The 109,657-nt window shown below is 58.7% G+C and overlaps 1 protein-coding gene across 1 annotated transcript; it reads right to left on the bottom strand.

The window, feature by feature from the left end:
- Nucleotides 1-34,306: 34,306 nt before the first annotated feature.
- On the bottom strand, nucleotides 34,307-74,897 carry PKP1 (plakophilin 1). The gene is made up of 14 exons (XM_079697248.1): nucleotides 74,520-74,897; nucleotides 65,480-65,586; nucleotides 48,152-48,546; nucleotides 45,439-45,583; nucleotides 44,224-44,431; nucleotides 43,322-43,499; nucleotides 42,129-42,243; nucleotides 40,928-41,083; nucleotides 40,040-40,213; nucleotides 39,481-39,634; nucleotides 39,015-39,201; nucleotides 38,411-38,495; nucleotides 35,676-35,782; nucleotides 34,307-34,471 (listed from the first exon to the last, which is right to left on the bottom strand). The coding sequence occupies exons 1-13, from the start codon at nucleotides 74,719-74,721 to the stop codon at nucleotides 35,708-35,710; spliced, it is 2,181 nt and encodes a 726-aa protein (XP_079553374.1). The 5' UTR covers nucleotides 74,722-74,897; the 3' UTR covers nucleotides 34,307-34,471; nucleotides 35,676-35,707.
- Nucleotides 74,898-109,657: the final 34,760 nt, after the last annotated feature.

The raw sequence follows: 109,657 nt of genomic DNA, 5'->3' as shown, positions 1-109,657 counted from the left end.
CAGGCCCACCTGGGAAACCCCAGGGCTCCTCAGAGCACAGCTGGAAGGGTCACCAGGCCCCCGAGCCTGTGGGGCAGACACGGCCAGCCTTGTCCAGCCTCTGTGATTCTGGGTGAGGCTCCTGTCTTCCATCCTGGGGTCCAGGGCACAGGAGGCCCTCGGGGCCCCGTCCATGACCCCAGGCTGGCCCGTCTCTCGCTGTGGGCTTCCTGGGGCCGGCCCTGTGCCTGCCCGGAGCCGGAGGGCAGCAGGACCTGGAGGGCCTGCCTGGGACGCCTGCACCTGCTACCGACTGGAGTTCTAGGATGAAGCCAGGGGTGGGGCAAACACTGCCCGGAGACGCGGGCCCTGCCAGGCAGGCCCTGCCAGGAGCTCGGGGTTCAGACGAGGGACCTGCAGGGTTTTGAATGCTCCCGTTCTAAACTTGGGAAAGTCCCAGCAGGTGAATTTGTCCAGCACAACTGTCCTCTAACCCTCCCTCCAGCGTGGAGACCCGAGAGCGGGCCGAGGGGCTGGCTGCGCTTGGTCCTGGGGATCTGGGTGTCCGGTAGCTGTTGCCCTCGGGGGTGGAGCCCTTGGTGCCTGCAGCCGCACACCGGGGTGCCCATCAAGGGCTGACTGCCGGGCAGGGTGTGGGGGACGGCACCCCACGACTCCTGCCCCCTTGCACTCGTGCATCCCACACACGAGGGCCCTGAACGCACCCTTATCGGGGGATGGTCTGTGAACCGGGAGATGGATGCATGCCCAGGATGACTTCAGCTGGTGACATGTGAAGACAGAGTGTGCAGCCTGGGGGTGACTGGGTGACAAGGTGGGGGGAGGCCCCTCCCTCCAGGGACAGAACAGGTCCCCACCCTCCCACCCACACTCCGGGCCCTGCCTGCCTGCCTTTCTGCCCGGAGACCCGGGACCTCACAAGCAGCCTCTCCTCCTGCGGGTCCTCAAATGTGCAAGCTCCATACCAGCATCTGCTTCTTCCAGTAAAATTCTGGCCAAGCACCATCTGTTTTCTCTTCCTTCCCCTCTGCCGTTCGCACGAGGGGGTGACGTTACATCTGTTTGCAGGGACGGGGCGTCCACGGCAGGTCGGGTGTGGTGGCTGGAGGGTGGCTGGACTCACAGCTGAGTGACTGCTGCCCACGGTCCGAGTCAAATTCCCACCTTAGGACACTTACCGAGAGCCTCACACAGTGAGTCCATGGATGCCAGGAACCTACCAGGTTTTCCCCGTGGGGATTCAGGTGGCCAGATCTCTGTCCCAGGCATCTGTGCAAGCAAATCACGTCCCACTTGAAGGACTGTTGAGCTTACAAGGAACCCACTGAAGTAGCTCAAGTTACGGGAGGACTTAGGCAAAGCGATTCCTCAATTCCAGGAGGTTCCAGGAGGTTCCAGGCCAGGACACAGGGCAAGGCTAGGTCCTGGCGGGCTGCACCGGGAGGGCGGGGGGTGGGGCGTCGCCCCTCCTTCCCGACAGCTTGGCTGCACTCACTGTTCCTCCCTGTTCCCCCGGGAAGCCGGCAGCAGGCATGTGGCCTCGGCCTGCCCCGCCCCGGATCTGCTGGCAGTGTAAAGGGCCACATGGCGGGGATTGAGCCTGGAGGTGGGGGATCAGACCCCTGGGCTCAGGGGCCACCGGGCACCATGGAAGGACAGTTTCAGCTGAGTGACGGGGCACGTCTGATAGCAGAGTGGGTGAGCAGCACGTGGAGGACCCTTTCAAGGACGTCAGTGGTGGACGCGGCACGTGGCTCCTAAGGCAGCCACATACGTGCAAGCAAACACCAAAGCCCTGGGCGCTGGCCTCACGGACCTTGTAATCGAGTGGGTTTAGCAGATCGTAGTCCCGTGGGGCCTAACTCTAAAGCCGTGGCGGCGTGGACTTCAACCGCCTCCCCTGCCCCTTCCCTCAACCAGCTCCCTCTGGAGGAGAACCCTCGTTCTCGGCTGGACGTTCGACCTTGAATCTGACCTCCTGTATTGGGTTTAATCCCTGCCCAGTAAGGAGGGCTTGCCACGTGGCTTGGGGGTCAAGGAGAAGACCCACTCTGCAGATGTGCTCACTGAGGCCAGCAGAGCCTGCCTCCCCCACAAGGCTGCTCGTCCTGCTCGAAGCAGCCAGTAGCCTGGAAGGCGTCCTCATCCACAGCATCACTTCCGTCGAGCTGCAGATAAGCCCTGCTTCTGCTCCCGGGACCCCCGCCCAGAGACTGACAAAGCGCCTTGTGCCCCCGGCCCTGCCCCCAGCCTGCCACCCCGCCGCTGGCATCCACTTTATTGGGATTCTCAGGAGGGACAGCTGGTTTGTGTTACATGCCTGCTGCCTCCTGTCCCCTGCCTATCTGTCCTGGTTTTAAATAGCTTATCTGAGCAGCTGGACGACCACATGGGCTTATATGGCCTGGGGTGCATGTTCCCTCAGCCCTGTCCCCGGCACCTGCCAAAATAGCAGCCAGCAGCCCCGCTCCCCCTGCCCCCGCCACCCCCCCTGGGTGTCTCCTGCTGCACATTCCTCCACCGAGGGGCTTGGCTCCCCGCCGACCGCGTGTCTGCTTAAAGCCCTCTCCATCCCCTGCCCTCGTCCAGACCCTGCGAGGCCGCGCAGACACCGCAGGACCGGTCTTCGGCGGCTCCTGCTCTGGGTAAGGCTCGGGCAGGCTCTGGAGAGGGGTGGGGTGTCCTGCGGCCTGGCCCTTCTGTCCCGAGTCCCTGGGTCCTCTCTGAGAGGGTGTCAGAGCTGGGGGAGGCCCCGTTCCCTCGGGTGCTTCCGAGGAGGTGTCGCAGGGACAGGACCCTGAGACTCGTTTAACTGGCCCTCAGTGAGAGCTTGGAGGCTTGGGTTTGAGTCTGGGATCTGTCACCGAAGGGTGGTTTTGCTGGAAAGTCTTGGGTGAGTGGCTTTCCTTCCCCGGGCCTCAGCTTCCTCATCGGTAGGAGGGATAGATAATTGCCAGGCCTCTGAATACATGATGCTCCAACCCACGGGGACTCCCCCTCCAGGCAGAGGGCCCCTGAGCCTTCCCAGGGAAGGGGTCCCTCTCGATCCCCAGAGAGCAGAGTGAGGCCTTGTTCGCATCTGTCAGAACAGTCCTTGCGGCCGAATGCTCTTTCCCGGAATTCAGACACTGTCCTGAGGCCGCAGGGACCCCTGGAGGCCCCTCCAGGCCGACACGGGGTTCATCCGACCTCCCAGACCCAGGACTGCACACCTCCCCAGGCAGGCCACGGGCTGAGCAATGGGGAGAGACCCCTTTGGGAGGCCCCGTCATGGGGGGTGAACCCAGCTCACTGCGTTAGAGGGCTAACCCTGAGTCCAGCTGCCCCCCACCCCAGGGTCCCTGCGAGTGTGACCCTTGCCCCGTCCACCTCCATACACCCCCGGGGAGAGCTCTTGCTCTAAGCTCCGGAGGGGGAACCATTCCCTCTTCTGGGCAGGCTGAGGACAGACGGGGAAAGGGGCTGCCTGGAGCGCGGGGAATTTCAAAGCACATTCCTGTCCTAGTGCAGCTGGGAAGCACCTGACCTCCTGCATTCTTCCTCTGACCCGGGTCTTATAGGGCAAGGCCTCCTCCTCTTGGGGCAGAAGAGGCATCTGAGAGGATCAAGTTGCCCACTGCCCCGGCCTGGCTCTGCCGGTGGGCTAGCAGCTGCAGGCTTAGGAAGATTCCAGTTGAATGCTGGGGACAAGGGCTGAGGGATGGGACCCCCATTCCTGTGTTTTATAGACAGGTTAACTGAGGTCCAGAGAGGTTAGGCGACTTAACTAAGGTCACTCAGCAAAAACTGGGTTTTAAACCCAGCTCTTTTGACCGCATGGCCAGCATTCTCTCTGCCTTCTATCATTTTTGCTTTACTCCCCAAGAAATGTGCCCCCACTCTCTTGGCTGTGAGGGAGACCGGCTAGAAATCAGTCTGCGGTGGCAGGTGGGGGCCCGGGCGTGGGCATTCTGGTACCTCGCCTGCCGGGTTCTCGACTGCCTCCAAGCTGGAGCCCCGCCCGGGCCCATCGCCTTCCTGTCACCAGTCCCCTGAACAATTGTCTTGGCTGCGTCCTCTGCTGAAAGCACCCCTCCCTCCATGGCCGGCAGGCTATTTTTAGGAGCTGGACAGTGCTCAGAGGAGCAGGGGGCGGTCTCCGGGGCTGTGCCCGATGGCTCTGAGCCGGTGGGCGGGCGGGCAGGAGAGGAGACAGAGACCCCAAGCCCCAGTCTGGCCACGCCCCTTCCCTGGGAAACCTCCCTGCGCCGAGGTGACAGACTCCACCCGGGGTTCAGGGAGGGGCTCCCCAGTTCTCGGGCCACTGGTTCTGGCTACTTCCCTGGGCCTCCAGGCACTGCTTCATCTGCCAGACCCCCACCCACTCTGGGCTGGGGGCTCTTCCCCTGCCAGTCTCCCCGCAAGGCTCCATTTGAAGACCTTCTGGGGTGTGTCTTCTCAGGACACCCTACACATCGGACATCTCTTCTTCTCACCCACTGCCACCTTCACCCGGGGGAGCCAGCTTCTGTGCAAAGCTCCCTGTGCCTGGCCCCGCCCGCACTGCCCCACCGACTCCAGCGAGGGGGGCTGGCTCGCTGCAGCGCTCGCCCTGACCCAGCAGGACTGGACAAACTGGGGCAGGTTCAAAAGAGGAGCCAGTCCGAGGCTGCGGCGGTGCTGGGTCTGAGGAGGTCTTCAGCCAGAGGGGCCGCGGGGCAGAGGCTCCTTCAGAACTTCTCGGCCTCAGAGGGGCTGCCTTGCGGTGGACATCACGCCACCCTCCAGAGTTGTGGCTCACTGCGTTTCCGCAGATGGGTGCCTGGGGTGGGTCTCGGCCGGGACAGTGGGGTGTGCGGGGACAGGTGGTGTGGGTGTGAGCACCGCTCTCCATGCCACTGTCACTGCAGGCTGAGTCGGAAGTTGGTGGCTGCAGCGCCGGGTGCCAGTGGGGCAGTCAGGAGCAGCCTGGCATCACCCCTTCGGGGAAGAGGGGACTGAGGTGTAGGGAGGTCAACGACCTTTCCAAGGTCACAGGTAAATGTGAGATGGAGCCAGCGTTCAAAGCCAGATCGGCCTCCCAGTCCCCTGCAGGCAGTCTCCACCCCTCCCTTGGCTTCTCCCTGTCATTGCAGGGAAGTGACAGTAAAACGCTTTCCTCGGTGTCAGCCTGGTCCTCACAGACCTCTGGGCCGGGCAGCCAGGATGCGGGCACTCTGTCTGCGCTTTGGGAAGACTTGCCCCAATGCTCAGCTGACAGGAGAGTCTTGATTTTCTGTTCCTAGTGCAGTGGGGGGAGAATCTCAAAACGAGAGCTTCCCCAGAGAAACTCCATTGAGTTGGACTTTTTATTGAGCCGGTGTAGATAAACACGCTGCTATGAGAAATGATGTAGACCCACACACACTGCCCAGTGTCCCCCGCGGTAACACTTGCACAACCAGGTCCAAATCACAGCCGGGACGTGGAAGCACCATCCGTGATCTTACTCGGATTCCCCGCTCTGCTTCGACTTTGTGAGCGTGTGTGAGTGTGAGTGTGAAATTCTCTTCCGTTTTAGCCTGTGCAGGCCCGAGGATCCACCACCAGAGATACTGAGCAGTTCTAGAACCACAGACAGACGTCCCTCGTGTGCCTTTTCCTACCACGCCCACCTCCCCCCCAGCCTCCCCATGACCCCGAAACCACCGATCTGTTCTCCATTTCTACAACTTTGCCATTTTGAGAATGTTCCATCTCTAGATGGAACCACATGCCTCGGCTTTTCCTCCCTCCAGGGAGAGTAATTCCCTGGAGGTTCGTCCGGGGTGTCAGCTGCACCCCCCGGTTTGCTCCTTTCTGTTGCCTAGTTACCGTCCATGCCATGCTGTGCCGCTCCCAGGGGAGACTGCGCGGATGGGGCAGTGCTTCTCCCCTGGTCGCTGGGCAAGGCTGGGAAGGCTGGGGAAGCTTAGAGCTGGGGCTCAGACAGTCACCATGTGGTGCAGGTGTTGCTGTGCCCCCGACAGAGGAGGCAGCGGGCTCTGCTGCCATCACAGGCGGATAAAGGGTGGGTGGTCAGCGTCTCGGGCGGACTGTGGGCCCAGTGTTTCTCGCAGAGCCGGGAGGCTGGCCCTCCGCCCATGCTGACTGTTCCTCTCTCCGGAGGGAAGCGGAGACCATGTCGGACACGGAGGAGGCGGTGGACAAGTCCGAGGGGTGAGTACCGGGGTCCTGCTGGGGGGCCGTCTCCTCCGTGCACCTGGCCTGGGAGATGCCGGGGTGTGGGCCGGGGCCGCGCCCCTCTGAGGGCCCGGGGAGAGCTGCACCCCTTCGTTTCCAGCCCTGTGCCTCTGGGCTGCCCCGCGGGGTTGGCAGTAAAGACCCCATTCCCAGGGCAGCGGGCTCCTGCCGGGAGCTGGGCCTCCCGAGAACGGACCAGAGAGGTTCCGTGAGGACCCCGAGGCCGCAGAGCGACTGTGCCCCAGGAATCCACCCCAGAGCCCTTGTCATCTCTGCCCCTGCGCCGGGGAGGGGGCGCACACTGGCGGCCAATCAAACAGTCACCTCCTGCGGGGAGTGGGTGCACAGGAATGACACGAATGCTGGCACGGCTGGGACCCCACGGACCTCCCTCCTGGGCGCGGAGCGTGGAGGGCCGGGGGGGCTGCGTGGAGGGGCCCCGCCCGCCCGCGTGGACCTGGACCCCGGGTGGAGGGGGTGCACAGAGCGCAGGGGACCAGCAGCTGAGCCAGGTTTCCTGGGGGTGGTCAGAGGCAGCGGGCCCGGAGGCTGGGCCAGACCAGGCCGTGCGGGTGGGCAGAGCGGGCGGACGCCAGCCCCCAGTGCGGAGGGCAAAAACTGGGGTCATCTTCAGGAAAAGGCCAGGGTGAGGTGTGTGGGGGTGTGTGTGGGGGTGTACAGGTGTGTGCAGTGTGCCCTGTGCTCCTGACGGCATCTCCCCTCGCACCGCAGGGAGCAGGAAGGTAAGCGCATGCCCCACGCTCACTGGGCAGGACAGCCTGCTTTGAAACTGATGGTCTCTTCTCTCTTCTCTTGTGGCCGCGCCTCATCCCCGGAGCAGAAGAAACCATGGAAGGTATGGGGGACGGATGGGGGGGAGGAGGGGTGGCGTGGAGGGAGCGCATGGTCCCCGCCCCTCACTCTCAGCTGAGCAAAGACCCTCCACCAATCCCAGCTCCTAGCTGGGATCAGCCCGAACCCTGGTGCTCAGGTCTTGGGGTAAAAGGTTTAAACCTGTCTCTATCGCCCACCAGGTGGTTCACACGGAATCACTGCTTTTTTTCCAATGAATTATTTTTGCTTTTTTTCTCTGATGTTTTTTACCATGTAAAGTTTTAAATCCACATAAAAGTGGCAAAAATAGAATAATGCACCCCCATGCACCCAACACTCAGCTCAACAGCCATCAACTTACAGCCCATCTTCTCTCAGTCACTCCGTCTCTGCCCAGTACTTTAGAGCAGACAAATCATCCCCAGACTTCATAGCGTCCCACGCGTACATAGTTCAGTGTGAATCTCTAAAAGACAAGCACTATTTAAAAAACATAACCATAATACCATGATCACACCTAAAAACGTTCAGTTTAGTGCTTTTTCAAGTGAGATTATGAAGGTGTTCAGGTATCTGAGACGCGTCATGTGGACGTGAAGGCATTGTTACCTGGCAGAGGTCCACTCCGACCCTCGGATCTTTGCCCTTCCTACTTGTTGATCATCGTAATTACCACGGTCCTCTCCTCAGCGTCCCCCTTCTCCCGGCAAGCACCCAACCTTCCCTTCTTCCTGAGCACTTGACACCTGCCAGTGGTCAAGAGGCCTCTCTCTGGCCCTACCGTGCCCCCAAGTGGCCCAGCATGGCCCTCGGGCCCCTCAGGCTTCTACCCCTGGGGAAGGGTGGATCCTGCCCCTGAGAGGCTCAGCAGATCCTGAAAAGCATCATGTCAGCATACCGTGCATGGACATTAGGGGGAGGGTCTCTGGGAGAGAACCACGGGGCTCGGGAGCTGACCCTTGTTCCCGAGTCTTCTGGGGAAAGTGGGGGCCTCTTGCATCTGAGGCTGTTCCAGGGGTGCCTGACAAAGAGGAGACACAGAGACACTCACAGGAGAACCCAGGGGGGCCCTGGGAGTCAGTTCTCAAGGAACACCACTCACTTCAGAGGCTATTTCAATATTTTTTGAATCAAAAATCTAGCACCACCTTCAGTTGTGTTTCCTACAGAGACTCTCCATACGGTGGGTTTTCCTTTGCTTTGGGGGATTTGCCAGCTCCTGGCAACAGGTTTTGGGGGGTGAGGTTTGAGCCATAGACTCTGGATTTGGTACCAATCTGCCTGCTACTCACAGCAGGATTTGGCTGTGAATTAACAAAATAATTCTCCACTGCGGTGGGGGTCTGAGTCCCTGGAGCGTCCGTCTTGCTTGCAGTGAATGGACCACACCTGGCTCCCTGGTAGCTAAGTCCCCGGCTGCCAGCGACCAAGAGAGCGAGGTCTGGAAGGGTGTCCCTAAGCCTACAGGATGACAATCCCAGGGCCTCTGCTTACTTCAGGAGATAATCATTCTACAGGCAGTCGGCCCTCCTAGAGTGGGAGTGCTGGGGCGTGCTTCCTTGCATGGGGCAGCTTCCTTCCAAGTCTGCCCTGTGCCCGGCTCTCCTGGAAACTGGAGGTGTCTCGTGGGTCCCTGAGAGGCTCCTTCGGGGTCGGGGTGTGGAGGGGTCTGACAAGGGTGCGTTGTTCCCACTCTGGGGCCTCTGTCCCCGTGAGAGGGAGACGGCGGCCCTGGGGTCTGGAAGCAGGAAGTGGCAGATACCCTGAGTGCCCCCCACGGCCCGGGCACAGCCGAGCATCACCGAGAAGGGAGTGCACTTATTTCCCCTTTGCTGATCCCTGAGGCTCAGGGAAGCCACCGGAGCGGGTCTAGGAGTTGGTGGGTCAGGGCCTGGGCTCCACGGCCCACACCCGCGCCACCATGTGCCGTCCACTCCTGCCCCGTCCTCCTGCTGCCAGGCTAACCTGTCTCGCCTCTCCCCTCGCGGCTGCCGCTCCCCGACCTCAGAAGAGGAAGCCCGGAGAGAGGATGGGACAGCGGTGCAGCTTTGCCTGTCCCTGTGCTCCCACCCTGTTGTCCCAAGTTGCCCCCATGAGGAGGGGCCTGCACTGGGGTGGGGACCTTTGTGGAGCGGGCGGGACCACGCCCCTTTCCGTGCTTCCTGAGAGGGACCCAGGTTGGCCAGTCCCCCACCCGCTCCAAGTCCAGGATCCAGAGGGGACTGATGTCCGCCCTGCTGCACACACACTGTTGTGTGCTGGCTCCTCCCTCTTAGGGGACAGCCCCCGGGGCAGGGCGGCCGGGATGGAAGGGGCCTGGGGACCGAATCATGGGGAGAGCAGCTGGGGGGCTGGAAATAGCCTGAGCAGAAAGGACGGGATGTCAGCCTGCAAGTGAGCATGGCTGCAGGTGGACGGGGCGGGGTGGGGGGCACAGACACGGACGGAATTTTAGCGGGAACTTTCTGTAGTGACGTCTGAGGATGTGGGGGCAGCTGGGGCATTCCCCTTGGGGGTGTTGGGTGCCCACTGGGTGAGGTGGGAACTGAAACATCAGACGCGGTGGGAGAGGTGTTAACAAGATGGCCTGAAGGTGGACCCCACACCTGGCCATGTCCTTGCTAGCCAGCCCTCCCCTCTCACCCCTTCTGGAAGGATCTTCTTTGAGGTAAGGGTCCTGCAGGGGTCAAAGAAGAGGACTCTCCAGGCCTCAGAGAGGACTCAGACCTAGAGCAAGAGTGGAAGCAGGGGGTGTGGAGGCCAGGTGTGGAGGCTGGGGGTGGAGGCGGGTGTGGAGGCCAGGGGTGGAGGCAGGGGGTGGAGGTGGGTGTGGAGGCAGGGGGTGGAGGTGGGTGTGGAGGCCAGGGGTGGAGGTGGGTGTGGAGGCCAGGGGTGGAGGCCAGGAGTGGAGGCAGGGAGTGGAGGCAGGGAGTGGAGGCAGGGGGTGGAGGTGAGTGTGGAGGCAGGGGGTGGAGGCCGTGGGTGGAGGTGAGTGTGGAGGCAGGGGGTGGAGGTGGGTGTGGAGGCCAGGAGTGGAGGCAGGGAGTGGAGGCAGGGAGTGGAGGCAGGGGGTGGTGGTGAGTGTGGAGGCAGGGAGTGTGGACATTTCCGTGCTGGCCTCACCCCCCCACCTCCAGGCTTTCCAGCCCCCCTGCCAGGGGTCCACCACATGTAGTGCCTCAGTCAAGGTCTTCATCAGCACCCCCTGCAGGCGGATCCCTGTGCCTGGTGCCATGCTGTCGAATGTGTCTATCTACTCGGAGTGCCTGCCTGGGGCGGGGTCTACACCCTGCCAAGCAAGTGGATGAAAACAGAAACCCCTGACTCTTTGGACCATACATACGTCCACATGCAGGGCGGCTCCTTCACCCACACGCAGTCCTGCTTTGGTCTCTTTCAAATACAGATGAAGGGTCTCCAGGGTCTGAGCCCGGGACAGGCGCTCCCCTGACCCCTGTAGTGCCGCATCGGGGCACGGGGTGGGGAAGGGGAGGCTGAGTCGACAGAAAGAGCCCGGCAGACAGCCCCCACCCCTTCCCTGGTGCCGCCCAGCACCCGCCTGGCCTTCCCAGAGGCCCCCAGGCGCAGAGCCGGTCTCCAGGCCCCTGAGAAGGAGCTGATAGTAAATGTTTTAGGCTTTGTGGCCACCTGGTCCCTGTGGAAGCCGCTCAGCTCTGTTGTTGTGTGAAAGCAGCTTGGGCCGTGCTCCAATACAACTTTATTTAGAAACAGTCTGGGGGCCAGATTGGGCCATAGTTTGCGGACTTCTGGTTTAAACCGAGAACAGAGTAGCCCCCGTCTTGTCACATCAGTCACCCCCAAATTCATGTGGAACCTGGATGTCGCTGGACCCTCCCCACACCTCTGCCCCGAGCTCTGCCTGCCAGCACGAGCGTCTTCACTGTGTCTGGTTCACTTCTCCAGAGCAGGAGGAGGAAGTGGAAGAAGAGGCTGGAGGCGGGACGGACGCGGAGGAGACCAACACGGAAGGTGAGGCTCCGCCCGGGCTGAGGGCGCAGGGGGCTCTGTCCTGGAGTCCGGGGTGGCGAGAGCCCCAGAGCCACTCCTACAGCAGCAAGAAATCCGCCTGGACCGAGCTTTGCAGCCTGGGCGGCCACTCATCCTGTCGGGGCTCAGCCCTCGGTCACCCTGTCAGTAAACGCTGGCCACGTGCCCCTCTGGTGCCTGGTGGTCTTGGGCCCAGGGCAGGTGCAGACAGACAGCTCCGGACCCCAGACCCCCACAGGGCACACTGGCTGAGGACCTGTCGTGGGGAGGCTCTTGGCAGGGGTTTGAGCTCAGAACCAGGACCTTTACTGATTTCTCATGTTCTGTTTAGAAGGTGGAGAAGAGGAAGATAAAGAGGCTGAAGGTGAGGCCCGCTGGGCGTTGGGAGGAGGTGCTGGGGGGCCGGGGAGCCCCTCCAGCAGCTTGGGGGAGACCCCAGGGAGGTGGGGGAGGGGCTGGGGAAGGCAGGACAGAGCTCGGTGACCATGCGTGTTTGGAGGTCGGGCTCCTCCTTGCAGAGAAGCTGCCTCGGTGGTGCCCAAGGGAGAGCGGAGATGTCCAAGGGCCCAGGCAGGGCAGGGCAGTGGTCACAGCCACGTCCACACACGAGGCGCCTGGAGCCCGGCTGAACCACTCGAGGGTGGGGAGTCCCCCAGGCACGGGTGGTCGTGGTGTAGGTCACTGCTGTGGTCATTGTTGGCCGGCAGCCTTCCCCAGGGGCCCACGTGGCCCCAGTCACGCCTCTGGAGGGGCGCAGCCAGTGGGTCTTAGGGTCGCACCCCATCAGCTTCCTGGTCCTGGGCCGCCAGAAGGTCTGGGGGCAACCAAGGAGGCAGAGGCTCGGGAGGGGACTCTGGGGCCAGGACCCCCAGGGACCGTGCCTTGGACCCCTCCTCACTGTGAGGCCAGGCACTGCTGAACGAGAGGGCTGTGCGTGCGTGCATTTCCCGAGGCTCCCCCAGGGAGCAACCCCGAGATGGAGTGTGGGGTTTGCAGCCCTGCGGCTTAGTTCTTTGGGTGCTCCTGCAACCCGGGGCTGGGAGGGACTCCCAGGTGGACGGGGAAACGGAGGCCCACAGGTGCCCGGCTCCTCAGGGGCATAGTGGGACCAGACCCAGGCCTCCTGACCCCGTGGCCGTGTGCTTCTCTTCTTTCCAGATGGCCCAGTGGAGGAGGCCAAGCCCAGGCCCAGGTGAGTGGTGAGGCCTTGGGGGCAGAGGGCCCATGAGGGAGAACAACCGGGACAGGACCGCAGCGCCTGGTGGCACAGCGGTCATAGACCACCACGTATGGTTTCACAGGCTGTGCACTGCACAAGAGTCTCTGCCGTCTGCTGCCAGGGTGTGTGTGTGGGGCGGGGATGGGGGCTGAAATCCACCCACACTCCATCACCAATTCCGGGCCCTGCCCCCGTCAGCACTGTGTCCATCTAGAGGAAGAGGATGAACTAGCTGTGGCCCTGGGTGGACACCGTGTCCGACCAGGAGAGCTAGGACTGCATCCTCACTGGCTGAGGTGGGACCGGGGGGAAGAGGGAAGAAAATTCGGGGGAGCCAAGCAGTGAAAGTGCGTCAGCCTCGGCCTGTGGCTTCAGAGCGTCACGAAGGGCCACACAGGGCAACTTGTTGCCACACACGTGACACTGCCTGGGAGCTCTGGGTGCTGGGTGGGATGGGGGTTTCGGGAACGCCAACGCCACCAGCTGATGGCGTCTCAGCACATGCAGGCGTCTCCCCGCGGTGCCTTCCGGCTTGAGTGGATGGTCTGAAACTAGCCCGGCCCGACAGTTCAGCCCCTTCCCCGTTCCCCCGCTGGTGTGAGCGCTGCAGTGTCTCGGTTCAGCCCCACACAGAGGAGGCAGACGGGAAACCAAGGCCCAGCGCCCAGGGCCTGGAGTCCCACGGCGAGTGTGGGAGGGGGTGGGGACCAGCGCGGCCTCCTGGGCTCCTGGGGAGGTCCCGTGGGTCAGCCAAGCTGTCACCTGTGCAGCCTCTCTCCTTCCTGGCTGGTGGTTTTGAACCAGGCGCTATGTCTCAGAGTCTCGGCTTCCTTGAGTGAGATGAGTGGTCCCTAATCTGTGGGTAAACGTGATGGCACGTGCAGGCGCCGTGGGACCCTGGTGCTGAGCGGCCTGGGGGCTCCTGTGTGCACGCCACGCTGGTGTTGCCGTGCCGGTGGCTGCGCAGTGGCGGCCGCGTTTCTGCAGGAAGGAGAGGACCTTGCCCGCCCAAACAGCGCAGCTCCTTGGTCCAGGGAGGGCTTGGTGCTCACGCCTCCGTCTGCCCACCAGGCTGTTCATGCCCAACCTGGTGCCGCCCAAGATTCCCGACGGAGAGAGAGTGGACTTCGACGTGAGTGGAGTCTCGGAGAGGGCAGGCCCCCTGGGAGAGAGCTCGGGACCTCCTGGCGGAGGGGTGGTCACGGGCGGGGGGCACACAGTGCCCGACAGTGTCCTGGGCGCGGCCCCTCCCCCCTGGCATGGGGGCGGTGGGCAGCCTCTGAGTCCCGCACCCCCCCAGGACATCCACCGGAAGCGCATGGAGAAAGACCTGAACGAGCTGCAGACGCTGATTGAGGCGCATTTCGAGAACCGCAAGAAAGAGGAACAGGAGCTGGTCTCCCTCAAGGACAGGATCGTGGGTGTCGGACGCCTCCCGGGGCCGGGAGTGGGGGGTCCAGAGAGAGCCCCTGAGGCCCCAGCACCCTCCCCCCGAGGGCTGGAGCTGAGTCATCATCTCTGCCCCCCACCTCACTCCCCCCGGGCACCCCCCCGCCAACTGCCCCGCCACTCACGGAGGGAAGATGCGGTGGCCTCCGGAATCCCGAACCATGCTCCCGGGGACAAGAGGCTATTCGGCTTCCTTTCTCCTCTCTACCTCCTGTGCTGCTTGGCCGACAGCAGGACGTGGCCTCTGTCTCCAGCACAGGGCAGCGGCCAGTGGGGGGACACTCAGGGGACACGGAGAAGCCCACCCGACATTTTTCAGGCGTTGAGGTCAGTCCCATAGCGGGCGCTCCCTCCGCAGGAGAAACGGCGGGCGGAACGGGCAGAGCAGCAGCGGATCCGGACGCAGCGGGAGAAAGAGCGGCAGACCCGCCTGGCCGTGAGCGACCCCCGCCCGGCCCTCTGTTCGCAGACAGGGACTCGGTCAGGGACAGCGAGCACCCGCTGGGCGCTGGGCGTTGTCTGGGCGAACTAGACAGAAAGGCACTGAGCGTTTAAGGACCCCCCCCACCCTCATCCCTGCCCAGCGCGCCCCCTGGGAGCTGAGGTGTCGTGGCCCCCCGTCCTGTGCTGCTGCCAGGGGCCCCGCCTCAGTGATGCCGCCGACCCCTGGGGCATCCTGCTCCTGGCCTGGTTGTGGTGGGCCTCAGTGTCAGGAGTTGGGACCCCGCTCGCTCGGTCCCATGTCCCCGGCCGACAAACTCCAGCACCAGGCCCCATGCCCGGAGTGCCCTCAGTCCTCAGCACAGTCTGCTTGGCCACAAAGACCGCCAGCGCCAGCCCAGAATCAGGGTGTCCGGCCCCCACCCCTAATCCACTCCCTCCCTGCCGGAAACCAGGAGGAGAGGGCCCGCCGAGAGGAGGAGGAGAACCGGAGGAAGGCTGAGGATGAGGCCCGGAAGAAGAAGGCTCTGTCTAACATGATGCATTTTGGAGGCTACATCCAGAAGGTGGGGGGCCTCCAGGCGTCCTGTGTCGTGAGGAGTGACTGTGCACGGGATCCCGGGAAGAGATGTCCAGCCGCTGTTGCGAGACCGAGTTCTCACGCCAGACCCGAAGCTGGCTCTCGCGCAGCTGGCTTTCCCTGGGAGGGGCTGCTGGGATGAGCTCTGTGGGCAGAGCCCAGAACACCACTGCCCCTCCCAGCCCTAGCCCCACGCCGGCTGGTGGAGCCGGCAGGCCCTGTGCCCCGTCTCACATCCACCGTGTGTGGCCTCATGCAATCCTGGGGCCTCAGTCTGCTCATCTGTCAAATGGGGTTAATGTCCACCCTGCCTGCTTTGAGAGGGTCAGATGAGCTACCCTGGAGTGCGGCTAAGTGCTGCCTAGACGCAGGCTGGTTTGCTCCTGGGAGCTCACCCCCACACCCTAGTGCTGGTGCCCATCCCCACCAGATACTCCATTCCCAGGGGCGGAGAGATGGGAAATTGAACTTGTCTGTGCAGCGGACACATCAGAACATTTTCTTAGATTTCCAAGTCCCCAGCTCAGAACTGGGCCAGCCTCCTGGCCCCTGCGCCCCACGGCGACCCTACGGGCGGGGCCCTGCTGTCAAACACGCCCACCCCACCCCGGACGCGCGTCCAGTAACTAAGGTGGCCCGCGGCGCGGCTGAACCCTCTCCTTCCCGTGTCTCTGCCTGTGTCCCTGTGCCCTCCCCTCTCTCTGTCTCTGTCACTGTTTGCATCTTTCTCTCTGGGTCTTCCTCTTGCTGTCCTGGCTCTGCAGGCCCAGGTGGGTGCCAGTCCTCAAACCCTCCTCCTCCTCGTAGTTTGGGGAGCCCCAGGAGGGGGAGGCGTCGGGCTGGGGGGAGATGTGGGGAGGTTGGGGTCCAGGGAGCCCCCACCTGTCTGTTTCCTGGGGAGCCCAGGCAGTGGCTGGCCTGGGGGTTGCAAGGCCGAGCCTCTGTCCCCGCTGGGTTTGGGGGTGTGGGGATAGGAGGGGGTGTTCACTAACCCATTCCCCTGCTTCTCACCCCCCCCAGACGGAGCGTAAAAGTGGGAAGAGGCAGACGGAGCGGGAGAAGAAGAAGAAGATTCTGGCCGAGAGGAGGAAGGTGCTGGCCATCGATCACCTGAACGAAGACCAGCTGAGGTGGGAAGACCAGCTGAGGTGGCGGCCCGCACGCTGGGGCCGCACCCGCGAGCGAGGGGCGTCGGGCCGAGGGCAGGGGCACCGGCTCGCCTGAGCCGCCAGGGGGCGCTGCCGCCCCACTTATTCCGTCGGCGGCTTGGCGGGACCGCGACGGGCTGGCCGGGGCGGCAGAGCCCCGCTCCCCTTCCCCACCTGCGCACGGTGTCGGTGCGCCCCCACCCCCGCCGCCCCCTCCGCGCTTCGGGGCTGTGTCCTGGCGGCGCCGGTGCCCCGTCCTCAGTCCCGGGCACTGCAGTCAGCCGGGGTGGGGGCCTTGGCAGGCCTGGAGCGGGGGGAGGCCGGGAAGGGGAGCGGTCCGGGGCCCCTCCTTACCGCCCCCGCCCTCGGCCTGTGCAGGGAGAAGGCCAAGGAGCTGCAGCAGAGCATCTACGACCTGGAAGCGGAGAAGTTTGACCTGCAGGAGAAGTTCAAGCAGCAGAAATACGAGGTGAGCCGGCCGGCCCCGTCCGCAGCCCCACACCGTCCTGCTCACCTGCCCGCCCGCTGCCTCGTGTGACGGTGCTCAGCGCCCACCGCCGGGCTGGCTGGTGCTTCTGGAGTCTGAGGGTTCGCTGGGGCTGAGCAGACACTTCCTGGGGTTCCAGCCCTGGGGTCTCCCCACTTCTGGCCTCGAGGCAGCAGCTCAGCTCACTGAGCACGCACGACGGGGGGACCAGGATGCACGGGCCAGGCCTCCCGGTGGAGGTGGTGGTGGGGACCTCACCAGGGACGCAGCCTCTTACTTCTCACCGTGATGGCCCGGGGCCCTAGTGTGGGGTCCTGGGAGAAGTAGCGGGGTCCCGGCAGCACAGGCGCCAGGCAAGAGAGCGGCTCAGCCCACTGGTCCTATCCCACCCCATCCCCAGGCCAGCCGGGCCCTGAGCCGAGTGGGTGCCGGCGGGGTCACTCTCTCTTTCCTCCTCTTCGTACAGATCAACGTTCTCCGCAACAGGATCAATGACAACCAGAAAGTGTGAGCATCCGACCTCCATCCCCCTCTTGCCCCCTTTCCCCTCCTTCCTGTCTCCCAGGCCTCGCACCCCTTCCTCCTCTCCTGTTGGGTCAAAGAGCTCGCCCCCGCCTGAGGCTGCTGCCCTGCTGGGCCTCTGGAGGCAGCTCCAGGCGGCCCCCTGCCCCTCTCAGCCCTCAGCAGCCCCCACGCCCCCCACCTACCCACCATGGAGGGCTGCCCCGCGTCCTGTCTCACTGGGCCCTGCTTCTCCTGCAGCTCCAAGACCCGTGGGAAGGCCAAAGTCACCGGGCGCTGGAAGTAGAGCCGCAGCCTCCTCAGAGGCCGAGCCTCCTTCTCCCAGGATCTTCTCCCCGCTGTGTCCCCGCCCTGCACACCCCCGGCTCCCCGGGTCCTCCAGCCCCGGAGGCCGACTCCTTCCACAGACCAGGAGCTGGCCCAGCTGGAAGCCGCACTCGTGCCCGACCACGCCCCCACGCCCACCCTAGCCAGTAATAAAGGCCACCAAGCACCCACGGCATCCTGTCACTTCTCTTTAGAAGGAGGGAAACTGAGGCGCACCCTGGCCTCCCAGGGACTCGGGGCGGACAGCAGCCCTCAGGGACACAGGCCCCTGGACCAGGGCTTTCGACCGCGGCCCGGGGATGCCCACGCTTTCCCCAGCCTGGGCCGCAGGGCAGAGAGGCTGTGATGGGAGCCCCTGGCGGCACCTCAGGGCCCCCAGGCTTCACGAGTGAGTCACTCCCGGGAACAATGAGGCCTCTGTGCACACCTGCTGTCTTCCTCTCTGGGCCGGGGTGCGAGAAGCGGGCGGAGGAAGGAGGCGTTTCATCAGGCGGCTTCTCACGCCTCAGAGGCCTGGGCCCGTCTGCGGGCCCCGGTTCCCCCCACCATCTGGTCCTCTTGGGCTTGAACTGGGAGCCGGGGTCGCAGGGTCCCTGAGCTGAAGAGGACGGGGCCCTGGTCCAGTCGGCAGAGGACGCGGAAGCCGCGGGGGAGGGGGCGGGCCGCCCTGCGCTCTGGGGCCCCCTGCACGCAGCTGTCCCTCCGTGCGGGGTCCTCCGCTCGGTTCTCACTCCTCCACCGGAAGGGGCACTGTGCACACTTCAGGGTGGGGTGGGGCCTCCCACCCTCTTCCAGGCAGAGTGAGCTCGTTTCTCCCTGCTCTGCACACACTGCTGGCCTGTAACTGTCACGGTCACGCCACCTCTTACGCACGGAGGGCAAGTTTCCTGTTCTCTGGGCATTGCCCTTCCATGCTCGAGAGACGTGTGGGCCTCTTTGTCCTGTGCTGTGTGCCGAGCCCCGTGGTAGATGCTGAGATGAAGAGACTATGGTCCCAGGGCGCCTGGGAGGGGTGGGGCCTGGGGTCTTGGCCTCATTCCTTGTTCATTCACTGACTCATTCAGTAAATGTCTCCTGAGCCCCAAATGTATGTGAGCTGCTGTGCCGGGCAGGGGCGCTGTGATTAGACAGGGCCGCCCGCCCCTCAGGAGCGCGCAGCCCCGTCGGGGAGAGACACAGCAGCAGAAGGCTCCAGCTCCGCGCGATAGCAGGGGTGCACGGGGGCTGAGGCAGTGCAGACCAGGGCCCCCCGGCCTCGCCCTGGCAGGTAGGAGGGCTTTCTGGAGGAAATGGTGTCCTCACCAGGCCCCAGAGGGTGAGGAGGAGAAAGTTGGGGGGTGGCGGGCAGGGAGGGAAAAGGTGCAGCACAGACATAGGCCCTGGTAGCAGGGGCCAGCCTGACGCGCTCACGGAGCCCGAGGGCTTGTGGTGGGACCAGGAGGGCCCCCTGCACCGGCCCGAAAGGGCAGGGAGGCACATGGCAGGACCTCGGGCCCACGGGGGGCTCTCACCTCTGCCCCCAGGAGACCCACCAGAGCTCCTGGGCACGGCCCCCCTCACGCTCCCCAGTCGACAGCTGCATCAGTGTCCCAGCCCCTCCCCCGTAATGGTCCCCTCTCCTGCCCCCAGAGAGAGGGGCATCGAGCCCAGAAGTGGACACCAGAATTTTCCAACCACCACCAAGTCCCCACGGGCTGTGCTTCCTGTGTCCCAGCATCTCCCTGGAGCAGCAGGACGGAATGATGGTGAGGTCTCCATGCTGAGCGCTGCACCTCCCCTCCCGACAGGGTCCTCATGCCCGTCTCTCTGCTCCAGTGGACACGGTCTTGCCTTTGAAAACCCCATGCAGAGGCGGACGCGGAGGGCAGCCTCGCTGCCTTGCTCTGAACCTCCCTGAGGCCAGGTCCCGCTTCTCTCTTCTCCTGAGGTCCCCCGGTGTCCAGGAGAGGCCCTCGGGTGCCCCAGCGCCATCCCCATGCAGAGCTGGCCGTGCTCTGACTGTGGCAGGTTGTCCAGTCCCCACCCTGGCATCGTGAAACGAGCCCTACCTACCCTTGACCCGAGTGCCGCCTCTGGCTGGAGGCCAGCAGGCCCCTGTGTGCCCTTCCGTAAGCACCGTCCATAAGCGAAGGGTCTGGGCAGGCGGGCTCACCAAGGAGAGGGTGAGTGAGGGCCAGGCCCAGAGCCTAGGGCAGGGGCCCCTCCAAGTCCAAGGCAAGGGTGTGCGCGCTCCCCATTCTCTCCTGAGAAGCGGGGGGACCAGGACGTGTGCACCGAAACCCTTCGATGGACTCAGGATGTGGTGGTGCCCGGGGGGGGCGCACCCGCCTCCCCCTCAGCTCTTCCTTTATTCCATCACTCTTGTGCTGTCCACGCAGCAGGGGCAGAACCAGACGCTAAAGGTGGGGGATGGCCAGGAGCCGGCCTGGGTGTCCTGACCAGCTGCCCACCAGACACCCTGACCCCTGCTGTGCCCAGCGTCTCCCGAACCCCAGGCGCCCCAATCCTTCCGGGCCCCACCTCGCCCTGCTTTGGCCACACCCCTTGCCTCGGGGATCTGTCGGCCCCCTGTGTACGCGCGTGCTCAGGGAAAATGATCTCCGGGTTCCGAGGCTCTGGGTCAGAGACGGAGACCCTTCCCGTCCCTCAGGTTCTCTCTCCACACTGGTGCACGTCCAGGGCAGAGCTGGTTCATATTGTGCCCACTTTCAAGGTGGAAAAGCTAAGAGACAACAACGGGCTCTGCTGGGGCCTGCTTGCCTTGAAACCCAGCGCTTCCAGCTGGAGACCACGTCAAAGTCCAGCCCTGCACTTCCCAGCTCTGTGGCTTTGGGCAAATTACTTGCCTTCTCTGTGCTTGAGTTCCCTTATCTGAAAAACCGAGCCGCACCTGTGCGGTAACCAGCACACGGCCCATCAAGTGTGTGATGAATGTGGGCCGCTGTCTCTGCTATTTTGGCCGTAACCTGTCACCGGCCCCCTCCAGGGCTCAAGGTGTGTGGAAGCCAGGTCAGCAGCGCTGGGCCCTGGCCGGCCCTCCTCGTGCGGGGTCTACGGAGCCCCCCGAAGCCTCTTTTCTCTCTGGGTTCCAGGTCAGGCCTTCTCCTTTAGATACCCCAGTGGCTGGGGGCAGCATGACCCCGCTGCTGCTGGCCGTCCCCGCCTGGCGCTGGCTGGGTCGGCGCCACTTATCCTGCCAGGAAGTGGCAGAACTGGCTCCCACCTGGGGCTCCACCCCTGATACTGCAGTCTGGTTTCTTGAAAGGGTGGGGCAGGGCCTGCCCTGGGGCCAGGGGTGGGTGGTGGCGCTCCTCCTGGCCAGACTCCCCCACTTGCCCAGGTGTCTGTGTCCCTGCGGGGTCGCCGTGGCACTGGCCTCCCTGGGCTCGCTTCCCCTGGAAGTCCAGCCTGCCCGCCAGGCCGACCCGGGCGGAGACAGTGTGAACTGGAGCAATGCTTGGGAGAGGGCAGGCCCACCCCTTTCCCCACACACAGCACGCCCTCATGTGTTGTTCACTCTGCCCCGTGCACGCCTGTGCTGGCGGCCTTACACGTGTCCTCTCTGGCCAACCACCCACGGTCCCCAGGCCACATCCCCTGTCGATGGGGAAACAGGTTCAGAGGTTTAGGCGCTGTCTGAGGGCGTTCACTTAGTAAGTGCAAAGCTGGGGTTTGAACCGGATCTACGGCTCCAGAGCCAGGACGGCCTAGCTCACGGGCCTTGCTGCTGGGAGCACCCCAAGCCTCCCCAACTGCAGAGTGCCCCCGCCCCCCGGGAACCCTGGGAGCCCGCTGGGGTGGCCTGGGTCAATGCGGGGCAGGAGGGCAGGGCTGGACTCTGTTTCCTCCCCGCCAGCCCAGAAACAGCAGCCCCTCCTGGCAGCCTCTCTGCCCCCTTGGGAGCTGGGGGACCAGACAGGGGATGTGCCCTGTTCAGCACGGGAAGACCAGCCTGAAGGTGGCTCTGGAATGAGCAGCAGATGGGGACTTCCTCAGGGCTTTGCCCAGAGGGGCGGGGACTCAGGGACCTCCCCCTTCTCGGGGTAATGACAGCCCATCCTTGTGAGCACGGGGTTGGGGGGTATCAGGAAGCACCTGTCACTGCTTTGCCGCTGGGTCACCCCGACTGCACAGAGAGGGACCCCAGGGTGGAGGGGCTGGGCCTGGCTGCCCTGTATTGCTGGGGTGACAGGGACGCCCCAGGGAACGCTTGCAGCCCCCGCAGTCCAGCCAGATGGAGCAAAGCTCTTCTGTTTGCCCAAACGTCCCGCACTCTCCCACCGCCGCCCTCTCCTCCCTGTCCCTGGACGGCCCTCCTTCCCGCTCTCCTGTCCGTCCCTCGGGGCCTCGCTCAAGTCGCGGTTTCCCCAGCAGTCTTGAGGGGAAGACCAGCTCCTGTGGCCTCCCGGGCGATGCCTTCCTGAGAGCCCCACGCTGAAGGCCCTTCACTCTGGACCTGTGATTCAGAGGCCAGGTCTGGGCGCCCCACGCCCTCCCCGCACCCTCCCTGGAGCCTCAGCTCCACCCACCCGCTCATCCCCGGTTCTCAGCCTCCACCCCAATGGCTACAGGAATTTAAATGGCTCCCATTGGAAGACTCAGAAGAAAACTGTTTCCACCTGGCGCTAAGCGCCCAGGCCCCAGGGGGCAGCCCCGCCCCGTGGCCCGGCACTCCCCCAGTCCCAAAGCAGTTTCCGCATAAAGTGGGGCCCAGCACTGGCACCCCGCAGGAGGCGGGCAGGGCTGCTCTTCAGGAAAGCGGAGGGCGGGCTGGAGGGGGTGTGGGTCCCTGGAGGCTCCGGGCTGAGAATTGCTGAGATGAGGCTGAGATCACGTGCTGGGCTTGCAGGGGGAGGGTCGGGAGACCCTGTTGAGCACAAGCTGCCGCACCCCTCCCCTCCCCCCACCCCTCCCCTGCCAGTTCCCCAGAGGAGCAGCCCACGGGTGCACGTTGCTGAGAATGGAGGGAGGGGTCACTTCATTTCTGCTCGGTGGTAATGGACAAGCAGTTTTTTTTTCCTCTGGACTTGAAGTAGTCACCCCTCTGGCTCCACATCTCCTACCTTCTGGGGTTGAGGGCAGGCGGTGAGTAGTGGGCATCACTTATAAGCCGGCTCCACGATGACGCAGACAGATGATGTTAGATCAACATCAGGCCCTTGCTGTGTGCCGGGGCACCGTGCATAACTCACGTGCGCCATCTCAGTCCCACACCGAGTCAGGGCCCCCATAAATAACACCCTCTACATGAGGGACTGGAGCTCAAAGAAGTTGGGTGACTCATCCAAGGCCATGCAGGGCAGGACCTTTGTGGTTTTGATTATGATTTTTAAATTATTTGCATGGTACGCTTTGTACCAAATTGGGTATCTGATAGAAACCAAGAAAAGTGTATTTTCAAGCAATTGCTTCTGTATTTTAGCCAACAAATGTTTGAATAATTTCTGATTATATGATGCAAAGTCTGCGTGCAGCAGTCCTGATGGTGGGAAACAGAGTGTGAAATAACATTCATATCTGTGTATTGCAAGCTTTTGATGGCTCCCTGGGCACCCTGCTGGCGGTCTGGCTGGTGAGCGTGGGGTCTTGCAGCTGTCCTTGCTCAGGTTAACATCAGCCTCACCCCTTTCCGCTGTGGTGGTTGGTTTTCTCATCTCTCTCCTTCTACCCTGGGAGCTTCCTGGGGCCCTGGCTTAGTCATCTGTGGAGCCCAGTGTCCGGCCCCATATGGTGAACGGATGGAGGAAGAGGTCATTCTCATCCAGCCTGTCTGGTACAGGAACTGATCATCTGAACATCAAATATTGACGGGGAGGGAAAATAAGGCAAAACTGTCACATGATAGCTGTACTAGCTTGTATAGTCAAAGCACTGAATCAACCCCAAACAACTGAAACTAGAAAAAGAACAACTTTGATCCTGAGAGGTCGAGACGTTCGCCTCACTCACGTGACATCAGCGTGAGCACCGGGTCTGACTGACGACCAGTCTTTCTACCGTGAGGCTCATCCATCCTTCCGTGAATCCAACACACACGCAGTGAGCACAGAGCCTAGGGCAGGTCGTGACTGTTGTCGGGGTCAGAACTGGCAACAGGGCAGGTGCTCCAGGTCTTCATAGACCAGGGAGAGAGAAAGTAAACACATTAAGCCGATGAACAGATAGATACTAATATGCAGATAGAGGTACGCACATGTACACACTTAGACACACACATGTGGAACGTGGGAGCCATGGCTGGGTTGGTGCCCAGGGTGAACAGGCGTCCACAGAGGAGGAGAGCGGAGCTGTCGGGGAGCAGAGGGAATGCAGGGCAGGGAGGCTGGTGTGACCCGGGGCCTGAGAGAGCCAGGCAAGAGGAGGTGGGAGAGGAGTCAGGGAGGCCGGCAGGGCCCTGGGGGCCGGGCGAAGGGGGTCGATTTTCCTCTGAGTGTGATGGGAAGTCACGGAAGGTTTCAGGCAGGAGGACACACTTTGGTTTACGTTTCAAAAATGATCACTTTGATTACTGTAGCTTTGTAGTATAGTCTGGAGTCAGGGAGCCTGATTCCTCCAGCTCCGTATTTCTTTCTCAAGATGGCTTTGGCTATTCGGGGTCTTTTGTGTTTCCATACAAATTGTGAAATTTTTTGTTCTAGTTCTGTGAAAAATGCCAGTGGTAGTTTGATAGGGATTGCATTGAATCTGTAGATTGCTTTGGGTAGTAGAGTCATTTTCACAATGTTGATTCTTCCAATCCAAGAACATGGTATATCTCTCCATCTATTTGTATCATCTTTAATTTCTTTCATCAGTGTCTTATAATTTTCTGCATACAGGTCTTTTGTCTCCTTAGGTAGGTTTATTCCTAGATATTTTATTCTTTTTGTTGCAGTGGTAAATGGGAGTGTTTTCTTGATTTTACTTTCAGATTTTTCATCATTAGTATATAGGAATGCCAGAGATTTCTGTGCATTAATTTTGTATCCTGCTACATTACCAAATTCATTGATTAGCTCTAGTAGTTTTCTGGTGGCATCTTTAGGATTCTCTATGTATAGTATCATGTCATCTGCAAACAGTGAAGGATACTACCAATAAAATATACCTAGAATAATGAAAAAAAAAATCACTTTGGCTGTGAAGCTGCCAGAAGGCACGTGGGGAGTCCAGGTGGGAGGCTGTTACCGTGGCGACGGTGGGGCAGCAGGTGGGGCAGCTGAGGTCCTGGCTGGGGGTGGAGGAGATGAGGAGATGGGGTTCTGAGATCGTTGGTGTAGAATCTTGTGGCGAGAGTGCCCTGCAGGTTGCTTTGTTTCCAGTGCGCAGGTTCTGATCCACTCCCCAGGCCCGCCTCACCTGGTCCCTCCAGCGTCACCCCAGACCCGGGAGGGCCTGGTGGGAAGAGCAGTCTGACGCCCGAGGGACGTGCCCCCAGACCAGCTGCTCTGAACCAGAGCTGCTCAGAGACGCACCACAGCGAGATGGGCATTTGCCCCAGAAGTTGAGCCCGTTCAGGTTCCTTCACCAGGAAAGTCTTGCTACAGGAGAAACACACACGCAGTTGGGCTCAGCCGTGGGCTTTGGGATGCAGCCATCCTGCGTTCTGCCATGAGGGCTCCTGTGGCCCAGGACTGGAAACAGTGCCCGCACCCCCACCACTGCTGCTCTAGCCACAGTCGGGGTGCCTGGCACCCCGGCTTTCTGCCACGATCCAGGGCCTGCGAGGCCTCTACCCTGGGTGCGTCCTCCGTGGGGCAGACCACACCACCTGTGTGTGCCCCGGACGCCCCCAGACCCAGGATGGGGCCCAGGGGTGACTGTGTGTGGCCGGTGGGGCTTGGGGGAGCTTGGACGGGGGGCTGTGATGGGGCTCATGGTCCTCCCAGAGTCAGAAGAGACGGGCTGGAAGAAACAGGTTGGGCCGCTGGCCAGGGCCTCGGCTACCACGGCTGGGGAGGCCTGACCTTTCCAGGGCTTCTCCCGTCCATGGAGGCTGAGGTGTGCGTAGGGCGCTGTGGGACCAGCTGCAGGGGACAGGATGGGGAGGGGTCACCGTAAGCTCTAGAAAGGCTCAAAGTAGCTACCCCTCCCCCAGGGCAAGAGAAGGCGGTTTGGGGGGCTTGACTGTGGAAAGCTGGGGGGCTGGGAGCGTGGGGTCCCAGGCATGGTTTAGTGTCCCTGAAGAGAAGGGGGCGCATCACAGCATGGCCCAGAGCTGCAGTCCGGTGAGTCTGCCGCTTGGACTGGCCCCTCCACGACCCACCTCTCGGTCGCCCTCCGGCCCCTCTGAGCCTGCAGACGATGAAGCGGAGGACCCGATGGAGCCTCTACGTGGGTGGGGTGGGGTGGTGGCCTGATACCCGTGGGACCAGGGAAGAGCCGCCGTCTCCTTTCCCTGGCCCACCTCCACGAGTGGGGTCCGCGGGGAAAGAGGCGTGGGGGATGGTGGAGCGCAGGCCCTGTCCCCCAGGTCTGTGCGTGCTGGCGGAGGGGAAGGTGGGGCGCTGTGAGTTGAATATGAAGCAGGCGTTTGAGGTGGGTTAGGATGGAGTCTTCAAAACTAAGATGTGACGGTTGAAAGAACCAAAACGGCTAAGTCCGGGGCCTTGACCCACCACCCTGCAGGGAAGGGGCTTCGCTGGGGCTCGGTTGTGGCCGTTACTGAGATAAAAATGAGACTTTCATAAGGAAGCCTCGCCTCTTGGAGGTGGGCATCCCTGGCACAAAGGCTAACCCTGCCGTGCCCTCCCCTCCCCGTGGCGCTTCCGGTCCCTTTCCCCTTTTATTATTCATTGTCTGCATACTGTGTGTTTTCACGGTTTATCTTGTTTTTCTTCTGTCTCCATTCACTGTCAGCTCGAAGAGACCCAGGATTTGTCTTTTTTGCCAAATTCCCATCTGAATCCCCAGCATCAAGAGTGTGGCTGGCACACGAAGTGCGCAGGAACTGTTTGTTGAATGAATGAATGAATGCCCGTCTATTCCCAGGGAGTTGAGGCTGGCACGGGACGGGCCACCCATCCCCAGTGCTCTAAAAAGGTCAGAGAGAATCTTGCTGCTGGGAAAGGAACAGAGAGATCCGTGGCCCCGGGGCCGGGGCAGTTGGATATTTGACACTCAAAAGAATTTATCACTGGAAGGGAATTCACAGAGTTTTCAGCTGGTGGCAATGGAGAGGCCAGGGCTGCAGGACCCTGAGTGAATGGTTGTGGGGACCAGTAGGAAAGGAGTTCTTCCCAGGAAGGAGATCAGGCTGCCTTGCCAGCCGACAGTGGGACCATTGTTCTGGCCATCAGACCCTATCCTGCACCTGCTGGGCCGGGGCTGGGCCGGTGGGTGCGGCAGGTGGGAAGTGGGGAGCCCAGGAGCCCGTTGTTAAGGGCACAGCCTCTGAAGCCACCCGCCGTGCATTAGTCCCAGTTGTAACACAGACTTGCTAAGTGACCTTTCTGTGCCTCCGTTTCTTCGCCTGTAAAACGGGGTGACGTGACCACTGGGTCTTTGTGAGGATGAAACGAGCTTCTTTAGATCTGAGAGCTCAGAGCAGCAGCTGGCGCACGGGGGAAGCCTGGGAGTGTTTGCTGGCATCTCGGACACTGTGTGTGTCCCCTGTCCTTCTCCTTCCCGGGGTGCCCAGCCCCCTCTGCCTCCCCCCAGATTCCCCCAGCTTAGGCGCCCCTCCCCCAGCCCCGGGCACAGGGCGGGCCTTGGCCGCCCGTCCTTCCTGCCCTCTCCCTCCTGAGTCAAGCCTGGGGCCGCTGGTCATGGGAAGATGGGCCCACCCTGCCCTGCCCTGCAGCCCCCAGCCGCGGGGGGAGCCGACGGCACACCCCTCTCCCAAGGAATTAGGGCTTACCTGGGTGGGGTCCCCAGGCCTTGCATGTGAATCACTGTCACCCTCCCCGTGGGGTCCGGGGCAGACTTGGCCGGCTGCTTGGCCTTGGCGTCCACCTTCTGGGCCTCCTTTGGGCCTCCCACCCCGTGCCTGCTTCAAGTCCGGGACCGCAAAGTCCTCGCTGTCAGGCTCTCCCCACTTTCCTATGATTCTGCAGCCCCAGCTCTGCTTCTTGGTACCTTTTCCTTCCGGTCTCCCCTCTCTAGTAGGTCTGCTCTTCCAGGGAGCCTTCCTGGACTGGCTAGGACCTCGCTGCTAAGTGTGGTCCACAGGCGGGCGGCAGGAGCACCCCTTGGGGGCTGGTGGAAACGCAGAGGCTCAGAGCCTGCATTTTAACCAGATTCCAAGGGGCCACATGCACGTTACAGCTTGAGAATTACTGAGCGAGGTCACTCTTGCTGTTCCAGCCCCGACAAGACAGAGATTCTGGGAATCTGGGTCAGCTGGTCAGGCTGACTGGGGGCAGAGGAGGGGGCGTCTCAAATTCTGTAAATAATGATGCAGGTCTGCTCGGGCCCCATCCTGAATCCGCCTTTGACAGCAGCCTGCCCACCAGCCTCTCCTGCTGGCTGAAACCTGGACACACCAACTCCCCTGGGAGGCTGTCCCCATCGTGGGACCCGCTCAGCTGAGGCAGAGGCCCCCTCAGGCCATGCCTGGCTGGTCTGCCACTAACGTGCTCCAGGGGGATGTCTGCCTGGGGCCCCAGGATCTCCCTTCACCTGGGCTGAGGCAGACTGTGGCCCAGACTGGCTCCCTGCAGGGAGACAAGGTTGGGGCGGGGGCTCACATCACCTCCTCCCTCTCTCTCTCTCTCTCTCTGCTCCCACGTGTGCAAGCACTTAAAGCTTCTGGGGGTCCTGAGTGAAGAACGCTAACTGCCTAACCCCATTTAGAGTCTCCAAAACTTAGACCTCCTTTGTCACTTAGCACCTAAGAACGTCCTGCGGGAATAACTTAGGGAAATGCTAATCTGATTCCTTTCTACACACATGCACACATGCACACACAATGCACACATGCAACAATGCACATGCACACACAAGCAATGTACATGCACACACGCACACATACATGCACACGTGTACACACAATGCACACATGCACACGCACATGCATGCACACATGCACACACGCAGGCACACACACATGTATGCACATACACCAGTTACGAAGGCTTTCATGTGAGGCTCTCTGGTGCTGAGGAACCCTTGCACCCTCGGGAGGTGGGAAGCTGACACTGGGGGAGCTTCTCCCCACCGCCCCCTGGACAGCGGCCGTGGGGTCGAGGCAACGTCGCCTTGCCCAGGGTCTATGGGGCAGATTGTCCTCACCAGCTTTTGTTTTGAGTCCCAAATGCGATGGTTCTCTCAAATCCACCAGCCTGGCCCGGAGCTGGCACCCCTGCTGGTTGTAAAAGGGCAGAGGGAAGTGCCCTGTCTTGCTCACCTGGAGGGCGGGTGGCAGCCTGGGCTTCTGCTGGCACTGTGGTTGGATGGAGGTGGAGCTGGCAGGGCCAGTCCTCACCGCCTGACTTGCCAGCTTCATCGGCCGGGCCTCCCGCCTCAGGCAGACGCTGAGGCGGGAGGCTGTGAGGTCCGGGCACCAACCCTGGGTACCCCCGCTCCTGCCTGGTTGGGAGCTGGGGCAGGTGGGGGCCGAGGTTCGGGCTCACACAGTCCCCGGCGGGCAGTGTGGGAGTTGGCCTGACTGTGGGCAACTGCTGTCTACATGCAGCTGAAGGGGGGAAGAGTGGGAACCTGGGCCTCAGACCACGTTCAAATTCCAAGTCTGTCACCTACGAGCTGTGTGACCTTGGACAAGTTACTCAGCCTCCCTGAACCGTAGTTTCTTTATCTGTGAACTGGGAGTGGTCATGCCTACCTTGTGGCATCGATATAAAGATTTAGGTGATTAATGTGTGGTTATTGCTCTGTACGTCTACCTGTCCCCATGGCCCAGGTGTCCTCCAGGACAACTTCAGGCCCCAGAATGCAGGGATGCGAGGCTGGGGAGGTCCAGAACGACACACTAGGCTCAGCGGGGGTCCCCTTGGTCATGGAGACCCAGGTGAAGTTTTCTTTCTGAGAGAGGTGCAGAGGGTGGGATTTTAATGGCCTTGTGTGGAAGGGGTGTCATTTATGGCCCAGAGATTCAGAACCACTCGATAAATGCCAAAGTGCTTTTTTATTAATTCACCAGTCATGAAACTTCCAAATGGTTGGCTAAAGGGCGTGAAGTCCTTTCTTACATGGGGTCCCTGTTGATCCACCGTCAGGCGGCTCATCGGCATTGACGTGTGTCCCCAAGAGGGCTGACATGCTGGTCGATGACATTAGTCCTCTGCTGAGCCAGTGGCAGTTTCTGAAGGATGACCAGTTAGGCGGGGGGACGCTTGCTGGGGTCACTGAGGCATAGTTTGCCCTGTGGCCTGCTCTTATTAGGCCCATATTCTAACCAAGCAAACCGGCCGGCCCCAGACGGGGTGACCCTCACAGTATTTCTGGGATCTGATCTTCCATGGATCAGTACTTTCTCTTCCTCAGCACGTCGGTCCAGCAGCCCTGGCACCAGACGTGAGATCCTAGGAGGCCTCAGGCAGCACAAGCGCCCGAATCACTGGAGCTTGAATGACATACAGCGGAGTCCCCGTGTCCGGCTGTTTACGGGGTCCTCAGCTCTGACACTGGGATGTCCCCGTGGGCTGGGCCCCAGGAGGCCGGGTCCCGCGCTGCTTGTGTTGCAGCCGTGCCGTGTGGCTCTGGGCCAGCCTCCCTGGGCCTGTTTCCTCTTCTATGAAGGGGACATTAGTCCCCTGAGCTCTGCCTGCCTCACCAGGGGAAGCAAACGAACACCCAAAGGCTTTGCAAGGTAACAGGGTTATTTTGTGGTCCCTCAAGTAAAAAGCCTGTTGTTAGGATGAATAAGTTCTGTTCAGTCTTTCTCTGGGCGCGCTGGGCGGCAGAACGCCCTGCGTTAGCGCTAAGAGGTGATGAGTGAGACCTGCAGGGTCTCCAGGGCAGCCTGGACTCTAGGAAGAAATGGCATCACGGCTCGGGGCGGACGGGCTGTGGGCAACGTGGACCTGGGGTCTGGGAGACTCAGGAGACCCCTCTGCACAGTCCAGGCTTGCAGCGGCTCCTGGCGCCCCCGCTCTGCACTCCCTCTGCCCTGGGACCCCCGAGGCCTCCCACTCCCATCTGCAAATCCTCTGAGGGGCCAGAAGGGCCTGCACCCCGTTGACCAGGGACGGCTACATCACGTGCCTTCAGCACCCGTACACGTTAAATGCACCACCGACCATATAGATCGGAGTTCTTTACCGTCGGTTTTACTTTGTCTTCACATCACCTGTAGGGACTCCTGGGCAGGGAGACAACGAATCCACACGTGGTTTCCACGTTCGTAAACGCTGGACGTGAGGACGGTGGGGACGGAACAGTATATTTTGCATCGTAGGGTCGTCGCGAAAGGGCTGCTTCACAGCAGTGACCGTGACCCGGAGCAGCAGCGGACGAGCCCCGTGACCATGAGCTGCGGGGAGGGCCGAAGGGCGTGCCGACTCCGTTTATAAGAAGCACAGGTCGGTCAGGACAGGGGCTGCCCTGGGGAGCAGGACAGGCACAAGCGGGGCCTGAGGGCCACTGGGAGCCGGTCACTTTCTGTGCCTGATCTGGGGGCTGGCACTTGCGCTCAGTTGGCAGAGATTCACAGAGCTGCCCGCGCTGAAGCCGTGTGCTTTCCTGTGTGTACGCTTCGGTTAAGTGACAGCTCACCAATTAAACGCTTACTGATTTTTTTTTCCTAATTAAGCAGCCATTTTTAAAATAATTAATTAATTTATTTTTGGCTGCACTGGGCCTTCATTGCTGCGCGCGGGCTTTCTCTAGTTGCGGCGAGCCGGGGCTACTCTGTTGTGGTGCGTAGGCTTCTCATTGCGGTGGCTTCTCTTGTTGCGGAGCAAGGGCTCTAGGTGCGCAGGCTCAGTAGTTGTGGTGCACGGGCTTAGTTGCTCCTTGGCATGTGGGATCTTCCCAGACCAGGGCTTGAACCCATGTCCCCTACACTGGCTGGCGGAGTCTTAACCACTGCGCCACCAGGGAAGTCCAAATACTTATTGGTTTTGAATCTGTAGTTTGATCTCACATTTTGGAGGCCCCAGACCTGGTGTATCAACAGTCTGGGCCACAGACAAGCCGTCTTTCTCCCGCTAGGCTGAGGTAGAGCCCTCCTCCCTGGCCTTCCTGACCGTCACCAACTGAGGGGTGACCCAGAGGTCAGGGCCATGGGCTCTACACAGAGGGCACTGCCCTCCCAGGCTGAGAAGAGTCCTCTCCAGCCTTCCCTAAGCCTTTCCAGCCTCCTCCCTCTGGGAGCCCACAGCCATACGTCTGACCACCACTTGGAGCTTATGCCCTGTGACTTAGAAAGTCCCATGTGCCTGCCGTGTCCCTTACGAGCCTCTTGAGGCAGGGGGCCCCAGCCCGTCCTGCAGGACCCAGGGAGAACATGCTTTCAGTAAATGTGAGCTCCTTTTGTAGCCCTGAAGCTCACGTCCCCCAGGTGCCTGCCTGGACATGTTCCCCTGGGGGTGGCTTTCCCTTTACAAGCTGTGGGACATTGGGCTTTTCTATCCCCTCCCTAAGCCCCACGTGACTTATCTGTAAGATCAGGGCAGCCACACCAGTGTCCTGGAGACGAGCACGGAATGTGGGCCTCGGAGCGGGTGGTGCCCCCCCCCATGGTGCCCCCAGTCCTTGCCTGGCGCAGGGTCAGTGAGAGGGGATCCCTCGAGGAAGTGAGCGGCCCCTCGGTCCTCAGCAGCTCCCCCAATAATCCACTGCTCGAAAATGTTCAAAGAAATGCCAGCAATTTATTGATTTCCTATATTTCCAAAAAAAGCAAACGCATAGTGTACCCCCCAGGGAAACAGGCCTGGCCAGCACTAGGTTCCTCCGCAAACATGGAGCGGTTGCGGGGGGGGGGCGGACGGGCTGCAGAGCGCCCCACCCTCCCTCCCTGCCCATCCAGAGCCCCTTCCTCACTGTCCCAGCTGCCCCCGCCTCAGCCAGGCTCCAGGGTGGATGGGAGCAGCTCCGCCTCTGCGTCCCGGGAGCACTGAGTCTGCGCTGCTAGGCCGGCCCCGCTGGACTGGCTGCTGGTGGCCAGTGACCAGGTCTGTATTAAGCACAGGAGGCCCTGGGTCGGGGCAGCGACAGGGAGGACAGGGTCCTCCCCCACTCGGCATTGGACTGTCCTATTCCGGGTGTCGAGCCCGGCAGCGCGGCCGATGTGGACGTCACATCCTGAGCTGGGCCTCAGCAGACCCCGTGCTCCTTCTGTAGGAAATTTATCCACAGGCCCCTCCAAGGTCTGCCTATTCCAAAGTGACAGGCCCAGCTGGCTGGCCTCAGAAGTCATGAGAGAGGTGACCAAAACCAGGCCTGGCCTGACTGTCCACCTGGCCCATGGGGGTCTGAAAAGCTTCCCATCCCCAAGGCAGAAGCTGGGCCCCGGCTCCTAACTCTGCGGGGGAAGGAAAGCCGAGGGAAGGGGCACCTCCACAGGGTCATCGGCTAGTTCCCTCTTGCCCTGACTGGACTGGATGGTCCTCTCACACTGGGGACCCCTAAAGCCAGGGACCCCAGGGCCCCTCTTTCCTCCAGGAGAACGTGAGACGGGGGTGTGGCCTCTCCGTTCACTGATGTATCCAGAGTGCTTACAACACTGCCTGGCTCCGTACGTGTTTCTTTGAGAAACCAGTTCCTCTGGGCCCTGAGGGCTGGCAGAGGGGACAGTCTAGTGGGACCAGCTCCCCACGGGCCCTGAGAGAGAGGCAAGCCGCCACCACGAGGGGCGGGGAGGGCGCGGCACAGACCCAGCACCGGAGTACACGTGGCTGCGTGGCCCGTCATCTGGGGTCTGTTCCCCACCCCCTCCCTAGTCGTGTCCTGCTGCCACACCTCTCATCAGGAGGGTCCTCAGTGCAGAGGCTCTGACTGCTGGGGTGAGCGGCGGGGCTGGACGGGCCGTGGGGGGAACTCCAGGTGGGGAGGAGGGAGGAGGGAGGACCAGGCAGCCAGTTCCCCCGATCACCACCAGTGCCACTCGGCGGGGACGCTGTGTCCTGCCCTGTCCTCCAGTGCAGACCAAGGACCATCTACACAGCCCTTCTCCGGAGGCCCCTCCTCTACGTCTCATCTGAAATGCACAGGAGTCTGGGGTCCGGGGTGGCCGGTGTCCCTGGTGGGCCTCTTATCACATCCCCTGCGGTTTGCACAAAGTGGAGACAGAGGGCTGGGGTCGGGGAAGAAGCGAGCGGCCTCTGGCTGGGACAGGGGCGGCTCCCCTCCCCGGTCTATCCAAATTCCTTTCCCCAAGTCTCCTGGGACCCAAAACCCTCCCTCGCTTGGATCTTGGCAGGCGCACAGGGCAGGACCCTCCTGGCTGACTCCCTGCCCAGCCCAGTCTGCCCCTCCGCTGGGAACACGAGGACCAAGCTGCCATTCCCTGAACAGCTCCTGGGCTTTGAGCACCATTCTGCCTTCTTTCTCCTGCAACAAGTGGATTCAAAGCCCCTGGAAGGCAGGGGCTTCCCAGGCTGAGCCTGCTCTGATGGGTACACAGCCCACGAGAATGGCCAGCCCCCCTCTCTGGCACCTACCCTCGGGACAGCCTTCACACAGCAAAGCCAGCGCGCCTGTCCTGGCCCGTCCTGCAGACGGCCGCGTGGCACCGGGGGCTGGGCCGCACAAGCGCACAACTAGATCTTCCCAGGAGATACACCGAACCCCGCCAACCTCCCTTCCTGCAGAGCTGCCTCTTAGCGGGGGTTGAGCCCCCGGCCCCACGTATGCCCCACCGCGCCCCACCCCCTGCAGCGGTCCCTGTGGGTCTGGCACTGGCGTGGCCCCTGCCCTGGCACACACAGCTCAGGACGACGGGGAAGCTAAACCCAAAGCACACATCGTCCGCGCCCGTGAGGGCGACTCCCTCCACCACCGCGAGCTGCAGGCCAGCAGCTCACACAGCTCTATGCAGTCTGAGGTCCTGCTTTCAGCACATGCACACGCACGTGTGCACGGCCACACACACACACACACACACACTATACACATGTATATGTACCGTTTCTCGGCAAAAGAAGTATTGACATCAGATGTAAGCTCCCTTAACTGAAGAAAGACCCCTCAACCCTCCCCAACCCCCAATCCTGTCAGTTCCCCCAAGGAAAAAAAAAAAGAATTTAAAAGTATTTTTGTCATCCACAGCGTCCCGGTTTGCTCTCAGCTGTGGTTAAACATTTCCCAATACTGTGCAGCTGGACAGAATACCCCTCCAGCAAGGCCCGAGTCTTCTCAGCTGGATCGTATCACGTCTGGAAAAGGACAAGACCTCTAGTGAGTGCCCACAGGGGGACAGCCATGCCACCGGTCTCGCCAGGGCTGTCCCCCTCTCACCACGTCCGCACAGATGTGCCCAGGCCTGAGCCTGGGGTCAGGGTCGCCCTCGACACGTTCATAGGTTGCTCCTGTTGGGTCAGAGCTGCCCCCCGCCCCCACCCCCACTGGGGGCCAGCGCAGCACCGAACGCCGTGACCGCGTGCATCAGGCATCTGCTGGTCTTGGTCTCCTCTCCTTTCCTGTCCTCATGTTGTTGGGGCCCATTTGCCAGGAGCGGGTGTCTGAGGTCTAAGGGAACCTTCATCTGGACTGAAGTTATAGCCCCTACCCCAACCAGGACCCTCCCCAGGTGCTGGGATTGGGGTCCTGGCAATAGCTGGGGCACTAGGAAGTCCCCCTCAGCTCAGAAGACCCTGTTCTCATCCCTGGCTCTTTGCAGATGGCTCCACCCCAGGGCTGCCTGCCTCTGTTGACCCTCGAGGGTTGACGAGGTCTGATTTGAGCATCTAAGTGTGGTCCTGGGCTTACCTGCATCAGAATCACCTTGGATGCTTGTTTAACAATGTATTTTCCTGGACCCCGCTCTGGAGCCACTGAATCAGAACTGCTGGGGCTGAGACCAGGGGTGTGCAGTTTAGCAAGCATCCCAGGTGAGTCTAATGAAGGCTAAGGCTTATTTATGAGCCTTTGTCACAGATATCAGATCTGAGGTTTTGGTCCCTAGAATCATCAGCTGCAAACAAGCTTGTCCACACAAGGCATGTTGCAGAGACTGGAAGGTGGATTATAAAAAGGAGAAGGTGATGAGCTGTAGAAGCCCAAACCCAAAACGACACATGGTGTCACTGCAGGGGCGCCATTCACACTGCAGTCCACGTGAATGGTACCACCTGGGTCGTGCAGTGTGCAGCGCACACGGCTGTACCCAGCGGTTCTGCCCAGACCTCTGGCCTGTCGATGCTACCAGGACATTGCACACCCCTAACATCCTGTGTGGGATGGTCACTGGCCAGGCAGTCTACACGGCTGTCCTCACAGACAGCCTCACCGTGTGTCAGCTGGACTGAAGGATGCTTCTGCATCCCTGGGGAGCACCGCCTGGCTCCTTTCTCTGGGACTGGCTGAGGCGGCGGCAGGGGTCCTGGGGTCACCCCCTGCCCTGGATGGGCCGACTCTTACCTGCAAGCCGAACTTGCTTGGGCAGCCTCTTCTTAGAATCGGGAGGTGAAGTTCCTGAGGCTGTTGGCCCCAGCTAAGGTTCCCAGCATGTTCCTATCGAAACCTTGCTGTGGAGGAGAAACAACAGCTATATGAAACATCACAGGACGGACCAGTGTGGGCGTCCACGCGGTCAGAGGCTGCCCCCAAGTGTCCTCGAGCTTGCGCGAAGCTCTCCGGACACACTCTGCACGTGTGTCGGGGCTAAAGCTGGCCTGATTAAACGCGTGATGAGCATGAGGTCACTGACACTCACGAGTTAGTGAGATGCGTCTGGCCTTCCGCACAATGGAACATCCTACTTGACATCACAGAAATCTGAATCAAGGCGTGAGGGTTTAGCTAGGGCTTGTCACTCTAGAAACAGAGCAGCCACCGAAATCAGATTAGAAAAATTGTTTGTTTCTTCCTCTGACTGGCCCTGCTTTTTAAAAAAATAAATCCTGACAAGAGCTCTTGGCAGGGAGGTCATGCCCGGCGGGGCGGAAGGGTCATGGGCTCTGTCTACCTGTGTGTTCTGCCAACTCCAGCCTTACCAGCCCCAAGTGCATGCTGAGCAGAGACTGAATCTTACTCCTGTATGTCTCATAGCAGAGAGCAGGTGCTCAATAAATGCTCTGGAGTGACTGAGGGCGGCCCTTGAGAAGGGGCTCCTGGCTCCAGCCCTGGCCTCTGAGAGCCTCGTCAGCGCTCACTGACCGGTGGGGACACAGGGGTCCAAGGCAGGCGGTTCAAAGCCCCGGTCCCACCTGGTCTGGGCATGGGTCACGTGATCATCCCCCCACCCCACCCCCGTCCCCTGCAGGTTTGCAGGCTCTCTCCTGCCAAGCTTGGCGGGATGTGGTGGAGGTCCCAGGAGAGATGAGTCCTGGGTCCCAGCCCCGCTGTCCTCCAACTGGCTGACTCACGGCCAACTCCGGGGCTCTGTCTCCCTCTGCAGGAGGGACCAAGCCCATGGCGGCCTCACTGGGGATGCAACAGCCCCGTGAAGGTGGATGAGCACCGAAGCACCCGCCCAGTCCCTTTGCGGCTGTGGTCAAAGCTGGCTCCAACTGCGTGGCCCAGGAGAGCCTAACGAGGGGACTCTCTGTGTGTCCCGGGCAGGTGCTGCCTCTGTACCTGGGTGAGCCCAACCCTCGGGCCACCTTGGAGCAGCTGGAAGAAGCGCTCCCTGGTCCTCTCACCCGCCTCCCCTCCACTAGGCCTTCCTGGCAGCTGTCACGTGGCCAAGCCCACCTGCCCAAAAGAGCAGGACAAGGGCCACCACCGGCAGTGGCTTCACACGGCCCCGGCCACCTTTGACCACGGTGGCTCCACGGCCCCGTCCGTCTCCCCACTGCGCTGGAGGAAGAGCCGTCCTCCTCCTGCCCAGGGGGCTGTCCTCCCACCCCCTCCCCGGCCTGGTCAGTCAGTTCCTGACCCTCCAAGACCCTGTCCCCACCCCCCGCCCCCCACCTTCCTCCTCCTCCTTTACTTTCCCTGCAGAAATGTCATCAAACAGGCGGCTTTTTACCCATTCTTTTGTCTCCCTGCCCTCTGGCCAAACTGAGGTGATCAGGTCCCCTCCCAGCCCCCCGCCCTCCCCCTGCGTGGGCCCCATGGGGTTCCCCCTCCCCCCTTTGACAGCTGTGCCCTGGAGTCACCAGGGACTTCTGGATCCCCAGATCCAGGCCCTTCCTGTTCCCGTCTCCTTGTGCCTCAGGAGCCCCGGGAACGGCGGCCTGGCCCCCGCCAGCGATTCCTCCTCCCTCCCTGCCCCCCCACCCCTCGGCCCCCAGGGAGGGTCTTCCCCCTGCTTCCGCCTTTGTCCCCCAGGACTCTTCTGCAGACGTGCTGCTCCTGCCCGTGGCTCCTCCCACGTGGACACGCAGCCGTCTGCACGCAGCCTGGCCTCTCTCCCCAGGCCCCGCACGCGGGCCCCAGACTCCGCCTCTCCATCAGGGCTCCCCTCCCGCGTCCCTCAAGAGCCCCTGAGCCTCCCCCTTCCCCTGGCGGAGCCGTTTCTAGACGTCACCGCAGGGTCTCCAGCCGCAAGCCCGACCCGCCTGCTTCTTCCGCCCCTGCCTTCACGTCCACCCTCACCGCTGCTGACACCTCGGTCTACAGAGCGGCCGCCCCCGAGACGGCACAGGAGGTCGGTCAGCCTGAAGGGCTCCTCCAGACCTGGACCCGACCGCGCGGCTGGGGAGGGGGGAGGTGTTGGGGCCAGAGGGGCGAGGCTGCCACCGGACAAATCCAGCAGCCTGGTCTCGTGTCCACTCCGCCCTGCAGTGCATGGAGGGAGCCTTCCTAGGGCTGGTTTCAGCATGGAACCCTCTCCTCCAAACTCTCAAGGGCTCCCCAGCGCCAAAAGCAAACCTTTCGTCTAAACTTGATGGGGTCTCGCCAGGCAGCCCAAACCCGCCTTCCCAGCCGGAGCGCACACGTGCCCCCAGGTGCGTGATGGGCCTTTGGTCCGCCTGCTTTCCAGGTCGTTCCCAGAAGACCCGCCACCCCCACACCTCTGCGGCACTTCCTGGATCTCCTGTCCTCCACCCCCTCAGCGCCTCCGCAGGCCCTGGGCTGAGATGTGTCAGCGCCTGGATCCCAGTCACCGAGGGGCCGGCCTCCCCCATCCTGAGCCGCACGGACCCGAGTCAGTGCCGGGAAGGAGCGGGAAAGCCTCGCCGGCAGGGGTGGAAAGGGTGGGCCCTTACCTGTCTGAGGACCCCCTGCAGTTCCCTGATGGACCACATGTCGGCCAGGAGGAGTCGGGCGGCCTCTGCAGCCTTGGGGGAGGCACTGCACGGGGGGAAGTTCATCAGGGGTGAGACTCCAGCAACTTGAGGATGAACGGACACCCCCTTCCGTCCCCCACTTCACCTCCTCGTGGGGCGCCCCCTGGGTGCCCGAGAGCGCAGCCCCACGGGGGGTCACTCTATACAGCGGGCACAACCCCGGGCCCCTGCCCACCTAGAGGTACCTGGGACTCTCTTTGGGGCCCCGGTCCCACCCCCTGGCCTTGTCCTCGGAGGAGAGGGGCCCGTGGAGCAGACGCAGTTCCCGAACGGCTGGGTCTGCCGCTCGGTGCCTCCTGCTGGCCCACGAGGACACAGTGTCCCTCGGTCCCCTGGCCGGGAGGTGTGCTGCCCGAGGCCTGGACGCTAGAGCTCAGCTTCTGGACTGCCCTCCTGGTCAGCCTCCCCGCCACTCTGCCCCCTGCACCGCACGGTCTCCCGGCACCACTCGGCCTGCTCAGGCTGCAGTACTGCTGCCCCGCGGGGCCGGGGAGGGCACGGAGGGGGCCCCCATCCTGCCCACCTGCTGCGACACAGGTTGATGACGTTGCTGATCATGCCGCTGGAGAAGTGCTGCTTGGCCATCCCCGGCAGCGACGTCATCAGGTTCCTCACGGTGTAGCAGGTCGAGGACAAGATGTCCTCTGAGTTGCTGGTGTGGCCGGTGTGGCTGGTGAGGAGTCTGGTCACCTCTGGGAACACTTGGTTCCCTGGGAGAGAAAGGAGGGGAGGGCACGGGGCCAGGTGACCGAGGGCTCCCGTGGGGCCCCAGGCCTGGCGGCTCTGACTCGGGGCTTGGGACCGTACGGGACCTCGCACGCCTGCGCCCCGTCCTCAGGTGACCTGCCCCTTCCCATGCCGGAGCCTCTCTTGGGCCAGCTCCGCCCCCCACCCCAGGGAGCGGTCAGAGGGTAACCTATCGGTGGGCTCTGGAAAGCGGGGGTCCCTCTCGAGGGGGTGGGGGCTGGCCTGAGCCACGCGGCGCTCACCCATCACCCGGTGCAGCGCGGGGTGGCGGGACATGTTGCTCAGGAGGGAAGCTCCGGACCGCACCACGTCTGAGTTGCCCGACTGCAGGAGGTTGGCGATGTGAGGCAGGCCCTTCTCCTTCAGCCCGATCAGCTGGCTCATGCCACTGGACATCTGAGAGAAGGCACGAACAAGTGAGGCCTCGGCTGGGCTCCCCAGGCCGCCCGGCAGGCCGGAGAGGGCCAGTTACCCCAAACCGAGAGACCCCAGAACTTTCTCTCTTCCGTGTTGGAAGCAGAGACAGACACACGTTTGCTCCCAGCTGCGTGACTGCAGAACAAAGCCCCGGGCAGACATGCACCTGCACCTCACCCGGGGCAGCCTGGAGCCCAGGGAAGGAGGGAAGTCTCCGGCCCGCCGCGTTCACGGTGGGAGGGGCCCCAGAATCAACTTCCCCAGTGCCTGGCCCAGAGCCTACGCATGCCAGACCCTTGACTCAGGCAGGCCCTGGTACATGGGGACGCGGGGAGCCGAGCCCGGACTGCGGGTGGAGGGACAGGTGCGGGCGGGGGCGCTCACCAGCCCCTTGCTGGCGGTCAGGTTCTGCAGGGCGCCGGCGCAGGCCTCCAGGGTGGCGTCCTTCTTGCTCTTGCCCATGAGGCTCAGGTAGGTGCGGATGGCGTTCGAGTGGTACAGCCAGCTGCTGCCCTTGGGGGTGGGCTCTTCCTCAGGAATGGGGCAGTCGTAGTTGTTCTGGGGACAAGAAGCAAGTCGAGAGGGGCCGAACCCAGGCATTCTGCTCCCCCAGCCTCAGGGTCACGGTGCCCAGATGAGGAAGCGCCCGCTGCCCCCTCCTCTGTGCACTGCAGCTGCTCCCCGGTGGGTGAGGCGCAACTGTGCCCTCTGCCGTCTCCACGGGGCACAGGGCATCCTCGGTGCCCCAGGCCAGCTCTGCCCCCACCCAGCTATGAGGCTGCTGTGGGTCTCACACCCTGACGCCTCCACCCCTCCCAGAGTCACAGCCTGAACTTGACCCTCCCTGGGCCAACAAGGGTGGTCCAGGGCCTGGCTTCCACCGCCGGCACAGTGATGGCAGCCACCCTCCCTCCGCAGCATCCCTCTGCTTCTGGGGAGACCTGGGGGGCTCAGGAGGCGGTGGGAACCAGGCTGCCCCCCAATCTTCAGGGGTGAGATGAAGAGGGGGAGACTTTACTAGTCACACAGCAAGAGAGACGAGGCCTGCAAACAGGGGGCTGGAGCTTTTGGCCTCTGGGGGTCTGAGCAGCTCCTACATCCAGAGCACACACACCCCCAGTGTCGTAAGATGCCAAGGTCGGGCAGGGGTCTATCCCCGGGGACTAGTCTCAGGCTCCAGCAGGGCAGAGAGGTGGGGTGCATGAGGCAGTGGGATCCGGGGGACGCAGCGGGAGCAGACAGACAGACGCACGGACAGACACACACGCTCACCATCATCCTGTTGCTCTTGTTGCTGAAGCAGCCGGTGGAGGCCTTCTCGGTGTAGGCATTGCGGGCGTTGTGCTCCAGCTGGCGGTAGCGGGTGGGCACCTCGGTGTCCAGGCGGTAGCAGAGGTTGTGCAGGGTGCACATGCAGTTCTCCACAGACTGGGGGCCAAGCAGAGACGGCGCTGAGCCTCTCAGTCCTGCTGGCAGCCTGGCTCAGTCCCTGCTGCCACAATCCCTCCAACGAGAGGGCGGGCCCCTCGGGCTGCCCTGGGCCAGAGCAGACCCCGCCACAGTCCAAGAAGTTCCCAGTGGCAGTTGCTCCCAGATCTTTGCCGCTTTCCTTCCGTTAACCCTCCCGGCTCGGGGGTGAGGCAGCAGATCTGCCCTCTTAATGTTTGGCCCTGCTGAGGTTTGGGAGCCCCTGACTTCCAGGGCCCGGGGTCACCCAGGTGGAGGGGGTGTCCCATCCACAGCAGATCACGGTGCTGCTGGGGTCAGCCTGAGCAGTCAAGTGACAGGCTGTCTCCTGAAGCCGGCTGTCACTTCCAGGGGAGGTAGTAGGAGACAAAATCCCTCCCCAGAGAAACAGCGTGCAGGACCCAGGGGCCGTGACGCCCGGCCAGCCCCCTGGGGACTGCTCGCCAGTCTCCGTCCTGCTGTGCGGAAGGACCTCAGCCTCCAGTTTACCTTCCTGCCCTGATTTCCCCTTTCTGTCTGTCTGGGCAGGTGTCCAGAGTCCTGGGGGGTGGGAGGGTGGCTCTACCAGGGCCTTTGGGGGCGGCAGCGGATGCTCACAGAGAGCTTGCCTTGAGCCAGGAGCTCTCTTCATGTTTTGCTTATTAACTGAGTCTCTAAAACAACCCCCAAGGTAGATACGATGTGAACTGAGGAACAGAGAGATGAGGGAAGTGTCACAGTCACAAGGCCTCTAAGTGCGGGAGAGGACCTGCCCCTGTAACCACTGCTCGGGCGCCACCCGCCAAGGAAGGGTCGGGGTGCTCAGCATCCAGACGTCCCCTCTGCTGGCCAGGCTCTGGGTCCCTTCCGGCCACCAGGCCACGCCTTAAAGGCTCCCAGGAGTGCAGACCTGCCCTGTGGAATCTGGGAGAGAAAAGTACCAGGACCTGGAGTCCCAGGCCGCCCTCACTGATTGGAGACAGAGAGGAGTCTAGGTTCAGGGGTGCCACCTGGGGGCGGCGCTCACCTTGTCGTCATAGCAGCCGGCCGCCACGCATTTCTGGATATAGGCCATGAGGGAGTCGATGAGACCCGTGTAGTTGCGCATGGCCTGGCGCCCCGAGTCCGCGGAGCTCAGGTTCCTGTGGAGGACATGGGGCGGGTGGAGAGGGGTGGTGGGGGGACAGGTGGGAGAGGAGGAGATGCAGGGGGGAGGGGAGGGGGGGAGAAGAGGGAAGGAACAGGCGGGAAACAGAAATGAGGACCAAGGAAGGGAAGAGAAGTCGCTCAGCCAATCCTGCTCAGTCCTGGCTGAGGCTGGGAAGGGGTCTCACTGGAACTCGGCTCTTTCCACCCTTCTTGCCCACCTGGTCCCCAGGCCCGTAACTTTTCTGTGTCCAGGGCTCCGGTGCCGCTGGCAGCCCAGGCACACACCCTGCCCTCGTGGCACTTGTTGGGCAGGGGACTGGGCGTCCCTCCCCGTGGAAGCTGTGCTCCGCCCCCCGCCGTGGGCTCTCTCCCACCCGGGCAGTCTGGGCCCCTCTGCCTGGTGCAGGTGGGGTGTGACTGCTGCCGCCCCACAAAGTCCTCGAGTACCCCGTCTCTGCCTCTGCCTAGCCTCTCTGCTCCCCAGAGGCTGCCGCCAGAGGCGGGGAGGGAGGAGCCCAAGCCAAGTGTAGCCCTGTTCTGGGGCTCCCAGGAGCTGGGGAAGACAAACCCCGTCAGAGTGAGGTGTGACCCTTCGGGGGGTCTGCTCCACAGTTCCACCTCCATACTGCCCACCCCCCTGGACGCCTAGGTCCCTCCGCCAACAGCCTCCAGGGCCTTTGCCACACCCTGGGGCAGAACTCAGGGAACTCTGGGCAGAGCAGTGCCACCTTCACGCCGAGGAATACAGCAGATGCTGTTTGCACCCCAGCCGGGAGCCCATCAGCAGACCTGTGTCTAAAAATGCTCTTCAAGACAGCACGAGAAAGGCGTATTTTGTGGGGTGGAAGAAGGGGAAACAGCTGAGCCAGTTCAGCTCTTCAGATCCAAGCATTTCCACTCAGATTCCTAAGGAAGACCCCCTCAGCAGAGGTGCTAGGGTCCTGAGCCTCCACCAGGCCCAGGGAAGCTGGGATGCAGCCACGTCTGGGAGTTGGCCCAGGAGGCCAGGCTGGTGTCGGCCCCCTGCCCCGCTGAGCCTGGGCTGAGCCGGGCTGCACTCCCCGCCCTCACCTCAGGCAGCCGGTGGCGTTGAAGAAGACCTCAGCGTCCACGGCTTCCCGGGGCACGTTGCTATTGCCGTTGCACCAGCCGGAGAACGGGATGATGACCCGGTCAGCCAGGACGGGCAGGGCCTCCGAGACCAGCTCCTCCTTTAGCTCGTCGGTGGAGGACAGGTTCCAGAGCAGCCCTGGGGGTGGGGACCGCCAGGGTCAGGAAGACCAGGGACCCAGTGCCACCCCCGGCTGGACACCACCTCCCGGACGGGCCTCTGTCATCTGAGCATCCCGTGAGCCCACCTGCCCACGTCTCAACTAGACGGCAGGCTCTTGAGGGCAGAGCGTCTAGAATTCTCTGTGCAGGTCAAAGTTACACGTAGGGAAGCTGATCAAAACACGTCTGACTCATCAGTGTTTTCTGATACAAATGCTAGCACTCAGAATCTTCTCACCGTCTCTGTTTTCCACCCAAAAGTCAGCCCAGAGACTCTTACTGTTGCTCTGTATGTGGTCCCATCTTCCCCGTCCCACTCAAGGTCTCCTCGGTGACTTCTGTGCCCTGTGTCCCCACCCTGAGCGCTTGCTGGCACAAGCCTTGGATACAGGCGCTGAAGACCTGTTGCCCTGCAATCTCCCCTTCACCTGCAAATCCCAGGGTCTGCTGAGTACGGGCCCTGCCTGGACACCAACCCTCCACCCCCGGCCTCTATCCCTCACACATAGATGGTGGATGGACGGATGGATGGAGGGACACAATACCCAGGGTCACCAGCTGGACACGACCCACCTGGCCAGCACTGGTCCCATGGGACTCCTGGGGTGTCAGCCTGAGGCCGCCCACGCCCCACCCTGTCCTGGGCTGTGGCCGCCCCAGCGCCTCCCAGCCGCCCCACTCTCTGTGGCCGGGCTCCCCACCAGTCAGCTGCTTCTGGATCTCCGTGCAGCTGGTCTTCCTCAGGAGGCTGACGGCCTCGCGGATGCCGCCCTGCCTCTGAGTCTCCAGCTTGTTCGTGGTGTTACGGAACACCAGGTTGCGCAGGGCCCCGGCCGCGGCCTGCTGCACGTTCTGGTTGGGGCTGCGGAGAAGGTCCACCAGCTTGCAGATGCCGCCCAGCTGGTACACCTGTGGGACAGGGCGCCCAGCGCCAGGTAGGACGGTGAGGCCGGGCTGACGACCCTCCGCTTGGAGCAGCTTCACCCCGGCCGAAACACCCAGGGCGGCCGAAATAAACATGCAGCGCAGAGGGATGGTGACCGGCCAGACGCGGAGCAAAGGCAGGACTTAGCCGCCAGCTCTCTCGCACCCTAGCTGGGACTCCCTGAGGCCCTCCTCCCCAGCCCTGCTTTCCACCTCGGGAGCCTGGTGTGAGGACCAGACGGGAACACGCATGGAAACACACTTCAGAGGCCTAAGGCGGGGAGACCCCCGTGGAAACGCCTCCTCATACAGCAGGAACTGGATGCAGACGGACCCTGCCCACTCTAGGAAATGCATTCACGGGACTGCACCCTTGGGCTGACAGCAGAGGACTTGATGAGTCCTTCCTGACAGCCACGTTTAGAGGCACAGACAGCCCTGTTCTCCACCACAGAAGCCTGGTGAGAGAGGATGGCACCACGGAGGGACAGAGACAGAGACCGAGACAGAAACAGAGAAAGAGAGAGAGAAAGAAACAGAGACAGACAGAGACAGACAGAGAAAGAGAAACAGAGACAGAGAGAGAGACAAAGAGACAGAAACAAAGACACAGAGAGACACAGGCAGAGAGAGACATAGAGACAGAGACAGACGAGAGACCGAAACAGAGAGAGGGGTAGGGGGAGGAAGCTGAAGTGGAGGAAGACGTCCCTCCTTGGTGGACTCTGAGCAGGGGTCTCTTTGGAACCCGTGGCCGTCACCAAGTGTCTCTTCCACGACCAACAGAGGAAACATGGCCGAGTGGCGTGCCCTCCACCAGGGGCTGTGCTCCCACAGAGGGTTAAGATGCCCGCTCTGATCTCGGGTAGTGCCAGGCCCACTCCTGGCCGCAGGCAGCTGCGCTGGGGGGAGAAGGAGCCAACGGCAAGTGCCCCCACCAGCTCAAGTGCAGGGTCAGGCTGCCCTGCCCAGGCCCTGCCCAGGCCACTCACCTGCTGCTTGGCAGACTCATTCTGGAAGCAGGTGTGCTGGATGTAATAGGCCCCAATGGCCTGGCACTTCTTGTCCTGGGAGCTCAGGTACTGCACGGCCTTGGGGATGGTCAGCCCGATGCACTCAATGTCCTCGCTGCAGATCCTGTGGGGACAGGCGGTGTGGGGTGTGGGAGGGTTATGGGGGCTTGGAATCCCCCTTGCATGCCCGAGAGCCAGAATGAGGCAGCCCCAGGCCCCACTGTGGACAGCTCCTCCAGAGGAGGGGAAAGGTTCACCCCACCGTGAACACTTGTTGGGACGAGGCCCTGTCATGGGTTCATGTCCAAGCAGCAAGTTACCTCTGCCCTGAGAAAAAGCTCCACTCTATTCCTGAGGGGAAGCTCTCCACCCACTCTGCCATCTCTCATGTCTGTGCCTGGTACTGGGAACATGGAAGAGAATGGCTGGGGGCCTGTCCATTTATCCATGCCCTGCCATCTTCCCTCCCTCCCTCCATCATCCATCCATCTTCCCTCCATCCACATATCCATTTATCCATCCATCTATCCATTTATCCATCTTCTCTCCATCCATCCATTACCCATTTATCTAGGCATCTACCCATCCCTCCATCCATCCATCCATCTTCCTTCCCTCCTTCCCTCCATCCCTCCATCACCCATCCCTCCATCCATCCATCATCCACCATCTTCTCTCCATCCATTCATCCATCCGTCCATCCACCCACCCACCCACTCATCCACGCATCCATCTCTCTCTCCTCCCTTCATTTCTAAGTCTAGCTAATTCTTCTAACACAACAATTCTCACACCTACTCCTTCTTCCATCCTCATGGCCACTGCCTTCCTTCTGACCACGGTCACTCTCACTGGGACTGCAGTGAGACCCCCGCAGCTGGTGTCTTCTCCGAGCACTCCCACCCAAAATGTTACACCCCTTTCCCAGATGAGCAGTCTTAACGCTCTGTTCACTGTGTTGTCCCCATCAGCAGCTTCTCATACTGCAAGTTCAAGTTCAAACTGCTTAAACTGATATCCAAGGGCACGTGTTAGGTCGAACCACACTAAATGGCCGATAATCAGCTTTTCTGAGCCACAAAACTAGAACAATCATGTTCTAACCCAATAGTCTGGCTCTGCTGTGTCCTGCACACTCTCTAGCCCTAACGTGGGTCTGCTCCAGCAAGACTGCTCTCTGCACTGTGCCCTGATCAGGGCTCAGGGGCGTCTCTATCCCATCCCCTCACCATCCCCGTGACCCACTGAAGACCCACTGTCTTCCCAGGGAAAGGAAACCTCTCTTCCAGGACCCACACCAGCTCCCAGGGTGCTGACTACAGGCTGCCTCCCCAGCTGCCCGTGTCCTGGGTCCCACAAGACAGCGGGGACAGCTCCTTCCTGGCACCCAGCCCTCCCCCGCTAGAAATCTTCCCAGCATTTCTAGAGGGAGAAACACTCCTCATGGGTACCAGCCTCATGCCTTTCCATAGCGGGTGCCCGACTCCATTTCTGGAAGGATCACCCATGGCGCAGAGCTCCCCAGTCTCCCCCATCCTCACTGAGAGATTGTCGCCCAGAATCTGCCAGTCGAACGTCACCTCCAAATGGCCTGTCACTCATGCCCTCCATGGCTCACCTGACCCTGTCCTCTTGGGGCCTCCAGTCTGGGGCAATGAGCCAGGGCCAGGCGCTGCCCTGTCCATGGAGAGAGGCTTCTTAGTTCTCTGGAGCATCCTAAATACCCCTGACGGCCTTTGAGTAGCCAGGAGAGGGCCGGCTTTATAACGGTTCTGCTTATGATCGGGACAGCGTGGCGAGTAAGGGAGGGCACAGGGTGTGGCCTCGGCTGTGTGGTCTTGGGCGAGCTACCTAATGTCTCTGTGCCTGTTTCTCCTCAGGTTCTAGCCTGGAAGGGCTCTGAGGGTTAGAGATGAAGATTGCAAGGCTCGTGGGCTCCATGGCAGGGGGTTAATCCTGCAGCTGCAGGATAGCCCTGGGCTGTCGTTCTCTTCATGGCTGTCTCCCCGCTCTGACCACAGACCACACACGCTCAGTGAATGTCAAATACATGAATAAAGGACCACTCAGTGGTGACAGAGGACAGCTCCGAGGTCCATGGGGCTCTGAGCCCTGGAGGGCAGGGGCCTCAAGACCCTCGAGACACCGCGGCCATCCCCAAGCCACCCTGTGCCCAGGGCTCTCTCTAGGACTCCCACTCCATCTCCTGCATTCCCACCCCTGGCACTAGATCTTACCAGTTTTATGTCTTTTGCCCTGTAAGACGGACCCGGCTCCTTCCCATTGCTGACCCCAGGGCACATGCCTTTGCTATTTCACAACGTGGGGAGAGGTTTACACACCCAAGCCCAGGGATTCTCAAACCCTGGCAGGGTCTCCGTCTCCTGCAGGCTGGTAACGCACACACCGCGGGCCCTTCCCAGGGTTTCTGAGCTGGAGGTCTGGGAGGGCCTGACAGGAGTGTTTCTCACAAGTTCCCCGGTGATGCTGAGGCTACTGGCCAGATGAGCACACTTTGAGAACTGCTGGCCCAGCTAGCTTCTGATTCTCCTCTGCTTGTTCATTACCTGTGACCCTTGAAAACTCACACACTCGACAGGTTTGTTCAGTGTCTCCAGGCTGAGAACTTCCCGGGCTAACGGTCTGTCTCCCATGCCCCACACGCGCCCCCGCTCCGCCGAGTGACACTCACTTGGAGCTGGCCCTTGAGTGGCTGAAGGACTGGTCCTTGGTGCAGCAGATGGGGTGGACGCACACGGGGTCCTGCTTGGAGCTACAGGAGGGCGGGCATACCGCGTACTTCTTGCCCCCCTTCTGGCCGCTGCAGGTGCTGTAGATGCTGTAGCGGTTCTGGGCGGTCTTGGAGCCCTTGCCGCCCAGCGTGCCCTTGCGCAGGGTGCCGCGGGGGTCGCAGTAGAGGTCGGGCTCGCTGCGGCTGGCCTTGATCTTCTGCATGAAGCAGATGTCGCTGCCGGCGCCAGGGGGATTGCAGCTGCTGCGGGGGTACTGCCGGCCCCAGCTCTCCATCTGGCTGTAGGAGCTGAAGCGCCTGTTGCCTGCCTCCCGCTTAAGGGTCCCATTGTAGATCTGGCCAGAGAAGGGGAGAGAGGCTCAGCCGAGGGTCCCAACCCGGGATCCTGGGTCCAGCCGGCCTCGGGATTCAGCCCCCGGCTGCCCCCGTGATGATGCTCAGAGAATCCCGGGACGTCTGGTGTGGAGGGAACCTTGGCCAGCATCTCAGACTACTTTTCAAACTGCAGGCTGTGACCCATTATGGATTATGAAATCAATTTAGCAGACTGTGACCATCTTTTTTTTTAAAATGGGATTGAATAATATATACTGGAATAAAAAATATCAGAGTGCAGTGCAGGTAGAAAGGACTGGGCTATCATGTAAAATGTACTTCATACTGTGCGTTGTAGCCAAAAAAGTTTGACAGCCGCTGATCCGGTCCCAGTCGGCCCGGTCCAGGAAGGCAGTCAGAGGTCCAGGGAGGAGAGACGGCCTTCCTACAGAGGGCAGGGCAACAGTGGGACTTGAACGCAAGCCCCCAGGCCCTCGCCCTGCCGCCCCGTGCACTTCCCAGACACCAGCAGCTCCTGATCGCCTTGGCCGCCTGTACTCCGCACAGGGAAATTTCTCCTACCCTGGCCAGAACTTCTTTCCACTGTTATTTCTCTGCTAAACTCCCCATCTTTGCCTCCTGTCTGCCAAGCCAAGAAGCAAATGGCAAGAGGCATTCTAGGGGGACCCCTCGAAGGCCAGAGGGGGAAAATATACTGCTCCCTGGGCCTCCTGCACCCATGGAGGCCGGCCCGGGGCTGCAGCAGGGGTGCAGGGCGGCCTCCTAGGCTGTGCCATCAGGCTGGCAGCAGGGGAGAGGTGGGCAAGGCTCAATCCAGCAGGAAACTTATAATAATGAGGCAGCCCCAGGGCTCTGTGTGAGCCCAGCTGGGGAGTCAGGTGCCCTGGGAAGAGCCTGCAAAGCCGGAGACTTGGTGGGGGCGAAGCCCTCACAGGGCCGTCCAAGGAGCTTTCCCAGGAGCTCACGGGCGGTGGGTCTGCCTGCTCTGACTTGTCCCGAGACTAGAGGATCAACATGCAGCCTGAGAAAATGTCTCCGCACAGGTGCTGACCTGGGACTCAGCTTTGCCAGGATGAGCTGGGGCCAGTCCAGCAGCCCAGAGCCTGCCCGCCCCACCCCGTGAGTGAGCGTGTGTGTGTGCGTGTGCATGTGTGTGCATGTATGTGCGCATGTGTGCATGTGCATGTATGTGTGCGCGCGTGTGCATGTGTGCGCGCGTGCATGTGTGTGCATGTATGTGCGCATGTGCGCGTGTGTGCACGTGCGTGCGCGTGTGCATGTGTGTGCGCGCACGCGTGTGCATGCGCGTGTGTGTGTAAGTGCCCACACACAGGGGAGTCGCCGGGCGGCTGGGAACTCCCCTCCACTCCAGATCTAGCCACCGGCCCTTGGCCGGGCCGCGTCCCTCTCTGCAGGGAAAGCCTTTGAAGCAGGAGACCGCCTGTGGGTCACCTTCCATCATCAGTGACACCCAGCGCTCAGAAGCCACCCACTGTCAACCTTGGCCAAGGTGCTCTGGTCAGCTCCACCCACGCGGGCAGCTATGCACTCAGGCGGGCAAGGCATTCACCCCCAAACTGGGTCAAGCCAGCCAACTCCAAAGGGAACTGGTGTGTGGGGCAGGGTGGGCACAAAGGGACAAGAAGAGGTAGAGACCAGCGGGGTGGCCACCGTCTGGCCATCCTCAGTGGGCAGCCTGCACGGCACACGAGAAACACAAGAAACACACAACTAGGCCTCCAGGCCTCAGGCTGGCGGCCACACCCCACCCTCCTCTGGGGGAGGAAGATGACAAGGCGCCGTGGAGGGAAGGCTGGGCCCCCCTGGTCCTCAGTAATGACACTCCTGGTCGTCACCCCAGACTGTGACGCCGGAGAGGCCACACGCTTCCCCGGCCCAAACCCAGCGCACATGCCGTCCTGCTGACGAAGCTCAGGGCTTGCTCTCCTGCCCTGGCCAGGGGTCGGGGGGCGCTGCCCACAGGGGCCGGGGTGCCGGCTGTGCTGTGGGAGGGCAGGTATGGGGGAGGCAGCGGCCCCGCGGGGCAGCATTTCTCAGCCACAGCTGCATCGTGCACCCCACCTGGTTCCTGTGGCATGGCCTGCTGGCGGGCTGGCGGTGGCCAAGCCAGCTGTGGACAACTCTCCCGCCCTCAGGACCTTTGCTGTCACTTTGACAAGCGTGAGCAAGGGCTCCTCTCGGCCGGGCACCATCCCCTCCTAGCGCACAGGGGGCCTGGGCTCCCCTCCAAGGCGCAGACAAGCCCTCCCAGAGCAGGCAGCCCGTGGCCTAGCTGACGCCTGTGCCCTTTGCCCCTTTTCTTCTATCCGCCTGAAATGACAGGGGCATTGTGGGCTCGGTGGGCTGAGACTTCTGCAGCAGAGGGAGTCTCGGGGGCCAAGAACACAGACTCAGGAGCCAGATGGCCTGGGCTGAGCTCCGCCCATGTCAACTGCCCGATAAGTGGCCCTGGGCTTGTGCGTCTTGGTTTCTTCACTGGTAAAGTGGCATCATTGTGCCCGGTGTGCAGGGCCGTTGGGAGAATTCGGTGCACGGATGTTTGAGAGGCGCTTAGCACAGAGCATGATGTAAGTGTCCCTCTGACGCTCAGACTGGGGACAGGGTGGCCGCCTCTGGGTCTTGCCGAAGGAGCTGCCGGGTGGGCACAGGAAGGGGGAGGAATCCAGGCAGCCAGGACGGCCTGGGAAAGGGGTGCACGCTGGCTTCCTGGGCCCAGGCTGCTCTCACCCCACGGCCACAGAACAGCCTCCATGGGTTTCAGAAAAACAGAGGAGACTGGTCCACCCAGATGGGTGGCTTTATGAAGAAACGGCCTGGTATTTCTTCACGTGGGCGATGTCGGCCTTCAGGCCAGACAATTCTTCACTGTATAGGATGCCCCAAGCAATGTGGGAGGTCTGGTGCCCTGGCCCCCAGGCCCTAAATACCAGTAACACCTCACAACCACTCTGACCAGTGAGAACACCCCACACGCTTCCAAACGCTGCCTTGTGGATCCTGAGCAGCCGCCGGACTAGACCAGGGAGAAAGGCAGCACGGGATGGTGCTGGCCAGGCCGGGACCCACTCCCACGCTCAGAGAGTCATCTGCTGGCAGCATCCCCTGCTGTGGCAACAAAGGACAGTCTCACACACTCACACACACACACACACACACGCACCCTGTGGTCTGGTCATCTCATGCTTCCTTGGGAAACTCTGGCCTCGGGTGGGATGGCCCATGGATCAAAACATGCCAGAGGCTAGACACTTAATTTCCCGGGAGCACAGCTGACCCCTCAGCCAGAGAGCAGGCTGGGCCGGGCAGCCTCAGGGACGCCTGGGCAGTGTGTCCAGAGAGACACATTTCAGCACCTGGAACCATCCAGGGAGCCTCCCGGAGCCCCGCCCTGCTCTGCTAGTGACTTTGGCCTTATAACCCATTTTCTCTCCCTCTCCCCTTCCTTTGTGGAAAAGGGGGATTTTGCCGCCCACTGAGTGCTCTCACCCCGCCCTGGGCCCTCCATGTAATCTCTCTTTCTATCCCTCCCGAAGTCAGCAAGCTCGCAGAGGCCAACCCTCTCATTTGCAGGCAAGGAAGCCGGTCCTACAGGGCGACTGGGCCAAAGTAAAGCAACAGAAGCCCAGGACCCAGGGCCTCAAAGCACTGAGTGCGGGCGGCCCCCCACGAGCCCCACTCGGTCTGCAGCAGCCAGCGGCGCGCCAGGCGGGCCCGGATGAAAAGAGGGTCTGTGTCTGCTGATGAGCCCTTTCTGAAACCAAGCTTCACCAGGCAGGCAGGGCTGGACAAACCCGTTCTGGGCAGACACGCCCAGACCCTCCTGCCCAGGTGCGCTCAGAGTCACGTCCAATGCCCTCCCGTGAGAGCCAGCGCGTGGGCCACTTCACGGGGTCCTCGCCCTCGTGGCCCCGGGAGGGGGCTCCTGAGAAAGGATCCGGATTACGGACGCCTCAGGGACAGACCCCATCGGCCATTTCCCTGCACCTGCCACCCCACTCAGCACCCAGCCGGGCCCCCGGCGCAGCAGGCAGGCAGCAAGCCTCCCTCCCCCTGGGGGTGCGGTTGACATGGCACCGCAGCAGGGGGTCTTCCCACGCTGCGTGGTGGCCCCGGGGGGTCTGGAGGGCACAGGTCCCCTCCCAGCAAGGGCTCCCGGGGGGGGAAACTTAGGGCCCAGGGTGTGAGGGGCTCCCCCGGGCATGGGGCGGCTGCTTGCTCGGCAGTTTGCATCAGCGTGGTAACCACCGGCCTGAGTCACCAAAGGTGGGACCTCGGCCGGGGGGAGTGCCGGTCCTCGCACCCCCCCGGGCACCGCTCCCTCTCTGGCTAGGAGCAGGGGTCCCGCCCTGGGCCGGCCCTCCCCTGGCACGCGGCTTCGTGCGGAGCGTGGAGGACAGACAGAGCAGCCCCTCGGCTCGGAGGCCCTGCCGTGCGGGCCCGGAGGAGGCTCTGTGGGCACCCCGGCCAGGCCGTCCCTCAGGGCTGGGGGAGCTGCCCCCGACAGTCCGTCACCCGCACCCAGTGACCAGCAGTGCCCACCCGGGGAGACCCCGGCTTGCGAACTGGACAACACTGATGGAGGCCCGGCTCCCAGGCTCAGGGGAGGCACCACAGAAATCTGAAACTGAAATTCAATGCCGGGGGCTGGGCATCTTTTATCACCTGAATGTTTTTAATATGAAAAAGAAGAAAGTTTTGACGTTCATTCTGAGAGTAGAGGTTTCACCAGGGAGCTGGTAAATAACGGCACATCCCTTATAACCTTGTAGGGTCAGGACTGAACTCCCAGCGACCAGGGCAGGAGTAAGAACTGTCGTGGGTAATTCAGAAAAGTTTTCTGAAGTATCTGGACCATGAAGCCCAAGTAGAAAAGCGCCTATGACGCTCCAGGCTGTAGCCTGTGGGTCTTTCACGGAGGTGCTGCTCTCTCCACAGGGACAGAGGTCACAACTCTGGGGAAAGAAGCCACCTGACCTCCTGGGCTCCAGGCTCCAGGCTCCAAGTCTGCCTCTCAGGCCGGGGGCAAGGGTCAGGCCCACCGTGGCTCCTGCTGCTACTGGCGACGGGGCGGGAACGGGGGGCACAAAGTGCGTTTGTGTGCCCCAGCACCTTGCCGAGAGCTGGTCTCCGTGACGTGATGTCTGAAAAAACAACGGTGCCAGTTCCAGCACCCAGCACCCAGCTGCTCCAGCATCCAGCACCCACCTCCAGCACCAAGCACCCAGTTCCAGCATCCAGCACCCAGCTCCCAGCTCCAGCACCCAGCTCCAGCTCCAGCTCCCAGCTCTAGCACCCACCTCCAGGATCCCACTCCCAGCTCCAGCACCCAGCACAGCTCTAGCATCCAGCTCCCAGCTCCACACCCAGCTCTAGCATCCAGCTCTAGGACCCCACTTCCAGCTCAGCACCCAGCTCCAGCACCCAGCACCCAGCTGCCAGCTCCAGCACCCAGCTCCAGCTCCCAGCTCCAGCTCCCAGCTCCCAGCTCCAGCATCCACCTCTGCCTTCACATCCTGCTCCCTGTTTCATCACTAAACTGTGGGAGAAACTATTTCCTGAAACTCTGTTCTTGGACCTCTCCCCCTGCACACCTGAGACGTGGGCTTTACTCAGCTCCTGACCCGCCAGGATGGGTTTGTGCGACGAGGACCTCAGGTTTTCTTCGTGGAAACCTCAGGCTTCACTTTGGGAAGTACCCACTGGCAGGTGTCTGCCTTTCAGAGGCAGCTTTCAACAGTCCCAAGAGGCAAAGGATGCCTGCACCTCGGCCACCTCTCTCGGGCTCAGAAGTGTCCGAGGCCCGGTCCTCCTGCCCCCCAGGAGCCCTGTGTTCTGTGGTCCCTTGTGAACCCAGAGGCCGACCCCTTCTTCCCCGTGATGGTTCATCCTGGGGAGGTGAGGGCCCCTCCAAGGTTCCCACGTGAAAGAACTCCCGGAACCTCGAGGAAGTGCCCGCTTCCTGAGGCAGCAGACCTGAGCGTCAGGGAGATCCCACTGGGCCAGGCACCCCACCTTGTGCAGGGAGACTGGGGGTGCCCCTGAACTGCCACCCGAGCCCTGAGCCAGGAGGCACTTGCCAGCCATAAGAGGAGGGCCAGACGCTGCAAGACGGCAACATCCTGAGGAGCAGATTCTTCCTTGGCCAAAAAAGAGCCCCTTGGAGACTCCTTGGTGAAAAACCCACTCCCACTGAGGAGACAGCCAAAAATTTCACAGGAAGGAAGGGACGATTGGCTGGACCCTCAAGGGCTTGGTGACACAGCCCCGACTGGAAGACGAGTCTGTGTGCATGTGCATACACACACACTCCACGTGCACACACACACGCTCCACGTGCACAAACACACACACTCCACGTGCACACCTGCCTGTGTGGGACACACACCACTTGGCTGGGGGTGGACTCAGGCGGGTAGGTCTTTGGAAGTGCCTTGAGCTTATCCTAAGAACCCCATAGCAGGCCTGGTACTTCACAGTTTGTAAAGAGCCCTCCCATTCATCCTCTTGCTGGAACCTCACAGCCTCCGTCCTCCGCCTAGCCGAGGAGGTGCCAGGACAGGCAGCAGCGTCTGTATTCTGAGAGCACCTCTTAAGCTCGGAGAACTTGAGGCTAAGATGGGGTAGACCCTGAACCAGGACCCAGGCCTCCGACCTTCCCGGTGTTCGTCCTCCAGCCACTTGGCCACCAGAGTCTGGTGACATGAGTGAAGTCTAAATGGCCCAGAGCTTCTGCAGGACAGGCTCCACCACCACCTCGGGCTACTCGCTGGCCCATCACCTAGAAACCCCTCCCCAGAGCCCCAGACACAAGAGATGCCTGCTCCTCCTCTTTGGCTGATGGTGGGAAACATTTAAGAAGAGTGCAGCTGAACGGCTGTGTGACACATGATAAGGCTCTACTGCCCACAGAGCCCGGCTGGAAGGCCCTCTGTTCCGAGAGACGCCTACGGGCGAGGCGGCCTGTGATCACAGCAGGGCTGGCCGGGGTGGGGGGGTCTCGAGAGGGAGGGCATGGAGGAGTGAGTGCGGGCCCCCATGCCCTGCACCCATGCTTGTTCCTGGTGCACACAAGCTGCCCTGAGAGATCAGGACATCACGTCAAGACTGCTGACTGAGGCCGAGCCCGGAGTCTCCTGCAATGAGCCGAGTCTTCTGAGCTTCTTGGGGCTCTAGAAGCTGAGCCACCTCCCTCCCAGCCTCAGGGGCAGTCAGAGGGAGGAGAAGGGCCTGTCCCGAGGCCCCCAGCTCCCTCCAGGCCTCTGCCCATGGCACCTCGCCCTTCCCCCAGCTCTGTGGGCCTCCCAGAGCTGCTTAGGGCTGCAGGGAGATCGGGAGAGCCTGGGGTCTCCTGCCGACCCTCCGCAGGAGCAATTGATCCTGCAGGGCTTGGTGTCCGGCAGGCCCTGGGTTAGTACAGAGGGCCACAGACCTTGGCCGGAATCCTCATCTTTAAATGCTCCATTCAAGGGATTTCCCTGGTGGTCCAGTGGGTAAGGCTCTGCGCTCCCAATGCAGGGGGCCTAGGTTCCATCCCTGGTTGGGGAACTAGATCCCACATGTATGCTTCACGTAAGAGTTTGCATGCCACAACTAAAAAAAAAAAAAACAAGAAACATGCCACAACGAAGATCCCGCATGCCACCACTAAGACCTGGCGTGGCCTAAATAAATAAATATTAAAAAAAAGAAAAAGAAAAGAAAATATCTAAATGCTCCATTCAAAAAGGCCTTGAGCTGGGCACACGGCAGTCACCGATGAGGCGAGGGGGCGCCACCTGGTCACCCTTCTCCTTGGCCCTCAGCTCTACCTGACCCGCTGGACCAGCTGTGGGAAAATTACCCTGCATGATGAGCTTATGACCCAGAACCCCCCCAAGTGTGGGCCAGGCTCCATCGGCAGTCGTGAGGTGACTTTAGGGCATTTAAGGGCACAGCCAGTAAGTAGCGCTGAGGCTCACAGAAAATTCCTTCTCTTTCACTTTGATTACCGTGAGGAGAAGGTCCAGGTTGGTGCCAGGATGTGTCTTGAACATCTGCCAACCTCCCTTTCTGAGCAGAAAGAAAAAAAGCCGTACCCATTTGGAATTAAACAATGATTTGTTTTCATTCTATTTATTATTATTGATTCTAAATTATGGTAAGCCTTCTTTTATGGCAAAGGATACTTTTGTTTTTCTCTCAAGTTACTGATACAAAGTTTCTTCTCAAAATGAATGCACTGAAATTTAAAAGGTAGTTCATTAAAAATGAGTAAATAATAGTTGGTGTGATGATTTTGTAAAACCTCTGACAGCAGAGATCAGATGAAACTCTGTTGCCTACAGTGGCCAGGGTCCCTTCCTGTGACAGTGTGACCAGGATCACTGGGCAGGGGTACCAGAGGTCGGGTTCTAGTCCTGGTTCTTCCCTGAGTGGCTGTGCAGCCTTGGGCAGTCACCTCACCTCTCTGAGCTTCTCCGTTTCCCCAACTAGAGCCAGCCTTGTAAGGCTTCTGACTTTCAGTGTCGTTTCAGCCCCGCTGGAGTCACACTCGCCCTTCTCCCCAGCTTAGCTCAGAGCTTCGGAACACACCCAGGAGGCTGTCTTCACCCCACTCCGGGCCACGCCCTTGTGCAGGTGTGTGCGCGGGGTGCCCCCTGCTAGAGCCCCCAAAGCTGCGTCCCTCCCCAGCTGTGTCCACCTTCTCCCCCACCCCCGCCCCACTGGATTTTCATTTTCAGCTAAGTTTGCTCTCCTGTGGCTGGAAGTCCTTGGTAGTGGCATGCCAGGGCGGGGCCCTAGGGGGGGCGGCTGAGCCCCACCCTAGGGAGGGGTGAGGTCCTCATCCACCTATGGGAAAGGCTGCTGCATTTGTCAGCGGAGCCCGGTGACAAAAGGCAGCTGCAATCAAAACAGAGGCACTGGAGGACCTGCCCAGGGCTTTGTTTTGGCGGCCTCCTTCAGGGCCCCTCCTCCCTCCGGGCTCTGGAGCCCTTGCCGCTCGCCCGCCGGGCAGGAGACAAGGTCCTGACCCTTCCTCCTCCTCCTCGTGTCCCCCGACAGCCCACGCGGAGCTGACTGGGCTCTGGACCCACTTCTGCCCTCTACCGGTGAGGGACCTCCCGGGCAAGCCCCCGCACTTCTCCGTAGCCTGACTTCCCTGTTGATAAAATCGGAATAACAGGAACCAGTTCATCCGTCCAGATCTCACAAAGGTGGAAGGATCAGGTCGGGAAGTGGAAACAGGATTACCTTGTATACGTTCAAACGGCTCCATAATTCAAGGGATTCTGAGGATTGGACTTCCTCCCACCGACAGCCCCCCAAACATGAAGGTGGTGGTCCTGGCAAAGCCGGCACTTGCCTGCTAACCCAGCACCCCAGGGCTCCGTCCCCAAACCTCCAGGACCCTGGGGACCAGGGCTGGTGCTAGGGAAGAAGGCTGGGTGGTCACCTGGTCCCACCCGCCGATGACAGACCAGGAGACTGAGGCCCGGAGAGGGTTAAGGAGCTCATGCTGCAAACCCCTGCGTTTCATCACACCCTCTCTCACGCTGGTGTCTCGTCTGTTAGTTGTTGTTGTTTCCTTTTAAATAAATTTCTTTCTTTATTTTTGGCTGAGTTGGGTCTTTGTTGCTGCGCGCAGGCTTTCTCTAGTTGCGGCGAGCGGGGGCTACGCTTCACTGCGGTGCACGTGCTTCTCATTGCCGTGGCTTCTCGTTGCGGAGCACGGGCTCTAGGCATGCGGGCTTCAGTACTTGCGCCTCGTAGGCTCAGTAGTTGCGGCTCGCGGGCTCTAGAGTGCAGGCTCAGCAGTTGCGGCGCACGGGCTTAGTTGCTCCACGGCATGTGGGATCTTTCTGGACCAGGGCTCGAACCCATGTCCCCTGCATTGGCAGGCGGATTCTTAACCACTGCGCCACCAGGGAAGTCCCCTGTTAGTTGTTTTTAACTAGAGTGTTAGGGCTTTAAAGTCTTGTTGGCTCAGATGATTAGTTCTTGTCAGGAGTTTAAAAAAAAAAAAAAAGGCAAAACTAAAACTCACTAATTTTCTTCTGGAGCGAAATAAAGAAGTTTGCAATTGCCCTTGATTCTTCAAATCTTCCCTCTAAAGTTTCAGCGGCTCTACTGTGACATGTGTATGAGAAGGAAGGTGAGAACAAAGGCAGATCACGGGGGAGCCTCCTTCTTGGGGAAAGACGCTGACCGGAAGTGACAGGTGGATTAAAGCCAAAGAAAGACGTAAAACCAGGCTCGGTCCTCCCTCAGAGGAGGGGGAACTCCTTCCCGAGCCCATCTGGGAGGGGCCCCTGCAGACTGTCCAGGGCTGGCAAAGCCCAATGCTCCCACCCACCAACCACACAGTGGTCACACTGAGTCCCCTGCACGGACACGTCTCTCTGGACATTGCGACCAAGTGCCTGCCTCCCTCCCCCACAAGGGTCCACCAACTGGGACAGTGACAGGTGACTGCCTTCTCCTGGGCCTGGCCTCTGGAGCTGCCCTTGTCGGAGCGATGCCTGTGCCTTGTGAGCACTCACAAAGGACGGCCCGGGGGCTACGGTCCCAGCTCCCTGCCTGCAGCCCGTCCTGGGACTCCGCTTGCATTGATCTGCGGGCCGGGTCCTCTCCCTTCACAGGCGCGGTGCCGACTTCTCTCCCCCCAGGGAGGACACACAACACAGGACGTCAGGGCCGAGGAGCCAGTCTGATGGTGCACCTGGGGCCCGGCAGGGATGGGGGGCCAGCAGCGGTCGCTGGGCAGTGCTGGGGAGCCCCACGCCCAGGCCAGTGGCCTTCCCTCCACCTCACCCCTGGCCTCTAAAGAGTCCCTGTCCCCCCAAATCTGAGCCAGGAAGAGCAGCCTCTCCGAGAGGCTAGAGTCAGCCCTCGGTGAAAAGCAGCCCAGAAGGAGGCTCCGGCCCGGGGGCAGCAGGATCGTCCGGCACAGAAAGCAGGGCTACCCCATACACATGGCCACTCCAAGAGACACCCCGACGTGGGCGTATGAGTTTGAACAGAGGGGATGTGTGCAGCCTCAGTGATGCCCAGCCGGGCGCTGCTCCTACAGGGAGGGAGCCCGGGAGGGGGGCGGGGAGCCGGCCCGCGGCCCCCACTCCCTCGCCTCCTCCTCTCTCGGACAAATTCTGTCCCTCGGCAGCAGCATCCTCGTTGGGCGAGAGCCTGGGGGCCGCGGGGCTGGGTGGAGGTGAGTCACTGCTGGCAGCGGGACGCCGGGCTGGCAGGCACGACGATCACTCCCTCCTCGCGGGGCAGGAGCTCGCGTCCCCTCCAGCCTTCTCTCCCCAGACTTTCCAAACAGACCAGGCCCGGCAGGCACCGCCAGAGAACCCAGCTGAGAGAGGGGAACAGGGCAGGAGGCTGGGCGGCCCGCCTCCCCTCTGTAAAGCTGAAGGCAATGAGGGCCTCCCAGCTCTCCATCCTGCTGCAAGGGCTAATTACCGGCCGTTTCCCCGGGGCCTGGAGGTGCCCAGATGAAAGCGGGGGGTCATGCGGAAGCCCTCACCCACCTGCAGGCCCCGGAGACCGCCGTGAGCCCCAGGCTGTGGGTCCCGCCGCCGTCCAGAGGAAGCTCTCGAGCCGCACAGCACCCTGAAAAGTCGGGGCTGAAGGAGTCCTTGGCTGGGTCTAGTCCAACAGCCTTGCTCCGTGGATGAGAAAAGGTCTCAGGAGGTGAAGACCCCCCAGGTCCTTCCCCTCCGCTTGCAGCTGCCAAGCTGAGACCAGAATCCAGGCCTCCTACCCGATCGGGTGTGTCCTGTCTGCAGCCCCGACTGCCCTACGAGATAGGAATTCTCACCTATTTCAGAGATGGGCAAGCAGCTGAGGTTAAGAATTTGCTGAGGGTCATCCAGCCAGCTGAGGGCCCAGGGCTGGTCCCTCCACACCACCTGCCATGGGAGGGGTCTGTGTTTATTGGGACCTTTCTCTGCTTCAAGGGCTAGAGTCCTGATGTTTTCTCTCCGGCAGCCCCTCGGCCTTGGGCCCTGCCGCCTGCAGACCCTGCACACACGTGGCTCACCAGAGCCTGGGTTCCCATGCCCCACGGAGCTGTGCACAGCCTCAGCCCTCTCATCTACAGAAGAGGGCCACCCAGGTGTCTCTGGGTCTGGGGTGGGCAGGACCAGTCCCCCTCAGGGAGAGGGTCCCCAGCACGTGGTCCAGGAGACCCTGTCGTGATGGGATCATCAAATACTGACACATCAGTTAAGCAAGTACGGCTGAGAAGAGGCTGGGAGGAAGATTTGCTAGCGAATCCTGGATTTTTTTTTTAGTAATTTTTTTTTTTGGCTTCCCCGTGTGGCATGAGGGATCTCAGTTCCCCGACTAGGGATTGAATCCGTGCCCCCTGCAGTGGCACCTCAGAGTCCTAACCACTGGACCACAAGGGAATTCCCTTAACCCTGGATTAAAGTAGAGAAATGGGGTCAGTGACCAGGATGAAGGCAGAATTTCCTCTGGCCATTCTCCTGGGGAGTCTTGGCCTGCACCCGCCCCGAGCGCTGGGCTGGTGTAACTGAGCACGGCGAAGGGATTCAGCACGATGCCCCCACGGGATACCCTGGCCCAGACAGCCTGGCAGCTGCTGCACGCATGGGATCGGCTCCCGGCAGGACGCTCTAGGCCCGTCCATAACCAGAGCACATTTCACTCCATGTGACGCCCAGAGGGACGTAAGCGCTCTAGATGTGCTTCTCGATTTGTAAATAGGAAAACCATTCGGGGCTGGAGGCGGTAGAAAAGGAGACCCTCCTCTTAATCCAGAACTTTCCCTGGAAGCTGAAATGTCCACCTGCCGCAACTTCATCCAGGACAAACCCACGTGACAGAAGCCCATGTTCAGCTTTGGAACGGAAGGGCTGTGCCTTCCGTGCTCCCTGCCCCCTCCTCCCTCAACCTGCTGTCAGCCGACCCAGGGGACGTGGTCAAAGTGCCCCGTACAAGGACCTCAGGGGGGCCGTCAGCCTCCCTTTGCTCCCCTAAAGTAATCCTGCCTGGGTCCCCAACCTAGGAGAGGGGCACTTAGGGAGTCTTGTTTTTATTACAGGGAATGAGTGGAAATACAGCCTGACCTGGGGAACGCCAGATCCAGCAAATAAAAAGGCAGGACACCCAGTTACATTTGAATATCAGGTAAACAGCAAATAACATTGTAGGATCAGTATGTCGCAAATATTGCATTTCTTTATGTTTTACTTGGTAGCCCACCCTGACCCCCACAGCTGAGTGGCTCCAGCTTGAGTCTAGGAAGGAAAAAGGAGCCCCTGCCCCGCATCTCTTGTGTGAGGCTGACTCATCAAGGAAAGAGGAGGCTTGGCTGGGGGACGGAAGGGAGGAAGTGAAGGGATCTGGACTCATGCATCTGTTCCAAGCCCTCAGAACATGCTATCGTGTTAAAATATTGAGACTGAAAAAAAAAAAAAAAAAACACCAGAAAACATCCCATAAAATGACCCACAAAAGAGCGCACGTGTCTGGAGCGATGAAAGGAAACTCCATCAGGTCAGGAGTTAGGAGGCCAGGGGTCTCGTCTGCTCTCCCATTAACCAGCCGTGTGACCCGTCCTTGCTGGGCCTGAGTGTCCTCAACTATGAAATGCCAACCTTGTTGGTCTCTAATAGTCCCCGAGTCTGGTTCTGAGACCTGGGACAGAAGAGCTGAGTCTGCTCATCTGAGAAACGGGGCTGGACGTGCCCCACCCTTGGCCCCAGCTCCCGGGCTCCTCCCTGGGCCTCTGGGCTCCAGGGATGCTGACAAGCAGGTAAGGTCTCCGAGGACCAGGAGGCTGGAGCGGCCAGAAGAGAACAGAGAACGACTGGCCAACGACTTTCTCGGGACCGGTTCTTCTCTTCCTTAAGCCCCTTGATGCTTTTTGTGTGTCAGACTAACTTTGTTTCATTCTATTACAAGACCGTCTGTATTCAATTTTCTTATCTTGTGATATAAGTGATCATAGACTATAGAGAGCATGATGAGATATATCTCATCTGCTTCTTTAAATTAGAAGACTATTGCTGAAATAGAATATAAGGTAAAATCATAAGGTGACACCACTGCTTTTTAGACATTTTTAGAACTTTCTTTGTGGAAGTGCCCACAGATCCTTTGCCTATTTAAATAAAATATACAGTCAGTGGTGACCAATCTTTGTGACTTGAAGTTGATTTGATATTTGAAACTGAAGACAAATCCGAGGAGTGAGGCTCTCAGAGGGCTTAATATCATTTCTGCTCAAACACAGGTCCTGACAACACAGAAATGGGGCTGGTTTTCTTAGATGGCCCCTAAAGTGGCACTAACAACAATTATATTTTATAAAAAAAATTTTTTTAGAGGTTCCAGAAACACTTCCGGCAACGGCAGCACAGCTGGAGTCCTCCAGCTTCGCAACCGACACCTGCGTTCGATTTGTCTGCGGTCCTCCCAGGGCGGACGGAGGCTCCTTTGAGGAGGGTCCGCGTGTCCTGTTCCCTCCCCCTGCCCTCTGCGCTGGTTTCTTGGGAGCGGGGGCACTGGACTCCCCTGGCTCAGCTGTGCCATCCCTGGGAAAATCCCATGGCACCTCTATTGCCTCGCCCCCTGCCCCCCGTCCCCTAAGTCCTGACTAGCGGTTCTGCCATCATGGCTGACGTGCTCGGCTCCAGCATCAATCCTCCCACCCATCCCCCTCCCTCCACCAAATCCCCGTGTCCCACCGCCCCTCCTGAGCTAAGCGAGCTGGGACGCGCCCAGGCAGCTCCTGACTGAGTCACTCTGAAATCCGGCCGGCAGAGAGAAGGAGCGAGGAGGGCTGGGCCTTGGGGTTCGGGAAAGGAAGGAATTCTCACCGGGCGTCAGAAAACAGTCACAGGGAGGGCGTAAGGGCAGCTGGGAGCTGGTGAGGATCGAGTTAATGGACCAGAAGCAGTGCTCAACCCAGCTGCACACAGGTTCTCCCAAGAAGGCCCTCAGAACGAGTTCCCTGCAGGTCCTGGTTACACATCTCCACATGTAATAACCCCTCAATGCCCATCTGATGACACGTCCCGGTTAATTTAACACGTCAACCCCTGAGTGGAGGTGAAGCACGCGCAGATGAGAACACTGATACCCAGAGAAATCAGAGCTTGATCTAAAGTCACAGAGCCAGAGAGCAGCAGGCCCAGGGCGGGAACCCAAGCGCCAAATTCTGATTGGGCAACGCAACATTGTAAAGACACATAACATCTGCACGGTCAGCATGATTACTCATCTGACTGCTGGTCCCGTCCTGGGACCTGCCCTCCTTGGGTCTCTCCTAATCCTTTTCACGGCATTACGAAGTCATCTTCTCAGATTCTGCCTGGTCATCAGTCTTTCTGTCAAAGCCCTTTACTCACATCTATGTCTGGTCTACCAGCCTACTGGGCTCAGTCAACTGTATTTATCAGTTATCAGCACTGAGGGTATCAATTGACATCAAGAATCAGGAAAAAGGGAGGGAAATAAATTCACAGCAAACCTAGTTAAACCTGTAGCATGCAAGAGAGACAAATCCTCCCAAATCAGCCCCAGTAAGAACGCAGGTAGGAAGGAATCAAGCGGATGACAAAGAACACCTAACTCATAAACCTCCCACCTCTCTCTTGCCCGGGACCCCGACATCTGTGAACAATGTGGACTCAAAGCAAAAGCTGCTAAAACCTGAGGCCCAAGCAGACGGAGCCCAGAGTCCCATGGAGAAGCAGTCTTTATCCCCAGCTGCACAGGCCTGAAGGGCCTCACAGAAGAATTTCCAGAACAATACAGGCTAATGTTGAAATTAGCAAAACTAAAGGAAAGTCACAGAATTTGCAGACTGGGAGAAAACCTGGGTGTCACCTAGCCCAACACCCCGATTGTGGAGGAGAAGAAAACTCCTGCGTGGGCTTGTGTGGCTGAACCAGGGCACCTGCCTTGGGGCTTGGTGGAGAGTTAGGGCTAAAGAGATATTTGTTCAGTAATGGGTGGATGGGCATGGCGGGATGAGATCACACAGAAACACAGTGACAGGGCCAGGATTAAAGGATCTAGGATAATCTCTTCTCATGCTAATTTTTTAAAAAAATTCTTAAGAATGATTATAATAAGGTTTTTTTCTTTTTCTTTTTTTTGCGGTACGCGGGCCTCTCACTGTTGCGGCCTCTCCCGTTGCGGAGCACAGGCTCCGTGCGCGCAGGCTCAGCGGCCATGGCTCACGGGCCCAGCTGCTCCGCGGCATGTGGGATCTTCCCGGACCGGGGCACGAACCCGTGTCTCCTACATCGGCAGGCGGACTCTCAACCACTGCGCCACCAGGGAAGCCCAATCAGGGTTTTTTTTAATGCACATTATTTCGTTTAGTCCTGACAACAATCCCCAGAGGTAGACTTTGTTATATCCATTTTACATGTAGGGGAACTGAGACCCAGAGGTAGAAGAATCTCGCCCAAGGTCACGTGCTCAGCTGTAACACAGCTAGAATCTGAACGTGGGTTTGTCCAGCTTACAAACTCAAGCCACATTCCCCGCTGGGCACACATCCTTGGTCATCAGCACATACTGAGGAGAGGGTCCCTTCGGGATTTTTCTAGAAACATCTAATCTATACATGACTGGACCATAGGAATTCAAACTTCTTTCAAATCTATGATCAAATCAGATATATTGGGAAATGGGCTTTTTTAAAAATATGATGTTTTCTTTATGCTTTTTCTAAAATGTTCTCATCTGAGACATTCAGAAATATCCAGTCAGACAGGAGGCTGCAGTAAGAGCCACGTGTGAAATGATGGCCAAGCAAACGGACCCGGTCAGAGCTGGGGGGCCTCCCCTCGGGGACCCTTCCCACCCCGCATCACTGTCTCGGCAACCAGGACACACCTTCTCCTCCACAAAGCCTGAACCCACACCCTGCGGGAAGCAGCTCCTTACCGGATAGCCCCACGAGCCGTTCCCCGCCAGGAACTTCGCGTAGTAGCTGGTCCGGCCGGTGGTCCCGCAGCTGTTGTAATTGTCGGCCAGGCCATCATACATGGAACCTTTAGGACAAGGGCAGCGGTTAGGCCATTCGCTCCCCACAGCCCTCCTGCCCACGGCGTCCCCTCTGCATCTGGTGCCCTGCGGCCCTCGGAGGAGACCAGGGCTGAGGCCTTGGAGGAGGAGGACGGGGAACCGGCCTTCTGCTCATCTTCCCCCTCTCTCCACCCGCCCCTCCACAGCCAGATGGCTGCAGGGTCAGCTCCGAGGGCCTCGGCCGACCCCTTCCTGGGGGTCTACCCCTGTGGCCGGGGGTGGGCTGACACCTACAGGTCACGAGTTGGCCTGGAGGGCCTCAGGCCCCCGTCGGCCCGGTCCAGGGAATCACAACTCCGAGTGCCACAAGGACAGCCTTCCCACTCATGGACGACAGCCCGGAGCTCCACATGCAGCTCCAGAGCCTCAGGGCCGCAGGGCAGCTCCGGAGGGTCCGGGGCCAACGCCACGCGGGACTCTGGTCCCCGAGCCCAGCTTTCCGCCCCCTCCTGCATCTCCCAGGTGCCCCAGCTGCTACAGGGGGAGCGGCCACCAACCTCAAAGGCCCGGTGAGGATTAATTAACTGTTCTCCGAGTGCTTGGGGGCCCACAGATGACAGGCTCCGGGGAGGACACAGTGTCATTACAATTATTAAGGGTAAAGTGGCTTTGGATTTCAGAAGGCAGCCTGGACGCTAGGCTCATTCACCGGATGGCTGGGGAACCCGAAAGGACAGCCCAGTTCTGCCTGCTGTCCTGCTGCCCTTGAAGCGTGGCTGACAGTGACCTGCCCGGGGCTTTGCTCACACCGTGTCCCGTGCCGAGGCTGCCTTCCTTCCTCAGCCACAGACACTGAATTGCAACCGTCTGTAAACCCAAGTTCAAAACGTGCAACCGGGCCCCGCCCAAGAGGCTGTCCTGCTGTCCGTACCCCAGGTCACATCCTGCCTGGTGCCCCATTTCCTAGACTAGGAACCATGGCCCCATGGCCTGGGCATCCGGAGCAAGGGTGGTCCTACACTCTTACTAAGCGATGGCCCCTGGGGAAAGTCGATCCAGGGAGAGAGGGTTGACCCCAGCATCAGGGGAAGGGTCCGGCCGGGATCCCACCTGGCTCAATTCACCCCTCCCCATCGGCTGTGCCCCCTCAGATTCCCAAGCCTTTGGGGGTGGGCGCTGGAGCGTCTGAGCTGGGGGAGAAGACACAGCAGAGGGGCAGCTTTGGGATGTGGCCGATGTCCCTGCCTGGTGCCACCTCCTCTGTCCAGAGCCAGGTGACCCCCAACAGCCCACAGGAGGGGCAGTGCCCCTGATTCTCCATGCCCCCCATCATGGAGGATCAACTGGCCACGGGGGCTGCCGGCTGTGGCAGAGACCCCCTGCCCTGGGCGCCTAGTGGTGCTGGAATTGGTCCTGGCTCTGGCATTTGGGCAAGGCACTTGCCTTCTCTGGGCCTCGGCTTCCTCTTCTATAGAAAGAGGGGTGTGGCCTCTCTGTACCTCAAGGTCGCGTGGTTGTGTGATTATAGTGACTTGTGCCTGACGCCATTCAGAGAAGCCTGACCTCTCTTCTCTAGAAACAGGGCTCAGCAAGGAGGAAGTCTGGGCATCAAAGGCTACATCACCACCTCCTTTGCTGCCCGGCTCAGGGTCCCCCAGAGGTGTCCCCACCCCAGAAAGCCCCAGGCCCAGGCCTGGCTCCAGAAGGGACGCCCCTGAGGCTCTGAATTACTCCAAGCTCCCTGCTGTATGCAGGCAGCTCGTGCCTCTTCCTTTCTCCAGAAGCTCTGGAAAAGCTGCCTTCGTCAGGAGGGTCTGGAGGCAACCTCATGGGCGTGGACCCCCAGAACTCTCTCTCACCGAGAAAAGGGGCCGCAGCCAGGAACCCCGGTGGCCGACAGCCAGCGTCCCATCCTTCTCCCCTCTGTCCAGCCCACTCCTGACATCCCTTCCAGGGCAGGGCAGGGCAGGGTTCACTTGGGCAGGGATTTCTCACTCAAGGGCAAGCATGGGTCAGCTAGCTGCTTTGGATGGAAAATCTGGGGTGGTGACAGACACAGAGTTCTGGGAGAGGCGTCCCCAGGAGGCTCCGTGGAGGGCAGGCTCCCACGGAGCCTCCGCCCTGCTCGGGAAGGAGTCTGTCAGCAGTGATGTCACTCGCCCTCTTGGTCATCAGGTGAAGCATGTCCTCCCCGACACCCTGCACCTGCCCGCCTCCCTCTCATTCTCCTCTGTGTGACAGGTGGGGAGTTCTCTGCCGTGGAGGCAGATGACCTCTGGAGTACCCTATCATCCCAAGGCCAGTCCCTGTGACCCAGGGGGGACTGTGGTGATGACAGGTGTGGGTTGTAACTCTCACTTCTGGTTGGGCCAAGGCCTCCAGGCCCTTCCAGGCAACTCCTGAAGGCATCTCCCCAAGACCACCTGCAACTGGGGGTCAAACTACCTGACTCCCACCGTGAGCTGCTTGGCTTGGCCTCCTTGTGAGAACGTGGCTGCCATCACACCAGCCAGCACTGCTTCTCTGGCAGGAGGTAGCTGCCCTTGGGCCGAGGTTTCAAGGGTGGGGAGTCCAGAGACCTTACACACTTGCAGTCACACCTTGCAGTGTGCCAGATACCCGAAGGGGTGCAGGCGGGAGGCACATCATTTGTGAGACTGTTGCTCCCACAGCAGAAGCGAGTGCTCCCTCTCCTGACCCTGGGGGGTCTCTGGTTGGGAAGTATCACCCTCTGAAAGTCAAGTTCAGGAGGAAGAACATGGAGCTTCTCACTGAGAGTGATGGGACAGCTCTGACGGCCTGCACTTCTCCACTGGCCCCTTGACCTCTCTGGATGTCACTTCTAGGAAGCCTTTCCTGATGACCCCCACCTGGTCCCCGTGCCCCAGGCTGCTTGTCCTCTCAGTGCAGGGTACGGTGAGGTACGGTCCCCCTGCCCAGCTCTGGTGCCTTGAGGCTCAGTGTCCCCATAACCGCAGCAGGGGACTGGGGTCCTTGCCTCCACTCAACCAGGTCCCCCTCCCATCCAAAGAGGTCCCTCGAGGGTAGGTGAACCGGGGAGACACTGGAGCCAGAACGCCCAAGGCTATACTCTCAGGGAGGATTCTTGGTCCAGGGGTGGGAAGGGAGGGAGGTCCCAGCACCAGCTTGCCCCACAGTCACCCCACCTCCCGGGGAGCACTGCACCCGCTGTCGTCGCTGGAAGGGCCCATGGGCCTGTCCGTGTGGCCCAACTGTGTGTCTGCCTCGAGGCATCTGCCCTCCCACAGAAGCCCGGGGTCAGAGAGCAAAGGTCTGCCTTCCCTGTGGACCAGCATCGCCAGCCGCTCCCTTCGCTGCAAGCCTCACTGAGGGTCACTGCTCCGGGTGACAAGCCATCTCAGAAAACCCACCCTGCCCACGGCAGCACCCCGGCGCCCCTTCCCTTCGGCCTTGCACGGCGGCCTGAATCTCCTTGTGTCACTGGGCAGCCCTTTGTCAGGACCCCCGGGACTCCTTCCCCCCTGGGACGGGTGAACCTTCGCAGGGATGACTCATCCTTCCACCCCCAAGCTTGCCATGGGTCACACCCGCCACGCCTGAAACATTCCTGCTTTCCTTCTCAGCCAAGCCTCTCCTTGGAGCCCAAACCCTGCACAAAACCAGCTCCTCCTGGAGAAGACCCACCTCCCACCTCCCACCCCGGTGCCCGAACTCTCCCTCGGAGCCGTGTCAGCACTCGGTCTACCCGCTCGACACACTCTGTGCTGTACGTTCTGTGTGTGTGTCTGCTGGGGGCCTTCTCCACCCACCCCGACCCAGGACCAGACTCCACCTGGAGAAGGCCCTCGGGACCCTGGCCAGCCTGGCCGAAGGGCTGTCCCAGGGGCAGAGGTTGCCCGAAATGCCTCTCCCCACACCCCCGTCCCTGCTAGCCACAGGCCCTCACAGAAAGGGGTGTCTGAGAACCTGCCTCTCACAAGGCTCCTGCCTCTTCTAGCTGCTTCTGCACTTACACCTGTTCCTTAGCACGAAAAGCTTCAGAAAGGAAGCGCACCGTCTCTCGGCCTCAGAAACGCCTTTACTTCACCCCCTAAATCCCTCCCATCCAGGGCGCCCAGCAGGGCGAGGCCCACAGCAAGAGGAAGTTAAGTTAGACAATAAGAAGAACTGTCGGAAGAGGGCACGGAGACGTCTGGGCCCCCGGACTGTCCCGCAGCCCAGCTCCTGCCCCTCGAACATCGCAGGGGATGTTCTGCCCTCCACCCAGGCCGGCGGGGCGCTCGTGGACACGCCGCCCTGGCCTGCACGGGGGGAGTTCAGCTCAACCTCACCTGACACGCGGGCGCAGTCGCTGCCTTTTTCTGGGCACATGTACAGAACAGAAACACCAAAGCACACCGGGGTGTGTTCAACCCCAGCTCTGCTGGAATCCTGCTTCTCCTCCTCATGGCCTGTGTGTGGCCACCACTAAGCCTAAGTGTTGGACCGAGGGCAGGAGCATGCTGGGGCCTGGGCTCAGCCCCCCGAGGGGGGTCCAGGGTAAAACATCGTCACCAGCAACTGCCACACTAGATGTCCATCCCTGTGTGTGTGTGTGTAGAGGTGTGTGCCTGTGATGGGGGTGGTCCTCACAGTGGGTCTCTGTGTGAGGGAGGGTGAGGACAAGAACAAGGATTCTTGAACTTTGCTGCATATCAGAATCGCCTGGGAGCCTTTAAAAGTCCACATGCCCACGCTGTCCCCATACTAACTGAACCAGAACCTCTGGGGGCCGGACCCAGGCGCTTGCATTCTTTAAAATTCCCAGACTATTCCGATGTGTAACCACGCTTAAGAACAGTGCTTTGGGGGATATTTTTTGGTGATTTGATGCTTCCTGGAAGGAAGCTGTGAGGGCCCTGTCTTGAGGGGAGGAGCTTTTTTGCAGCTGCAGACAGTTTGGGGAAACGGTCTGCAGAGGCAGTGAGTTATACATCTACTTCCAGTGAAATATCTGGAGATGATCTCACCCCACCTCTTACGGTTGCACAGACCCAGAGAGGGGCAGCCACTTGCCCGAGATCACACACCAGCTGGCAACAAATCAGAGAGAACTCAAGCCTCCTGACACCAGCTGGACTCCTGCCGCTGCACAGGCTGCGAGGCGGGCTGTGTGTGAATGTGTGTGTGCGTGAGGACACGTGTGTGTGCGTGAGGACACGTGTGTGTGTGTGAGGACACGTGCGTGTGTGCGTGGACACGTGCGTGTGTGCGTGAGGACACGTGTGTGTGTGCACAGTGGTGGGTATACGTGTGCATACGTGCGTGCCTGTGTGATGTGTGCCTACAAAGAACCTCACATGAGGCTACCTTCCATGGAAACCAGTCCTCCATTTAGTTTTGTTCAAACATCACATAACTTCTACGGGGTCATACCCTATCGCAGAAGTAGCTCCCAGAGTTTTAAACCTGGAACAAGTGGCTTATTGATATTTACAATTCCGTGTGTGGGGAGAGGAATTTCTTTTGTTTTATTTGTTTTCTAATCTCTGTCAATGAGCTTAGCAAAGGAGCAGGATGGTGGGGGAACACCCCGGAATACTCGGCATTTTTGCATGTGTTGTAACAGGCCGGTGGAAATTCTGGCTAAGCCCTCAGCTCCCAGAGGAGGCATTGTGAAGAAGTTAGAACTGGTCCGCTTGAAGTTTAGCTAAGATGCTTCCCTGCTGGGGCAGCCTGAGCACAGACACCGCGTACTTCCTCCCGTCTCAGCTTTGGTCCCGAGGAAATAAGCCCAGAAGAGACACCTGTGCCCAGCCTGCGGCCAGGGCAGGACACCTTCCAGGAGAGTAGAGACAGCAGAACCTCCCTGGGTGGAGGATCACGCCGAGACACAGCCCCCCACGAATCCAGGGAGCTGGCCAGCGGGGCCCTAAGATGGGGTCTTGGCTCCCCTGGGCACAAGCCTGCCCCCAGGAGGGCCCCGGGGAGCAGGACACCTGCCCAGCGCACCCCACCCCCACCTCTGACCATCACAGGTGGGAAATGGTGCTTCTGAGAAGAGTGGAGACAGAACCCTCGGGCCCAAGGCTGACGCTGGCTCACGGGGCAGTGGGCAGAGCGCGTGGGTTAGGACTCCTTGGAGTGATGTGCAGACGGCAGCTGGTTCCACCGAGCTGTGTGTGTGTGTGTGTGTGTGTGTGGCAGCTGCGGCTTCAGACTTGGATCAGAGGAGATTTGGGTTCAGCTTTAGGAAGAGATTCCAAGCGGAGTATAAGGGGCATGAATATGGCGGTGTCTCCTCTCGGGCCAGATGACAGTGCACCAGTCCCTCACCCCACGGTCCACCCCGCAGGGGCTCCCCGCCCGCCGCAAGGAGGTCATGTTTCCCAGCCCCGATCTCCGGCTGGGCAGCCACGTCCCCGGGTTCCTCCCGCTTCCCACGTGGTCTTACACCCGTTGCCCATGGGGATCCTCGGGAAGCGTGGGCAGCAATGCTCAGGGGCCCCATTCAGGAAAAGATGGGTGGGCAGGTCCCGAGCAGCCTCCTCCTGCAGGGTCTCCAGGCCCCAGAGAACCCCTCCCTAACCGGGGACTGCCTGACAGGGTGGGCCATGTGTCTGGGCCCGGGTTTTGGGGAGGGCACGGCAGAGACGGGTGTTCATGCCAGGCTTCTCCCATGCGGTCCCACACGCAGCCCTCAGCGGCTCAAGGCCCCTCCCTGACAGGATGGAAGGCAGCCCTACGGGCCGGCTCCAAACAAAAGACACTCCTACTGCCAGGATCTTGGGTGGCTGATTCCTGACTGTACTCCGTGGGCTACAGAGAGAGGCATCTCCTCTGCGGGCAGTGGGGCACACCTGGCCTTCTTCAGGGCGGGGGGCCAGGAGAATCGAAGACCCCAGAGAAACCTGCTCTTCTCTCTCAGGCAACTGAAAGAGAATTCGAGTCTGTCCAGGGGGCGAAGGGGATGGCCTGGGGCGTGGTCCTTTCACAGCCGCCCATCACCCCTCCAGACACATGGAGTGAAACCAACAGGACAAAGAGGGACCAAAGCGGGGAGAGGCAGTCACAGAGCAAACCGGGGGACGCTTGGGCGGCGCTGTCGAAGAGACAAAGCCAGATAAACCAGAAACACCAGCTGCAGGTGGCCTGACGGCCTCACCCAGCTACAGTGCCGCCTCTCCCAGCTACAGTGCCGCTGCGGAAACTGGTCAGAGCCCAGGGTAGAGGGGACATGCTTACAGGGTCAGCTCTCAGAGAGGGACACACTAGCCATCAGAGTCCACCCCTGCCTGCTGACGCCCCCGGAGGACCTTGGGATGGAGAAGTGGAGAGAAGAGAGATGGATGTCACCCACAAAGAGAGAGGCCAGGGGCACAGTGCTCAGCCAGCGCCCCATCGGGGGGAATTAGAGGGCGTGTCTGGGGCACCGGGGCTGGTCTGAGACTCTTCTGGAGCTGTGAGCCTCAAGCTCAGGCCAGGGACGGAGCGGGAGTGGGATGGGGACAGGTGAGTCTTCAGCAAGGGAGAGAGGAGGTTGGGTTGAGCTGTGACTGGGCTGTGGCCAAAAGGAGGGGCACTTTGTTTCCCAAACCTACTTCCAAAAAAGGCTGGAAGCAGCTACCAAGGCACCAAACAAAAGGGAAGGGGGCAAGCGCTCTGGAGGCTGTGACCTTGAGTGGGGGTCTGGCAGGAGAGGAGGAGGGGCCCCAGGCCAGGGTAAGGGGCACAGCCGCACAGACCTTTGGGTTTGGGGTGCAGAGGAGTCCTCCGCCAGCCATTTCCTCCCCCTCAGCTCTACACAGGGGCCACTTGGGCGGGGGCACAGAGGTTGAAATCGTGAGCTGGTGTGTGTGTGTGTGTGTGTGCGCGCATACGCACGCGTGTGTGGGAGAATCGGTGAGGATTCATCTCCTTTGTCCCCCCTCTTTACTACCCCCATTCTCCCCGCTCTCTCATGAACACCTGACTTGATCAATATATCTCTTTTTTTTCAATAAATAAATCTTGGATGGCCCGTACTGGTTTGCAGTCTGCAGCGTCTTTATTAGCATTTAAATAAATAAATAGAAGGTGCCCTGATTTGTGTGTAATTCTCACTGGGAATGCTTTGTATGAAAGCGTTTGGTCTAAAAATCCTCCGCAAAGGGCCCTGTCAGGTATCATACCTTCCTCCTTGCGTTTCAGGGGTCCTACCCCTTTCTCCTGGCCGCCCCCAGGTGGGGGACCTTACCGTGGAGGGCAGAGGGCTGGCCAGGTCGGCACCTAGATGGACAAGTGCCCACCACGAGGGCCCAGCAAGCCGTGGGTCGGGGTCGAGGGATTCCCAACCTTGCCCACCGAATTCCCTACTTGCCCCTAAGACACTTGTTTCTAGGCAAGCTGAGTGGGTCAGGGCGAATCCCGTGGGAAAGTGGGTTTCTCTCAGCCACGGGCAAGAGGGCATCCTGGACCCCTTCCCGGCCTCAGTCCCCAGGGTCCGCACTGGCCCGGGGCAACCTTGAAACCACACACGCCTCTTCCAGGTGCGAGGCTCCCGCTACCACGCTGCGCAGTCACACGGGCTTGTCCGCTCCCTGCGCCACCTTCCCGGCCCCCCGCCCCTCCTGGGCCTCCACTCGGGTCTCCGTGACTCCCTGCCCGCCCGGCAGCCACGCACCGCCCTCCCCCCGGACCCCCCCAGCCACTGGGATCCCGCAGCTAAGTCCGGGCAAGATGGGGCGGGGTGAGGGAGGCGCACGACCCTGGGCGACCGGGTAAGACAGGACGCGGAGACAGTTCCCCGGAGCAGGCCGGGGAACAGAAAGCCCTGGGCCCCGAGAACGGCCCTGATTGCGTCTCGCACCGCGCCCCCACCCCCCAACACCGTGAGCGCGCCGCCGAGCGGCTCGGGCCGCGGCTGCTCAGTGGACCCGGCGGCGGGAGGGAGCGCTGCTGGGGTCTGCGCGCGCCCCGCGCGCCCCGCCGCCCGGCCACGCGCGCATCCGGCCTTTACCTCGGTTGGAGTGGCTCAGGGTGGACGACTGGGAAGTCCTGGACTTCTGCCGCTTGACGGTCATCATCACCTGCTCCTGCACGCGCTGCTGGCCCGACGTGCCGGTCTTTATCTTCTGGTCGGACGGCAGAGCCAGCGTCGAGTTGTCCTGGTCCTGGAAGCATTCGTAGGCCAGGGCGGTCTTGAGCGGCGAGTGGTTCATGGCGGCGCGGGGCGCGGGCCCGGGGAGCGAGCGGCAAGGTGCGAGGTGCGGGGCGCGCGACGTGCGGGCGGCAGCGGCTGCGGGCTGTTCTCGTGCTCAGCGGCTCCCTGTGCCCACAGAGCGACGGCCACGCGCTGGACGGCTCCCGGCTGCTGCTCCCGGCGCTTCCACCCGGCGCGTCCTGGTCCAGGCACTGGCGGGCCCGCCCTCCGCCGGACTGGATATACCGCCCCGCCCGGCGCCGCCCCCTCCCCGCCGCGGCCGCTCCAGCGGAGCCCGGGGCGCTGAGCTGCGGGCCGGGCGCTCTGGGGGCAGGGCTTCAAGGCCCGAGCCTGGACCGTGCTCTCTCTTCCTTTGTCCCCCTTCCCTCTCCCCGCGACCTGCCGAGGGGAGGCCTCCGCCGGGGAGCCGACCTCTGTCCCGGTCCTGCGCGCTCAGGGATAGAGTGCGTGCTCAGCTCGGGACTGAGGGAGACTTCTCTCTAGGAAAAAGGAGTCTTTCTCGACTGGGCCCCCTGCACAGCCAGATGCCCGTCTGCCTCCGTGCAGAGGTCACTGCGGAGACCAGCCCTGGGGATGGGGGCTCCCAGGTTGACGGCAAGGAGCACAGCCCGGTCCAAAGGGTCTGCTCCAAGACAGCTTCCAACCTGCAGGGAGGGGGTGAGGACCTGAAGCCCACACCAGGATGAGACTTGAGATGCAGAACCACAAAGCAGTACCCGCCCCCCAGGGCATGGGCACGCCAGGGGAAACACCAGGTGAACAGTGGATGTCTCTGAAACTCCAGACTTAGCCCCTAAAATGGGTGCCTGGTACATCTTCGGGGCTCAATAAAAAATATGTTTTAATGGATGAATAAATGAAGACTAGCTAATTTAAGGTAAATTAAGTCTTATTTGAATCCTACCCAGATCCTTACTGAAAAACCGTAAGGTAGCCTACCCCTTAAAACTATCCGGCTGTGGACTTATTATCCTAGGACGTTGTGTGCATTCTCCCATACTCCCTGGGGCGTGTGTACTGATGCTTCATTCTTGTAGCATTGTCCTCAGGCCCCCAGGTAGCCGGCGCCAGGGAAACTGGTGTGTAACAGGAACTGAATATTTTAAACCATGTTGATGGAAATCTTTCTAAGGGAAGCACACCCCTGCCTTTCCCCCTTTAGCAAAAGACCCTGAGCACATTTATGCACTTCTTGACAACTCAGGGTTCCCATGCTGGACATCCAGTGCTGAACTGACAGTGCAGTCCGGTCAGCTTCTTTGTGTTCCGGGCTCCTCCAGCCATCACCTCTGCTGTCCTTTGCAGTTGGCACTCACAGCTCACACCCTTCACTTTCAGCTTGCCCTTCTGCTCTGCGGGGGAAGGGACCCTCAGAATCTATGCTCGTCGGGAATTCTGTGAGGTAGAGTTGAGAAGCCCAGGGATGGTCTCAGGGACCACGTGATGGTCACTCGCTCTCTTCCTGAGACGTGGATGTCATATGCAGGAGCGCAGCTGTTCTCCGTAATGCATTCCTGGGAGCCGCGTGCAGAGAGGAAAATCGTAAAGCACATCGTGGATTCAATAGAAATAGTTTTACAGTTGAGGGTTATGTCCCTAAGAACTTAGAGTCAAATAAATCAGAGATGTGACCAACAATATGTCATGGATACCAAAGCTCAACCCCTGTAGACCTTGATTATCACTTCAGATTGTAAGATTCTGCTCTGAGCCATAGTCTGTCAGGGCTGGACCGAGTCTAGGACATCATCCAGCCCAGCCTCTGCAGTTTTCTGACTTGAAGAGGAGGTAGCTTGCCCGTGGTCACCAGTTAATACGTGGCAAAGCCTACATTTCAGTCGGGCCTGGTGACTCCAGGGCCAGTGCTCTCCCCTCCACACTATCTGGCCTCCCTTTAAAAAGTCCTGTAAAACGGGCCTTAAAGTACAGTGCACACCGATGACAGAAGGGCCCCAGCATCCTGTAAAGTATACATGACAGCACATAAAAACACAAGTCCACTGAATCACGCATTTGGCGCATCTATAGCCTAATACGCTAGCCATAATAAATGTTAATTACATCTTTAAATAATGATAAGTTTGCCACCTTTAGGATGTAGAAGGGCCCTGAAGGAGGTGACAGGAGTAGCCCATATTGCTATAATACGCCATACTTAGCCCCTGGAGGTTGAAACTGATTATCTTTAAAATGGTTTCCAGATATGAAGTTTTTCTAGATGCTTCTCTATTATTTTGATATTAACATTTTGATCTATTGATAGCCACAGCCAGTATTTGCTGTGCTCCTACAAATCAGACACAGTCTGGGCCCTTTACACAGACCATCTCATTTGAATGCTTACGATCATCCTGTGAGGTGGGTACCAGCATCACCATCTTTCTTTTTCAGATGAGGAAACAGGCTCAACAAGGTCACAAGGCTGGTAAGTGGCAGAGGCAGGGCCGAGCACAGGCAGCCTGGATCCAGCACCTGGGCAGTCGGTGACGGTGCCAGGCGACCTCCTTGAGATTCCCCTGTGACGAGCAGTGGCTAAAAGCCTTCCATGGACCAACCTTTGAACAGCATCTGTTTCCATCACAAGGCACGAAAGCCAGGCCACCTGGGATCCAGTTCCTGCTCTATCCCTAACTCGATTCATGAGGCTGGACAGGTGCCCTCCTCCATCCTCCCCACCAAGCCTGTAAAGCAAGGAGGTAGATTTTTTTTTTTTTTTTTTTTTTTGTGGTACACGGGCCTCCCACTGTTGTGGCCTCTCCCGTTGCGGAGCACAGGCTCCGGACGCGCAGGCTCAGCGGCCATGGCTCACGGGCCCGGCCGCTCCGCGGCATGTGGGATCTTCCCGGACCGGGGCACGAACCCGTGTCCCCTGCATCGGAAGGCGGACTCTCAACCACTGCGCCACCAGGGAAGCCCAAGGAGGTAGATTTGATAGCTCCCCAAGTCCACCGTAGCCCAAGCACTGTATAATTCAGCTGTCAGTTATGGGGGCTTTTAGAGCAGGAGAATCTTGAATCAGGTCTCTGGACTTTGCCTCTCTTGCCCCAATAACAAGGTGAAGCAAAGTCTGGATGTGGACATGGATGGAGGGAGGGCCGCACCAACAGTTCGTCCACTCTGCAGGCACTATTTTATCTCCCAGTAACCCCCCAGGAGGTATTGTTTTGCCGATGAGAAAACACACTCAGAAACATGACGTCAGCGGTGCAGCCAGGATCAGAACCAAGTCTGACCCCCGACCTGGGAGAAAGAAAGGAAGGTGACTCAAGCCACAGGTCTGGGGCCACAGGGAGGTTTGTTCTGGCTGGGAAGATTGGTCTGGGCCACAGCGTTTCCTGTCACCTCTCTCTCCTGCCTGCCCAAGCCCCGCCCCTTAGGGGCCCTGCCCCTGAAACAGGCCAGAGGAGAGGGTCACAGTCCCCAAGTGAGGAACAGAGGTCCCAGAGGCCCCGGAGATGAGCACACTCTGAATGGCATGTCTTTAGATGGTGAAAACACCCTAGTGGGTGTGGGTGGATTTGAGTTTAGAGGGTGTGGGGTGGTCTAGGGAAAGCGTCTTGGAAGAAGTTAATTTTGACTTGGTTCGGAAACAAGATGAGTCAATTTCATCTTCAAAGACATTGGGATGATGAGTGTGGATGGGGGTCTTATCCGCTGCTGCCTGCCCTGCAGACTGCCTGGGACCCGGATTCCACTCTCAACACTCAGGGCTCTCCGAGAAGTGGAATATGGATTCATTCATTCGATGAGTATTTCGTGAGGATCTCCCACGAGGCAGGGCCCGTCCTAGGACATGAGGCCGAAAGAGACAAAGTTCCTGCCTTTATCCAGCTCACCTCCTAGAGGTGAGGGAGGCAGGGACGGCAGGGCCAGGTAGGAGCACTGGCTCAGGTGGAGGCTGAGAGGATGCCTCTGGGGCTCCTGCTGCTTCTAAGGGTTGAAGCTACTCCTTGCTGTTTCCAGCCCCTCAGGTGAGGTGGCCACCTCTACCTGAACCCCAAACGGAGCTGGAAGCGGTAGCTTCCTGGGTGGACCCCTTGGGAAGCCCAGTCCTTCCTCACCTGCCCCCTCCCTGTCCCGGGTAGCTTTGGGCTTTCCGGCTGGCTGGTCTCTTCCAGCTGAGTCCCCGGTCAGCTAGTGGGATCCCCGGTGGCAGCCCAACTCAGGAGCTGTAGCGCCTTCCCTGGGGGACCCCGCTGCCCCTCCCCCACCTCTCAGCAGCCTCCCTTCTCATTTTGTTTCCTGCCAGCCCTGCCGACTCGCCCGGCGCCGATGCCTCCCCTGTGCCTTTGCACATACGTTCCTCCGTGTGCGGCTCACTCAGGCTGTCACGTAAGTCTGTCCCGAGTGCTAAACGGCTACGAGGCAGGCCAGTCCCCACGGACAAAACTGTGATGGATGGCCGGGTCCTCTCTCACTCACCCTCTGAGCGGTGGTCAGGGAGGGGTCAGAGAGGGGTGCGCAGGCTACCCATCTCAGCAGAGGGGGAAGGTGCCACAGGCAGAGGGAACCATGGGGTAAAGGCCATGAGCCTGGCACGTCCTCGGGGCCCACAGACCAGTGTGGCCTCGGTGTGGGGAGGAGAAGGTGCGCACAGGTGGACACAGGTGGGCAGGGTGCGCTGTCCTGCGCAGCTCTGGGTGATGGCGGCAATGCTCTGTGTCTGTGCTGATCGAACCGGTTACGGCTAAATGAAGTAAGGAGGGGGGCAGGATAAACCAGGAGTGTGGGATTAGCAGATACAAGCCACTATACGTAAAAGAGATAAACAATGAGGACCTACTGTCTAGCACAGGGAACTCTACTCAGTATCTTGTGATAACCTATAAGGAAAAACAATCTGAAAAAGAATAGATATATGTATAACTGAATCACTTTGCTGAACACCTGGAACACATTATAAATTAACTATACTTCAATTAAAATTTTTTTAAAATAAATTTTAAAAAGTAAAAAAATTCAGCTCCTCAGACACACCAGCCACATTCCAGATGCTTCCATGTGTGAATACAGTGGCCACCAGCACAGGATCGTGCCAGACCCTCTAGACCTCTGTCCGGGGTTTGAATCTTATTCTAAGAGGATTGAGAGACCACTGAGAGGCCTGAAACGAGGGGCACAAGACCCTCCACCCCTGCCTCCTGCCACCCTTCAGCTCATCAATCCTGTTTCTCCCTGCCGAGGAATTCCCCAACAATGAATGAATTCAGTGCCCTCTCCTGGGACACTTTGTGGCAGGTGCCTACCTGTGTTACAGTCCCCGTCACCTTCTTAGCTTGAGGCAGGGGCTGTGTGCTACTCGTTTCTCCTTCCCCACCGTCCACACCACTGGTACACACTGGGTGCTCAATAAATGCTTACTGTGTTCAACCGAGTCCACCCTCTTGCTCCAGAGCCAGGTCTCTGGGATAATGGACGCTGAGTGCAGCCTTGTCGAGCCTTTGCCTTTCTAAGCACTGATTTCTCTACACCTTTGTCTCACCACCTGCTATCAGGGATACCCCAGGGCTGCACCCGTGGCCCCAGCCCATCCCCCCACGCCTCCAGGGAGCACAAGGGGCCTGCACTCACACTTCCTGAGGGAGACCCACATCAGGAAGTCAGAATTCCCTCCCCGCCTGCCCTGGCCTGGTCATCCTGGGAGAAACCAATCTAGGAAGTCATCTTCCCAAGGATCTGAATGGATGGACTTTGTGCTGACCCCTCGCAGAATCCTGGACCCTCGCTGCCCTCAGGGGAACGGGATAGGAATGGACAGACCCTGGACCTGACTCCTGGTGTTAGCTCACGCCACCCTAGGTGTGGGTGCCCGCAGCCCTGTCGCCCAGGGTCATTTTCCCCGGAGGGTCCAGAGGGGCCGCAGAGAGGCTCCCGGCACCCACTGGGGGTACGGAGAACGGAGGGGCTGGGAACGGCAGGGGCCACGCCCCAAGCCCTTCGCAAGGACCTTGATTGGACGATGAGAGCACGTGACCGGGGCCCCCATGCCCGAGACAAGAGGGGCGCCTGTGCCCGTTCATGCGCCCCTGCTGTGCTCAGCCCGGATGAGGGGACAGGGCCGGCAGTGGAGGGAGGACGAGCAGAAGACTGGGTGCCGAGGCCTGGAGAGCAGGGGGGGCCTGGGTGAGTCCTAGGCGGCTGGGCCGGGGGGCTACGGGGCAAGGCCAGGGTGTGCGCTCCGTCTCCCAAAGCTCAGAACCTTTCAGAGCTGCAGTTCTGGTCTCCCTGGGTGCGGTGGGTGGGGCGGCGGCCCGGGAGGCTGGGAAGGTGATGAATAACCCAGCTGTGGTCCAGCCCGGCCCATCTGGCTGCTGTCAGCACTAGATCTGCTTGGGCCCCGCGCCTCTGCCAACCCAAAATTCCAGTTCTGTGCTCCCCACGCTGGCAAACCCAGCACCTGCCTTTCCAGCTGCCCTGCCCCCTGGCCAGCAGTGATGTTTTGCAAACCAGCGATAGGACTTGGGGCGGAACCCCAGTCTCAGGATTGGGGGCCGGGGGCGGGGAGGCACATGGCTATGCAGAACCGGAAGCCGCTGGAGCGCAGACTCCAGAGCCTCCCTAGGAGGCAGCTGGGAAACAACAACAGGGGCTTTGGGGGCCACTGCTAGCTGTGTGACCTTGAACAAGCCACTTGACCTCTCTGTGCCTCAGCTTCCTCCTTTGTAACATGAGGTTAGTCACACCTACCTCACAGGCTTCTTGTGACCATAAATATGTATAAACTATTTATGAAACGTCTGGCCTGGTGCCTGGTATACTGCAGGAGCTTAATGATAATCAGAGCGTCCTTCCGTCCTCCGGCAGCACCTCCTGTCCACCTGTGCTCCCCTCCAGACCCTCCCTCCCCTGGTTCTGCTCCCCACTCCACCTGCCCCGCCCCGCCCCGCGTGACTCTGACCTCGGGGACCTCAGAACATCAGAGGTCGAGGGCGTCTCAGAGACCATCTGGTCAACCCCTTGCTTCATCCAAAGAGGCCCCTGAGAGCAGAGGGGCCTGGTGATCCAGCCTCACAAAGGCCTCCCACACCCGGGGGGCCGGGTCGCTGCTCCCTTTGGGGGACAGTGGGGCTGGGTGACAAGCCTGAGGGGAGTCTGAGGGCGGGGTCCTGTGCTGGGAGAATCGTGGCATTTGTGAGGTGGAGCTGCAGCCCCAGAACTGCTGTGGGAGGTGCAGGGCTGGCAGGCCTGGGATGTGAGCACCCCCGTGCCCCCGGCGGGCCCTGCACTGCCCTGGGTCTCACAGTCGCCAACCCCAGCCGCAGCCCTCACCGCTTCCTGATAATTGGATGCGTCATCCGCTGGCGCCCGCAGATAGGCAGCCACACCCAGGGCAGCTGGCACCCCGGTAGTGTTTCTGCTCTGAGCTGCTAGGCCGCAGCCTGCAAGGCCACGGATGGGCGCCGGTGGGAGCCAAGATGCTTGGGCCTGGGGCTGGGCTGAGACCCTGCCGGGAGGCAGAACCCGGTCTGCGTCGCCTCTCGCCTCGGCCCGGACTGCCCGTCTGGGTGCCTTCTTATCAGGAGCCCCAGTGACAAGCAGGCCGGCGCCTCGGCATCTGTGCTCAGCGGGGCCCTGGGCTGCAGGCTGCTCCCAAAGGGTCTGTCATCTCCCACTGACCCGGCCTGAGCTGGGAGCCACGGGGGGTCACTTGTGGCCCGTCTGCCTGGCGGGGCTGCTGCTCTCGCCCTCCGCACTCAGCCCCATCACGGCCACGCCCCCCAGCCCAGCTCACACGCTGCCCCCTCCCCACAGGTGTCCTGAGCTGGACGTACCGCTGCCCCGGCGCCTCGTGCCACTCAGCACGTCTTGCGCCCCCCAGCTCACTGTAAGGTCCCCGAGTCACCGGCAGGCCCGGGTATCACGATGGCTCGGCGAGCGTTCGCCCATGCAGCGACATTCCTTGTGTTCTCTTACGACGTCCTGCGGCCAGAGGCCTCTTTGGGCACTGGGTTGCCCCCCGACACTCTCCTTCCAGGAGGTACTGTCATCCCAGAGGCCCTGCTGGGGTTGGAGCTGGACCTGGGCCCGTTGTGACAAGGAGCCGGGGAGGAGCTGGGGGCTCCCCAGACACCTTGACTCTCAAGCCATCTCCAGCCTTAGCTCTGCACTGGCCACCACGGCTGCAGAGGAAGCAGCGGGAGGGCCAGGCGGCCGGGCTCGTCTCACTCCTTCCCAAAGGCGCCTCTCCACACGCTTCGCATCTGCTAGTGTTGGCCGCCTCCTGCCCCAAGGAGACCCTGGGCGGCCTGGCTTCTGTCACGGAGGATTCTGTACCCCACCCCACTGTCTTGGAAACTGGTGACTTCTGAACTCTGCTTAAGACAGATAAAACCATTCCAACTGCCCTCAGCTCAGAACTTGGGCTGGGGAGGGTGGGCAAAGTGACATAGAGACAAAACTTGAGGCCTTTTAGGACACAGGGAACGCTGGGGACTGCAGAACAGTGGAAGGCAAACGTGTGGTCCAGGATGAAGAGTTTTGCTCCTAGGCCTGCAAAGGGAGATCATAGGTGGCCCTCAGGAGTGAGTACTTTTTGGATCACTGGCTGGCTTGGACAGTTTTTGCCTCTGCTCTTGTCTTTTTGCACATGCATTCGTGACCCTGTTTCGTAGTTAGCTAGTTCTTTAGTCTACAAAATGGTTTCCTGTCCTGATCTCTTGGGATCTGCCCATCAGTTTCCTGAGAGAAGTGTCCGCCCCCGTTAACACCCCCATTGTGAGGATGGGGCCCAGAGGGGCTGCAGGACTCAGTGGCCGAGCTGAGTCTCAGGGGTCCTTCCTGCAACGCCGAGCCGAGGGCTTTCCCTCCACGTCCGCCCGCCACACAGCACGGGACAGTCTGGGGTGCACAGAGCTGCTGAAGCACACAGTCGTCAGGGGACACTGTGGCACCCCCCAAAAGAGAGGTGTCCATGACCTGACCACAGAACCCAGGAAGGGGACCTTGTATGAGCAAAGGGTCCTTGCAGACGTAATTAAGGTAAGGATCTTGAGATGAGGTCACGCTGCGTTTTGGGTGGGCCCTGGAGCCCATGACGAGTGTCCTTCCAGGAAAAGGCAGAGGGAGATGGAACCAGAGAAGAAGGCAGAGGGTGGGGGGGTGCAGCCACAGCCCAGGACGCCAGGACCCCCAGAGGCTGGAGCACGGATCAGATTCCTCCACAGAGCCTCCAGCAGGAACCAACCCTGCCCAGACCTTGATTGTGGAGTTTTGACCTCCAGGCTGTGAGAGAAGGCAATGCTGGTGTTAAGACACCAAGTCTGTGGTGATGTGTGCGTCCACCCTGGGAAGCAGAGACACTAACTCCGAAACGCTCTCGGTCACCTGGCCTGAGCTGTCAGCCTCCCAGCAAGCCCATGGGGCACCTGGCTGGTGGGGGTGTGAGACCCAGGGCTGGCCCCTGGGGCCAGGGAGGGGCTCCGGGATGACACAGCCCCTCAGCAATGGCAGCACGCAGGGGCCAGCAGCTCCTGCCCAGCACTGGACGGCCAACCTCTCGTCCCTTGCCCTTTGCCACCGACTTTTTGTTTGGTTTCACTCGTACCCAGAAAAGAATATGCTCCAAGGGCTCGGGGAAAAGTAGCCACGGTGACGTCACCTCCCTGGGAGGAATTTACAAAGCCAGTTACACACCTCGGCCAGGAAGTCAGCCTCGTGGCCCCCCACCCCACGGGGTGCCATGGCTTCATACATCCCGCTTAATGGGACGTCTTTAGGCAGCTAATGTGGCGCAGCCACAATTAAACCCGACAAGCAAACATAATGGGGCCCTGTCTGTTGATGGGCCTTTCACTCTGAGAGCTCCGGCAGTTTTATGCGTCCTGGGAGGCCCTGATGCCTCTTTTCAGGTGGGTAAACTGGGGTGCTTCTCTGGGAGGAAAGCCAGAGCAGGGCTCCAGTCCAGTTACTGATCTGTGATACTGGCCAAGAACTTGGTTCCCAAGGTCCATCCTCATGGTAGGATGGTCCACCAGGCTTCAACAGGAAGCTTGGTTTCGTTTAGTTCTGTTTTTTTCAGAAATTTCCTCAGGAGTTGCTGGACCTTCTTACAGCCAGTCACGCTGGGGCTCAGCTGGCTTGGCTTCATGAGCAGTGGGAGGTGGATAGCAGAGGGGAGGGTGGGTGTCAAGGGGCAAAGAGCACTGCCCTGGGGTCTGTGTCCCCCACACTGCCTGGTACGAAGCAGACGGCTGGGCCTGGCTTGGCCTCCAGCTTGCTGTGTGACTTTGGACAAGTCCTTGCCTCTTTGGGTTTCAGTTTCCTCGCTTGTGAAATGAGGGGTCTGGGGTAGATGCTCTAAGTCGGTGCTTCTCAAATCTGAACGTGTGTTGAATCACCTGGGAATCTCCTTACGATACAGGTTCTGTTTCAGCAGGTCCAGGGCTCTGCACTTCTGACCAGGAGCTCGGCGATGCCTGTGCTCAGACCGCGCTTAGAGTGACGGGTCTCAGGCCAGGTCCCCTGACTGATCCCTCCCACGTGCCATGGTCTCTCAGCCACCACCTTCCCCAGGGCGCTGTTTGAAGAACAGACAGGCTACTGGTGTGAGAGCACTTTGTAGGCTGCAAAGTCCTGAACAAATGTATGTGTTGAAGACCCACAGCAGTGTGATTAAGACTCAAGTGTTTGGAGACAAAGGCACCTCTCATCAACTAACCACCTCTTGGGCAAACGCATCATTTCTTGGAGCCTGTGATATGGGGGTGACAGCACCCACCTGGAAGGCTTGTTACGAGGATTAAATAAAGCAAGATGGTTGAGGGCAGCACCCCACAGAAGGCACCAGGCCACCAGCGCCCCTCTTGACTACTGTCCCCTTTATGGATGGGGACGGCCAGGGAGCTGCTGCGGCCACCCTCGCCCGTGCTTTCCCCCCTCATCCTAGAGCCCAACCTGCCAGGTGATGGCATAATGGCCACCTGGTCCCCAGGGTCCCCCGAGTCCCACCCAGTTCCTCCCCTTTCCCTGCTGTCCTGGAGGGGGGCCCCACCTCCTTTCCAGGTCCCCTGAGTGTGTTGACTCCACCCGGAGCATCTGGGGAGCCTGTGAGCTGGGCCTCAGCTGCTGAGGGGGTCGGGGCAGGAGGGAGGCGCAGGTCAGGGGGATCCGAGGTTCATTTCCCTTGGGAAACGGCCGCCTCGAGGTGCTTGGGCGGGCGTGGCTGTCAGTCTCCATGGCAATGCCGTTTGTGGGTGAAAGCGGGCAGGCAAGGCGGCGCCAGTGGATGCTGGAGGCAGGCTCAGAGCCCCCCACCGGCCAGCAAGGGCTTTTCCTTTCCCCACCCCGACCTCGCGTCCGCCCTGCTCTCCCTCCACGAGCCCTGGCGGGGTGGCCACTGTGACAGTCCGGACGGCAGCGGGCAGCCCTCTAGGGACGCTGCCAGATGAAGACTCCCTCAACCCTTGCAGTGACGTCCGGTTACGTGTAAACAGAACAATTACCCTAATGGCTGTTGGTGCTGATTCTCCCGTCAGCATTGGTCTGACAATGAGGGACGCCTGACTCAGCCCACTGGCCACGGAGAGCCTCCTGCAGGCCAGAGCCGAGCCCCTGGGGCGGGGGGGTGGGGCTCCGGGGACCTGGTGCCCAGCCCAGTCCTGTCTGAACCGCTGCTCCACGCTCCAGGCCAGGGGTCTCTGACCAAGACTGGGGTATCTCTCAGTTTCTAGGTATAAAGCTTTAGGTTTGTAGATGTGTAATGTTTACATAATATACTTAAATATACACACACACAAAAAGTAATCTACCGTATTGTCTATACCAAATTCCAGGGAACTCACTGGCCCGCTTTCTGATTCTGATCATGCTGCAGAACCAATAGTAGGAAACAAACCAACTTGCCCATTTAAGGTAACTGGGGTGCTGGTTTATAACAATCTGTCTTGTATTCTTTCACAGTCACTTGGGTGAGTGATGAATTCAACATTGAAACTGCACATCGGGGCTGTTACTGCTTATCTCAAGGGTGCCCGAGGGCACCCTCCTGGTGTAGGAGAGTGGGGGTCTGCCCTCCGCCCTCTGTTTGCAGGTCCCCCTGCCCCATCCCAGGTGAGGCCCTGGGGCTGCTCCTAGGGGTGGCGGTGCCATCTCCCCGGCTGGCCAGGCGCCCCCCCACCTCAGCTCTCCGGGCCCCAAAGATGCCTGAGTCCTGGTCGTGACAAAACCTCCTTCCCAGCGTGGGCGTGTGGCACCCTGCGCCCTTGTGGCTGCTTTGCCCGCTCCAGCTCCTTGGCAAATCTGCCAGGCAGCAGTCTCAGCCCCTCCTGCAGCTTCATGGGGGAGGGGCAGGACCTTGGCGAAGCCCCACATGCCTCAGCAAGGCCGTAGGGAGCTGGGGGACAAGAGCACAGGACCTCCTCTCCAGACACCTCATCTGCCTCTCTGTCCCTTTGTGGATGTGGCCCCATGGGGACCACTGGGCTTTTCTAAGGGGCCTGCCGTTCGTGGGTCCATATACTAAGAAGCTAGGAGGGTGACTCCTGCATGGGAACCCCCACCAAACTCTCTGGGTGTTTCTACCCTTAACTTACACTTCTTCCCTCCCCTGAATGGAACCCGGTGGTGGTGGGGGGGAGGGCAGAGCCCTCATGCCTCCCCTGCCCACCTGTGCCCACCCCGGGTCTCAGGAGTGTCTTCCTTCTCCTTCTGTTGGGTGGAAGGCTCTCTACATCATCCCCTTTCTACATGGACAAGAAGTCTCCCAGATGAGCCTAATCACAGAGGAACTACAGGGAAAAGAATAAAAAAAAGCCTGGACCACATTAGGGGAGATTTGAAAGCCAGCCACCACTTTACACAGAAAACTCACAGCAGCCCGGGGGACAGAACCGGGCTAGGACTTGGAGCCAGAAGGACTGGTTTGGGTCCTGGCCCTGCGCCTGCCCAGCTCTGCTTTTCTGAACAGAAGAGCTTCTGCAAAGACAGGGATGTGGGAGCCGTTTGGGAAGACGGGGTGGGTGGGGGAGAGCCTGGGGAACTCCTAGGTGTCAGCACAGGATCACATGCAGATCAGGACCCTCGGAGCTCCGCTTGTTTGGGAATGACCCCCCTCCTCACATCAGTTCCTGGGATGTGGCAGCAACGGGGGTCCCAGGGCCTGTTCACAGGTTTGGCCATGGTGGACCCATCCAGGCAGAGTAACCCTGAAAGTGGGGCTGGGGTGCTCTGGGTGCTGGGGACCCACTTGTCAACCACACTGCCCAGCAGGCAGAGAACCCCGGTGCAGAGACAGAAAGAGAGTGAGGCGGGGCCCCGGGGAGGAGAGGGAGGAGGGGAGGGACCCCCGCCCCTGGTTCCGGTCGGAGGCCTTGCAGTGCCCTCCTGTTTGGGATCCCTGATAACTGAGAAGGGGCTGTTCTGGGCAGGGGATGGGCCTGGTCCACGGGGAGTAAAAGCAGTGGTGACAGCGCTCCCCTGCAGCCAGGTGAGTCCACTTGCTCTGGCTCATGTGACCGCAGCCCTCAGGCTGCCAGCCAGTGTCCACCCGCCCCCAGACGCTTCCCGCAGACACTTCCCTGTGGATGAAACCCTGTGAACAATGAATTACGCTGGGACCCAGACGGGAGGGTCACGGGTACGAGAGAATCTGGCAGTGATGGGAAGAGGAACCAGGTGACCTGCTGGACTCTCCCCGTCCCCAGAGCCTCTCTTTCCAAGGGAACGGCCCTGCCGGTGGTGTCAGCGAGGCAGACGTGGGTTAGAACCCCGCCCCTGGGGCTCCCTGGAGCTGCTGCCCCCAGGCTTCTCCCAGAGATGGCCGGCTGCCCAGGAGGGGGTCCTGGACCAGCAGGAAGAGTGAATCTCCCGGGCACAGCCCCCCGGACTCGGGAAGACTGGTCACCTCCACGTGCTCCTCCAGCCCGGTTGTCTGTCACCAGTCAGGTCTCCATCCTGGCCAGTGGTCCTTAAACTAGAGGGCATGAGAACCATTTGCGTGCTTCTCTTAAAAGGCACACTTTAGGGACCCACCCAAGTCCAGGGCGAGGCCGAGGAACCCGAATTTTTAAAGAACATGACAGGTCCAGCTAATCTGTGGGGTTGCATTTTAAAAATCGTGATAAAATATACATAACGTAAAATTTACCATTTTAGCAATTTTTAAGTGCACAGTTCAATGGCATTAAGTGCATCACATGTTCTGCGACCATCACTACCATCCATCCCCAGAACCGTTTCATCTTCTCAAACAGAAACTCTGTACCTATTAAAAAAAAAAAAAAGTCCCTACCCCCCACCCCCAACCCCTGGCACCCACTCTTCTACTTTCTGTCTCTATTTTTGTGTGTGTGTGCGGTACGCGGGCCTCTCACTGTTGTGGCCTCTCCCGGTGCGGAGCACAGGTTCCGGACGCGCAGGCTCAGCGGCCATGGCTCACGGGCCCAGCCACTCCGCGGCATGTGGGATCCTCCCGGACCAGGGCACGGACCCGTGTCCCCTGCATCAGCGGGTGGACTCTCAACCACCGCGCCACCAGGGAAGCCCCCGCCCACACTTCTTGAAGGCCAACTTGGGAGGCAGCAGCAGGAGAAGCAAGGCTTTGGGGGGACAGGGTGGTCTGTGTTCCTGTCTGGGAAGTTCACCTATGTCCTTGGACTAGTTACCTAACTTCTCTGTACCTCAATATTCTCATCTGTGAAAAGAAACTGATGAAAACCAACTTGTAGGATAGCTGTGAGAGGATTAAGAGGGAAGATAAACACCAAGTGCCCAGCACAGAGTAGGTGTTTATTAAACGCTGGTAGTGTTGGTGTTCAAGAAAACTTTCCCTAACAGGTTGGATGCGAGGTGTGGGAGCTTCTCAAACAAACTCTGCACCCAGAGGAGATGGGAAAAACAAAACCCCCTCCCCAACTGAAATAAGCTCAAGCTTTTTTGCTTCTGTAAATTTAGTGTCAGGTGAATTCTTGGAATTTAGCAAGTTATGTTTTCTGAGTAACCTCAGTTTCTCTTGTGCAATTTAAACACATTTTCCTTGCTTTGCCCTCCATAAGCTCCCAGAACAGCTGTGGAGAGTCCTCTATAATTATAAAAGTATCTCTCAGGGCTTGGGAACTTGGTTCAGCCCCGACCTGTGGTCACTGGAGTTAGAACTCAGACAGCCCCTGCATGTGGCGTGCCCAACAGGGAGCCGAGGAGGGTGAAGAACGGCTCTTGTCCTCGGGACGCCGAAGGCAGGAGGGCAAGACTTACATGCATGAGGCAATCCGGGCAACAGTACAAGACAGATGTGACTCATCGGCTTTATATCACAGCTAATGGAGGGTGTGGATGGGGCCGTCGTGTCAGCATAAGCAGTATGGAAAAGAAATAGCACAGCAACTCTGCAAATAGGCTGTGGGTGCAGGGAGACGGTGTGTGTGGGGAGGTGTGCAGGGGGAGGAGCAAAGCGTGAAAGAGATGGGGGAAGAGTCCAGTCTGGAGGAAAACCTGAGTGGAAAACAGAAGCAGATTCCTCCCTAGTGCATCCTGTTTTAGAGAAGGTGTTATTACAGTATTCAAAGACTGGATAATAAAACTGAATGGGATAAAAAGAGATTGCAGGGTCAGGAAGACAAACTGAGAACTAGCGACCGTTACTAACCCAATAAATGATTTAGAAACAACAACAAACAAGGCTAAAAATAGAATGGCACAAAGGAGAGGCTTGAAACTGTCACAATCAATGCAGAGAAAAGCAATTAGAGAGAAAAAAATAAATAAAGATCGGCTAATGTAAGAATAATTAATATCCTTAAAGTAGAGAACCATACAAACGAAATAGAAAAGATATTTGGGGATATTGTACAGAAAAGGCTGCCCTTAAATAAAGGATGGACTGAATTTACCAATGGAAAGGACACCAGGAATAATCCCAGAAAAAAATAGAGAGTTGGTCAACACAGTGACGTAACCTGTTTAACTTACCGAACTTCAAAGCATGAAGAATTTTTCAGGCGTCCAGGCAGAGAAAAAACAAGTCATTACAAGAAGGAAACTCAGGATAGCCTCAGATTTCCCCACTTCCAACACCAGGAGACCATGAAGAAATGTCCACAACACACGGAGGGAAGGAAAGCGTGGCCGAAGTCTAAAGTCAGCAGAGGGACCCTCAGACATGAGAACCTTGTCTTGGAAATACCATCCAACAATAAAAGGCAGAAAACTGGAGTGACTCAAGCTGAGGAACCCAGAGAAGAAGGGATGCTGGTGAGCGGTGCATCCATTTCCACGCAGAGCAGAATAGGAGCACTTAAAGCGCCCAGCATGATGAAATTCTATAAGAACAAAAATCAGGGCTTCCCTGGTGGCGCAGTGGTTGAGAACCTGCCTGCTAATGCAGGGGACACAGGTTCGAGCCCTGGTCTGGGAAGATTCCACATGCCGCGGAGCAACTAGGCCCGTGAGCCACAACTACTGAGCCTGCGCGTCTGGAGCCTGTGCTCCGCAACAAGAGAGGCCGCGATAGTGAGAGGCCCGCGCACCGCGATGAAGAGTGGCCCCCGCTTGCCGCAACTAGAGAAAGCCCTCACACAGAAACGAAGACCCAACACAGCAAAAATAAATAAATAAATAAATAAATCTTTAAAAAGCCAAGCATTTGAAGCCCTTTAAAAAAAATTAAAAAAAAAAAATAATAAAAATAATAAAAAAAAAAGAACAAAACTCAGGATATGGAAGAAGGGGAGGGATGGAGTGCAGGGGTCAGCGCACCGTCTACAATAAAAGCATAACTCAAAAACACCGACATCTACAGGCTTTTAAAACGATTTCAAAAAGAATTTATTTCCTTGTCTATAGAGGGATCTTATAGGTACAGATGTCTCTTGTGGTTATGAATCATTTATCCAAGGTCAAATAATGCCTTCAGCTTTCCTTTTCTTTTTCTATCATATGTAAGCACAGGTAAACTTAACCTTTTCACATTTTCAAAGGATGTAATGTGATCCCATTCTTATACCATTATTTCTGTTTGTCTATCATCTGTCTACCATATTATCTGTCTTTATGCTTAGACATGTGCCAAGACTGATGTTCAGCAAATATTTATGTTGGTTATTTCTGGGTGGTGGGATCTGGGGTGTTTTATTACTTTCTCCTTTGTGGATTTCTGTGCTATTTTGATTTTTATGATAAGCATGTACCATATTGACAAAAACCATCAAAATCACTACTTAAACATTAAAGGAAAAGTTAAAGTCAGAGGCAAGACAGCAGAAGCAAGAAGAACTACAATCCTGAGCCTGTGGAATGAAAACCACATTCACAGAAAGATAGACAAAATGAAAAGGCAGAGGGCTATGTACCAGATGAAGGAACAAGATAAAACACAGAAAAAGAAGTAAATGAAGTGGAGATAGGCAACATTCCAGAGAAAGAACTCAGAATAATGACAGTGAAGATGATCCAGGACCTCGGAAAAAGAATGGAGGCAAAGATCGAGAAGATGCAAGAAATGTTTAACAAAGATCTAGAAGAATTAAGGAACAAACAAACAGAGATGAACAATTCAATAACTGAAATGAAAAATACACTAGAAGGAATCAATAGCAGAATAACTGAGGCAGAAGAACAGATAAGTGACCTGGAAGACAGAACAGTGGAATTCACTGCCATGGAACAGAATAAAGAAAAAAGAATGAAAAGAGATGAAGACAGCCTAAGAGCCCTCTGGGACAACATTAAACACACCAACATTCGCATTATAGGGGTCCCAGAAGGAGAAGAGAGAGAGGAGGGACCTGAGAAAATATCTGAAGAGATTATAGTCGAAAACTTCCCTAACATGGGAAAGGGAATGGCCACCCAAGTCCAGGAAGCACAGTGAGTCCCAGGCAGGATAAACCCAAGGAGAAACATGCCAAGACACATAGTAATCAAACTGACAAAAATCAAAGACAAAGAAAAATTATTAAAAGCAACAAGGGAAAAACGACAAATAACATACAAGGGAACTCCCATAAGGTTAACAACTGATTTCTCAGCAGAAATTCTACAAGCCAGAAGGGAGTGGCATGATATATTTAAAGTGATGAAAGGGAAGAACCTACAACCAAGATTACTCTACCCAGCAAGGATCTCATTCAGATTCGATGGAGAAAGCAAAAGCTTTACAGACAAGTGAAAGCTAAGAGAATTCAGCACCACCAAACCAGCTCTACGACAAATGCTAAAGGAACTTCTTTCGGTGGGAAACACAAGAGAAGAAAAGGAACTACAAAAGCAAACCCAAAACAATTAAGAAAATGGTAATAGGAAAATACATATCAATAATTACCTTAAATGTGAATGGATTAAATGCCCCAACCAAAAGACACAGGCTCGCTGAATGGATACAGAAACAAGACCCATATATATGTTGTCTACCAGAGACCCACTTCAGACCAAGGGACACATAGAGGCTGAAAGTGAGGGGATGGAGAAAGATATTCCATGCAAATGGAAATCAAAAGAAAGCTGGAGTAACAATACTCATATCAGATAAAATAGACTTTAAAATAAAGAATGTTACAAGAGATAAGGAAGGTCACTACCTAATGATCAAGGAATCAATCCAAGAAGGAGATATAATAATTATAAATATATATGCACCCAACATAGGAGCACCTCAATACATAAGGCAAATGCTAACAGCTATAAAAGAGGAAATCGACAGTAACACAAAAATAGTGGGAGACTTTAACACCTCACTTAAACCAATGGACAGATCATCCAGACAGAAAATTAATAAGGAAACACAAGCTTTAAATGACACAATAGACCAGATAGACTTAATTGATATTTATAGGACATTCCATCCAAAAACGGCAGATTACACTTTCTTCTCAAGTGCACATGGAACATTCTCCAGTATAGATCACATCTTGGGTCACAAATCAAGCCTCAGTGAATTTAAGGAAATAGAAATCAGATCAAGCATCTTTTCCAACCACAACGCTATGAGATTAGAAATAAATGAAAGGGGGGAAAAAAAAGGTAAAAAACACAAACACATGGAGGCTAAACAATATGTTACTAACTAACCAAGAGATCCCTGAAAGAGGAAATCAAAAAATACGTAGAGACAAATGACAACAAAAACACAATGATCCAAAACCTATGGGATGCAGCAAAAGCAATTCTAAGAGGGAAGTTTACAGCAATACAATCCTACCTCAAGAAACAAGAAAAATCTCAAATAAACAATCTAACCTTACACCTAAAGGAACTAGAGAAAGAAGAACAAACAAAACCCAAAGTTAGTAGAAGGAAAGAAATCATAAAGATCAGAACAGAAATAAATGAAATAGAAAGAAAGAAAACAATAGCTAAGATGAATAAAACTAAAAGCTGGTTCTTTGAGAAGATAAACAAAATTGATAAACCCTTAGCCAGACTCATCAAAAAAAGAGGGAGAGGACTCAAATCAATAAAATTAGAAATGAAAAAGGAGAAGTTACCACAGAAATATAAAGCATCCTAAGAGACTACTGAGAGCAGCTCTATGCCAATAAAATGGACAACCTGGAAGAAATGGACAAATTCTTAGGAAAGCATAACCTTCCTATGACTGAACCAGGAAGAAATAAAATATGAACAGACCAATCACAAGTAATGAAATTGAAACAGTGATTAAAGATCTTCCAACAAACAAAAGTCCAGGACCAGATGGCTTCACAGGTGAATTCTATCAAAGATTTAGAGAAGAGCTAACACACTTCCTTCTCAAACTCTTCCAAAAAACTGCAGAGGAAGGAACACTCCCAAACTCCTTCTACGAGGCCACCATCACCCTGATACCAAAACCAGACAAAGATACTGCAAAAAAAGAAAATTACAGACCAATATCACTGATGAACATAGATGCAAAAATCCTCAACAAAATACTAGCAAACAGAATCCAACAACACATTAAAAGGATCATACACCATGATCAAGTGGGATTTATCCCAGGGATGCAAGGATCCTTCAATATACGCAAATCAATCAATCTGATACACCATATTAACAATATTAACAACTGAAGAAGAAAAACCATATGATCATCTCAGTAGATTCAGAAAAAGCTTTTGACAAAATTCAACACCCATTTATGATAAAAACTCTCCAGAAAGTGGGCAAAGAGGGAACCTACCTCAACATAATAAAGGCCATATACAACAAACCCACAGCAAACATCATTCTCAATGGTGAAAAACTAAAAGCATTTCCTCTAAGATCAGGAACAAGACAAGGATGTCCACTCCGCCACTATTATTCAACATAGTTTTGGAAGTCCTAGCCACGGTGATCAGAGAAGAAAAAGAAATAAAAGGAATCCAAATTGGAAAAGAGGAAGTAAAACTGTCACTGTTTACAAATGACATGATACCATATGTAGAGAATCCTAAAGATATCACCAGAAAACTACTAGAAGTCATCAATGAATTTGATAAAGTTGCAGGATACAAAATTAATGCACAGAAATCTCTTGCATTCCTATACACTAACAATGAAAGAAAGAGAAATTAAGAAAACAAACCCATTCCCCATTGCAACAAAAAGAATAAAATATCTAGGAATAAACCTAAATAAGGAGATAAAAGACCTGTACTCAGAAAACTATAAGACACTGATGAAAGAAATCAAAGATGACACAAACAGATGGAGAGATATATCATGTTCTCGGATTGGAATAATCAATATTGTGAAAATGACTATACTACCCAAAGCAATCTACAGATTCAATGCAATTCCTATCAAATTACCAATGGCATGCAGAACTGGAACAAAAACTCTTAAGATTTGAATGGAGACACAAAAGACCCTGAATAGCCAAAACAAGCTTGAGGGAAAAAAACGGAGCTGGAGGAATCAGACTCCCTGACTTCAGACTATACCGCAAAGCTACAGTAATCAAGACAATATGGTACTGGCATAACAGAAATAGATCAATGGAACAGGATAGAAAGCTCAGAGGTAAACCCATGCACCCATGGTCAACTAATCTATGACAAAGAAGGAAAGGATATACAATGGAGAAAAGACGGTCTGTTCAATAGTTGTGCTGGGAAATTAGAACACTCCCTAACACCATACACAAAAATAAACTCAAAATGGGTGAAAGACCTAAATGTAAGACCAGACACTATAAAACTCTTAGAGGAAAACATAGAAGAACACTCTTTGACATAAATCACAGCAAGATCCTTTTTGACCCACCTCCCAGAATAATGGAAATAAAAACAAAAATAAACAAATGGGACCTAATGAAACTTAAAAGCTTTTGCACAGCAAAGGAAACCATAAACAAGATGAAAAGACAACCCTCAGAATGGGAGAAAATATTTGCAAACGAATCAACTGACAGAGGATTAATCTCCAAAATACATAAACAGCTCATGCAGCTCAATATTAAAAAAACAAACAACCCAATCCAAAAATGGGCAGAAGACCTACATAGACATTTCAGCAAAGAAGACATACAGATGGCCAAGAGGTGCATGAAAAGCTGCTCAACATCACTAATTATTAGAGAAATGCGAATCAAAACTACCATGGGGTATCACCTCACACCAGTTAGAATGGGCCTCATCAGAAAATCTACAAACAACAAATGCTGGAGAGGGTGTGGAGAAAAGGGAACCCTCTTGCACTGTTGGTGGGAATTTAAATTGATACAGCCACTATGGAGAACAGTATGGAGGTTCCTCAAAAAACTACAGATAGAACTACCATACAACCCAGCAATCCCACTACTGGGCATATACCCTGAGAAAACCATAATTCAAAAAGACACATGCACCCCAATGTTCATTGCAGCACTATTTACAATAGCCAGGTCATGGAAGCATCCTAAATGCCCATCAACAGACAAATGGATAAAGAAGTTGTGGTACATCTATACAATGGAATATTACTCAGCCATAAAAAGGAACGAAACTGGGTCATTTGTAGAGACGTGGATGGACCTAGAGACTGTCATACAGAGTGAAGTAAGTCGGAAAGAGAAAAACAAATATCGTATATTAATGCATATATGTGACATCTAGAAAAATGGTACAGATGAAACCGGTTTGCAAGGGAGAAATAGAGACAGATGTGGAGAACAAACGTATGGACACCAAGGGGGGAAAGCGGGGAGCGGGGTGGTGGTGGTGGGATGAATTGGGAGATTGGGATTGACATGTATACACTAATATGTATAAAATAGATAACTAATAAGAACCTGCGGTATAATAAATAAATAAATAAAATTAAAAAAAAAATAAGTGAGTGTAGCTGAAATCAGTCCTGGAGAAGAGGGGGCTCTGTGGTGGGCGTGGCCCCCTTCCTGGGCTCAGCCTGCCTCTGATGACAGGATGAGTGGACACAGGAGAGGCTTCTTGGGGGAGACGGGTTGAGTTGGACCTTGAAGACAGGCAGGCTTGGAGAGCATCTGTTTTGCCAGGCGTTCAACCTGGCAAAATGGATTTAACCCTCCTAGGTTAAGACAGATTTAACCTTCCCAGGTCTGTGGGGTGGGTGGTGTCACCCCATTTTATGGGTGAGGAAACTGAGGCCAGAGAGAGACAGCAAGAGCAGAGCATGGCACAGCACCAACCACGGGAGCTGGTGAGTCCAGGAAGCCGCCCGCCGTGCTCTGAGCGGGTGTCCCGCGCAGGAGATGAGCAGGACTCTGAGGGCGTGTGTTCCGGGCTGAGGCAGGAAGTTCCCTCACGAAGGCTCTGAGGACGGACCTGTGAGCACAGCAGGGACGCCCTGGGCCTGGAGCGGGCGAGCGAGGCTGCACAGGGAAGGGGTGATGGTCTGGGCCGCCCCACGTCACGCAGAGCCCGGCTCCCACAGCAGAGGGCCGTGGTGGGTTAGGCCCTGTGCAGACCCCCAGGCCCCGAGACCAGGAAGGCTGAAGCCACAGAGCAGCACGGTCCCAGTGGTGCCCACGGTCGCCTGCCCTGCAGGGCGGGAACACGCCGCTCTCGGCCGGGCCACGCGCGCAGAGGTCAGAAACGGCTCCTTTGCCCCCACAAACTCATTACTTACACAGTGAGTGGCAGTCACATGGTCTCCGGCTTCCTCATCCTCCTCAGAGCCTGAGGCCTTGGGACCCACAGCCCCTGGGCTCTGTTTTGGACCAGATGCCTGGCTGTATCTGGGCTTCACCAGCCCAGTGGAAAGTGGTCACCGCCTGGATAGCAGAACGGCCACCACACAAGAGACTGGCCCCGAGTCCAGCCCTGAGATGTGCTGCTGGGTGGCCTTGGTGAAGCCGGTCAGCCTTCCCACCGTCAAGGCCCAGACCCACAGAGGGACCCAGGACACCTTCTGAGAACATCAGCCCTGCCTACACCCTCACGTGGGCCTCAGAAGCTCCTCCCTCCCCTCCTCGCAGATGGAATTCCCGATCCACACTCCACCCTCCAGGACTCAGACACCACCCCATGGGACAAGCTGGGGGTTAAGAGTACAGGCTTTGAAATCCCATAAACTTTATTTGAATCATGGCTCTGCCACTCAGCAGCCTTGTGACCCAGGCTGAGGTCACTAACCTCTTGGAGCCCCTCAGACAGAAGACGGAGATAATATTATCCACCTGTATGTCTGTCACAAGGATTAAATGGTGCAAACAGAGCACCTGCACACAGCCGAGGCCCTTCCTGCTGGTCCCGACCTCCGGGTCACATCCGCTGGCTTCCTGATTGGGGCTCAGCTGGTGCCTTGGGCAGGCAGGCGCCTTCCTTGGGCCATCTCTTCAGCAGTGCCGACAGCCTAGTACAATGGTCGACCCCACCACAGGCCCCGGAAGAGGGCAGGGCAGGCTGTGGGCTGGACCGGGCCTGGGCCTCCAGAGTGCGCCGGGCACTGAGACACGCCTTGCGATCATGGCTGTCCAACAAGCATAATGAGATCCACACGCACAATTTAAATCCTCCAGCAATTGCATTTAAAGAAGTAAAAAGAGGGACTTCCCTGGTGGCGCAGTCGTTAAGAATCCAGCTGCCAATGCGGGGAACACAGGTTCGAGCCCTGGTCCGGGAAGATCCCACATGCCGTGGAGCAACTAAGCCCGTGCGCCACAGCCCGTGCTCCGCAACTACTGAGCCTGTGCTCTAGAACCCGCAAGCCACAACTACTGAGCCCGTGTGCCACAACTACTGAAGCCCACGTGCCTACAGCCCGTGCTCTACAACAAGAGAAACCATCGCAGTGAGAAGCCCGCGCACCACAAGGAAGAGAAGCCCCCACTCGCCGCAACTAGAGAAAGCCCTCACGCAACAAAGAAGGCCCAGCGCAGCCAAAAATAAATAAATTATTTAAAAAAAAGAAGTAAAAAGAAACAGGTGAAATTAAATTTAATAACATTTTATTTAACACAATATATCCAAAATATTATCATTTCAACATGTAACTAGTATAAAAATTATTGCGATATTTTAGGGCTTCCCTGGTGGCGCAGTGGTTGAGAGTCCGCCTGCCGATGCAGGAGACACGGGTTCGTGCCCCGGTCCAGGAGGATCCCACATGCCGTGGAGTGGCTGGGCCCGTGAGCCATGGCCGCTGAGCCTGCGCGTCCGGAGCCTGTGCTCCGCAACGGGAGAGGCCACAGCAGTGAGAGGCCCGCGTACAAAAAAAAAAAAAAACATTATTGGGATATTTTGACATTCCTTTTCTCCTACGCCATGTTTGACACCCGTGCTCTACAGGCAGGTGTGGTATTAACAGGTTTTCAAGATACAGACACTGAGAGTATTTGGTGAGAAGCATGGGGTGTGGGCCCAGGAAACAGTAAAATGTGCCTCCCCACCCTCCTCCCCCCTCCCCTCCCTCCTCCCCCCTCCCCTCCCTCCTCCCCCCTCCCCTCCCTCCTCCCCCCTCCCCTCCCTCCTCCCCCCTCCCCTCCCTCCTCCCCCCTCCCCTCCCTCCTCCCCCCTCCCCTCCCTCCTCCCCCCTCCCCTCCCTCCTCCCTCCTCCCCTCCCTCCTCCCCTCCCTCCTCCCCTCCCTCCTCCCTCCTCCCCTCCCTCCTCCCCTCCTCCCCTCCCTCCTCCCCTCCCTCCTCCCCTCCCCTCCCTCCTCCCCTCCCTCCTCCCCTCCCCTCCCTCCTCCCCTCCCTCCTCCCTCCTCCCCTCCCTCCTCCCCTCCCCCTCCCTCCTCCCCTCCCTCCTCCCCTCCCTCCTCCCTCCTCCCCTCTTCCAGCCTCCTCCCGCCCTCTCCAGGCTCTGTGCAGGCACTCCTCTCCCCACCCCCAGCTCCCCGCTCCCAGGGCCCCAGCTGGCTCCCCTTTCTGCCAGCTCTGCTCCCAGCAGGGCCCCTACCTGGGGCAAGGGAGGGACAGAAACCGACAGAGAAAAGGCCCCCTGGACCTCAGGCCCTGGGGAGCTCTGGGGACACAGGTGGCCCCAAACCTTCCCTCCACCACTTCACTCCACACGCATTAGTGACGGGCCCAGGAAGGGTGTGAGTCCCGGACTGGCCCCTGCCCTCCCAGCTCCCACCTCAAAGGGGAGCAGCCTTCCCCGGGGAGGCCTGAGAGCCCCTCGCCTCTGCCTCGTGCTGCCCAGTGGGCGGCCGGGCTCAGGAACCCAGCCCTGCACTTCCCACCTGCCCTCACGGTGTCCGTGGCCACCCTCAGGCCAGCCTGGCACAGGAGGTCCCACAGAGGCTAATCGCCTGCCCCTGCTGTCCTGAGGATGGGAGGGCACAGTCGTGCCTCGTGGTGACAGGACATGCTCCCCACCTCAAGCCTGGCACGTCTGCAGGTGGCTGTCGGGTGACCGGAACCCCCCAGCTCAGGAGAGGCGCCCATTGAGGGTCACCCTCCCACCCTGCCCGCTCCTTACTTTGACCCGGCCCCCCGGAGGGCAGCTGTGCGTCCTGGCAGAGCCCCTCCTCATCTGTAAAATGGGCAGGGACACCCCTCGTGAGACGGTCCTGAGAAATACGTGAGGTTGCGGGATCAGGACCCAGGACACACAGAAGCGCTGACTCGGTGGCCAGTCACTTCCTCCGGTCTCTCTGGCTAGAAGACGGCCCTGCGCCCCTCACAGTAAGGCGCTGTCTCAGGATGACTGGACCCATGCTCCTCTCTCTGGAGCAGGCCGAGCACCAGCTCCTCCAAGTGTGAGTCACGGAACCCAAGGATCTCCCTGGGGCCCCTGGAGCTGGGGAGGGGGGCGGGCTGCTCCTGGAGGGTGGGGCCTGGCCCTCCATGCCCACTCTGTCTGAGTGGCTCCACTTTTATCTGCTTTAGGTATTAGGGCTTCAAATGCTGTTATTTGAAAAGAAATTGTTGGTGCCCCCAAACGCTGAAATCTTTTCTTTATAACCTCTCATTTGTTAGACTGGAAAACACAGGCCCCATGACATAATCAAGCCCAGGGGGGTCCGGACACAACCAGGGCACCCAGGGGCCCTTCCACTAGGGACAGAGGGGGAGGCCCTGCGTCCAGGAAGTCAAGTCAGTCGAGAAAAGGCTTGGAACACACAAACTGGCACCTGGAGCCAGCTGCTGAGGGACACGGGCCCTGCCCGCAGGTTACTACCCAGGGAGCTGGGATGCGCTGTATCTTGATTTGTGGACATTTATCAAAGCTCTTCACCACTGAGGTCTGTGCATTTGACTGTATGTAAAACACACGTCAATGGCTCGAAGTCCTCAAGGGGGACAGACTCAGATGGAGGGAAAGGATGGACTGGGGCCCGCAGACAGCTCTGTGCCTTCTCACCAAGGCAGCCCAGGGAGACAGGACAGCACGGGGAGGTGGGTGTGGCCCCCTGTCGGAGCAGGGGCTTGGGAGCCACGATTCTCTGCCCAGAAGCCAGGGCCAGACATGCCCATCTGCGTGCACACGATTACCAGAATCTGTCCCGCCCAGGCCACGCTCCAGCTTGGATGCCTCCCCAGGACCTGCACGCCGGTCAGTCCAGGGGAGCACACTCCTGGCCCCATTTGATCCCCAGCCCCAGCTGCGGGGAGGGCCTGGCGGCAAGGCGGGCAGAAGCGTCCCGCGTTACAGGAGGGTTTGTCCACCTGCTGATTCCTCTCCCTGCAGCCCACTGCCTGGCCTCCCTCCTCTGGTGCCCGGGCCCACCACCCGCCGGGCCCTCACGGAGAAGGGCTGGGGAGCACCCAGATGACAGGGTGTGAGCTTCCCGGCGGCGTGGGGAGGCTGGCTGGGAGCCACGTCTCCTTTTTTGGGAAGCTGTGAGCAAGCACGGGCAGCTCCCCTGACGCAGGCAGGGGCTGAGTGGTGCCTCCACCAGGCTCTCACTGGGGCTGCCACGCCAGCCCCACCCCATGAGCCTCCTCAGGCCTGGGGGCGGGGAAAGGCCTTGAGTGTGCGCAGTGCACTCTTCCTGGGAGTCCGGAGCCCACACCCTGGGCCTGGCCTCCAGGTGAGGCCGGGTAGCCTTGCCTGGCTCTGGAAGAGGAGGCTCCCAGGTGGCAGCTCCCTGGGCGAGGCCAGGCCTGGGGGACGGGTGGGTCCACTAGCTGCAGCCTCCAGCAAACGACAAAGCCACACCTCTCTTACCTGGAACAGGTGAGAGCTCCTCAGCCCACCTCCCTGGGCCAAACCCACTTCCCGCCCTCCCTCGCCTCCCCCGTAATATGGCCCGACTGGCCCCTGCCCTCTGGTAACAGGAGCCAGACGGCTTCTCCCACTGCAGGGGGCAGGCCACCACTGTCCCACCAGCGAAAGAACAGAGGGGCCCGGGCAGGGCCCCGCCCCAGGGGCTGATGGGGAGCTTGACAGTGCCTGTGATGCTGCAAGGATGTGCCAACATGGACCAACTCCCTAATCATTAAAAAAACAAAACAAACCCAACTTCTCAGGAAGGAGTTTGAAAACGGTAAGCTCAGCAGAACGGGGTCTCCCCCCCCAGCAAGCTCAGGAGCGGAGGGAGGGACTTGCCTGTCCTCCGGGCCCGCTGCTCCCCCCGCGGCGGCCCTGCCCCCGCCAGTTCTGCCAGCTCCTGCTCTGCCCGGTGCAGGCACACGCGTTTATCCCAGCTCTGGGACGAGGACTGGGCTGTCCTGGCTGGGACTGCTGCAGAGCCGGGGCAGGACGGCGGGTGATGGTGGCACTCAGCTCCCCAAGTCCACTGCCCTGCGGACTGGAGAACTACTCCCAGCCGCCGTCTGAGCAGGGACACAGCTCCAGGGGGTGGGGCAGGGTGGGCTTCCGTCCAGCGGACACTCACGCATCCCCTCCACGGCCAGCCCTGAGCTGGGAGGTTGTCCACGGGCCCGCAAGCCTGGAGGAGGGTGTGAGGGGTGGAGGGACAGGGCTGGGGGGTCCACACAGAAAGGAGAGCCCCACAGAGGATGGCCAGAGGTGGGGTGCAGGCTGGCAGGGCTCCACACTGGCTGTAGGTCTGGGGCTGTGCGGGGCAGGGGAGGACACCCCCCAGGGGAGGCTGGAGTTGGCAGGCTGAAGCCCAAGGTGGACGAGAGGGTCGCTCTGTTGGAAGAGACCCTCCCCACGGCTTCCGGCCAGCGCTGTGCGGACAAGAAGCGCCTGTCCCTGCCAGGGCCACCCTCCCAAGGCCTGTGCCCGCCCGCTGGCCACATTGCAGGCACCTCACCCAGGACACCGTATGGCAGGAGGGAGCACAGCAGAGCTGCCATCAGCTGAGGCCGCGCCCTGTCTCCCCACCTCCTGCCCACCCGCCTCCATGGCCGAGGTGGGCTTGGCTGGACGGAAAGGGCTCCCACAGCCCAGGGAGGGTGTCTCGTCTGAGCCTCCGGCTGGGCCTGGCCTTGGCTTCCCCTGCTGCCGCCCTGTCCACTCGCCCTTGGCCGTGGCCACGCCCTGTTCTTTTTTTTTTTTTTGCGGTATGCAGGCCTCTCACTGTTGTGGCCTCTTCCGTTGCGGAGCACAGGCTCTGGACGCGCGGGCTCAGCGGCCATGGCTCACGGGCCCAGCCGCTCCGCGGCATGTGGGATCTTCCCGGACCGGGGCACGAACCCGTGTCCCCTGCATCGGCAGGCGGACTCTCAACCACTGCGCCACCAGGGAAGCCCCCATACCCTGTTCTTGATGGGCCAGTCTGCAATCCTGTCCGGGCCATCTGAGCCAGGCCCTGGGGGGCTCCACTCTGGCCACGCCCCTGGCACCACTCCCTGACCCTCAGGGAGACCCCAGGCTCTGGGTCCAGGAGGAAAGAGGGGGTCTGTGTGTGGGCCTGTCCTTCCGTGTCCTGGAGGGAACATGCCGAGGACACGTAAGCAGGCCCAGATGGCAGCACGAGAGAGAAGGTGGCGTTGGGCTGGGTCTTGCTGGCCCTGCCCACTGTCTCCAGCCACTGGCCATGCGGGTCGCCGAGACCCCCAAGGACCTGCCTCCCGACCTCCCCTCTGAAGCCCCTCTAAGTGATACCCAGGACCCGAGCCCTGACGCCAGAAGAACCCATGCTGAGGACCACGGTGGTGGGGGGAGGGAGTGGGGAGGGGAGGTGGCTGGGGAAGGAAACACCCCCTCCGCCAGGCCAGGGACAGGGCTCCTGGTCCAGCACGGCGTTCTCCCAGAAGGGCCCGGGGGAGATCCGAGCGGGAGGGAGAACCTGCTGGTGGTGGCTGATGCCGCCCTCCATCCCCCTCCCCTGCCCCCACGCAGCCCCCACGCAGCCCCCTTTCCGGAAGGACGAGTTCTCACAGCCACGTGTCCGGCCCGGCTGCAAAGCCTGGGGCACCACCTGGTGGTCAGGTCTGGGATGGCAGGCCGCTGGGCCCCAGGACTCAGGAGGGGGCCAGGGCTTCCCCAGTGCCCCACCCACCCCACCCATGCACTCTGGGTTGGGCAGGGCTCCTGGCCCCCACACTGCTGGACTCCACTGCCTGCCTCTCCCACCTGCTCCAGCCACTCCTCGTTGGTTTTGGCTAGCTGGCCTCCCTGGCCTCCCTCTGGGTGCGAGCACGGATGGGGGGTCCGGGGGAGGGTCTGTGATCACCTCCATGGCACCAACGAAGGACTAGGCTGAGTCACTTTCTCAAGGCCACACAACTGGTAAACGATGGTGCTGGGACAGGACGGCACCTGCGGGACACCCAGAGCTTCTCGGGGTGCGGAGCCCCAGGAGTCTGCAGCCTCAGTCCCAGGACAGGCCCTCCCTGGGGGGAGAGTGGGAAGAACTCTACACTGGGAGTTAGAGTTTAAGCCCAGCTCGGCCCTAACTCGCTGTGAGGCTCTGGGCAATGTGCCTTCCCTCTCTGGGCCTTGTCTGGCCCCAGAGGACATCACACCAGACAATCTCCATGGGCTGGAGGCCAGGCCTCAGGTTCCCGGCTCCCGCAGACAGGGGCTGGGCCGCAGGCTACAGGTGAGGGACAGTGACACCCTCCCCCCCTGCCTGCCTCCACAGGGAAGCAGGTGAACCAGACCTCTGTCCTCCTGTCCCGTGAGCCCCCCTCCTCCCGGGGCCTGCTGCCCTCAGCTGCCGCCAGCAGGAGTGAAGGGGTCCCTGGGAGCCGGCAATAACCTGACCTCGGGCTAGCAGCGTTCAATGTGCGTTCACGCTCATGACCCCGGAGGTAGGCAGGACTGCAGTACTGGCCATTGGAGGAAAGTCCAAGACCCAGGATGGTTAGGTGAGGTGCCTGAGGTCCCCCAGCGGGCAGGGGCAGCCTTCAACTCAGTGCAGTTTCTTCTCACCAGGTATCTGCCACCTGCTGTGCCCTGGGGCCACTGCTCAGAGCTGCCACACTTTTGTCCCCAGCCCCAGCTCCCTGGCTCCTGTCACTGCAGCTGCAGGACCTGGGAGAGCCGCCCCTGTGGCCAGGGCCTCTCTGCCTCCGAGGTTCGCTGGACCATGATGCCCAGTCTTTGCTCCAGCCGGCCTTCTGGGCCTCCCACACTCCTCTCCCCAGGGGCAGGAGGATCTCCCAGAGGCTGGTGGCCAGGGACCCAACAGGACACTCTAGGTGGGAGCCTGATGCCCGGGCCCGGTCCAGCCGTGGGCAGAGCAGCCTCAGGGCCCCCCTCCAGGCCGCCTGACCTCTCCTGCAGCACCACCCGCTGGCGCTACAGCCCCTCCCTGGCCCAGAGCAGCTGCGCCAGCCTCTCTGCAGAGACCACAGCCAGTACCTGCTTGGTCAGCCCCATGGCTTCTCCAGCCAGTGCCACCCAAAGCTGGGTCAGTTCCTGCTCTAGGATGCCCAGGCCACGGCCCTCTAACCCAACAAGTAAGAGGGTCACTTTCCTATTTGAGAAAGTCCCCACCGCTGCTGCCCTCCTGGCTACATATCATTACAGCAGCCATCCATCCCATTATCAGTGGTAATATTACTGCTACGCCCCCAGAGTAATTCTGACATGCACTGAGATTTGGGAACTAATGCTCAGCGGTGTCCCTACCCTCACCCAGGACCGGTGACATACTTGCGGGTCCCGTGCAAAATAAAAACGGGAAGCCCCTTGTTTAAAAATTAAGAATTTCAGGATGGTAAGAGCAGAGCCTTAAGCCAAGTGAAAGCCCTTCCAAGCGGGGGCTCTGGCAGCCACAGCTCACGCTGCCCCCCACTCATTCGGAGCCCCTACGGGTCCCATCTTCCAGCTCTCCCCCCCGCGCCCCCCCCATTCTCAGCAGGGGGTTCCGAGGACTTGCGAAAGGTGGGGGGGCGGGTGTCTCCAGTCACATGACGACACCCTTGCCATTGGTTGGCTGTGGCCGTGTTTTCACAGCCAATGAGGGGAAAGAGAGGGAGGCGTGGGTGTGGCCTGGCGCGGAGGGGCGCTGGAGGGCAGGGCGGAGACCAGCGCACCTGGGATGCTAGGATGGGTGCCCGCCCCAGGTGCCTACTGGGGTATAACGTTACCGTTGTCTTATCCTCTATTTCATTTCCTCTCTCACCACAGTAGACGGTCCCCAACGATCCTATCTTTTATGATTCAGTGCAGATGTGAGAAGGCCTTTCCTGTGCTTTGGAAATGATGTACAAGTAAAAGGCAATATAATGTAGCTTAAGAGGTAGACACGGGAGACATCTCACCCACCTTAAAATTGGGAACAGAAAACATAGAACTCAGTTGAATAAATCTGCAATGTTTGTGACCTAAATTAGTGCATTCAACAGCCCTCTTTCGAGTACAATGTTTTACATATAAAGATCAGTAAAGGTGAGTCGGGAGAGGTGAGGGGAGAAATGAGAGGTGTGTGTGTGTGTCAGAGAGAGAGGAATTCTATTCAAATGCTTTGTGCAACAGTTTATTACTTTTACTTATTTTGTTAAATGTACATACCAGAGTGTACAAAAAAGTATTTTTTTTCTGGTTTAAAGAATGATAGGGCTTCCCTGGTGGCCCAGTGGTTAAGAATCCGCCTGCCAGTGCAGGGGACACGGGTTTGAGCCCTGGTCCGGGAAGATCCCACATGCAGCAGAGCAACTAAGCCTGTGCACCGCAACAACTGAGCCTACGCTCTAGAGCCCGCGAGCCACAACTACTGAGCCCACGTGCTGCAACTACTGAAGCCCGGGCGCCTAGAGCCCGTGCTCCGCAACAAGAGAAGCCACCGCAATGAGAAGCCCATGCACCGCAACGAAGAGTAGCCCCTGCTCGCCGCAACTAGAGAAAGCCCGCGCGCAGCAACAAAGACCCAACGCAGCCAAAAATAAAAAAATAAAAAATAAAATAAATTTATTTAAAAAAACAGCCTATGGTTTAAAAACTTTTTTTTCTTTCAATAAGGTTTTATAATTTCTCCATTATACATCTTTTATTAGCTCTATTGCTAGGTATTTTACTTGTTGCTATTCTAAATGATATCTTTTTAAAGTTACATTTTCCAATTGAGTGGAGCTGTTTACGGAAATACAAATGTATTCGGTTATTTTATCCAGAACGCTTGTTGAATTTTTATTAATTTGTATATTTTGTAGATTATTCTGCATTTTGTATACAGACAATCATATCACCTGCAAGTAATGCTAGCTTTGTTTCTTTCTTTCCAATTCCTACATATTTACTTGTCTTTCTTGCACTGGCGTGGAGCCCCAGTACACTATTAGCTGTAAATGATGACTGTAGGTGTTTTGTCTTGCTTCTGATTTTAAAGAGAATGATTTCAACATTTCAATATCAATTACGATGTTTGCTGCAGGTCTTTGTAAATGGCCTTTATGGATGCTATGGTTATGGATGTTTACTTCTTTTCCTAGTTTGTAAGAGTTTTTTTTTTTTTTTAAATCACCAACGTAGTAACAAATGTGTTAACACGTGCAAGGATTGTTCTAAATGCTTTACATACATAAATTATTTTAATCCTCACAACACACCTATGAGGAAAGTACTATTATTCTTATTATCTTCATCTCTATAAATAAGGAAACTGAAACCCAGCGAGATTAAAGAAGCTCCTGAAGGCTACAGAGCTCCTTAAGCGTTCAAGCCCAGGCAGCCCGGCTCCAGAGCCTGTTTGTAACGCTCTCAAACTTCTCATTGGATGTTGAATTTTATTAACTCCTTCATGTACATCTAGTGAAATGATTGTGTGGTTTTCTCCTTTATTTTATCTATGTGGCGAATTACATAAATCATTGTCCTAATATGAACCCAATATTGCAGCTCTGGCACAAACCTACCTTGGTTGTGATGTATGAACATTCCCCTCCTGCTGGATTCAGCTCTCCAACATTTGTTAACGATTCTGCGTCTACGTTAATAAGTTAGACTGGTGTATAATTTTCCACCTGTGTACTGACCCTGTGTTTCTGTCATCAGGTGAGACTAATCTTACTTAATAAGGTGGAGAGTCCCCCTTCTTTTTGGAATCTCCAGGGAAGTTGGTTAAGATTATAAATGTTGGGCTTTCCTGGTGGCACAGTGGTTGAGAGTCCGCCTGCCGATGCAGGGGACACGGGTTCATGCCCCGGTCAGGGAAGATCCCACATGCTGCGGAGCGGCTGGACCCATGAGCCATGGCCGCTGAGCCTGCGTGTCCGGAGCCTGTGCTCCACAACGGGAGAAGCCACGGCGGTGAGAGGCCCGCGTACGCATGGAATAACTTTTCACCTACCAGACTTTGGGCTGTTTTCTTTGTGGGAAAATGCTTAGCAACCAACTGAGTGTCTTCAATGATATAGGACTATTCAGGTTTTCTCTCTCTTCTTGAGTCTGTTTTGGTAAATGATTTTTTTTCCTAGGAATTCACACATTCCGTTGAAATTTTCAAACGTCTTCACATCAAGTGTTTAATAGTAACTTTTGTCTCTGCCGAATCTGTAATGTGCCCTGTTTTTCATTCTTGTTTATTTTTGCCATTTCTTTTTTTCCCTTGATTAATCGTAACAGAACTTTTTCAGTATTATTAGCCATTTCAAAAAGACAACCTTTGACTTATATTATCCTTTCTACAAATGTGTAATTTACACACTCCTGTCATTTCTGCCCTTCATTGTGTCTTCTAATTCTTTAAAGTTATTCTACATTTTTTCATTTTAAAGAAGTCATTTGCTTTATTCTTTAAAAGTTATGTCATTTATTAAAAAGTTATTTGCTAAATACCATGACAACCTCTAGATCTCAGTAGCTTAATATGGTTCAGGTTAATTTTCATATCACAGCCCAAGGCGGGCTGGTCTGGAGGACTTGTTCTCCCTGGAATCATTCAGGAGTGAGGGGTCCTTGGGTCAGTGGCTCCACCGACCTCTAGAGCTACAGGGTCCTACAGGAAGGCTTGGCATCAAGCTGGGCATTGAAGGAAGGGAGAGAAGGGATGCCTGCACAGCCGGTCCTGAGAGGGAAGGCCCAGAAGTAGTTCCCATCCTTGGCCCTTGTTCCCTGGGCCATAATTCAGTCACATGACCTAACTCAGTCACATGACCTAACTCAGTCACATGACCTACCTAGCTGGGAGGCTGGGAAACTATCAATCACAGATCCTTCTCTTATTGGTTTAGAGCTTTCTTTTTCAGAGTGAGTATATAAGGTATAAATTTTCTTCTGCATTTGCTTTTCACTGGATCCTACGGGTTTTGATGTGTAGTTTTCATTTTATTTATCCT

The sequence above is a fragment of the Hyperoodon ampullatus genome (genome assembly GCF_949752795.1).
Source record: "Hyperoodon ampullatus genome assembly, chromosome: 2".
In the NCBI taxonomy this organism is placed as follows: Eukaryota; Metazoa; Chordata; class Mammalia; order Artiodactyla; family Ziphiidae; genus Hyperoodon; species Hyperoodon ampullatus.
This window is presented reverse-complemented; position numbering and strand designations above follow the sequence as displayed.

Bases quoted from the DNA above. Each gene is read 5' to 3' on its own strand.
- PKP1 (XM_079697248.1), bottom strand. From the start codon at position 74,721: ATGAACCACTCGCCGCTCAAGACCGCCCTGGCCTACGAATGCTTCCAG. The intron at 65,587-74,519 runs GTAAAGGCCGGA...CTTGTCCTAAAG, and splicing joins CCTGAGCCACTCCAACCGAG to GTTCCATGTATGATGGCCTG. The intron at 44,432-45,438 runs GTGAGTGGCCTG...CCTGTCCCACAG, and splicing joins ATGAGTCTGCCAAGCAGCAG to GTGTACCAGCTGGGCGGCAT.